General features: G+C 45.0%; 2 protein-coding genes across 2 annotated transcripts in view; one reads left to right on the forward strand and one right to left on the reverse strand.

Annotated features, from left to right (window-relative positions):
• Window positions 1–27273: 27273 nt before the first annotated feature.
• LOC140723630 (uncharacterized) lies at window positions 27274–75508 on the reverse strand. The gene is made up of 8 exons (XM_073038204.1): window positions 75329–75508; window positions 72611–72778; window positions 62969–64013; window positions 57865–57870; window positions 56989–57169; window positions 46489–46624; window positions 44829–44988; window positions 27274–27349 (listed from the first exon to the last, which is right to left on the reverse strand). Exons 3-8 carry the CDS (start codon window positions 63625–63627, stop codon window positions 27274–27276), a joined length of 1218 nt encoding a protein of 405 aa, XP_072894305.1. The 5' UTR covers window positions 63628–64013; window positions 72611–72778; window positions 75329–75508.
• A 22012-nt stretch (window positions 75509–97520) lies between these two features.
• Window positions 97521–144179, forward strand: part of LOC140723631 (NACHT, LRR and PYD domains-containing protein 3-like) — a gene marked incomplete at its 3' end in the record, with an annotated part of 51622 nt that continues 4963 nt past the window's right edge. The window contains exons 1-6 of the mRNA XM_073038205.1: window positions 97521–97600; window positions 105467–105759; window positions 125007–125090; window positions 135362–135528; window positions 136859–137030; window positions 137129–137194. Coding sequence (XP_072894306.1) covers window positions 125081–125090; window positions 135362–135528; window positions 136859–137030; window positions 137129–137194 — 415 coding nt within the window. The remainder of the gene's footprint in view (window positions 97601–105466; window positions 105760–125006; window positions 125091–135361; window positions 135529–136858; window positions 137031–137128; window positions 137195–144179) is intronic.

Genomic DNA, 144179 nt, shown 5'->3' on the forward strand with positions numbered 1-144179 from the left:
GACAGGGATTCCAATGGCGCGGCCGTGCAGTAGGGCTCCATTTCACCATAAACGATGCGCCGCCACGGCTGTGATCCAGAGACTCCTGTCGCTCCTCAAACACTCGCGCACGCATCTTCCAGCGTCTAGCGCCCAACTGGAAATTTACTAATTTCCACCAAAAATTTCTCTTCCCTCTTTCTGAAAGGTAAACTCATCTTTTCCTTTTCTATTTTCCCCGCCCAGAGCTGTTCAATTAAAGGAAGTTCCATTTTCTACACTTCGACAATTCCTAGGTTTTTCCAGTCTCCAAGTTCTGATCTGTGTTTCTTGGTGTCAGCACTGTTCCTTCTCAGATGCGCAGGTACGCAAATGTGCCAGAACTGAAATGGGTCACTCCGTAAATAATTTTTGGAAATCTTTGTTAATATGATTATGAAATACTCTAAAAATAACAGTACTACCGAATATAATCCATAAATATGCTAAATATTAAACGTACTACAGTTACATTGAAACATTTTTGAGCTTCAGCATATTTGCGTTGTCATTATTTCAGGTTGCAACACTGTCAAAAATGGTAACAATAAAGACAGAAACCACCAACGCCGTTCAGTCAGAACATTTTACTTTGGCATACCCCCTGTCAGACGTGACTGCCTGACAGCGTTACTTGTGTTGTGTATTATGTTTTGTCATTGTTCGACATGCATATTACAGATTTTAAAAAAGCACTTAAAGTGCCGTGCACTTTTCAAACCGTGTAACAATGTTCTGCTCAACGCAATGGTTTGTTCCCGAATCAGAAAAATAAAACAGAGGGAAGGTTGCTGGTGTGCGATATCTTGGTTTCAGAATCTAACCTTGCAATCAAATAGTAACTAAAACCTCCGGAAAGAAGCGTAGATGCGCACTTCAATTACACTACCCCTCTGCTTGGAGATACCGCGCTTGGAGTTCTGTGAACAGTCTTGCTCGCTCTGTTATAGAAAAGGCAGAAGTACGCTGATATTGGTGTTCACCTGACGGAGAATTTCATCTGGTCCTCAACACCAGCTCCATAGCAAAGAAAGCCCAGCAGCGTCTCTACTTTTTTGCAAAGGCTGAGGAAAGTCCATCTCCAAACCCCCATCCTCATCACATTCTACAGGGGTTGTATTGAGAGCATCCTGAGCAGCTGCAACACTGCCTGGTTCGGAAATTGCACCATCTCGGATCGCAAGACCCTGCCGCGGATAGTGAGGTCAGCTGAGAAGATCATCGGGGTCTCTCTTCCTGCCATCACGGACATTTACACTACACGCTGCATCAGCAAAGGAAACAGCATTATGAAGGACCCCATGCACCCCTCATACAATCTCTTCTCCCTCCTGCCGTCTGGGAAAAGGCTCCGAAGCATTCGGGCTCTCACGACCAGACTATGTAACAATTTCTTCCCCCAAGCTATCAGACTCCTCAATACCCGAAGCCTGGACTGACACCTTGCCCTACTGTCCTGTTTATTATTTATTGTAATGCCAGTACAGTTTTGTGCACTTTATGCAGTCCAGTGTAGGTCTGCAGTCTAGTGTAGCTTTCTCTGTGTTTTTTTTTATTACGTAGCTCAGTCTAGTTTTTGTACTGTGTCATGTAACACCATGGTCCTGAAAAACGTTGTCTCATTTTTATTATGTACTGTACCAGCAGTTATGGTCGAAATGATAATAAAAGCGACTTGACTTGAAAAGAGTGCAGACAGTATTTACAAAGATGCTGTGGGGACTCCAAGACATGAGTTACAGGGAGAGGTTCGGCCGAGTGGCATTTTATTCCTTCAGGCAGGTGATTGGCGGATGATAATGTATAGATACTGTCATTCATCTCCGCGGGGTTGGGTAATCGTGAGCAAAAGGGGGCAATTTTAGGATCAGAGAGCAGAAATGTAGTTGGATTCTGAAAGACGTTTTCTCACATGGAAGTTGCTCTGTGTGTTGAACAATCTAACAAAGGAAATGGGCGATAGAGTATCATTAACAATATTTAAAATACACCTGGGCAGTTTGACAAATGTGAAAGCCTTAGGGAGATGTGATCCAAACGTGAATAGACGGGACCAGCTCAGATGGCCGTGCCGGTCGGCATGGAATTATGGACCGAAGGGCGCGTTTCTGTGCTCGATCATTCCTGGACTCATTCGTTCTTCTTTTCTTTCGTTCGTTCCAGTCATACTGGGCGATTTGAGTGATGGAAATCACAGTGACAGCTGACATGTTTTACAATAAAATACACTGCACATATTCCTCCACACACAATAAAAGATCCACAGAGATATTGCAGAGACCTGCGGTCAACAAGGGAGCGTATCTTCGGGAAATTAGCGAGGGCTGTGGACAGTTTGAAGAAAACGTTTTCCAGCGCACACATGGGCCGTTTGGGAGGAACCTGGCCTCAGTCAGTGAATGACTTGACACCCCACACCCGTGGCGTCCGATGTAGTCTGTTTAACTTTAAAGATATTCTCAAACCTGCCACAATACTATCACTATTTTTCCATCCATTCCCTCTTTGGACAAAAGTAGCAAGTTAAATCTGTGAACAATCTGCAGGTTCCCAGGCTGTGCTATTATTTGCCATGAAGTTGTATTTTTTTCTTCCTGAATTACTGTCAGGTATATTGCATTTCGAGCGTCACTATATGAATGTGCAGAACACAGAATGCGTTTAAGCTCACCTGTCCATCTCTGCAGGACACCTGTCACCAAAATCCAGGGAGAAAACGCTCCATCTACAACTATCCTCTGTCTTCTGTGGGCGTCAGGTCAGAATCCATCAGCGAACATTCCCTGGATACCAAAATTTCTGACATTATGAATGGTCCTACGATTGATTAATTGAATGCATTGCTAAAATCCATTCATATCAGATAAATTATAGCACACATTATTTCCAAAAGTCCACGCAACAAACACGTTCCCATCCGTTTCTCTCTTCTGGTGTCTCCGCTTTGGCTTGGACGAGTGCAGAGATGTGAACTGTGCTTATCCTCCGGGTACAAAATGGAAGTAGTCCCCCAATTCACTGAGGAAGCAACTGCTCCATCATACACATCACCGTCGATTGCCTGAAATGTAAATCCAAGAGGATTATCTCATCGTGGACCAGACCATCCCATTGACAATAGGCTTTCTGGAACTCAGCTACTAAAGAACATTGACTATCTCCAAGGGGTTTGAGTTGGTTAACATGATACTAACCCAACTTGTTTGGAGCGGTCTGGATTCGAAATACGGATGGACTGACTGTCCCGACAAATCTGGAAGGTGTAAAGGGGCTCAGCTGATGCAATGACATCATAACCTTCTGCCCTATTTCCAACGCCAGCGGTTTTGCGCGCATCTCGAAACGAGGTTTCTTCCGTCACTTATTATGGACGGCATCATAATAAGCCTCCATAAAAGAGTCAATTAATTGCTGTTTGCTGTTGTCCTTTCCAATGTATCATACTCGGTCTGTGATAAATGTAGCCAAGCAGGAATACTAACCCTTCCATTTTTCTCCCGATCGTCAACTTAAAACTTGTAAATGCAGGAGAGGATGCTTCTGTGCTGAGGACTATCATAAGAACATAGTGTAAGACAGTGACCCAGGAGCCGTTTAGCCATTTTAGACAACATTGTCTTTAAAGTGCTGTTCATCCATTCAACAATCACGCTGCTTTGTGCTCGATAGGGCATATGGAACTTCCGTTTCAACCCAAACAGTTTCATTAGATTTCGTGTCACCTCTGCGGTGTAGCGGGGATCATGATCTGATTCTAGAGTCCTTGGCAATCCCCAACGGGGAAAAACTCTCTCGGACAAAATTCTGGCTGTAACATCAGCGGTTTTCATTATATAGTTGTGGCAGCCTTTATCCACTTGGTGACCGCATCCCCTATCCCGAGGATATATTTCAGTCCTCCAGGGGATGGAGGTGAAGATCCAACAACATAAAACAGCAAGTTAGCACGTGGTCCTTCTACGGGACGTGTCTCAAAACTGCTTCTCTAGCCGATTTATCTATGTTATCACTGGGCACAAATCAAACAATCCTTACAATAATATTGTACATCTCATCGCAATTTCGGCCACCAACACAGATTCCTCAACTGTTCCATAGTTCTCTCTGATCCTTGATGCCCACAAATGTCATGGTGTCAGTACATCACCTGTTTTTTCCCCCATTCTGGCACCACGAATTTACCATTATTAACTACAATCCGATTCCGTGCCTCTATCCCTCGATATTTCACAAACTCTTCAGATTTTTCGCCTCTTTGTAGCTTTGCTAACTCCTGACCCTGTTACTTTGTCATGACTAAGTCTATATCTGTACAGTTTGCTGGTTTCTCTGTCATCGCTACCTCTACATCTGGATTCCCTTTCACCACCCAGATTGATTCTAGTTTAGCGAACTCACCAGTCCTGCTGCTCCCTTCCGGGAAATTCTGTAACTGAGCCTTTTCCTTTTTGTTTAATCCATAAGTGCTTCCACTTCCCTTCTCAAATATTCACTTCAAAATGGGAGCTGATGGTACAGTTTTGCCATCTTTTGAGATATAACCTCTAGCTTCCCATAACGGTAAATATTCAGTCAAAGCACATGAGTATGTGGTGAATGAAGAGACATGGGTCATGTACAGTAATTAGAGTTTAATCTCATTCGGTATTTGTTCAGCGCAGAAGCAGGGATTCAAAGGACTTGTTCCTGTTTTCTACAGTTCCCAGGATCCCAACATCTCCAGCTGATATTGTAATATCAATCTATTAATTATCCGCTGTCCACTCTCCTCCATCCATCTCGTTCTTCTGCACTGATGGGTGTAATATATGACACGGTGAGTTGCAACACAGCGGTAAAGTATGTAAAGGATTAACACGTTCAGTTAAACATAGAAGCTTAAATATAACAGGAGCAAACTGTTTCACCCACCATGTCTCTGACATGCGGAACATTCTCGGCTGATCTGTAACGTAACCAGTGACGCCAGATTCTCAGGAGTTCATCAATGAACTGAATGCTGCAATGTGGAAATCTGACATCGAAATGTGACACCAGACCTTCCCTTGAAGTCCTATTAACAAACTCTCTCTGTGCTGCACAGAACAATGTAGACACAATTTTACCAATGCAAAATGCAAAGTATTTTGCAGACAAGTCTGAAGCTATAATATGTTTTTTTTTTTCACGCAGAGAATGGTGAGTGCGTGGAATAGACAGCCGGTGGTTATGATAGGATTTTTTAAGCGACTTTTGGATAGGTACGTGGAGCTTAGAATAACTGAGCTAATAACAGAGCCTGTTTAATTTCTAATTTAGGAACATGTTCGGCACAACTTTGTGGGCCGAAGGGCCTCTATTGTGTTGTAAGTTTTCTGTGTTTGTTTATTAGAATCTCGAAATGAATATTGAATGATTTATGAGTGGGACATAACTCGAGTAGATTCATGGTCTAGTGCACATTGAGAAATATGTGACAGAATCGGCAAACATAACAGAGCTAATACACGGTGAAGGGAGCGACTTAGAATTGCTGAGAGGAATTGTGTTCATATAAATGATGCTGGAACATGCAACGCTCTGCCTCGGTTGGTCTTATTTTGAACAAACTATTAATATAATTACGTAGTTATTTATATAAACTAATGAATTTATTTAATCAGATTATTTTTCATTCAGCATTTAAGAAGTTGTTTTCCCAAACCACAGAAAATTACAGATCACGTGCTACTCAATTGGCTCTGTGTGGTTGAGTAACGAATAGGGTGCAGGATGAAGTCGGATCGAATGATCAGTTTGACATAAGACTCCAGGACGCTGAATGTTCTGCTCGATGCAACCGTCATCATTCATCAGTGCACTGTCAATCCCATAATTTTAAGATAAACCAACTGCAGGGGACTCTTGCTCTGAAAATAGCCAAGGGAATACAGAATCTAGTTTAAGAGCATTTACTGGGTTTGAGGAATAGCGTAGGAGAAGCAGGAAAAAATACTACACTCGCCCACATTGTACCAGAGCCTCACAGGTATAGGACTGAGGTGACACACTTCAATTTGGAGCGGAAGCAGACAAATACAGAATGAAACCCACACTCTCACACTGTAACAGAGACTGACAGATACAGAATGAAACCCACACTTTCACTCTGTAACGGAGACTGACAGATACAGAATGAAACCCGCACTCTCACACTGTAGCAGAGACTGACAGATACAGAATGAAACCCCCACACTCACACTGTGACAGAGACCGACAGATACAGAATGAAACCCACACTCTCACACTCTGACAGAGACTGACAGATACAGAATGAAACCCCCACACTCACACTGTAACAGAGACTGTCAGATACAGAATGAAACCCACACTCTCACACTGTAGCAGAGACTGACAGATACAGAATGAAACCCACACTCTCACACTGTGCACTGTGACAGAGACTGACAGATACAGAATGAAACCCACACTCTCACACTGTGACAGAGACTGACAGATACAGAATGAAACCCACACTCTCACTCTGTGACAGAGACTGACAGATACAGAATGAAACACACACTCTCACACTGTGACAGAGACTGACAGATACAGAATGAAACACACACTCTCACACTGTGACAGAGACTGACAGATACAGAATGAAACCCACATTCTCGCACTGTGACAGAGACTGACAGATACAGAATGAAACCCCCACACTCACACTGTAACAGAGACCGACAGATACAGAATAAAACCCACACTATCACACTGTAACAGAGACTGACAGATACAGAATGAAACACACACTCTCACACTGTAGCAGAGACCGACAGATACAGAATGAAACCCACAGTCTCACACTGTAACAGAGACTGACAGATACAGAATGAAAGCCACACTCTTACACTGTAGCAGAGACTGACAGATACAGAATGAAACCCACACTCTCACACTGTAACAGAGACTGACAGATACAGAATGAAACCCACACTCCCACACTGTAACAGTGACTGACAGACACAGAATTAAGCCCACACTCTCACTCCGTAGCAGAGATTGATAATAGACACCTGTGATGAGTATGGCAATGGATGGTTGTCTCTCTGACTGGGGACCTGTGATGAGTAGAGTGTCCCTGGGATCGCCGCTGCGTCCGTTGTTGTTTGTCATCTATATCAATGATCTGGTTAATGATGTCGTTAACTGGATCCGCAAATTTGACGATGACACAGCATTACCGGTGTAGTCGACAGCCAAGAAGAGTACCGGAGCATGAAGCGGGATCTGGACCAGCTGGAACAATGGCCTGAAAATGGCAGATCAGATTTAACGCAGATAAGCGTTGGATGTTGCATCCTGGGAGAACCAGCCAGGGATGGTCTGACACAATGAGGAATAGGGCACTGAGGAGTACGATAGAACAAACGAATTTTGGAATGCAGATCCATAATTCAATGAAAGTTGTGGCACAGTTAGACAGAGTCGTAAAAAACCTTTCGCACTTTAGCCTTCATAGACCAAAGTATTAAGTACAGTATTTGGGATGTTATGTTGATGCTGTTTAAGACTATGTTGAGTCCTAATTTGGAATATTGTTGCGGTTTTGACCAGCCTACAGGAAAGATGTAAATAAGTTTCAAAGAACGCAGAAAAAAAATTACACGGCTATTGCCGTTACTGAAGCTTTGAACTTAAAAGGAAGATTACATATGTTAGCACTTTATTCCCGAGCGGGTAGAAGACTATCTCCCCTCAGATAGAGGTATACAGCATTATAAGGCTCATAGAGAGTGTAAATGCAAGCATCTTTCTACACTGATGTTTGGCGAGAAAATAACTAGAGATCATGGGTGAATTGTGAAATGTTTAAGGGAAACATGAGGGGAAACTTCTTCTCCCAAAGGGTCGTCAGAGTGTAGACAGTGCTGCCAACACAAATGGTAATTGAGATTCCGATGTCAACGTTTAAGAGATGATTGGACAAGTACACGAGTGAGAAGGAGATAGATGGACATGTCCGGGTGCAGGTCGATGGGAGTGGGCAGTTTAAAGACCCTGTTTCTTTGCAGTGGTTTCCTACGGCTGTCTGACTGTATGTCTGGGTTACAACATTAGTGTCTCACAACACCGACCAATCTGGAAAGTCGTTGATCCTGTTCGATCCCTCTGTCCTTGCACACACTGAAGCATGGAGACTGAGTTAATGGATGGTTACAGCATGAGAAGATGGAAGCTTTGGAAGTTGTTTATTCTGTATTCTCCAATTGCTTGCGATGGTTTTGAAAAAAGACAAGTGTGAGCCCAGATATTTGCTTTTTCTTCGCTGCGTTTTTAGATTGTGTAGTTTTTTAATGTTTCATTTATTATTGATTTCAGAGGGAGACACGTATTCCGCACTGGTCATGTGGATTCAGGATTAAATAGATCGAAATATGAGGGTATCTACACCCGATATGATAAAACCACGATTCAGAGGTAAATTGACATTGGGATAAATTGGTGTGTACTTGAATTGGGAATTGGGAATTGGCATTTTGGAAGGGTGGTTCTTTTAATAAGCACCAGGAGCTGCTGATCAGTTTGAAATGCTGGTTTTAAGTTGTAGGGCTCCATTGGAAAAGATGCTTTGAAGACATTGTAGCATTTGCCCTTTAATGTGTAAATGAAAGGTCAGTTCAGAAACGCGCTGGTGCAGTCAATCGCTCAGCGATTTTCTGACGTCGTCAGCCCTAATTCCATTAATTATCCAGGTGCTGCTGTGTGATCAGATTAAATCGATTATTTCCTCAGCCCTATTTCTTGGAACACTGTAACTGCAGACTCGCAATAGAGTTGTAAAGTGTACCGAAGTTTCGACTCTCCTTGCGGAACACGGCTGCATTTGTCTTCCAGCCAGAATTCACTCTGTCTACCACATCATCTGCCTGCTGTTAGGAAGCTAATTCTGAATCAGCGCAGCCAGGTTTCTCTCGATCCCATGCCTCCTGACATTCTGAATGAGTCCACTATGGGGAACTGATGAAATGCCCGACCAAGATTAATGCCCCCACATCGACTGTCCTGATTCTTCTGTTTGTTTTAGTTTCACTTTTTCAAATAATTCAATCTGACCCATAAAGGACAACATGCCATGTTTTCTCTCCGTAGCAGACTACGTTTCTCCAAATACTCATAAGTTCCTTCTTCAATAATCCTCTACAGTAGTTTACCCACAACCGATGTAAGACTCCCTGGTCTATAATTCCAAAAACTATCCCTATTATCTTTCGTCAACAAATGAACAACATTTTCGACCCTCCAATCATCCAGTTCTACTTCCGTGGCCAGCGAAGACACAGACATACTGTCCAAAAGTGCAGCAATATCCGAGATCGCCTTCCAAAATTACCTGGACTATATCCCTTCCGGCATCGGGGAATCATCTATCATAATGGTTTCCAAGTTTCCAGCGCATCCTCTTTCTTAGCGTCGGCATGTTCGCGCATATCTGCCTTTTGACGCCGTGTTCACATTGATCATTGTATTCAGTGAGGAGCTTCACTGCCTCTTTGGTCTCCAGACACAAGTTTTCCTCTTTTACCTCTGATCTGCCCACACTCTCCCCAGTCTCCTCCTGTTCTTCACAGTGCAACTCGTCAAGGACTTCTCAAATCCCCCTATTACTCTTTAAAGTCCATTGTTAAATTCCTTCCTGTCTACATTGTGAATCGCTACAGCCTTACCTGATCCTTTCTTCCTGTTCTGTAAGTATCGTTCTTGCTTCCTCTTGACGTGCTGTCTAAATTCCTCGTCTCCCAGGGTTACTTTGCACTGTCATCCTTTCCCTGCGTCACCGAGACAAGCCTATACTGAACCCTGTGTAAGTGCTTTCTAAACAATCCCCACGTATCTGTTGCGCAATACCCCGAGTGCATCATTTCCCAGTGTACGTTCCTAAACTCCTGCCAGGTAACACCACACATCGCTGACCCCCAATTAAATAGATCCCATGCTCCCTGGTCCTAACTCTGTGCAAGGTAAATGTCGGGGAGTTCTCCCTGTTGTACTGAAATGCGGACCCGCGGAAAGATCTGTCACCTGACCCGTTTCCTTTTCTAATATTATATCTGGTATGGAATGTTCGCCAGTCAGCCTTTCTTCTTACTGTGACATGAATCCTTCCTGAACACAACTGAGAGTTTATGCCATTCCTAAACATTTTACCTTGGGTAGGTGCCAAAGACTATTAGGGAAGTTGCAGTTGCCCGTGCCAATAACATGGCTCATGTCCAGTTTCCGCATCCCGGTCGGTTCCTCACTGTTCCCGCTGCGTTTTTTTTTGTTGTTGATCTTGCGGGCGTCTATACAGAAAACTCCAAATGGGGAGATCGCGCTCATTTCAAAAGGGAGAACATAAACAGTGTTCGTCTCCCAGTCTATTAACAAACGAACGCTCCACGTTGTCCTCCCTTTCTGCAGCTGTGATACTATCCCTGGTTTCCCATCGCACTCCCTTTACACTCTGTTACCCGACCCTTCCGTTTTGAAACATCTAAAACCAGGAAAGTTCTGAAGACATCCCTGCCCTTGTGACAGTCGAGTGTCTGTGATAGTTTGGATCATACTTCAGCCAAAGTGACAATCACACCAGCATCAAGGAGCGTTTGTATTGCTACCGACCTAAACTGTATGAATCAGCAATCTTCCGCCAATTCTGCAATTTCCGGATGACCAGGCATATGATTGTTTGAGTTTATGACATATTTGCCAAACCTGTTCATTGTAAAGCGGCTTTATTTGAAAACTCCGCTGAATTGCCATTAGACCCGGGCGTTATCTACACAGATGGCCATTTAATGTAAACACATACTTCATTCCATTCTTCAGCTCTTCTCTGAATTTCCTGTGTGTCAGTGTATAGATACAAGTGTTGGTGCACATGCTGAGAAATTGTAACATGAACCCAAATTGTTGTAGGATGTATACCGGGGAACTCAAATATCTGTCCTCGTAAAAATAGTTTTGCGCTTGCCATTTTACAGAACGGGCTACATAGGGCATCCAAAATAATACGAAATTAGCTGATAGAGAAAACAGCAAAATCATCGATTTTCTGCGTTTTCCCACCTCGGCATCTTTCTGATTGTCGCTGCTGTGCCGAAGCCTTCTGCGGACTCCATTTGCCACAACGATATGTCTTACGGTTAACCCGTTAAACACGAGGATTAAGCCGATTGGTAGCAATGGTGTTAAAATGCTTTGTAGTAATGCGTATCCTCTCCACACGGGTGAAGTAACGTATTCATATGTGACGGTGCACCGCCACGGCCTGTTGTCAATGATGACGTAAGGTTCAATGACAAAGTATAACAGGACACATTTCCCGCAGCTCACTATAACCACGGTCACGATAACGACCGTTGCTGTTCTCTCGGTGCAGTATCGCTCCCGCAGCGTTCGGCAACATATTGCGATGAAGCGATCGAAGGTAAAACTGACCGTGAACCAGACAGAACAGTCCCGCGTCACAGCCGCAAATACAAGTGTCAGAGCGCATACAAGAGTGATGAGCAGGGATCTGGAATAAATGTAGATATTGTTGGTCTGATTCACTAAAGCAACAACGATAACCACCATCAGATCCGCTGTTGCCATTCCAACCAGGTAACGGGTGATGCATTTGGAAAGTCCGCATTTTCCCCGAGATAGGATCACAATCGCCGTTAAGTTAACTGCAAGAAATTTGGAAACAAAATAGAAATACGGTCAGTTCCCTGAATGTCCCCATTCTACCGATGCTATGGAGGGATTGGTCTGTTTGGAAGTGGAAAGCGGAAATCCAGTGTGTGCGGTCTCGGTCGCTGCACTCCGGCTGGAGGACAATGACGGATGTGAGTGTCGTTGGATTGGCGAACTTCCCACAGTTTAACCAACACCATTTCCATTATTAGAGGTGAAAGAACAGTCGGGATTACTTGTAGCAGTGTAAAAGTGGCATCAAGGAGATATAAAGCACGAGTTTTCATTTACAGACTTACAGAGGAACAGATCTACGTGTCGAAAATAGACGGGACCGTCATTTAAATAAACTCTCACGTTGTTATGAGGTCGAAGTTTCTGCACTGATAGAGACTCGGACCCAGAAAAGCAGAGACCAGCATCACTTCAGAAAGCCTAGCGAGGTGAAATTATAAAACAGTGACAATATCAGCACCAACTTAATTGAGAAAAGAAGAAAACACTGCCTTTCGAACTACATAAAATGAAAATAAAACCATTAGATGACTGAATCCTCCATTCCGGAAACACGTTTCAGCCGACGGTAACATCTGTGCTCAGTAACAGTGCGGATACCGCAGCAGAGTAACGACGGTACCATACATAAAGTAACCAGCTCCGGCATCTTACCGGGGACACAAACCGCTACAAGTGTGGGATAGAAAATGGCCGCGATGTAGTAAATCGCCGCATATCCCATATTCCGTCAGAAGCAGCGTTCAGTTGTGCGAAGCGTTTCAGCTGCTCAGATGGACTGGTGATCGGTTTAGCAGACTTTTATTGAGGTGAGAGCAATTCCACTGATGCAATTAGCGTGGCTATCACGTCAGGGAAATTAGTGAAAATCAAATGCACAAACACTTACATTAAACTATTTTTACTCACTGCTCCCGTATCCCGAGTTTGACTCCTCAAGGGATATTGCAATCCATTTACATTAAAAGAACACATGATGTGGATCTTGCATGTTATTTTCCATGATACCTGGCTTCAGCTATTTAAGTAGCATAATTTTATATCATTGTTGCTTTAAAACAGGCATTCATTTTGAAGTTAATTTATCTTGTAATATTTGATTGTGCACATTCGCTTCTGAAATTGTGGGAAGGAGCTGCCGACTGAAATTAAGAAGACTTCTCTATTAACGGGGAACATTCATTCATCTTTTCGTTCGTTAAAACAAAATATGATGTGAATTTTCCATGTTATTTTCCTTGTTACATGGCTTCATCTATTTAAATAGGATAATTTTTATATCAGTGTAGCTTTCAAAGTAGGCATTCAGCTTGAAGTCGATTTATTTTGGAACATTTGACGGAGCACATTCGCTTCTGAAACTGAGGGAAGGAGTTTGTTCTGGCGGGTGAAATGGAGAACACTTCTTTATTAAAGGGGAATATTCGTTCATTCTTTTGTTTCTTTTGTTCCAGTAATTCCGGGCCGTGTGAGTGATGGAAATCACAGTGACAGCTGACATGTGTTACAATAAAATACACTGCACATATTCCTCCCAACACTTTAAAAGATCCACAACGATATCCCAGAGACCTGTGGCCAAAAATGGAACGTGTCCTCGGTAAATTAGCGAGGTCTGTGGACAGTTTGAATAACAATGTATTCCAAGGCACACATGGGCCGTTTGGCAGGAACCTGCCCTCTCTCAGTGAATGACTTGACCACCTCATATCCGTGAAGTGCCATGTAGTCTGTTTAACTTTAAAGATATTCTCTAACCTGGCACAATGCTATCATTATTTTTCCATCCATTCTCTCTTTGAACAAAAGTAGCAAGTGAAATCTGTGAAAAATCTGCAGGTTTCCAGGCTGTGCTATTATTTGCCATTACATAGATCATAGAATAGTACAGCACATTACAGGCCCTTCGGCCCACAATGTTGTGTTGACCTTCAAAGCCTGACTCCCATATAACCACCCATCTTAAATCCCTCCATTTACCTGTCTAGTAATCTCTTCAACTTCACTAGTGTATCTGCCTCCGCCACTGACTCAGGCAGTGCATTCCTCTCTGAATGCACCAACCACTCTCTGAGTGAAAAAACTTCCTCTAATATCCCCCTTGAACTTCCTTCCCCTTACCTTAAAGCTATGTCCTCTTGTACTGAGCAGTGGTGCCCTGGGGCAGAGGCACTGGCTGTCCACTTTATCTATTCCTCTTACTATCTTGTACACCTCTATCATGTTTCCTCTCATCCTCCTTCTCTCCAAAGCGTAAAGTCCTAGCTCCCTTAATCTCCTATCATAATCCATACTCTCTAAACCAGGCTGCATCCTGCTAAATCTCCTCTGTACCCTTTTCAATGCTTCCACATCCTTCCTATATTGAGGCGACCAGAACTGGACACAGTACTCCTAAGTGTGGCCTAACTAGAGTTTTATAGAGCTGCATCATTACATCGCATCCATTAAACTCTCTCCCTCGAGTTATGAAAGCTAACACCCCATAAGCTTTCTTAACTACCCTATCTACCTCTAAGGCAACTTTCAGGGATCTGTGGACATGTACCCCTAGATCCCTCTGCTCCTCCACACTGCCACGTATCCTGCCATTTACTTTGTACTCTGCCTTGGGGTTTGTCCTTCCAAAGTGTACCACCTCACACTTTTCCGGGTTGAACTCCATCTGCCACTTCTCAGCCCACGTCTGCATCCTATCAATGTCTCTCTGCAATCTTCGGCTACCCTCTGTACTATCTACAACACCACCAACCTTTGTGTCGCCTGCAAACTTGCCAACCCAACTTTCTACCCCCACATCCAGGTCGTTAATAAAAATCACGAAAAGTAGAGGTCCCTGAACAGATCATTGTGGGACACTACTAGTCACAACCCTCCAATCTGAATGTACTCCTTAAATTAGCCTTTTTTTCCTCCTGATTTACTGTCAGGTATATTGCCTTTCGAGCGTCACTATATGAATGTGCAGAACACTGGATGCGTTTAAGCTCAGCTGTCAATCACACTTCCTTCTGCTCCTGCAGTGCATCTCTCCGAGCCTATTGTGGTACACGTACCGATGAGCGGGCCTCGGCTTATTGGAGAGAGTCTCACCACTCTGTTTCCATTGTGGAACCCTTACTAATGTGCGGTCCTCGGTTGACCCTAGAAAGTATCACCTCTGCCTTCAAATTCATCTTCCCAAAGTGACTCACTTCGTACTTTTCCGGATTGAACTCCATCTGTAACTTCTCAGCGCTGCCCTGCGTCCTGTCACTGTCCTGTTGCAATCTGTGACAACCTTCTATACTATCCATAATTCCACCAAACACCACATCATTAAAAACACAATAAACCACCCTACCACCTCCTCATCCAAATCGTTCCTAAAAACGCAAAAAGCTGGCGGTCTCAGAACAGATCTCTGCAGGACACCTGTCGCCAAGATCCAGGGAGAAAACGCTCCATCTACAACTATCCTCTGTCTTCTGTGGGCGTCAGGACAGGATCCATCAGCGAACTTTCCCTGGATACCAAAACTTCTGACGATATGAATGGTCCTACCATTGATAAGTTGAATGCCTTGCTAAAATTCATTCATATCAGATCAATTATCCCCCACTTTATTTCCAAACTTCCACGGAACAAACACGTTCTCCCATCTGTTTCTCTCTTCCAGTGTCTCCGTTTAGGCTCGGGCAAGTGCAGAGATGTGAACTGTTCTGATCCTCCAGGTACAAAATGGATGTAGTCGCCCAGCTCACTGAGGAAGCAACTGCTCCATCATACACATCACCGTCGATTGTCTGAAACGTAAATCCAAGAGGTTTATCTCATCTCGGACCAGAGCATCCCATTGACAATAGGTTTTCTGGAACTCAGCTACTAGAGGACATTGACTATCTCCAAGGGGTTTGAGTTGGTTAACATGATACTAACCCAACTTGTTTGGAGCGGTCTGGATTCGATATACGGATGGACTGACTCTGACCCGACAAATCTGGAAGGTGTAAAGGGGCTGTGCTGATGCAATGACATCATAACCTGCTGTTCTATTTCCAACGCCCGCGGTTTTGCTCGCACCTCGAAACAAGCTTCGCTCTTCCGTTTTTTTTCCGTCACGTATTATGGGCCGCATCATACTGGGCCTCCTTAATAGGATCAATGAATTGCTGCTTGCATTTGACCTTTCCAATGCCATCATACTCGGTCAGTGATAAATCTAGACAAACAGGAATACTAATACTTTCATTTTTCTCCGAATTGTCAACTTAAAACGTGTAAATGCAGGAGGGGATACTTCTGTGGCGAGGACTATCATAGGAACATAGTGTAAGACAGTGACCCAGGAGCTGTTTAGCTGTTTTAGACAACATTGTCTTTAAAGTCCAGTTCATCCATTCAACAATCGCACAGTATTGTACTCGATAGGGCATATGGAACTTTCGTTTTACCCCAGACAGTTTCAGTAGATTTCATGTCACCTCTGCAGCGTAGCGGGGACCATGATCTAATTCTAGGGTACTTGGCAATCCCCAAAGGGGAACAACTCTGTCGGACAAAATCCTGGCTGTAACATCAGCAGTTTTCATGATCTATTTATGGAAGCCTCTATCCACTTGTTGACCGCCACCACTATCTTGAGGATTTATTTCAGTCCTCCAGGCGATGGAGGTGAAGAAGCAACAAAATAAACCTGCAGATTAACACATGGTCCTTCTACGGGACGTGTCTCAAAACTGCTTCTCTAGCCGATTTATCTGGGTTATCACTGGGCACAAATCAAACAATTCTTAGAATAATATTGTACATCTCTTCGCAATTTTGGACACCAACACATATTCTTCAACTGTTCCATAGTTCGCTCTGATCCTCGATGCCCACAAAATCACATGGTGCCAGTACATCACCTGATTTTTTTCGCCATTTTGGCACCACAAATTTACCATTATTAAGTACAATCCGATTCCGTGCCTGTATCCCTCGATATTTCCCAAACTCTTCAGAATCATCGCCTCTTTGTAGCTTTGCTAATTCCTGATCCTGTTAATGTGTCATGACTAAGTCTATATCTGTACAGTTTGCTGGTTTCTCTGTCATCCCTACCTCTACATCTGGATTCCCTTTCACCACCCAGTTTGATTCTAGTTTGGCGAACTCACCAGCCTTCCTGCTTCCTTCCGGGGAAGTCTGTAACTGAGCCTTCACCTTTTTGTTTAATTCATAAATGTTTCCACTTCCCTTCTCAAATATTTACGTCAACATGGGAGCTGATGGTACTGGCTTGCAATCTTTTGAGATATAACCTCTAGCTTCCCATAACGGTAAATATTCAGTCAAAGCACATGAGTATGCAGTGAATGAAGGGAGACGGGTCATGTACAGTCATCGGAGTTTAATCTCATTCCATTCCTCGTTCAGCGCAGAGGTAGGGAGTCAAAGGGCTTGTTCCTGTGCTGTACTGTTCCCAGGATCCCAACATCTCCAGCTGACGTGTTCAGATTGTAATATCAATCTATTAATTATCAGCTATCTATTCTCCTCCATTCATCTCGTTCTTCAGCGCTGTGTCTTATAGGACACGGTGTCTTGCAACACCGGAGCCATCTCTTCCGTCCACCCTGTCCCTGACGAGCGGAACATTCCCGGATGAGCTGTGACGTAACCAGTGACGCCAAATTCTCAGGGCGTCATCAATGAACCGGATGCTGCAATGTGGAACTTGGATTATTCCACATGTGAAGCCTGACCTTCCCTCGCATTCCTATTCAGAAACTCTCTCAGTGCTGCGCAGAAAAACGGAGACACACATTTATCAATGGAAAATTTATGGCATTTGCAGACAAGTATGAAGTTATCATAAGAAATCCGAAATGAATATCCCAGACAAGTATCTGGGAGTACAGTTAGACGAGAAGCTAGACTGGACTGCCAACACAGATGCCTTGTGCAGAAAGGCACAGAGTCGACTATACTTCCTTAGAAGGTTGGCGTCATTCAATGTCTGTAGTGAGATGCTGAAGATGTTCTATAGGTCAGTTGTGGAGAGCGCCCTCTTCTTCGTGGTGGCGTGTTGGGGAGGAAGCATTAAGAAGTGGGACACCTCACGTCTTAATAAGCTGGTAAGGAAGGCGGGCTCTGTCGTGGGAAAAGTACTGGAGAGTTTAACATCGGTAGCTGAGCGAAGGGCGCTGAGTAGGCTACGGTCAATTATGGAAAACCCTGAACATCCTCTACACAGCACCATCCAGAGACAGAGAAGCAGTTTCAGCGACAGGTTACTATCGATGCAATGCTCCTCAGACAGGATGAAGAGGTCAATACTCCCCAATGCCATTAGGCTTTACAATTCAACCGCCAGGACTTAAGAACTTTTTAAAAGCTATTATTAATGCTTTTTGAGATAGTGATTTAGATGCATATCATATTTTTTACTGAGTTAAGTTTTGTATGTAATTAGTTTTGCTACAACAAGTGTATGGGACATTGGAAAAAAGTTGAATTTCCCCATGGGGATGAATAAAGTATCTATCTATCTACCTATCTATCTATCTATCTATCTATCTATCTATCTATCTATCTATCTATCTATCTATCTATCTATCTATCTATCGATCTATCTATCTATCTATCTATCTATCTATTATTTATGAGTTGGACATAACTCGAATAGATTCATGGTCTAGTGCACATTGAGGAAAATGTGACAGAATCCGCAAACATAAGAGAGCAGATACACGGTGAAGGTAACAATTTGGAATTGCTGAGAGGAAATGTATTCAAATAAATGATGCTGGAACATGAAACGCTCTACCTCGGTTGGTCTTAATTCAATAAAATTATTAATTTAATTACTCACTTATTAATATAAATTTATGTATTTACTTAATTTGATTATTTTCATTCAACATTTAAGAGGTTGGTTTGCCAAACCACAGAAAGTTACAGATCACGTGCTGCTCAATTGGTTCGAAGTGGTTGAGTAACGAATAGTCTGTTTGCCATATGACTCTCTGACGCTGAATGTCCTGCTGGATACAGCCGGCATCATTAATCGGTGCACTGTCCATCTCACAATTATAACATAAACCGACTGCAGGAGACTCGTGTTCTAACAAGAGCTCATGGAAGACAGAGTGTATTCTAAGAGTATTTACAGGGTTCGCGGAACAGCGGGAAAGAATGAGAAAAAATACTCTCGCTCAGACTGAATCAGAGTCTTACAGGTACAGGACTGAGACGGCACACTCAACGGTGGAGTCGAGGGAGACAAATGGAAAATGAAACCCACACACTCACAATGTAGCAGAGACTGACAGATTCATAATGAAACCCACACTCTCACACTGTAGCAGAGGCTGACAGATACAGAATGAAATCCACACTCTCACACTATAACGGAGACTGACAGATACAGAATTAAACCCATACTCTCACACTGTAACAGAGACTGACAGATACAGAATGAAACCCACACTCTCACACTGTAACGGAGACTGACAGATAGAGAATTAAACCCACACTCTCACACTGTAACAGAGACTGACAGATACAGAATGAAGGCCACACTCTCACACTGTAACAGAGACTGACAGATACAGAATAAACCCCGCACTCTCAAACTGTAACAGAGACTGACAGATACAGAATGAAAGCCACAATCTCACACTGTAACAGAGACTGACAGATACAGAATGAAACCCACCTCCTCACACTGTAACTGAGACTGACAGATACAGAATGAAAGCCACACCCTCACACTGTAACAGAGGCTGACAGATACAGAATGAAACCCACCTCCTCACACTGTAACAGAGACTGACAGATACAGAATGAAACCCACCTCGTCACACTGTAACAGAGACTGACAGATACAGAATGAAGCCCACACTCTCACACTGTAACAGAGACTGACAGATACAGAATGAAACCCACACTCTCACACTGTAGCAGAGACTGTCAGATACAGAATGAACCCCGCACTCTCAACTGTAACAGAGACTGACAGATACAGAATGAAAGCCACACTCTCACACTGTAACAGAGACTGACAGATACAGAATGAAACCCACCTCCTCACACTGTAACAGAGACTGACAGATACAGAATGAAACCCATACTCTCACACTGTAACAGAGACTGACAGATACAGAATGAAACCCACACTCTCACACTGTAACAGAGACTGACAGATACAGAATGAAACCCACACTCTCACACTGTAACAGAGACTGACAGATACAGAATGAAACCCACCTCCTCACACTGTAACAGAGACTGACAGATACAGAATGAAGGCCGCACTCTCACACTGTAACAGAGACTGACAGATACAGAATGAACCCCGCACTCTCACACTGTAACAGAGACTGACAGATACAGAATGAAAGCCACACTCTCACACTGTAACAGAGACTGACAGATACAGAATGAAAGCCACACTCTCACACTGTAACAGAGACTGACAGATACAGAATGAAACCCACACTCTCACACTGTAACAGAGAATGACAGATACAGAATGAAACCCGCACTCTCACAGTGTAAGAGACTGACAGATACAGAATGAAACCCACCTCCTCACACTGTAACAGAGACTGACAGATACAGAATGAAGGCCACACTCTCACACTGTAACAGAGACTGACAGATACAGAATGAACCCCGCACTCTTACACTGTAACAGAGACTGACAGATACAGAATGAAAGCCACACTCTCACACTGTAACAGAGACTGACAGATACAGAATGAAACCCACACTCTCACACTGTAACAGAGACTGACAGATACAGAATGAAACCCACCTCCTCACACTGTACCAGAGACTGACAGATACAGAATGAAACCCACACTCTCACACTATAACAGAGAATGACAGATACAGAATGAAACCCGCACTCTCACAGTGTAACAGAGACTGACAGATACAGAATGAAACCTACACTCTCACACTGTAGCACTGTAACCCTCTCTTCATTTTCACCTTGTAGCCAACTGCATGATCAATCCTTTCCTCTCTCTGGCAGACTGGCCTCTTACTCTGTTCTCCCAATTTATTGTTCTTTTTCTTTAATTCTGCTGTGAATAATCCTTGTTTCTACAACATGGCCTTGCAGCTGTTTCAATGTCGGTTTTGTTTCTTCAATCCTTTAATCGATATTCTGACTCCACCCTGGAACATCGTTTTCAACGTGTTCCGACTTTTGAGGAGAACGGCATGAACTGGGAGATCGACAAAGAATTTAATACATGTGCTGACATTCATTTGCCTGGACCCGTGTGTGTGTGTGTGTGTGTGTGCTAATAATGGCTTTTAATATGGCTTTATGTAATGGTGTGGCCCTACTTGTCGGTCCTGCATTTATTTCTGCAGGGCACTGCGAAGGTAATGCCAAGAACACGGGCATTTTTTACGTTCGACCATGAAAATAATCGGTTTGGAATCTATAGATGGCAGAAAGTATTTTGTTAAATTATGCCGGTATTCACACCAGGGAGAAACGTTTGGATGGTTGTGCTCGTACCCCACAGGGAAGTGAATGGCAGCCCTATCAGCCCATTGTATTCCTACAGCGAATTGCGCGCCACAGAAGTTCAGCATCTCACTGTTCCTCAGGTGGATTCAACATCGGCTTTGTCCGTTACTTCACCGTTTCAAAATCCACAGAACGAGTAGGAAATTTTATACAGTTACGTTATAACATATATTAGAGGTACACACTTGCATACGTAACTTTAGCAGCTTAATACGCACTTTTTTTCCCTGAATCAATTTCTTTCTGAAATCCAACCTGGTGACGCTGTAATATCTTTACTGGTACTTATTTGCATTTACACCGATGTTGATACAATGCTTTCTATTTTTTCTCTCTGTCTGGTACAGCAGCGGACAATGTCTGTTATGTTGGGGTCATTGGTTTGCATTTCGGGCCACATACTCCCCAATGCCATTAGGCTTTACAATTCAACCGCCAGGACTTAAGAACTTTTTAAAAGCTATTATTAATGCTTTTTGAGATAGTGATTTAGATGCATATCATATTTTTTTACTGAGTTAAGTATTGTATGTAATTAGTTTAGCTACAACAAATGTATGGGACATTGGAAAAAAAAGTTGAATTTCCCCATGGGGATGAATAAAGTATCTATCTATCTATCTATCTATCTATCTATCTATCTATCTATCTATCTATCTATCTATCTATCTATCTATCATACTTGCCAACATCTGTGTTTGTGACTGACTCGGTGACAGTGCAAACAGTGAGGGTTTGCGCCAAAAAGTACAAAACATTAATGGCAATGTATCATATCCAGGAAAAAGTCACCAGAGCAATGTAAGTGAATCATAAGCTACGTCCACATTATACCGGATAATATTGAAAACGCCGGTTTCGTGTAAAAACGATAGGTGTCCACACCAGGCGTTTTTGAGAGTACCTCCGTCCACATTAAAATGGTTATTTGGGCGAATCTCCTCCTACTGGGCATGCGCAGGCCACATTTACCGAAATCAAGCGACATGTTTGGTGTCGAACCTCGCCGTGAAGGATTTGGTGCGCGTTGGTGCGACTTGAAAAACTTAAAAGGAAATTGCCAAACGACGGACAGCTGGGGCTCTCACGCAGGAGGAGTTAAAAAAAGCAAACACCGGAGCGTATGGAGGCAACCGACAGGGAGTTCACGGATAGTATGACCCGACTGATGACAAACATTGATAAACTGACTGACTCTGTTGCAGAGGGATTTGCAGTGATGAGTAATATGATGGCTCATCCCGAGTACATTTCACCGCCACAATACCAGCTTCACAGCCACTCCAATAGCAACACATACGGACACACAGACCACCGGGTGGCCCCAATGCACCAGTGCACAACATCTTCCCCACTCCCACAGAGGGGTGACGCTGGAAACAGTTCCTACATCCGCTGTGTCTTCACCGATGAAAGGGACGACACCTACAACGAAATGCAATAAGGCTTGTTACTGGGCAAAAGTGAAATTTGCTGTTACCTCATTTTGTTTGCCTTTACGTTTGCCATGTCTTTCTGTATTATTTTGCTGTATTTAACATGTGCAATAAAACGAGTTACTGGGCAAAGTTGATGTAGTTCCAGCGTTATCATTGTTGGTAACCGATTATTCTAAGAAAGAATGCCATTCTGTGGTTCAGCTAGATTGAGGACGGAAACATCCAGACGCGGTGGACTCTCAACAACGTGTGATCGTGGAAGAGTTTTACTCTGCAGGCGTAAAAGAAATTTGCTCTCTGGGCGTTGTTATAACTGTTTGAGTTTACTTAGTGGCTATTTACAACTTTTATGATATTTAGAAATTGGGAATATTCCGAAAAGAATTGCAAATACTAACAGCCTTGGATTAACAATGCTTGAAGACAGGGTTATTTGTTACACACTGATTACAATTGTCGGCATCCCGGGTAAGTGCCTTTCGATTACTTATACGGAAGCAGAGACCTGCAGCCGCTCTCAGCTACTGCTGATGTGATTTTAATCGGTGTTTATTAAAAATCCCTAAAATGCCGTCTCGTTCCTCTCAATCTCCTGCACCCTGTTAATATTTTAACCTGGTTCATGCAGACTTGTCACTGGAACTGCCTGCAGTCTTCTCATTTGTGACGTGAGACCTCGAACTGTGCAGACACAACACAAACAACCCATGTCCAGCATAACCTCCCGTCATTAGAGGACCTCATTCCTTCCAACCCTGTCACGTGAGCAGTAGATTAAAGTTTACAATGGCAATACATAACTTTGATTTCAACTTGTGAAATTCTGTTCCCTTTTCTGGTTCAGGTTCACGGGAAGTGAGCATCACAGACAATTCTGATATTATTACCGTCTCTCTAATTTTCCCGATCGGATGATTAACGTAACAATCCGCAGTATTCTTGTGTCTACAGTCACATAAGATCCAGATAAAGGCGAATATTCGCCATCCCTAAAGGACATTTGTGAAACAAATGAGGTTTGACAGTAACTCAGTAGTGTCGTGTGCTTCGTCACCGAAGCCGGCTTGTTAGGGAAGGGTGAAAGTGACTCGTCTAAAGACAGGGATTCCAACGGCGCGGCCGTGCCGTAGGATTCCATTTCACCATAAACGATGCGCCGCCACGGCCGTGATCCTGAGACTCTTGTCGCTCCGCAAACACTCGCGCACGCATCTTCCAGAGGCTGAGCGCCCAGTTGCAAATTTACCAATTTCCACCAAAATTTCTGTTCCATCTTTCTAAAAGGTAAACTCATTTTCCCCTCCCAGCGCTGTTCAATTAAAGGACGCTCCATTTTCTACTCTTTGACAATTCCCAAGTTTTTCCAGTCTCAAATTCTGATCTATGTTCTTCGGTGTCAGCACTGTTCCCTCGCAGATGCGCGAGTACGCAGCTGCGCCAGAACTGAAATGGGTCACTCCGTAAATATTTTTTTGAAATCATTGTTGATATAATTATGAAATACCGTGAAATTAACTGTATTACTGAATATAATCCATAAATGTGCTAAATACTAAACGTACCACATTTACATTGGAACATTTTAGAGCTTCAACCTATTTGCGTTGTCATTATTTCAGGTTGCAACACTGTCAAAAATGGTCACAATTAAGACAGAAACCGCCAACGCCGTTCAGTCAGAACATTTCACTTTGGCATACCCCCTGTCAGAGGTGACTGCCTGACTGCATTTACCTGTGTTGTGTTGTGTTTTATCATTGTTTGATATGGATATTACATATAAAAAAAACATTACAAGTGCCGAGCACTTTTAAGACCGGGTAACGATGTCCTGCACAGAGCAATGGTTTGTCCCCGAAGCAGTAAAATAAAACAGAGGGAAGGTTGCTGGGGTGCGAGATCTTGGTTTCAGAATCTGACCTTGCAATCGAATAATAACTAAAGCCTCTAGAAAGAAGCGTAGATGCGCACGTCAATTACACTACCCCTCTCCTTGGAGATACCGCGCTTGTAGTTCTGTGAACAGTTTTGGTCGCCCTGTTATAGGAAAGGCAGATGTACGCTGAACGGAATGTAAAGAATATTTACAAAGATGCTGCCGGAACTCCAGGGCTTGAGTTACAGGGAGAGGTTCGGCAGAAGGCATTTTATTCTTTGAGCCAGGCAATTCGCGGATGGCTCAATAAAGATGCATAAAGCTATGATAATGGGGAAATTCCGGGAAACAGCGAGATCCGGAGATGGAGAGTCGGAGGCAATCCATCATTCTGCTCTTCAGCCTGTCGGCGAGTTTCCTTCTCTGTTGGGCGACAACTACTCTGGTCTTCATTCTCATACGATGCGTCTACACAGACCTGGAAATGTCTATTCGGCTTTATCAGACACAGTTTGCAGGTTCTGTGTTTCAGAATTTCAGCAGCTGCACGAATACATTTATCTACGGAATGACCCAGACCAGATTCAGAGAGCAGTTGGAAGTTCTTTTGATCTCCCCCGCTACTTTTGTTTTGAAACATTTTAGAAGTCTCTACCGCTCGGTCGAAAGGGTCAAGTAATTTTGACATTCCGAAAATAAATCCACACCTGCTCTACAAGCACATGAATAAATTGAACTTCCTGAAAACGTTGTTGTTCCCAGCAGTTCATCCTTTCCATTATTTCAGGAAATGAGGTATTGTTATTTATATATAAGTTGTGGGGATAATCGGGTAAGAAGTTGTGAAAGGGAGACATGAATGCGGAATGGTGAAGAGGTTGTGGGGGTGAGTGTGGGCAATGACCAGACGTTGGAGAAATCAATGTTCATGCCATGATATTGGAGGCTACCCTGACGGAATACAAGGTGTCAGTACTCGAACCTGTGTGCCGCCGCCTTGGCAGTAGAGGAGGCCGCGGACGGGCATGTCAGAATGGGAACGGGAAGCAGAATTGAAATGGGCGGCCACCGCTTTTCGTGGCAGGTGCTCGACGAGGGGGAGGGGCCTTCCGATCTACGTTGGGTCTCACTGATATATAGGAGCTCTCAACGACCGGATACAGTAGATGACCCCAACAGACTCGCAGGTGAAGTGTCGCCACACCTGGAAGGACTGTTTGGGGCCCTGATGGAGGGGGGGGGGGGTGAGGGCAGATATTGTGCTTGTTCCAGTTGTAATGATAAGTGCCAGGAGGAAGATCAGTGGGGAGGGACAAGAGAGTAACATAGGGAGTCATCCCTGCTGAAAGCAGAAATGTTGGGGAGTTGTATGAGGATGGGAAGATGTGCTCGGTAGTGGGATCCTGTTGGCGGTGGCGGAAACTACGTACAATTATCTGCAGAATGTGCTGTGGTAAGGGTGAAAAAGAGGAACAGTCTCCGTGATGGGGCGGCGGGAGGATGGTGTAAGGGCAGATGTGTGTGAAATGGAAGCGATGCGGGTGAGGCAGCGTTCATGTTGGGGGAGAGGAAGCCCCTTTCTTTGAAGAAGGAGGACATTTCATTTGCTCTGGAATGAAAAGCCTCAGCCTGAGAGCAGATACAGAGGGGTCGGAGGAGCTGAAAGAAGGGGTGGCTTTGTTTACAAATGACAGTGTGGAAAGAGGGACCGTCCGGACTGCGGTGACGCAGTAGGTTTATAAAATATACCAGCGTATAGACTGTCTCCGGAGATGGAGGCAGAGATGGAGAAAGGGAAGAGAGGTGTCGGAAATGGAGCAGGTAAATTTGAGGGCAGGGTGAAGTCGGAGGCAAAGTTGAATAAATGGACGAGCTCAGCACGAGTGCGGGAAGCAGCAACTATGCAATCGTCGATGTAGCGTTGGATGATTTGGGGATCGTTGCTGCTGTAGGCTTTGAACAAGTCCAGCTGACTTATCCAACTTGATGCTTTCCAAATGCTCCAGCACATCTTTTTCCATAATATTTACATGCTCAGGCTTTTCAGTCCGCTGTTGCTTATCCCTACAATCGTCAAGATCCTTTCTCCGTAGTGAATACTGAAGCAACGTACTCATTAAGTACCTCCGCTATCTCCCCCGGTTCCATATACTCTTTTCAACTGTCACACTTGATTGGTTCTATTCTCTCATTTCCTATCCTCTTACTCTTCACATATTTGTAGAATGCCTTGGGGTTTTCCTTAATCCTGTCCATCAAGGCCTTCTCATGGCCCCTTCCGGCTCTCCTAATTTCTTTCTTGAGCTCCTTCCTGCTAACGTTAAAATCTTCCAGCTCTCTATCATTACTTAGATTTTTGAACCTTTCGTAAGCTCTTCCTTTCTTCTTGACTAGATTTACCACAGCCTTTGTACACCTTTTCGGCTTCTCTGCTCCAGGACGAGTGATAACAGCTTTTCCGGTCTAACCTGCGTCTGAGGTCCCTTACCTGTGGAAATATTGCCAGGAATATTCTCGGCTACATGACGGAGACCCACATCCATCCTAAATTGACGGGACCAGAATTGGGAGCCACAGTCCAGCTGTGCCCAGCCCTGCTCCAACATCTTCCTGCTTCTGCCTCTGGGCTTCGAAGTGCCCGATGTCCCTCACTCCCCACTCTCTTAACGAAGTAGTGAAGGTGTCCAACGCATCAAAATCACATCGCTTCTCGGAGTGAGCAGTATCTACAGGAGGCGCCTCCTCAAGAAAGCAACGTCGTCATCAAAGGTCCCGTTACTCAGGTCATTCCGTCTGTCACAGCTGCAGTCAGACAGGACACGTATGCGTGTCACGTGGTTTTGTCGTCATGCGGTAACCGCGCATTGTATTACAGAATAACGCAGCTATAAATTACAATAACTACAGTATGTACAGAGATAAATTAAATAAATAGTGCACAATGAAATAGAAAAATAAAGAGGAAGATTTAATCAAAAATCTGATTCAGGATGGGAAGAAGCTGCTCCTGAAACGTTGAGTGTGTGTGGTCGGGCCCCTGTATCTTCTGTGCGGGGGGGGGGGGCTGTTTGGGGGAGTGGGGAGAACTCTTTACTGATGGATACAGCTTTTTGAGGCATCGTCTTTTGAAGGTGTCTTGGGTGCTTGACTGTCGAAATGTGCGAGAGTCCTCCATGACAGACTGATTCCTCTCAAACTCTGAATGTACTATAGCCGCAGTCGTGCTCTCTTTGAGACTGCATCAATATATTGGGCCGGGATGGATCCTCAAAGAGGTTAACACCAATGAAATTGAAACTGCTCACTCCTTCCACTTCCGGTCCGTCAACAAGGGGACTGTTGGATGGTCCCTCGACCACCCCTTCCTGGACACAGAGGCTGGGGGGAGATCTGGCAGAACCTGGTAGAGTTATGAGAGGCCTAGAAGGTGAATTGTTGTGGCCAAATGTTGCGGAAAACTCTCAGGAGCAGCAAATAGAATAAATCCGGCCGACTCAGAGAATTGTTTCAGACTAAAGGACTTTATTGCATGATATGATGGAGAGCCTCCTTCCACCTAAAAGCGGTGCTTAGGGGCTCTGCTTCTCTGGCAGACCCAGTTCATTATATAGACACAGCGTAGGTGACTAACAATACTTATGAATAACATTGCTTGACTGTGAACTTAGTACTAGATTGTAACAAACAACGTGACTTTGAACTTCGGACTAATTTTCAACAAACAAGAGCATGACGTCAATATGGTTCCATAGCATTCTTGTTTAGACTTTAGCAAGGACTGGATTCTAAGACTTGCAGCTCAGAGCTCAGCTAAATTTTAAGAGCATTCATAAGCGATTAGGTTAACCTCTGCATATCCAAAGAGTCTTAAGTTCTTCCACACCAAGGTGGAAATATCAAGTGGGCGATGGTCTGTATTTAACGCGAGAGGAGAGTAGCTTAGAGGAGATGCGCGGGGCAAGTTTGTTTGTTTCACAGATAATGGTGGGTGCCTGGAAAATCTGTCAAGTGTGGCAGTCGGTAATACATTGTTGTTTACGACGTTGTTGGCGTAGCACATGAACACGCAGTGAATGAATGGAGATGGGTCATGTACAGTCAACAGAGTTTAGTCTCATTCGGCATCGTGTTCAGCGCAGGAGTAGTGAGTCACAGGGCTCGTTCCTGTTCTCTACTGTTCCATGATCCCAACATGTCCAGGTGATGCGTTCACATTGTGATATCAGTCTGTTCATCATCTTCTGTCCATTCACCCCCATTCATCTCGTTCTTCTCCACTGATGGGTGTAACATAGAACACTGTATCCTGGAACACAGGAGCAACTCTTCCGCGCATCATGTCCCTGACGAGGGGAGCATTCCCGGCTGTGCAGTGACGTAATCAGTGACGCCAAATTCTCAGGATTCTTCCATCAACCGCGTGCTGCAGTGAGCAGCTTTGGATGATTTCAAATGAGAAACTGAGCTCCCCTCGCATTCCCACTCACAAACTCTCTCAGTGCTGCACGGAACAAGGCTGTCACAACTTTATCAATGAAAAATGCATGGCATACTGCAGAGCAGTCTGAAGCCGTCATCAGAAAATCGAAATGAATATTATATTATTTATGAGTGGGAAATAACTCTGGATAATTCATGGTCTGGTGCACATTGAGGAATATGTGACAGAATCGGCAAACATCAGAGTTGCGAATACACGGCGAAGGAGAAATTTAGAACTGTGAGAGAAATGTCTATAGCGGGGGTGATTGATAAGTTCGTGGCCTGAGGTAGAAGGTGTCAACTTTAGAAACCTGGTGCATTTATTTTTCAATGAGTTATAATGAGTTATTAGCTTCAAACTTTCTGCATAATCACTCAAAGAGCTGAAATTCACGTGCATGTAACGTGAACTGTATAATTCATCTCCTTCGAAATTATCAATCACCCCTGCTGAGGACCACTTCTGGAGGTCCAGGACGGCGACTTCTACAAAGAAGGAATCCGTACGCTTCACGACCGCTGGACTAAGTGTGTCAATGTAGGAGGGGACTATGTTGAAAAATAAACGTGTTTGGCTTTCTAAAGTTGACTCATTCTACCTTAGCCACGAACTTAAGAATCACCCCTCATAAATGCTGCTCAAACAAAAAACTCGATGCCTCTATGGGTTTTATTTCGATCGGTTTATTAATTTAGCTATACACTTGTTTGATTAAATTAATTAAAATATTTATTTTCCTTATTTCCATTCAACATTTCAGAGATTGTTTTGTCAAAGCATAGAAATTTTACGGATCGGCTGCTGTTCAATTGGTTCTATGGGTTTTAGCAAGAATCGCAAGCAGAATAATTCCGGGCCGAACGGTCTGTTTGCCGTATGACTCTATTACACAGGATGTCCTGCTCCATACAGCCGTGATCATTCATCAGTGCACTGTCTCTCTCACAATTTTAACATAAACCAAATGCAGGAGACTCTTGTTCTAAAAATAGCTCTGGGAATACAGTATCTATTTTAAGAGTATTTTCTGAATTTGAGAAACAGCGAGAAAGAAGGAGGATAAATAGACCCGCTCACACTGAATCAGAGTCACACAGGTGCAGGACTGAGACGACACACGAAATACTCGAACAGAGACTGACAGATACAGAATGAAACCCACACTCTCACACTGTAACAGAAACTGATAAAGAATGAAACCCACACTCTCACACGGTAACAGAGACTGGCAGACACAGAATGAAACCCACACTCTCACACTGTAGCAGAGACTGACAAATACAGAATGAAACCCACACTCTCACACTGTAGCAGAGACTGACAGATATAGAATGAAACCCACACTCTCACACAGTTACAGAGACTGAAAGATACAGAGTGAAACCCACACTCTCACAGTGTAGCAGAGACTGACAGATACAGATTGAATCCCACACTCTCACACTGAACCCGAGAGTGACACCTACAAAAGCCCACACTCTCAGTCTGTACCAGGGACTGATTTCTACAAAATGAACACGCTCCCTACTCTCACATCGCACCGGAGACTGGTGGGTACAGAATGAACCACCCCTCTTTACACCATAGCGGCGACAAGTAGGTAGACAATAGAACACACAGATTATGCGATGGAATCTCTCCTGTTTGTTGATTGTCTCTGCACTGCTGCCGATCTCTGTCTCTCCTCTGTATTTTATGTGAATTGCAATTCAACCTTCACTTCATTTTCGGCTTGAAACCTACTGCATCCTGAACCCTCTGCTCTCCGGCAGACTGAGCTACTACCCTCTGTTCTCTATTTACTGTTCATTTTTCTTTCATGCTCCTTTCAATATCGCTTTCTGCAACAAGTCGTTTCTCTTTTTTTCTGTCCCTTAATCTATCTGCAGAATCTGCCGTGAAATATGTTGTTTAACGTGTTTAATGACGAAAGAGAAAGACATGAACAGGGACATCAGTAAAGAATTTTATACATTCGCAGTAAGAGATGGAGAGAAGGAGTGAGGTGGGGGAGGGATAGAGAGTCAACGAGATAGAGAGACAGATGGAGGAAGTGTATGTGAGCGAGAGAGATAGAGAAAGTCTCTGTGTGTGTGTGTGTGTGTGTGTGTGTGTGTGTGTGTGTGTGTGTGTGTGTGTGTGTTTATTATGGTTTCTAAATTGAATTTACTTCATGTGTGACCTTATTTGGCGATACTGTATTTATTTCTACCGGGGCACAGCGCAGATAATCCCAAATACACTGGTATATTATGTTAAAGCAGGAGATGTTGACATCTGTTTACGGAGTTGAATCTATAAATGACAGAAACTATTATGCTGGTATTTACACCAGAGTCAAACGTGTTGGTGGTTGTCCTCGTAACCCACAGAACAGTGAATGGCAGCCTTACCAGAGCATTATACTCCTACAGCTAACTGAACACCATAATATTTCAACATCCTACTGTTGGTCAGGTGGATTCAACAGCGGCTTTGACCGTCACCTTACCGTTTCAACATCCACAGCACGCATAGGAAATTGTATTCATGTACTTTATAAGATACTCTGTATAACAGGTATTTCAGTACACACAACCGCATATACATATACACACTCTCACACGCACACATGGACACACGAACAAACAAATAAACACACAAAGACAAATACACGTACACACAGATACTACAGATATGGAGAAGATGGTTTAAAAGATAGAAGGAACTGTAGACAGCTCTGGAATTCAAGGTATCGAAAGTAAATATTATACAGGGAAGCTGATGAAAATGAGGAAAACATTGATATCGCCCAGGGCTGAAGGAGAACTGGACAGAGTGTCTGTGTACACAGCGGGTATGTTTTATATCTTGTGGCACCTAGTAGGATCTGGTGTTTTTTCTGCATGAAACAATTTGGAACTTTGAACATAGAACATAGAACAGTACAGCACAGTACAGGCCCTTCGGCCCACAATGTTGTGCCGACCCTCAAACCCTGCCTCCCATATAACCCCCGACCTCATTGGATTATTCCAAATGTGGAACCTGACCTTCCCTCACACCCTACTCACAAACTTCCTCACTACTACACAGGACAAGGCCGTAACTATTTTGTCAATAAAACATGGAAGGCATGATGCAGACGAGACTGAAGCTCACATAAAACAATCAAAATTAATATTGTATTATTTACGAGTGGGACATCACTCGAATAAACTAACACAGTTGAGCAGATGAATTGTGCAAATGAACTGGCAAACAAGAGAGCAGAGATACTCGGTGAAGGTAGCAATGTTGAATAGCTGAGGGAAACTTATTTGTGTACATGCTGCTGGAACATGAAACATTCCGCATCTATGGTTTCTATTTCTATCAGTTCATGAATTTACTTACGCACTTATAAAATCTCACTCTCACTTATACACTCTCACACTGTAACAGAGACAGATAGATACAGAATGAAACCCACACTCTCACACTGTAGTAGAGACCGACAGTTACAGAATGAAACACACACTCTGACACTGTAACAGAGACTGACAGATACAGAGTGAAACCCACACTCTCACACTGTAGCAGAGACTGATAGATACAGAATGAAACCCACACTCTCACACTGTCGCGGAGACTGACGGATAAAGAATGAAACCCACACTCTCACCCTGTAGCGGAGACTGACAGATACAGAATGAAACCCACATTCTCACACTGTAACAGAGACTGACAGATACAGAATGAAACCCACACTCCCACACTGTAGCAGAGACTGACAGATACAGAATGAAACCCACACTATCCCAATGTAACAGAGACTGACAGATACAGAATGAAACACACACTCTGACACTGTAACAGAGACTGGTGTGTACAATATGATATGTATACTCTCACAATAATCCAGAGAGTGAAAACTAAAGAACCGCACATTCTCAATCTGTACCAGCGACTGATATCTATAAAATGATCCCCACACTGTCACTTTGCACCGGAGACTGGTGGGCACAGAATGAACACCCCCTCCACTGTATACCGGCGACAGGCATGTGGAGAATGAAACCAACACTCTTACATTATCCCGCTTGTCCATTGTCTCTGTACTGCTGTCGTTTTCTCTCACTAATTCTGCAATTTATGTCAACTGCACATTAACCTTCTCTTCATTTTCACCTTGTGGCCTACTGCATACTCAATCCTTTCCTCTCTCTGGTAGACTGTCCTATTACTCTGTTCTCCCAATTTATTTTTCTTCTTCTTCATTCTGCTGTGAATAATCCTTGTTTCTACTACATGGCCTTGCAGCTGTTTCAATGTCGCTTTTGTTTCTTCAATCCTTTAATCGAGATGTTGACTCCACCGTGACACATCGTGTTCAACGCGTTGGGAAGAGAAAGCCATGAACTGGGAGATCGACAAAGAATTTAATATATGTACTGACGTTCATTTGCCTGCGTGTGTGTGTGTGTGTGTGTGTGTGTGTGTGTGTGTGTGTGTGTGTGTGTGTGTGTGTGTGTGTGTGTGTGTGTGTGTGTGTGTGTGTGTGTGTGTGTGAGTGTGTGTGTTTGTGCGTGTGTGTGTGTGTGTGTGTGTGTGCGTGTGAGGGAGAGAGAGTATGTTTGTGTGTGTATACATTATGCGTGCGCGTGTGTGTGCGTGTGTGTGTGTGTGTGTGTGTGTGTGTGTGTGTTTGTGTGTGTGTGTGTGTGTGTTTGTGTGTGTGTGTCTGCTAATAATGGTTTTCAATATGGCTTTATGTGATGCTGTGGTCCTACTTGTCGGTCCTGCATTTATTTCAGCAGGGTACTGCGAAGGTAATGCCAATAACACAGGCATTTTTATGTTCAACCATGAGAAGAATAGGAATGGAATCTATAGAAGGCAGAAAGTATTTTGTTAAATTATGCCGGTATTCACACCAGGGAGAAACGGGTTGTTGGTTGTGCTCAAAACCCACAGGGCAGTGGATGGCAGCCTTATCAGCGCATTGTATTGCTACAGCGAACTGAAGGGAACAGTGTTTCAGCATCTCACTGTTCCTCAGGTGGATTCTACATCGGCTTTGTCCGTCACTTTACCGTTTCAAAACCCACAGGGCAGTGGATGGCAGCCTTATCAGCGCATTGTATTGCTACAGCGAACTGAAGGAAACAGTGTTTCAGCATCTCACTGTTCCTCAGGTGGATTCTACATCGGCTTTGTCCGTCACTTTACCGTTTCAAAACCCACAGGGCAGTGGATGGCAGCCTTATCAGCGCATTGTATTGCTACAGCGAACTGAAGGAAACAGTGTTTCAGCATCTCACTGTTCCTCAGGTGGATTCTACATCGGCTTTGTCCGTCACTTTACCGTTTCAAAACCCACAGGGCAGTGGATGGCAGCCTTATCAGCGCATTGTATTGCTACAGCGAACTGAAGGAAACAGTGTTTCAGCATCTCACTGTTCCTCAGGTGGATTCTACATCGGCTTTGTCCGTCACTTTACCGTTTCAAAACCCACAGGGCAGTGGATGGCAGCCTTATCAGCGCATTGTATTGCTACAGCGAACTGAAGGAAACAGTGTTTCAGCATCTCACTGTTCCTCAGGTGGATTCTACATCGGCTTTGTCCGTCACTTTACCCTTTCAAAACCCACAGCACGAGTAGGAAATTTTATACAGATACGTTATAAGATATATAAGAGTTTCACACCTACATAGGTAATTTTAACAGCTTAATACGCACTTTTTCCCTGAATCAAAGAACTGGTCAAAGAACACTGAGTTTGTCTACAAGAAGGGTCAGAGCCGTCTGTATTTCCTGAGGAGACTGAGGTCCTTTAACATCTGCCGGACGTTGCTGAGAATGTTCTACAAGTCTGTGGTGGCCAGTGCTATCATGTTTGCTGTTGTGTGCTGGGGCAGCAGGCCGAGGGTAGCAGACACCAGCAGAATCAACAAACTCATTCGTAAGGACAGTGATGTTGTGGGGGTGGAAGTGGACTCTCTGACAGTGGTGTCAGATAAGAGGATGCTGTCCAAGTTGCATGACATCTTGGACAATGACTCCCATCCACTCCATAATGTACTGGTTAGGCACAGGAGTACACCCATTCCATCGAGATGTAACACTGAGCGTCATAGGAAGTCATTCCTATCTGTGGCCATCAAAGTTTACAGCTCCACTCTCGGAGTGTCAGACACCCTGAGCCAATAGGCTGGTCCTGGACTTTATTTCCACTTGGCGTGATTAACTTATTATTATTAAATATTTATTTAATTATTTATGATTTTATATTGCTATATTTCTTCGTTATTCTTAGTTGGTGCGGCTGTAACGAAACCCGATTTCCATCGGTATCAATAAAGTATGTCTGTCTGTCTGTCTGTCTGTCTGTCTGTCAATCAAATTCTTTCTGAAATACAACTTCGAAAATCACCTGGTGACTCTAATATCAACCGGTGTTGATGCAATATTTTCTGTTTTTCTCTGTCTGGTACAGTAGCGGATAATGTCTGTAATGCTGGGGTCATTGGTTTGCGTTTCGCGCCGCATACTTGCCAACATCTGCGTTAGCGACTGACTCCGGTAGCAGTGCGAACAGTGAGGGTTTACGCCAAAAAAAAAGTTAATGTATCATATTCAGAAAAAAAATCACCGGAGCAAAGTAACAGTGAATCACATGAAAGGTGCGTCATCACAGGGAAGTAACACGGCAGAGACTCCACTCGCAATGTGAGAGTGGAATCAGCGCTGATGAGGTGGACACGGAGTAGTTTGACAACATCGCATCTGGTGTTGCGATCCCAGCATCGGCCGTCTCTTGAGGCTTCATGACAGGTGTTGCGTTCAGTTCAATGAAATAAGGCTTGTTATTTCCCCAGTGGCATTAGGGTTCGCTAAATCAGAGAAATAATTGCTAATTAGCAGTAATCAACACCCGTCAATGTACAAATTGTTATCATTGCTGGTAACCGATTAGTCTATAAAAGAATGTCATTCTGAGCTTCAGCTACATTGAGGACGGAAACATCCAGACGTGGTGGACTCTCAACAACGTGTGATCCGTGAAGAGTTTTACCCAGTAGGCGCGAAAGAAATTTGCTCTCTGGGCTTTGTTATAACTGCTTGAGTTCATTTACTGGCTATTTACAACTTTTATGACATTTAGAAATTGGGAACATTCCGAACAGAACTGTACATACTAACAGCCTTGGATTAACAATGCTTGAAGAGAGTGCTATTTATTACACAGTGATTGTAATTGTCGGCATCCCGGGTAAGTGCGTTTCGATTACTTATACAAAAACAGAGACCTCCCGCCGCTCTCAGCTACAGCTGATGTGATTTTAATCGGTGTTTATTAAACATCCCAAAGATGCCTTCTCGTTCCTCTCAATCTCCTGCCCTGTTAATATTTTAACCTGGTTCATGCAGAATTGTCACTGGAACTGCCTGTAGTCTTCTCAGCTGTGACGTGAGAACTCGACCTGCACGGACGTAACACACACAATCCATGTCTATCGAAACCTCCCGTCATGAGTGGACTGCATTCCTGCCAACCCAGTCACGTGAGCAGTAGATTGGCCTTTAAACTCACAGTGAATAGCTTTGATTTCAACTTGTGAAATTCTGTTCCCTTTTCCTGTTCGGACTCACGGGAAGTGAGCATCACAGGGAATTCTGATATTATTACCGGCTCTCTAGTTTTCCCAATCTGAGGATTAATGTAACAATCCACGGGATTCTTGGGTCTACAGTCACATAAGATCCAGATAAAGCCGAATATTCTCCATCCCTAAAGGACATTTGTGAAACAAATGAGACTTTACAGCAACTTAGTAGTGTCGTGTGCTTCGTCACTGAGGCCAGCTTGTTAGGGAAGGGTGAAAGAGACTCGTCTAAAGACAGGGATTCCAATGGCGCGGCCGTGCGGTAGGGTTCCATTTCACCATAAACGATGCGCCGCCACGGCTGTGATCCAGAGACTCTTGTCGCTCCTCAAATACTCCCGCACGCATCTTCCAGCGTCTAGCGCCAAACTGGAAATTTACCAATTTCCACCAAAAAATTCTCTTCCCTCTTTCTGAAAGGGAAACTAATCTTTTCCCCTTCTATTTTTCCCCTCCCGGCACTGTTCAATTCACAAATTCTGATCTATGTTTCTTGCTGTCAGCACTGTTCCTTCGCAAATGCGCGGGTACGCAGCTGCGCCAGAACTGAAATGGGTCACTCCGTAAATATTTGTTTTTGAAATCATTGTTAACATAATTATGAAATGCCGTGAAATTAACTATATTATTCAATATAATCCATAAATGTGCTAAATAGTAAACGTACCACATTTACATTGGAACATTTTTGAGCTTCAACGTATTTGCGTTGTCATTATTTCAGTTTGCAACACTGTCAAAAATGGTCACAATAAAGACAGAAACCACCAACACCGTTCAGTCAGAATATTTCACTTTGGCATACTCCCTGTCAGAGGTGACTGCCTGACAGCCTTTACCTGTGTTGTGTTGTGTTTTACCATTGTTTGACATGTATATTACATATGTAAAAAAACATTTAAAGTGCCGTGCACTTTCCAAACCGTATAAAAATGTTCTGCTCAGAGCAATGGTTTGTCCCCGAATCAGTAAAAGAAAATAGATAGAAGGTTGCTGGGGTGCGAGATCTTGGTTTCAGAATCTGACCTTGCAATCGAATAATAACTAAAGCCTCTAGAAAGAAGCGTAGATGCGCACTTCAATTACACTCCCTCTCTCCTTGGAGATACCGCGCTTGGAGTTCTGTGAACAGTTCTGGTCGCCCTGTTATAGGAAAGGCAGATGTACGCTGAAAAGAGTGCAGACAGTATTTGCAAAGATGCTGCCGGAACTTCAGGGCATAAGTTACAGGGAGAGGTTCGGCCGAGTGGCATTTTATTCCTTGAGGCAGGCATTTCGCGGATGGCTTAATAGAGGTGCATAAAGCCACGATAATGTATTGATGCAGTCATTGATCTCCGTGTGGTTGGGTAATCGTGAGCAAAAGGGGGTAGACTTAAGATCAGAGGGCAGAAATGTAGCTGGATTCCGAGAGACGTTTTCTCACACAGAAGTTACTCTGATGTTGAAAAGCCTGAGAATGGAAATGGGCGATACAGAGTCGTTAACAATATTTAAAATACACCTGGACAGTTTGAGAAATGCGAAAGCCTTAGAGAGATGTGATCCAAAAGCGAAAGAACGTGATCAGCTCAGATGGCCGTGCCGGTCGGCATGGAGATATGGGCCGAAGGGAGCGTTTCTGTGACCTATCATTCTTGGACTCTACTCATCGGTGCTGCATCGGTCAACGTGAGGGGACAAAGCAGCAGGTGCTCCTGTAAAGCGCTTTGTGCTGCGGTCAGGCTTTCAAACAAACCGCAAAAACACAGGTATTCTTTACTTCCACTGATAATGTCCAGCAGAGATGAACAACGGATTTTACTTCAAGCGAACAGATCATGGCTGTATTTCCACGCAAAATGTGTTGGATTTTTTTAAAAAATTCTTATTTTTGGTCGTTTTGTCTCACTGCAGTTAACCTTGTGGCAATCATCATTCTCAGCCGAGGAAACTGCGGTCTCTCCAAATGCGTCACGCGGTACCTGGTGGCGATGGCTGCGGCCGATCTAATGGTGGTGATTATCGAAGTCCTGTTCTACCAGATGCGTCGAGCATACAGATTTAATTACGGAGTCCTTGACAACGCTCCGTTCTGCCTTGTCTACTACGTCCTGTGTCACGTGGCCGTTGACTGTTCCGTGTGGTTTACTGTCGCTTTCACTTTCGATCGCTTTGTGGTCATTTGCTCGCCTACATTTAAAGCAAAATACTGCACCCCCAGAATTGCGGGTATGGTGATGGGCACACTATCGCTCGGTTTCTTTTTTAAAAACATACCATTTTATTTCATGTATATGGAAAGAATAGCGTTGTTGGTGAGGGGTAATTGGATTTGTTTCAGTAGATCTGTAGTGCCTTTCTCGCCATCGTTTGAGGGGTTTTATTGGGTGGACCGTCTGTTGAATCCGTTACTTCCTTTCTTCCTCATTTTGACCCTCAATGCTCTGACCGTCAGACAGATACTGGCGGCGAGCAGAGTCCGAAGGGGGCTGAAGGGACGGGGAAATTGCGGGAAACAGCGAGATCTGGAGATGGAGAGTCGGAGACAATCCATCATTCTGCTCTTCAGCCTGTCGGCGAGTTTCCTTCTCTGTTGGGCGACAACCACTCTGGTCTTCATTCTCATGCGATGCCTCTACACCGACCTGGAAGTGTCAATCCGGCTTTTTCAGGCACAGTTTTGGGGTTCTGTGATTCAGAATTTCAGCAGCTGCACAAATACATTTATCTACGGTGTGACCCAGACAAAATTCAGAGAGCAGGTGAAAGTTCTTCTGCTTTCCCCAGCTGTGTTAGTTTTGGAATGTTTTAGAAGCCTGTACCGCTCAGTTGAAAGGGTCAAATAATTAATCAATTCCGAAATATAATCAGACCCGCTCTACAAGCATACTGATGAATTGAACTCCCTGAAAAGGTTACTTCTCCCAGCTGTTCCGTCTTTCCGTTATTTCAGAAGAAAAACATTTATTTTTCTATTATATATTAGATTGCTCGGGTAATTTCTCTTCTGTAAAATGTATTTTACCTTGCACATTAAATCACCCTAACATCCGGTATTACAAACACACAAATCCATTGTGGAAGTGCCCATTATCTAAACCTTTGGAGTGACCTGGCCGAGTCTGCCAATCCCTACATCCATTCTTTTTCTCTCATGTTTGGAGATTTCCCTTCAGTTAAATTTCTGCTTTGCCGACTATATTAGCCCGTTGCTGGGAGACTTATTGTCTCTATTTTTCTGTCTGGCTGAAGCTATCTAGTTTCAGCAAACGCCGGAACCCCAGTGCACGGATCAGATATGATTTTGCTCGGCCCTACTTGTCTATAATTTGACACCACGTCGGTACACATTTCATTTTGGCCTGACGGTATTTTCATACAATAAATACAAGTTGACCGTGCTATAGCAGGTTTTCAACTCTGGCCCTTTACAGTACTGATGTCAACATCAGAATATTAGAAGCAAGTTAAAGGACTTTACGTTTTATGCATTCCACATATATCTTCACCATTCCCACACTGAGTTCGAGCCATTATTATGGCGGTCACTCCATGTAATCTCCATGTTGCTGGTGTCACGGCATGATAATGCTGCAGTTTGCGAAATGCTTCACAGCGCCAGTGACTTCCTGTTTCGTACATTCCGGTTGTTCACTCATTTTCGCAGAATGCTGTGCGGTGATGGAACTGAACTGTGAGCTGTTTGCTGCGTCCGGTGTGGCAAGGTGCCGGGTTGTGAGCAATCACTGTGAATTGATATCTCTGGGTCTGTACCCGCTGGAGTTCAGCAGAACGAGCGGGGATTTGATAGAAACCTTTGGAATGCTGCAATGCCCTGACAGAGTAGATATGGACAGGAATTTTTCCAACAGTGGGGAGCCTACGACCAGTCCTCACGGCTTCAGATAGAGGGACCTTCATTTGGAACACAGATGAGGATTTAATGTTTCATTTCGCCAGGGGGCGGAATTCATTGGCACAGCCGGCTCTCCAGGTTATGTCATTAGGTACACTTAAGCCGGAGATTTGTAGCTTCTTGGTTAATCAGGGCGTCAAAAGTTTTCGGAATATGGCAGGAGAATAGGTTTGAAAAGGATAACAAATCACTCAAAATGGAATAGCGGAGCAGAATGGATTGACGGAATGGCTTAATTCTTATTCGAGGGTTTGAGTGGTCTGTTCTGTTTCAACGACATACCACATGTTTGTTAAGTCCTCCACACCTGTTCTTAGAGTTTAAACTGTAAATCCAAAATCTAAACAGGTGATTTATACCTGATGTTTCTGCGGGACTGAATGCATAATTAATAATTCTCCATTTTTTAACTAAGATTCCGTTAACCAGCTAATTCAATATTCCTGTGTGATCCTGTGTGACGTGAACTTCATCATTCATTTTTCAACGCTCGATGTTTCCCTGTCGATAATTAGATTGCCTTAACGAGTTGATGCCGCGCATTCACAGGAACTGCGGCTCCACAGAATCAAAGTCAAACCACAAGATGTCGCTGTTTCTCCGGACTGGTGAAACATTTACACTGAACTTCTTCAGATGTCAGTAGCAAGAGCATTTTGTTTTTCATAAACATGAACGAGGAGCGGAAGAACTTTAGGGGATCATAACCGTGATATACAGGAAGACTAAAGGAATATCGGAAAATATGTCAGATTAACTTAAATGCTGAAGATTGTGACTCCCAATAATAAAACACGCCTCGTGCACAACATTCTTGCACTTACTCCACGTGTCTCCCAGTACCTACTGGGACCGAGTTTCGGCATCTCTTAGTTTCCACAGACACCACAACTCCTGTCACCCAGCGCCTTCCGTACCTATTGACCCCCATCTCTCCACCACTGACCATTCCCTCACCACGCTGTCTCATTAAACACATCCTTTTTTCCACTAGTTCCCAATGACCACACGTCCCCTCAACAACCACTCCTCCTGAGCCCAAACCTCCCACACGAAAACCCACTGAGTCAATTCCATCAGCACAGGCCCGTCACATTGAAATCACGGGCACCCCAACACGTTTTACACACACTGAAACACAAGACACCGCCTCCCTGAGCCCTCCTTCTGAACCCGCCCTTTCGCGATCGACACATGGCAATGACTTTGATCCTTCCCATCAGCTTTTCCCAGTGGTCTCATCACATCCCAACAAGATGCACCCCTGTGGCCACGCCGCCCTATTAATCTCTGACTCCGCAATCTCTCAACAGTCCCTACATTGAGCAACTCTCGAGCAACGTCTCCACTAACCGCGCACACACAGTCCGATCGATTTCCCTTTAATCCTCACGCGGTTCAACCATCCTCACTGACTCCAACTCTACACCAGCCTCCACGGCCTCCAAGGCTTTCAGCAGCATTCACGGCCTCCACCTCCCCACCAGTCACCACGGCCTCCACCACAACACCAGCGTCCACGGCCTCTAACTCTCAGCCAGCCTCCATAGCCCGCACCTCCGCACCAGCTTCCTCTGACCGAGCGCATTAGCAACATCTCCTGTGAGCCCATTACCTCCGCACCGGAAAACAGACTCTGTTCCTACCTGCGATTACCCACTGACCCCACTCATTCCCGAAGTTCCCAATGACCCCACACCGCTCCAACAACCTCGACTGGTTACCCCCCTCCCGGTAGATTATCTTTGACAGCATACTTTCTCCACGCTCCAAAGAACAGCTGATCCTCCCAGCAGTTCCCACTGACCCCACATCGCTCCACGGCCCCAATGGTCATAACCCTCACTACATAGGTTTCCACTGAATCCTACCTCCTCATTTTCCAATGGCCACATACCGCCCATATTCTCGCTGACTCCACTCCTCCCCATCAACTCACACTGCGACTATTCCTCCCCAGCAGACTCCACGGCTCCCAGGCATTTGACATTGACCACAGGCCTCTATTGAACCCTCAGCCAACCCATATCTCACCCGTCAGACCCTGAGGCCGTCCTCATACACCCCCTCCCCCACAAGCACCGCGACTGCATCTCCGCTCCCGCACCGGCTTGACCAGCAAAACAAGATCCGTGTATCTAATCTTGATTCTACGTGCCCATAACTGCACATCAGCCACTCCCACAGCACCCATCTGACTCCTCACGCTCAGCAGACGCCCATTGCTCAACCACCACAGAACCCCACCACCCGCCAGAAACATTCACACGAACAGCAACCCAGAGCACACCCGCACCCCCAGTCATCTAACTGACCGCACACTGATCCCTCGGGATCCAGTATCTGTGAATCCTCGGGAGGATGCCTTTCGGCATTTGGACCCACCCTCTGTCATCTAACTGACCGCACACTGCTCCCTCGGGATCCAGTATCTGTGAATCCTCGGGAGGATGCCTTTCGGCATTTGGACCCACCCCCAGTCATCTAACTGACCACACACTGCTCCCTCGGGATCCAGTATCTGTGAATCCTCGGGAGGATGCCTATCGGCATTTGGACCCACCCCCAGTCATCTAACTGACCGCACACTGCTCCCTCGGGATCCAGTATCTGTGAATCCTCGGGAGGATCCCTTTCGGCATTTGGACCTACACTCATCATCTAACTGACCGCACACTGCTCCCTCGGGATCCAGTATCTGTGAATCCTCGGGAGGATGCCTTTCGGCATTCTGACCCACCACCGGTCATCTAACTGAGCGCACACTGCTCCCTCGGGATCCAGTATCTGTGAATCCTCGGGAGGATGCCTTTCGGCATTTGGACCCACCCCCAGTCATCTAACTGACCGCACACTGCCCCCTCGGGATCCAGTATCTGTGAATCCTCGGGAGGATGCCTTTCGGCATTTGGACACACCCTCAGTCATCTAACTGACCGCACACTGCTCCCTCGGGATCCAGTATCTGTGAATCCTCGGGAGGATGCCTTTCGGCATTCTGACCCACCCTCAGTCATCTAACTGACCGCACACTGCTCCCTCGGGATCCAGTATCTGTGAATCCTCGGGAGGATGCCTTTCGGCATTTGGACCCACCCTCAGTCATCTAACTGACCGCACACTGCTCCCTCGGGATCCAGTATCTCTGAATCCTCGGGAGGATGCCTTTCGGCATTTTGAACCCGTGATGCTTCGTGCGTCATTCTGCAGTTTCCCCTCGGCAGGGAAAGTCAACGTTGATTGCATCAGCACAAGTCAGGTTTAGCAGAGCGATAAGGGCGAGAATCATCTGATACCGAATGGGGAAAGGAGTGAAAGAGGGAGGGGCCATTCTTTGGAAAGCCAATATTCATGACCACCACCATATTCATGATCACTGTTAGGGCTGCACTTTGAGTGTTGTGAGCAGTTTTGAGACTCTCCGATTAGAAAGGATGTGCTGAAACTACAGAGTGATCAGTCCTGGTTTACGAAAATGATTTCCGCATTTAACGGCTTGTCATATGAAGAGGGTTTGTTGGCTTTGGCCCAGAATTCACCGGAAAACAGAAAAATGAGGTGTGACGTCATTGGAAATATCGAATGGTGAAAGATCTTGACAGAATAGATGTGGGATGGATAATGTTTTATGGTGAGAGAGTCTAGGACCAGAGGACGCTGCCTCAGAATAGAGGAGCGTCCCTGTAGAACGGCAAACAGAACTAATTTTGTTAGCCAGAGAGGGCTGAATCCTGTAATTCCTTGCCACGGGCAACTGCAGAGTCCAAGTCTTTATGTATATTTAAGACGGAAAGTGATAGATTCTTCATTCTGCAGGTCATGGAGAGAGAAAAAAAAGACATGGGGGCTGAAAGGAAAATTGGATCAGCCACGATGAAATGGCGGAGCAGACTCGATAGACCAACTTGACTAATTCTGCTCCTATTCTTAATGTCCTTATGGCCTTAACTGCTTTGCGCTGATTATTATATATATGAGCCGTCTCGTTAACTTTGCTTCCTGTATCGTTTCGATATCTACACATGAATCGCCCGTCATCTGTGTGTGCAGTTACATTTGAAGACACCTGGTGACCCCCATCTCTACCACAGGAGCAGGCTGCGCCTTCCAATCACAACCACTTATTGTTTGTACAACACCGCGTGTGTAGCCCAGGTGGTATCCTGGTAAATCTGCTCTTCACCCCCTTTAACGTTTCCACCGTCTCCCTAAGCTCAACATTTCAAGTGTGGTCTAACCTGTGCGTTACAGATCTGCAACAATTTCTCACCATGTTTGAGCTCGATTCCAGACAAATGAAGGCCAGCGCGCCTTCCTAACATTGCTCCCGACTTTTTCACAGTTCACAGCACATTTACCATCAAAGAATGTATACAGTAGACAGCCTTGAGGTTCGTCTTGTTGCAGGCGGCCACAAAGCAAAGAACCCGCTTAAAGAAAACAAAAACACACAGAATTCAGGACTAAGGAAAACCCCGAGGCATTCCGCAAGTATGTGAAGAGCAAGAGGATAAGATGTGAGCCAATAGGACTAATCAAGTGTGAGAATGGGAAAGTGTTTATGGAACCCGAAGAAATAGCAGAGGTACTTAAAGAATAATTTGCTTCAGTATTCACTACGGAAAAGGATCCTGGCGATTGTAGGGATGACTTGCAGTGGACTGAGAAGCTTGAGAATGTGCCGGAGATTTTGGAAAGCATCCATTTGGATAAGTCTCCTGGACCGGACGGGATGTACAGCCAGGCTACATGAAAGGCTTATTGAGGAAGAAAGGAGGCATGGGATCCAAGTGGGCATGGCTTTGTGGAATCAGAACTGGCTGTCCACTGAAGGCAAAGTGTGATTGTAGACGGGTCATATTCCGCATGGAGGCCGGGGACCAGGAGTGTGCCTCAGGGATCTGTTATGGGACTCCTATTCCTTGTGTTTTTTTTAATGACCTGGATGAGGATGTGGAGGGATAGGTTAGTAAATTTGCTGATGGCACAAAGGTCAGGGTTTTGTGGATAGTGTGGTGGGCTGTCAGAGTTATAGCTGGACACTGATAGGATGCATTTTGGTAGGTCAAATACTATAGCAGAATATAGTATTAATGACAAGACTCTTGGCAGTTTGGAGGATTAGAGGGATCTTGGGGTCCGAGTCCATACGACACTAAAAGCTGCTACGCAGTTTGAATCTGTGGTTAAGAAGGCGTACGGTGCATTGGCCTTCATCAATTGTGAGATTGAGTTTAAGAGCGGGAGGTAATGGTGCAGCTATACAATGTGGTGATAATGGCATCTAAGTTGAATTTTCCTAATGTGTGTCCTTAATTGGCGATCCGGCATTTACTTCTACCAGTGCACGGCGGAGGTAATCCCAAAGACATAGCTATTTTATGTTAAAGCAGGAGATGAAGAGATCTGTTTATGGAGTTGAATCTATAAATAACAGAAAATATCATGCCAGTATTTACACCTGTTGGGGTCCGGTCCGAAGCCCGCCTTCCGGGTCTTGTTCCGGTCCACGGACTCCGGACTCCAGGCCTTGCAGCCAGCCCTCCTGTCACACGGAGCCATTTAATCATCTTGGCTTAAGGAGGTACACCTGTTGCCTATTAGGGGGTTGGTGTTTATAAGAGGCTCGGGGACTGAGCCTAGTTGTGGGGTCGTCCTGCTCTGAAGCCGGTTTAACCCGCTCTGAATCCTGTTCTGCCCTGGTTACCGCCCTGCTCGGAATCCTGCTCTGCCCTGGTTGCCGGCCTGTTCTGAATATGCTCTATCCGGTTGGTCTTGTTCCGCTGCTTCTCTCCTGTGCGCTGGTCTCGCGGTTCTGCCGTATTCTCATTGCTCGCGCTGCCACTCTGTCGGTTGCTTTTCCCAATGTACCGTTGTATCACGGTAGTCCTGCTGCTCACCCTGGACCCAGTTTCCTTCTTATCCCTTGCCTTCGTCGGGCAGATCCGGCCGGTCTGCCGCTGTCCGGCGGGGGTTCTGCCCCTGCCTCTCCGTTACCTCCGTCGGGCAGTTCCGGCCGGATTGCCGCTGGCCGGCGGGGTGTCTGCCCTTTCCACCTATTGCTCCCTAAGGGTTGTGCCCCGCACCTGCCCAGGTGTCCGCGACTGGCCCAGGCCTCCGTGTTCCCGCCTGGAAGGCGGCCCTGCCCGGGATCCATGGGGCCCGCCCTAAGGACTCCTACACTTTCCTCCCCTCGTTTCCCATGGGTTGTGCCCCGCAACTGCCCAGGTGTCCGCGACTGGCCCAGGCCTCTGTGTTTCCGCCTGGGAGGCAGCCCTGCCCGGGATCCCTGCGGCCCGCCATGAGGAATCCTCCTGCCCTGCCACGTCTAAACTCTAGGATCCTCCTGCCTTACCCCTCACGTGCCATGGCATCCCCATCCTGTCCTACCCCTAGTACTTCAGTGTCTGCGTCCTGCGTTTGGGTCCATCCGGCCCCCGTTCTTGACATCACCAGGGTCAAACGTGCTGATGGTTGTGCTCGTAACCCACAGGGCAGTGAATGGCAGCCTTATCATCTCATTATATTCCTACAGCTAATTGAACGCCACAGTGTTTCAGCATCTAACTGTTCCTCAGGCGGATTCAACCGCGGTTTTGATGGGTTTCAAAATCCACAGCACGAGCAGAATTTTTTAATTCAAATACATAATAAGATGTATCAGAGGTATTTCAGCCCACACTCACACATATATAGATACATACACACTCCCACAAACACACATATGCATACAGGAGCAAACAAATAAACACCCACACACACATCAGAGGTATGGAGAAGATAGTTTAAGAGATGCAGGGATCGATGGACAGTTCTGGACCTCAAGATATCGAAAATAATTATGATACAGGGAAGGCTGATCTAAATGGCGTAAACACTGATGTCGTCCAGGTGTGATGGAGAACTGGACAGAGTGTCTGTGTACACAGCGGGGATAGTTTGTATCTGGTGGCACATAGTGGGGCGGGGTGGGGTGGGTTTGTTGCTGAGCGCAGACGCCAGTTTCTCAGTCGTTCATCAGTCAGCCGCATGCTGCAATGTGGAACATTGAATTATTCCAAATGTGAAACCTGAGCTTCCCTCACATTCCTACTCACAAACTCTCTCAGTACCACACAGAACATGGCTGTCCACTATATAATCAATAAAACATGGACCAGTCTGAAGCTCATATAAAAATAAAATCAAAATGAATATTACATTATTTTTGAGTGGGACATCACTCGAACAAACTCACACAGTTGTGCACATTGAGGAACGGATAAAAGAATCGGCAAACTGAAGAGAGCAGAGAGACTCGGTGAAAGTAGCAATTTAGAATTGTTGAGGAACATCTATTGATATACATGGTGCTGGAACATGAAACATTCTGCCTCTGTGGGATTTATTTCTATCAAATCATGAATTTACTTACGCACTTAAATATTTAAATGAAAGCACTTATCTGAAGTGTTTATTTACATTGAACATTGAAGTCGTTGCGCTGCCAAACCATAGAAAATTACAGACCAGGTGCGGTACTACTGGATGTATCTGGTTGAGAAAGAAATAACATGCAGAAAGATGCCGGGCCGAATGGTCTGTTTACCCTATGACTATTATCCGGAATGTACTGTTCGAACAACCGACACTATTCCTTAATGATCTCTCCATCACACAATTATAACATAAACCAACTCAGGGAAGACAACGACTATTTAAAGAGTAGTTACAGGATTTGAGAAAGTAAGAGAAAAATTACACCGACTGTCACTGAATCGGTGGCTTCCGGGTACAGGACTGAGACGACACACTTAACGCTCGATCAGAGACTGACAAATACAGACAGGAACCTACACTCTCACACTGTAACAGAGACTGACAGATAGAGAATGAAACCCACACTCTCACACTGTAACAGAGACTGACAGATACAGAATGAAACCCACACTCTCACACTGTAGCAGAGACTGACACATACAGAATGAAACCCACACTCTCACACTGTAACAGAGACTGACAGATAGAGAATGAAACCCACACTCTCACACTGTAACAGAGACTGACACATACAGAATGAAACCCACACTCTCACACTGTAACAGAGACTGACAGATAGAGAATGAAACCCACACTCTCACACTGTAACAGAGACTGACAGATACAGAATGAAACCCACACTCTCACACTGTTGCAGTGACTGACAGACACAGAATGAAACCCACACTTTCACACTGTAACAGAGACTGACAGATACAGAATGAAACCCACACGCTCATACTGGAGGAGAAACCGGCATGAAATGCATAGACACAGTCTATGGGAGAGACAGGGAGTGGTGTGTGTGTGTGTGTGTGTGTGTGTGTGTGTGTGTGTGTGTGTGTGTGTGTGTGTGTGTGTGTGTGTGTGTGTGTGTGTGTGTGTGTGTGTGTGTGTGTGTGTTGATAATACTTTTTAATATGGCTTTATTTAATGACGAGGCTTTATTTGACGACCCTGCAAAGGGCACTGTAAAGGAAATGCCAAAGAAACGGGTACTTTTATGACAAACCATGAGATCATATCGGAATGGAATCTGTACATGATTTTGTTAAATCAGGCCGGTATTTACACCAGAGAGAAATTGTGTTGACGGTTGTGCCTGTAACCCAAGGGCAGTGAATGGCAGGCTTATCAGCCCATTATATTCCTACAGCTAATTGAACCCCACAGTGTTTCAGCATCTAACTGTTCCTCAGGCGGATTCAACAGAGGCTTTGTCCGTCACTTTACCATTTCAAAATGCACAGCACGAGCAGGTAATTTTATTCACATACTTTATAAGATGTATAAGAGCTATTTCAGCATACACACACACACACACACACACACACACACACACACACACACACACACACACACACACACACACACACACACACACACACACACACACACACACACACACACACACACACACAGAAACTACATATGTGGAAAACATAGTTTACCAGATGGACTGAACCGTCGACACCTCTAGACTTAGAGAAGGTGTCGGAGATAAACATTACACGGGGGAGGCTGATCAAAATGATGTAAACATCGATATCGCCCAGGGCTGATGGAGAACTGGACAGAGTGTCTGTGTACACAACGGGGATGTGTTATATCCGGGAGCACATAAGTGGATGGTGTGGGGTGGGTTTGTTGCCTGAGTGGCCGAAGTGGAGCTGCTGAATAAAAAAAAGTACGAAGTGAATGACATTAACTGGAAGTCTTCAGAAGGAGACTGAGAATGTCCCTGGATCCAGAGCACACTGAGAGGAAAACAGGGCTATTTGTAAATGAAACAATAGGAGTGACAGTGAAAAATGCCAAAAATGCCGGACACACCGATTCCCGATTGCTCGTGGAAAGAGAACCGAAGTGAAAGTTTCATGTAGGAAAATAGGATCAGCCGTGACCGCTGCCAACACTATTGTGGAAAGTTGTAAACAGAGCCGATTATTGCTCACTTACTGGTCTCATTACACATTTTGGTCGAGTTACATGTAACACCATGTAACCACTAATGCCATTGGCATCACCTCAGTCAGATCGCAGAGGGATAGCAGAGGGATCTGACTGAGGGAATGCCAATGGTATTATTGCGTTTGTGTTACATGTCCACAACATTCACACCTGAGACACTGCCGGTGATGTAATTTGTTTGTTCAATAACAATGGTCAGATGTGGGACCTTGTCACTGGAGGTCGATCCCCTGTATAAATCAGAGCCTGTTGCAGTACGTCAGCCCAGAGTGTCTTGCCGAGCTGTGGAATTCAGAGCAATAGCGGTCACTGCGTCACTCAAATGGGATATCCAGTAATCTGGCGGATTGAAGACATTTACTACCCTGTTATTTCAGCCGTTGGAATTCCCGGTAAGCCGCTGTCAAACCTGCAAACGGCAGAAACTGAGAGTTAATTCCGATGTTCTGAAGTGTTTCTCTCGCTACTTGTTTCCACAGCCACCTGTCCAGTCCCCGCATTTCAGTCATGGGCGGAAGGCGCTGACAATATTAATCCCATTGCTTTCGTAGCAGACAGCGCTCTATATTGCAGCCGAGATGCTGCCTTTGACTGAAATCCTCTCGCTGCCTTGATGTGGAGGAATAATCGTGAATTGAAATGTCTGAAAACGAACACACCGGGCTGCACTGCATCCGTGGGAAACAGCCGTCCTTCTTTTAGGTCCCTATGAATCGCCTGACTGGGTGACGGAACGACGGGAGTGGCTCATTTATTTTAGAAAAGTGAGCAGCGGAAAAGGCCGATATGGATTTCATTTCATTCCTGTGCGGCTCAGAGCCAGTGTTGCCGGTATTTAATGCCCATCCCTTACTGCGGCCAAGGTGGCATTTAAGCAGCTCATTTCTCGTCAGTTTTGGTAATTCACCCAGATTTAACAGAACTTGCAGTAAGTCTCTGACACGCCGATAATGCACACTCCCAGTCGCTCCATATGTCCTTGGTCCGGTTTCTACCCTCTGAGGCAGATAACAAAACACAAGAACTAATCTGATTCTGTCACACTGCGGCTCGATTTCCCTGACTAGTCAGTAATGTCTCTGCCTCCTTCCCTCTCTCTTGCAGTTAACCTGGTGGCGATTGTTATCCTGTCCCGAGGAAAGTGCGGTCTCTCCAAATGCATCACTCGCTACCTGCTGGGAATGGCAGCGGCCGATCTCCTGGTCGTTATCTCTGACCCTCTGCTGAACTGGACTGTATTCATATATTTTAGTTCTTCCTTCCTCTATAGAACTCCCGCTTGCAGGGCCGCCCGTTGCCTGCTCCTAGCAAATACCGGGGTCTCTGTCTGGCTGACAGTCGCGTTCACCTATGACAGATTTGTGGCCATTTGTTGTGAAAAGCTGAAAACAAAATATTGCACCGAAAGAACGGCCGCTGTGATTATCGGGACAGTGAGTGTTCTGGGCTGTTTAGAAAGTATCCCTTTCTACTTTACATTGGAGCCTTTGATGATAATTAATGGAGTTTTCTATGGCTGTGTGACCAAAGAGAGTTTCTCTACGTCCCCCTTGTGGGCCGTACTTGAGATGATACATCGCATTTTCATGCCTAGTCTCCCGTTTGTTCTGATGTTATTGTTCAATGCTCTGACAGTCAGACGGATCTTGTCCGCCAGTGAAGTCCGGATGGGGATCCGGGGCCGCAGCAACGGAAAGAATGACAAGGACCCGGAGATGGAGAACCGAAAGAAATCGGTCGTTTTACTATTCAGTATAACCAGTAGTTTTATATTTCTGTGGTTAACACGGGTAGTATTTGATATTTACGTACGGATTGTAAACATCCCTCGCTACTCGGTCGTGGGTACGATTTACATCGTAGAATCCATGGCGACGATGCTGCAGATCCTCAGCTCCTGCACCAACACGTGTACTTACGCCGTGACTCAGAGCAAGTTCAGAGAGGAGCTGAAGAACGCGGTGAAATACCCGCTGAAACTGTTAACTGAATTCGTTAAATTGTAGAGCGACCAGCTGGTTTCTGCAGTAGAATTAAATCAATCGCCATTTTCCTTCATAAGCTATCCACTTGCCGATATGTAGAACCACGGCTAACAACTGAGCGCTCTGAAATACACATGCGTTTAATGGTGATACATTTCACTCGCCGTCTACACCGTAAATATGAAAATTGTCCTTCATCAGATTCCTGCCAAATATGCGATACTCGCCTCAGCGGTAATTCACCCGGTGGCCGCTCTGTAGATCTCGGGAACTGTCCGGGACGGTCCAGTCAGGTCCCGTCCGTTTTATTTTCATTCCCTCCGTGACATCTCATTCTTCGTTCTGGTGATGCCCTCCGTGCTTTTCCCCGGGTTTGTTCAGTCAGGAGGGATCAACTCCCTTTTTTCTCTCTCTCTTTCTCTTTCTGAACGAACTGATCTCCATCTGCAAGTGTAATCGATTTTTGGGAAAAATAAAGAATGATACTGGAAATCCGAATTCAGACAAATTAATGGAAACGCTCAGCTTGTGAGGTACGGTCGGTTAAATATTCATTAATATTTCTGTGCTTACCTTTCATCACAATGGTAAAAAAAGAAATGTCAAATACCTCGTATCTGTGGATTCGGACCCTGTATCTTTCAAATTGATTAGCGGATGCGGCAAGCCATACAGAGAAATATCGCAGAATTACTTTAAACAATGTAGTGTCGCTCTCTGATCGAACATTACTTACTCTGTTGCATTTCCAGTTCCGTCTCACTGATGTCTGACCTGCCACCGATCAGCGTTGTACAACTTCGGTGATTCTACACTCCCGGGGTTTGACGGAAGGAAGAGTTGACCCGACAGGTAACTTTTCGAGCGCAGAATAGATTTATGCGCCTCGCGCCAGTCATTAGTAACTCAACACTTTATTATACATGACTGTTCCAGTGATACGTACCGATTATGTCCCATCTCCGCCCACCCCTTGAGCACAATCACAGTTTGAATCCGAAGGGACTTCATTCTAGTCTTGGTCAATTTAACTCCCAATCAGTTTGAGAGGTTTACTGACTACAACACAACTGCCTGGCAAGATTAAATGACAAGACCATTGCATCCGGAGATGGTAATGACCCGGGGTTAACTTTGTTGTGTCAATGCACTACATGTCCTTCTGTTGTTGACTGTTGCCTGAGTCCAATCAGAAACAAGAGAAAATCTGCAGATGCTGGAAATCAAAGTAATGGACAAAAAATCCTGGAGGAACTCAGCAGGTCAGGCAGCCTCTGTGTAAAAGAGCAAACAGTGACGTTTCGGGCCCAGACCCTTCATCAGGGTGATCCAATACAATAGGATTAGACATTTCTACCACAACTGCAGGGTCGGCGACAGATTTTAGACAAACAGGCATGCCTCTTACAAATAGAGGTAATTGTAATGAATAATATGCAACGGGTTGTCTGAGACCCCGATGTCGTTGTGCTAAATTGCCACTACCAAACCCTTGGTGTTTATTTGCAAATAATTGGAAAGGAGCTGGATAGTCAGATATGCCCAAAGCAGGGACGGTTGACAAAACGGTGTTAAGAGCATTAAAGGCTGTGTTCATTTCCTGAGTCCACTGTATTTCGGCAGACATGCTCGGTAATGTCGACGAGGAGTCTCCGTCATTCGATATTCAGGAATCCAATGCCTACAGTAGTTGACCATTCACAAAACGGGAAGCATTTGAGTTCGGGTGCGGGGAGGTGGCGCATTAATAAAAGCTGCAATTCGTTCTTTGCAATTTGCTCCGTTCCTTGAGAAACCATGTCTCCCAAATCCTGTAGAGTGGGCTGAAATTTATTGAGGGATGTTTATTGAGGGAAACCTTTTGTCTCTTTTCAGCCAGGGTTGTCAATAAAGCCGCAATGTCATTTTTTCGCAATTAACTCGGCCGAGAGTGATAATAGGCAGTTTGTAAATTTCTACTTTCCCCTGGCAACCGCTGGGCGCTTAAATCCCGTGTGACTGCTGCGGCACAAAACCGAGGGGCTCTCAGTTTACCCATGATGCACCCTGGTCCGAGTTCACTGTCCAGCACTGTAAGTGAAAGCAAACAAATACTGACTGTCCTTGTGTAATGGGATGGAGAAAAAGGCAGAACAGAGTCTATAACAGAAAAACATCAGATGCGGTAGGAATATGGAGAGAATGACGTTAGCATCGGGAACGACGTGACCAAGAGGTACAACTATCTTGTTAATTTCCCTTAAGTCTGGTAAAAAAAAAATCACTCATTATCACGACTTGCGTTTGGAATTGGTGAAACAGGGGAATTACAGGGACTACAGGTTGGGAGCACCACTTCCTGATCCAACAGCGCTTCTATGCCAGGCTTCATACCTTTCACTGCCTCCGGTGACAAATTATATTTCCGTATCGAGGGTGGAACAGCATTGGTCTTCCTGTGGTGGGGCGGAATGTACAATCCCACGTGGCTCTTGTGTATCGACCCCAGGGAGGGAAGTGACCCCTCCGGTGACAAATTATATTTCCGTATAGAGGGTGGAACAGCATTGGTCGTCCTGTGGTGGGGCGGAATGTACAATCCCACGTGGCTCTTGTGTACCGACCACAGGGAGGGAGCTGACCCCTCCGGTGACAAATTATATTTCCGTATAGAGGGTGGAACAGCATTGGTCTTCCTGTGGTGGGGCGGAATGTACAATCCAACATGGTTCTTGTGTACCGACCACGGGAGGGAGGTGACCCCTCCGGTGACAAATTATATTTCCGTATAGAGGGTGGAACAGCATTGGTCTTCCTGTGGTGGGGCGGAATGTACAATCCCACATGGTTCTTGTGTACCGACCACTGGGAGGGAGGTGACCCCTCCGGTGACAAATTATATTTCCGTATAGAGGGTGGAACAGCATTGGTCTTCCTGTGGTGGGGCGGAATGTACAATCCCACATGGTTCTTGTGTATCGACCACAGGGAGGGAGGTGACCCCTCCGGTGACAAATTATTTTTCCGTATAGAGGGTGGAACAGCATTGGTCTTCCTGTGGTGGGGCGGAATGTACAATCCCACATGGTTCTTGTGTACCGACCACGGGAGGGAGGTGACCCCTCCGGTGACAAATTATATTTCCGTATAGAGGGTGGAACAGCATTGGTCGTCCTGTGGTGGGGCGGAATGTACAATCCCACGTGGCTCTTGTGTACCGACCACAGGGAGGGAGGTGACCCCTCCGGTGACAAATTATATTTCCGTATAGAGGGTGGAACAGCATTTGTCTTCCTGTGGTGGGGCGGAATGTACAATCCCACATGGTTCTTGTGTACCGACCACTGGGAGGGAGGTGACCCCTCCGGTGACAAATTATATTTCCGTATAGAGGGTGGAACAGCATTGGTCTTCCTGTGGTGGGGCGGAATGTACAATCCCACATGGTTCTGGTGTATCGACCACAGGGAGGGAGGTGATCCCTCCGGTGACAAATTATATTTCCGTATAGAGGATGGAACAGCATTGGTCTTCCTGTGGTGGGGCGGAATGTACAATCCCACGTGGCTCTTGTGTATCGACCACAGGGATGGAGGTGACACCTCCGGTGACAAATTATATTTCCGTATAGAGGGTGGAACAGCATTGGTCTTCCTGTGGTGGGGCGGAATGTACAATCCCACATGGTCCTTGTGTACCGACCACAGGGAAGGAGGTGACCCCTCCGGTGACAAATTATATTTCCGTATAGAGGGTGGAACAACATTGGTCTTCCTGTGGTGGGGCGGAATGTACAATCCCACATGGTTCTTGTGTATCGACCACAGGGAGGGAGGAGACTGCGAAAGCAAAAGTTGTACGACACGCTCGGGCAAAGGAGGGGGAGCAAGCAGGTAAAACTTTGTTTTAACGCTGAGAAGGGCGAAGATTAAATTTCCAGAATGAAGTTGTAGAGCAGCGTTAGTATTAGGCAGTGATGTAGACAGTGTGAGGTTTAACCCTGTAAAGTCTGAAGCACGGGTCCGGGTAGTTCAGCAGTTGCAGGGAGTTTGATGGCAATCGTGACATGAGAAGTTCGGTTTGTTAATTTAAACCGCTCATTCTGCTCTTCACTCATAAACAGTTCTGCCACTGTGTCTTCTGGACCACAATAGATGCGTCTGGTTAAAGAAAGAGATTCTGCTCTGTCAGTCACGGAAAGGAGCTTCTGGTGATCGCTCGGCTGAGATGTTTCAGTGTATCGGGCGGTGCGATGGAAATACATCAGAGGTCGGCATGTCAGAATAAGCTGTCGTTGACAATCAGCGTCGTTGGGCAGTTTAAGAATGTCTGGACTATCTGCACGGTAGCGCAGAGTTGTCCTGCTAGTCTATTCCAGCAGATGATCCCCATGTGTCAAGGAAACGGGAAACACAGTCAGTCATATTTTCTCCTGTTTTTTGTCTGCACCTGGCAACCTCTTCAGAATCACTATGGCTTCCTAATCATGGCAGCCTTACACGGTGCCCTGTAACCACTTTCCATTAGTAACGTTATCTCCATCATTATTGTTTCTCACTTTATTCCTCCGGGGACTTCAAAATTTCCTTGCACTGCAGTCCAAGTCGGTCCCACGAACCACTTTCAAAAACATCTGACCATTTCCAGGCAAGGGGTTATAAATCTTACAAATTTGTCCCATAGCTTGAACCTGTGACACGGCCCACGGCCGGATTACCGCGACGGGGCAAACATTTTGTTTTGGATACTGTGAAACAGGATCTATTCTGTTTCGCTTCCCGTTTCCCAGTTAAATATGCAAAGTATATTCATGTCCCGTTTGATTTTTAGTCCCATCCGCCAGTGGACAAGCGACCCGGAAAATGGGCTCATCTATCCTTGGATAGTTCTTTGTCTTGCGGTTTATCCCCCTTCTGCTCGTCGGCTTCGGTTGCCTGGGCGTTATAAGGCGGGTCGGGGTGTTTGATTCTGTCGTACAGCTTCTGCGAACATTAAAACTTCGATCAGATGTGAATCCGGGGCGGGCTCGGGCTCTCTCAGACTCTCTAGGTGAGGATATAAGCCTTGAGACACCTCCCGGTTCTTCTGTTCGGACGTCTTCTGCACAGTCGGTCTATTTATTGGTTTCGGAGACTGATGTCGCTGAGCTACCTCCAGCCTTTTCTCAAGACAAGTCAAGGTTATTGTCATTTAACGAAACAACGTTTCGTTTCCCCGACCCAGGGCACACAGTACCCACAGATACTTAGGAAAACAAAGACAACATGCTCCGTTGACCAGGCTCAAAATAACAAAGTCAATTGCATAAATCAAAACACTTTATTAAACCTGCGTAGAGTCTCCGTCTCCTCTAACAGTATCTTGTTTAAAATATATAATTTTCTTTATCTCCAAAGACTCCCATAGAGCCACCGTCCTTGTGTCCAACCACACAAGTCACTGGTAAAAGAAATCACATGTCTAGTATATCCACTTTCCAACTAGCCATCATCAGCAGTGGAGATTGGCGGCACCAGCGGCTCTCCACGGGATTTCGCTACTCGTTCAATCTGTTGGCGCAACTTTCTCATTTTTTTTCTTTACCTTTACAGAGAAAACTCACCCCGCATTTCTGTCAGCAATCTTTACTATCATTACTTACCATCTTCCTTCAATCTACTTACCTGGTTTTCATCATTATCTTTACAGGGAATTCTATCCCCCGCATTCCTGATCAACTTTACTGTCACTGCTTCCCATCCGCCTTCAATCTACTTACCTGGTTTTCATCATTATCTTTACAGGAAACTCTCTCCCCCGCATTCCTGATCAACTTTACTGTCACTACTTCCCATCCGCCTTCAATCTACTTACCTGCTCCTGCAAAGGAAAGACAATCAGTCGCAACTCAAGCGTGAACGACATTTCGTTCCGTTCGCCTCTTGAAGACTTATTTATACCTGTTGGATTTGTTTACTAAATGGAAAACATCCTGGGTGGGACTAGGATCCGGATCCTCAAGTCCTTAATTTCCACAATACTTCACATAATGCTGCGGTCTTCCCTACTTGATCTTGCCGATGCCGTCCTTTCTACCCGGTCATGGGCCAGGAGGCTCAAAGCGGATCACCCAACGGGTAGCTAACTCGAAGTTGCCATTCCCACCCACAGTTACTCCATCGTTCGAAACTATTTTGTTGGCATCCTGCTTAACTAAGGCAAATTGTCAGAGATGTTAAAGAATCAAGTTCAGTTGGCAAATCTTTTATTTAACATGCTATCACGGAGAGTCCACATGCGTGGAACTCTAAGGTACAAGTATAAAGCTTCTCTTTATATCTAGTAGCAGAGAGGTGTGTGAAATCTTAGCAGAACAATGGAGTTAGTTCACAATGTTTATTTTCATGATTTATTGTTAAACTCATCTCATTTGCGCAGCTGTATTATGATTCTGAGGAACAGTAGTGACAGGCACGATATTATTTCGTGGAAAACGCAGAAGTCCACAATCTCACAAAGCTTAAGCAACATACAGCCCTGTAAACCTTATATTCGGAAATTTCATCCATAGGGATGGCGGTTGGATGTCAGAGAGACAGAGCGAGGGTGATGGTGGCGAATAATGTTCGGAGGGTGGGAGAGCGTGAATGCCTGTTAGAAGGGGTGGCGTCAAGGAAAGGAGCCACAAAGACGGGAAAACTTTGTCCAGACCCGATTCCTGCCTGGGCACAGGCTGTCTAGGTGAGGATATAGACTCTGACATTCCTCACCTTTCTTTGGTTTGGACATGGTTTGGACAGTCAGTCTATGTTTTTCTCGGAGGGTGGTGTGGCCTAGCTACCTCCAGTCGAGTTTGCTGTCATTTAATAACACACATGCACACCAACAAACTAGACAAGGTTTCTCCGAGCCGGGTTGTAAAGAACAGCAGCACAAACAACACACAGAACACACAACTACTTATGAAAGAAAGGACAGCATCCTCCGATGAGCCACGCACAGATAAACAAAGTAAATCAAAACACGTTATTATATTCAGATTCAGTTTATTTGTCATTTAGAAACCACAAATGCAATGCAGTTAAAAAAAATGAGACAACGTTCCTCCAGAATGATATCACAAAAGCACATGACAAAACAGACTACACCAGAAAATCCACATAACGTTTGGCAATCCCCAATCCAGTGTCCGGAGAGAATGCTGCGTATTAATATCGCGCTACTGTCTTAGCACGTTACCCTGAAAGGAGCTCCAAACCCACCAGACAAAACAAGACCAAAAACTAAAGCTACAAAACCTGCACGAAACCACGTAGTTACAACAGTGCAAACAATAGCATAATTCATTTAAAAAAACAGACCATGGGCACAGTAAAAATAGTCCAAAGATGTTAAAAGACTATAAGTTCAAAAGAAACCAGCACACAGTTTCCACGTCCACAGGGTCCCGATAGACTCGTCATCCCACGCAGGCAGCAGAAGGGAATACCCCCGCTATGGACTTCCACGGCGCCGCCCGACTCAGCCTCGCAGACACAGCACACAGTGAAAGCGACCTGACCGCAGCGGACTCCATGTCCGGCGAACCTCCGCGCCTCCGGCACAGCTTCTCCGAGCACCATCCTCTGCCGAGCGTATTAAGACTGCCCCGCCAACGCGACCCCGAGGAATGGGGGCCTGTTCTTCCCAGCTGAGTCCCGGATCTCACAGCAGCAGCAGCAACGAAGAAGGTCTTCCTGGAGATTTCCAGATGTTCCTCCGTGCTCCCACGTCCGTTTTTCATCCGATTATGATTGCGCACGGCACCCCGCTTCACAAATAACAGATAATCAGCTCCGGAATGGCCGCTGCAAGCTCCGTCGCGCCGCCATCTTGGATTACACTTGAATTTGAACGTGATTCAGCACTCCATATGTGTATATGCAATTGTGATAAGAAATACAGACCAGAAAACTTAAATGAGAAGCTACCTCAGAAAAACAAATCATCACTGTGGAAGAAAACCTTAACCAGTGGAATGAGTATGACCCTCCATGGGAGACATCCCAACGATCTGAGCAGACGAGATGGTGACAAGGAATCATCGAGCACCTGACTGAGAGTTGGAGACCTCTTCCCAGAAACAGAGGGGTTCCTTGCAGAAATACAGGACAAGGTGGTTAACAAAAGGGGAAGAAAATCTCAAATACATACAATACAAACAAGGCAATCAATGCAGAAAATGCTAAGAGAAACCAGACACAATCCAACACATTCCAGGATCCTGGGGCAGTTGAACTCAATCTGATTAATTATACAGCTGCAATCAAGTGGCAAATATCATTCACCAAAATCTTGCTTTAAAATACAAACGGATGAATGACCATGTTAACCTAATTAAGGTACAATAAATTCCAGCCTGATCCACTTAGTCAAAATCTCACAATTTATATGATAATTGATACATTATTACAGATAGGACAATCCATAATAACCATCCTGATATAATATTACAGGATAAACAAGCAAATCCCTCAATAGATATAACAATTCTGAACACACACGTTCCCTGACCAGTGGAGCACCTCACCACAGGTATTGTTTGTGTCATTAGTCAAACAAATTATTTTCTCTATCAGCTTCCAAATGTTGCTATTGTCATTCATTGCCACACCCCGCTGCTGATTTCCTTCTCCTCATCATACGTTCTTACCTCGACCATCGTCCAGAGCCCCAAACTCTGCCCTGTGCAGACTCTCCTCTGGTTTCTGATCCTGCTCCTTTGAACATCCAACCAATGTTTTCGCATTCTGCTTTCAGTCTTTAGAGGACAGCGTGTTTTCTAACAACTCTTTAGAAGCAGGGAAAATGACCCATAATGTGGAAATGAGCCATGAATAAGGAGGGTATCTCCCAAATTCATTCTTCCTCAGCTCAGAGATTTCAGGGGCAAAGAACATCTCAGACAGAACTGCAGTCAGCTCAACTTCTTCAGTCTGGAGAAAATTCAAGGGGAACCTTTTCACCCACAGAGTGGTGACTGTTTGGAACCCGTCCCACGGGGGAACAAGAGGTGAACGACAGGGGAGGATTTAAAAGGACTGTCGTGGGACAGAATCACTGGCAGGGTCCAGCAGGCCTGAGTTGACTCTCTGCTCAGTTTAAGATAGTACATAGGGCCAATATGTCTAAAGATAAATTGGTGCATATATTTCCTAATATAAGCCCTATTTGTGACAGATATAACGTAGAGGTAGCTGCTCTAAGAGATGTGTTTAGAATATTGTCTAAAGTTATAGATGTGGATGTTCAACTCAATTTCTCTTACGGCAATTTTTGGGATTATTCTAGAGGAAATAGGGAGAGTATCTGCTTCCACTCAACATGCAATCGCCTTTTCAACTTTACTGACGAGGAGTACTATCTTGTTATATTGGAAAGAATCTAATCCTCTACTGTTTTCTATTGGCTCACCTCCATTATGTCATATCTAAGCTTGGAGAAAATTAGAAGCTGGACGTTTGATACATCGTTTAATTTTGAGCAAGTCTGGTGACCCTTTATTCAATATTTTCATATGATTTAATTTATTTGTTCTTTATTCTCTTTAGGAAAAATCCTTATCTGTGAAGGTTTGGAGGTGACTGGAAGGGTGCCTTTTCTCTTTGTTTTTCTTCTAATTTTATCCTCAATTGGACTGCCCAATCTCTTTTCTTATTCAGTTTAGTGTTTTTTTCCTGCATATAAATAAAATTTTCCAATCTTTTTTTAACGATTTATTAAGAGTTGTGTTTTTTTGATTACACTGTATATATAACAGCATAACATTAAACCTATCTGATTTTGACAATATATACTTTTCTTTATTGCTGTTTATGTCTTTTGTATTATCTGTTTGCTAAACCTCTCCACTGATATGTATATTTTTCATTACTGGAAATCAATAAAAACATTGAAAAAATGAAAATGACTGTCCTGGAACAGAATCACTGGCAGGGTCCAGCCGGCCTGAGTTGACTCTCTACTGTACGCTAGGTGTGTTATAAATTCACCAAGTACTGGAGACAGAGTTTAAAATAGAACTGACTTATTTCTCTGATCCAGAATATTAAACTCCAGTCCCATTAAAGATGAATGTGCAGCAGAAGAAACTCCTCCCATGCCCAGTGACCAGGGTGCAGAACTGGGTGTGGTGATCAGCAGCAATAATTTACAAGTCACTCTTCAAATTGCATTCAGCAATGGTGATGAACAAATATCCAGCATGCAGCTTATTTAAAGGTTCTCCCCAGTGTGAATCCAGTAGTGTGTCACAAGGTTAGATGACTGAGTGAATCCTTCCCCACATTCACAGCAGGTGAACGGCCTCTCCCCAGTGTGAACTCAATGATGCACATAAAGTTGAGATGACTGAGAGAATCTCCTCCCAGTGTCTAAGTAGGTGATCAGCCTCTCCCCAGTGTGAACTCGCTGATGTACCTTCAGATGGGATGACTGAGTGAATCCCTGCCCACATTCTGAGCAGGTGAATGGCCTCTCCCCAGTGTGAACTCGCTGATGTACCTTCAGATGGGATAACCGAGTGAATCCCTGCCCACATTCTGAGCAGGTGAATGGCCTCTCCCCAGTGTGAACTCGCTGATGCACCAGTAGGGCAGATGACCGAGTGAATCCATTCCCACATTCTGAACAGGTGAACGGCTTCTCCCCAGTGTGAACTCGCTGATGTACCAGTAGGTCAGATGACCGAGTAAATCCCTTCCCACATTCTGAGCAGGTGAATGGCCTCTCCCCAGTGTGAACTCGCTGATGTACCAGTAGGTCAGATGACCGAGTGAATCCCTTCCCACATTCTGAGCAGGTGAATGGCCTCTCCCCAGTGTGAACTAACTGATGTACCTTCAGTTTAGATGACTGAGTGAATCCCTTCCCACAGTCTGAGCAGGTGAACGGCCTCTCCCCAGTATGAACTCGCTGATGTACCTTCAGTTGAGATGACCAAGTGAATCCCTTCCCACAGTCTGAGCAGGTAAATGGCCTCTCCCCAGTGTGAACTCTCTGATGTTCCTTTAATTTAAACGACTGTGTGAATCCCTTCCCACATTCTGAGCAGGTGAATGGCCTCTCCCCAGTGTTAACTCGCTGATGTAACTTCAGTTTACATGACCGAGTGAATCCCTTCCCACAGTCTGAGCAGATGAACTGCTTCTCCCCAGTGTGAAATCGCTGATGTACCTTCAGATGGGATGACCGAGTGAATCCCTTCCCACAGTCTGAGCAGGTGAATGGCCTCTCCCCAGTGTGAACTCGCTGATGTACTTTCAGATTAGATGAGTAAGTGAATCCCTTCCCACAGTCCGAGCAGGTGAATGGCCTCTCCCCAGTGTGAACTAACTGATGTTCCTTCAGAGTGGATGACCGAGTGTATCCCTTCCCACAGTTTGAGCAGGTGAATGGCCTCTCCCCAGTGTGAACTAACTGATGTACCTTCAGATGGGATGACCGAGTGAATCCCTTCCCACATTCTGAGCAGGTGAATGGCCTCTCTCCAGTGTGAACTCGCTGATGTACCAGTAGGGTGGATGAATGAGTGAATCCCTTCCCACAGTCTGAGCAGGTGAACGGCCGCTCCCCAGTGTGAACTCGCTGGTGAGCCATTAGATCAGATGACTGAGTGAATACTTTCCCACAAATTCAGCAGATGAGCAACCTTTGCCCAGTGTGATCTGACTGCTGTGTCCACAGGTGGGATGACCGACTGAACCCCTTCTCACACACAGAACAGGTGAGTGGCCTTGCCCAGTGTGAACTTGCTGATATACCTTCAGATGAGATGACCGAGTGAATGCACTCCCACTGTCTGAGCAGGTGAAATGATCGGCGTGCCAGTTGGTCAGATGACCAAGTGAATCCCTGTCCACAGTCTGAGCAGGAAGGATGATCGAGTGAATCCCTTGCTCCACTTCTTAAATATCTAGACCGAGACAGCAAAACTGGTATGCTGTGTCTGAATTTCCATAGACAAATTCCTTGTCATTTTTAACCTGTAAAGAAGGACAACATTTCAGATGAGCTCACTTGAGTTGCCAAAGTGTGATCTGATATCACACTGTTACAGTGTAGTTCAACCCAAGTTGGAGAGAGAAATCACCTTCTAACTGGGCAAAGTGTTAGTATCTGGAATGACCATCAAACTCTCTGATGGTCGAGAAGTATGGGGCATTTCTGCCATCTCCAGTCTGTTACTTGGCTCAGTTTGACTCTCTCCATTGGCAATATTCCCCGTTCCCCCTGAGCTGCATGGGTGCCTGGCCCCACAGTAACTGAAACACTCTCACGCAAGTAGCTTTTGTTGACATACAGCTGGGATTTTCTTTTATGTACTATTAATTTAAAGTGCCATAGACTTAATGCCATGTAAATATCTCCTGACCTAGTCTAGTTCCACATTGGAGATAAATGGTTTGTAATTCTGAGAATTAGTTAAAATCCGAGCAGAAGGATATAAATAAAGTAATTTAAACCATTGAATAAAATCAGGCCCAAAATTAAATTTTCTGATGTTTTCAACCCAATCAAAGGCCTTCTCAGCATCTAAGGATGTCACACATTCCAATGTCTCTTTGGAAGGAGAATAAATGACATTTAATAAATGACGAATAGTGAAATGAGAATATTTATCTTTAATAAATCCAGTCTGGTCATTTGAGGTTGTCCTTTGAGTCCTTTGCTCTTTGATCTGGCCTTAGAACACTTAGCTATTGCCTTTAGAGAATCTCAGTGTATCACTGGGATATTAAGGAGAGGTATTATTCACAAAGTTTTGTTCTATGCCGATGACCTACTACTTTATATTTCTAATGTCGAAACTTCTGTGCTTTCTTTACTTTCTTGTTTCAGCCAATTTTCAGGATATAATCTAAATTTACATAAGACTGAACTTCTTCCTTTGAATAATTTGGTACCCATTCATACTAACCTTCCTTTTAAAACTGTAAGAAATCAATTAACCTATTTTGGTGTAATAATTACTAAGATTTATAAGCTATTATTTAAAGGAAGTTTTTTCACTCTATTGGGTTACGTTAAAAGGACACTTTCAAAATGGTTGCCTCTTTCATTATCGTTGATTGGCCGAATCAATTCTATTAAAATGAATCTTACCTAAATTTAAATACCTTTTTTAGGCCTTACCCGTCTTTATTCCGCAATCCTTTTTTGATTTTCTTGACTCTACCCTATCTTCCTATATATGGAAACATAAACTTTCTCGACTAAATAAATTTCATTTTCAAAAAGCAAGAAAGAATGGAGGTTTAGCATGACCAAATTTTATGTTTTATTACTGGGCAGGCAATATATGGAACCTCACATTTTGGTCATACTATATTAACCATGAGGACTGTCCTGTTTGGGTTTCTATGGAAGCTAATTCTGTTCATAAATTCTCTATTATTTCTCTTCTTGGATCTTCACTTCCTTTATTTTTAAGTAAACTAACTGACAGTTTCGTAGTTAAACATACTTTGAGGATTTGGATACAATTTAGAAAATATTTTGTTTTAATGAGACATTCTCTATCAAGTCCTATTTGTTCTAGCTATTTTTTAAACCTTTTTTGATCGATGTAGTTTTTAAAGAATGGGATAGACTGGGTATTAAACGCTTCCAGGATTTGTTAGTTGGAGGAAGTCTTTTCGCTTGAGCAATTGTCAGCTAAATATAGCTTACCAAAAACCTTTTTTTTATATCTGCAATTTAGGGAATTTCTGCAGTCTCAATTGCATACATTTCCAAAAAGTCCAGGTAAGAATTTATTAGATGTAATTTTTAATCTGAAAACTTTTCAGAATGGTTCAATATCCAATATTTATGGCATGCTGTTGAGAATGACAAATGTTCCTTTAGACAAAATTAAAAATCTCTGGGAACAAGATTTGCAGACTTCAATCTCTGAGGAACCTGGAATGAAATTTATAAATTGGTTAATACTTCATCGTTATATGCCTGCCATCCCTTCCTACAATTTAAAGTAGTCCGTAGGGCCCATATGACTAAGGATAAGCTCTCTCATTTTTATTTGGATATGTCTCCCTATTGTGACAGGTGCAACTATGGAGTAGCTTCATTGATTCTTATGTTTCGGATATGGCCGAGGCTTGAAAAATACTGAAAGGAAGTATTTCAAACCTTTTCTGCACTTTTTAAAGTTAATTTTAAGCCTAATCCTTTGACTGCCTTATTTGGTATTGTTGGAGGGCAAGATATGATTTTGGAAATACCTGATCAGTGGCTACGTGATGTTACGTCATGCTTAAATTTAGAAAAGATTCGGTGTTCAATTTCAGAATCAAAAACTTTAAAACATAATGGGGACCATTTTTGAATTATTTTCAAAGCATTTGATTTGTTGTTACGTACGGATGTTGGCTCATATTATCATCTAGTTCTTTATAATGATAAGGACGTTTTTCATTTTTTTTCTTTTTTTTACCAAGCAGCTTTTTGTTGGTAGCGGATTAGATTTTTTTTGTATAATGATAAAATTAGAAGATTTCAATATTATGATTTAAGTCAATTTACATGAATATATTCATTAGGCTTTACAATTCAACCGCCAGGACTTAAGAACTTTTTAAAAGCTATTATTAATGCTTTTTGAGTAAGTGATTTAGATGCATATCATATTTTTTTTACTGAGTTAAGTATTGTATGTAATTAGTTTTGCTACAACAAGTGTATGGGACATTGGAAAAAAGGTTGAATTTCCCCATGGGGATGAATAAAGTATCTATCTATCTATCTATGATTATAAGTGTGTTTCTAATATACAGTATTTGGTACCATTTTATCATTTTTTATAGTTTATTAAATATATATATATATATATATATATATACACACACAATCAATAAAAATATTGAAAAAAATCTCCGGATCTGGCTGGTGGCACAGTGGCAACAGTGCCGGACTTCAGAATGAACCTGAATTTGAATCCAGCCGGCTCCCCTGCACACTTTCCATCCATGCCGGGTTACGGGCTGCTGATTTCTTTGGAACCACTGCTGTAACTTGCCTCGTACGCGGTTGCCCACGACGCCAGAGAGGCATGGAGGGAAATCGTCCGCTAACCGAAGAAACTCAGGTTGCAGCGTACGTTTCCTTAAATATCTCCCAAAACCATTGCCTCATTCAATTTACTATCTCATCTTGAATGCTAAGTGACTGAACCTTCTTGACCAACCTCCCATTTGTGACTTTGTCAAGTGCCCATGTAGAAAACATCAGCTGCCTTGCCTTCATCCACTTTCCTGATAGCTTTCTCCAGAGACTCTATAAGATTGGTTAGACATGACCTACCATGCACAAAACCATGCTGTCTATCCTTAATCAGTCCACATCGATCCAAATACTTACCGTAGATGTCGGATTATAAGCCACTACTTTTTTCCCACGCTTTGAACAGCTTTGACACTGCGGCCTTTACTACAGTGCGGCTAATGCATGGTTTTATTTCATGCCGCCAAAAACATTTTGCCTCGTAACAGTAGACCAATAAAATTGATGAGTAGTTCACAGAGGTCCAATGAAATTGTACGATAAATCAAGCGCACTTTCACAATTAAATTATTGTAAATCAGTCATTTGTACTCACCCTCATCAACATGGAAAACACTCGAAGAAAAGCATTGTGCTGCCTTTATGGCAGTTATTTAGTTTATAATATTTTCGCTTAGTTATTCATTTGTTAGTATTTTCTAGTTAAAGTTAAAAGTGTTAAGTATATTTGTTTTCTGTACATCCCGGGATACTATGACATCACATCCGGTTTCGCCGCGTCTTGTGGGAAATACCGGTTTGCGATAAATGGGAAGGTGGGTGCGAGCACATTAGCCTAGCGCATTAGACCCGAGCGCATTAGACCCGAACGAAAACGCTGCTTTTAAGTTAAAGGCGATCAATAACTTTTCCTGGTAGGCTGCAGTATATATTTTTTTACCAGTCGTTAGGAGATATTGGAATGTTGTTCGTGCACTGTTCAGTAAAAAAGTATACGCAACGTAATTTGTGTGTTACCGATACGTATGTATATTTAAAAGTAGCCGTGTTAGAGGCACGGTTCGAAAAAAAGCATTTGCAATATGTATTTGTTTATGTTACCATACGGATTTAATTAAAAGTTAAAAAATCCTCACGTGTAATATCTTTCTGTGTAAATATCTCATATTACAACGTGGGACACCTGCGGCCTAAAATCCGGTGCGGCTTGTACAAGTACAAAATTGATTTTCTTTCTAAAATTAGAGCCAGCGGCTTTTAATCAGGTGCGCTCTGTAGTGCGAAATCTACGGTATATATCCGGTTCCTGCTCATATGTTCTAATAACTTTCCCACTACTGATGTCAAGCTCACTAACATAAAGTTTTCTCATTTATCCTTAGAGCCTTTCTTGAACAGCGGATCAACCTTGGCTGTCCTCCAATCCTCCAGTACCTCACCTGTCACTAAGGATGATTTAAATATCTCTGCTTGGACCCCCACAATTTCTGCACTTGTCTTCCACAGGGTCCTGGGGAACAACTTGTCAGGCCCTGGGGATTTATCCATGCTAATTTGCCTTAAGACAGCAAACACCTCCACCTCTGTAATCTGCACAAGGTCCATGAAGTTGATGCTGCTTTGGCTCACTTCTATCGACTCTGTGTCCATCTCCTGAGCAAATACAGATGCAAAACTATTATTTAAAACCTCCCCCATCTATTTTGTCTCCTGTATAGGTCACCATTCTGTTCGTCCAGAGTGGGCATGTTTCTGTTCTGACCTTCTCCACGTTTCTGTGACAGAGAAGCTGGCCAAACTTATTTGGAAGGGAAAAGGTAGGAGTGACAACAGAGCAGCAATGGCTGGAGTTTCTGGGAGCAACTCAGGAGCTGAGTAATCAATACATCCCAAAGACATGGAAACATTGGAAAGGCAGGAGGACTCAACCGTGGCTGAAATGAGAACCCAAAACCAACATAAAAGCCAAAGCGAGGGCAAATAAGCTTTTAGAAACCAAGAGAAGACAACTAAAGAAAGTCAGATGAGCTCAGGGTGTGGGAGTATTATATTGTAGTCATTAATGTGTCTTGGTAGCACCCAACAGCCTGAGGAATTTAGAGGAACAAAATATCCGGGGCCTCGATATCAGTTGAAAACAAAGGTTCCCTGCACCAGTTAACTTTCAACTTTTATTTTGGCAGGCACATACAAACTCTACACCCTCAAAAATTCACTTCTGAAGAATCCCCACTTACCAAGTACTCCTTTGCCAGAAAACAGCCTGTTCCAATCCACACTTGTCAAATCCTTGCAAATACCATAAAGTTGATCTTTCTCCAATTTAGAATCTCAAGAGAGGTCCAGATCTCTGTTTTTCCATATTTTCTTGGAATCTCATGGCATTATGATCACTATACACAAGGTGTTCCCATACACTAATTTCTGTCACCAGCCCTGGATCGTTTCCCAACAGCTTATTGCACACTTCTACGCCGGATGTTTTACGTACTGATTAAGGCTCATTTGACAAACTCGACCCCATCTAGTCCTTTTACAGTATGGGAGTCCCAGTCAATATATGGAAAGTTAAAATCACTTACTATATCAACTATTGCTTCTTGGTGTAGTCTGTGAACTCTCTACAAATTTGTTCCTCTACATCCCTCAGACTGTTGGGTGCAACCAATTCCCAGTAATGCCTACGATATCACAATTCCATGCCCTGGGCTCATCTGGCTTTCCTACGATGCTTCTTGCATCATGACTTCCACAGCTCAACACATTCATCGCACCATGCTCAAGCATTTGATTGCTGACTCTATCTGAGGACTGAACAACATCTGTCTGGTGTGAAGAAAACAACCTCTCCCTCAATGTCAGAAAAACCTCTGACGCTGAGTTTTGTGGTGAGGACGCAGGAAAGGTTTTCTTCTGATGACTCTTCCATGAAGGTCATGTTTGTGCAGGTGTTGCTGCACAGTAGAACAGTGCACCACCACTCCAGAGTCTGCTAAATATTCCTGAATGTTTTTTTACAGTCAAATGGGGGTTTCGATTTGCCTTTCTAGGAATCCTACGAGTAGTTCTCTCAGAAAGTTTTCTTGGTCTTCCAGACATCAACTTGACCTCCACTGTTCCTGTTAACTGCCATTTCTTAATTACATTGTGAACTGAGGAAACGGCTACCTGAAAACGCTTTGCTATCTTCTTATAGCCTTCTCCTGCTATTTGAGCATCATTTATTTTAACTTTTAGAGTGCTAGGCAGCTGCTTAGAGGAGCCCATGGCTGCTGATTGTTGGGACAAGGTTTGAAGAGTCAGGGTATTTATAAAGCTTTGCGATTTGCATAACCTGGCCTGCCCTAATGATGACTGTGAACAAGCCATTGTCCTAACAAGCTAATTCAGGTCTGAGACCGTGGTAAAATTTAACTGAGAGCTCAAATCTCTTGGGGTGCCCAAACTTTTCCATGGTGCTCCTTTCCTTTTTTTCCCCCCCCCACTCTAAAATTGTACAAAACAGAAATAATACACTAAACTCCTCATGAAGGGTTTCAGCCTGAAACGTCGTCACTACCTCCTCCCATAGATGCTGTCTGGCCTGCTGTGCTCTGCCAGCATTTTGTGTTTTTAATAACACACTAATCTTACTTAAAATGTTGAAAGGAATGTTTTGTGTTTAACTTTATGACTTTTGGAGATCAGTTCACCTTCTACTCACTAAATTATTCACAGTAACAGAATGTTTGACCAGTGGTGCCCAGCTGTTTGCATACCACTGTATTCAATGAGGTGGTGAGCACGGGGTGTGATGGGGGGGGTGAGGAGGAGGACTGACAGGGAGCGAAGAGGGAGAACGTGTGGGGTGAGTGGTAGATTTAGAGAGTGATAAAGAGGGGAAGACAATGATGGATACGGGAGCCAGCAGGGAGAGTGTTTGAGAGAGGGGGGAGGGTGGGAGGTAGGGAGAGAGATAGAGAGGGTGAGAGCTGGAAATGGAGGTTACAGAGTGGTGGAGGTGACTGAGTGAGAGAGACAATTTTGATTGAAGTGAGAGGGTGCATGAGACAGGGGGAGATGGAGAGGGGAAGGCAGAAGGTGAAAGAGAGTGGGAGAATGGTCAAGTAGCAGTGTCACTGAGGCGGATAGAGAAGAGGGAAGGGGAGGGTAGAGGTGGGGAGGAAGCAAGAATGATTGAGAGGGGTGATGATATGGAAGGGGTGAGGGAGAGGTGAGATGGCGAGGGAGAGACTGAATAAAAAGGGAGGTCTGGAGTAGAGGGCAGGAGGATGAAGAGGGACTGTGAGGAGGGAGTGGTGAGGGAAACGGGGTATGTAGACAGGGATGAGGGAGAAATGTGAGAAGATGGTGTGTCTGATTAGAATTGTTAGACTAACTATTTATTCAGTCCCCAGTTGCAGGGTCGTTAATCACATATGTTCACAAGTCACCGAACAAATCCACCGTGGGATTACGGTTCCATGCCTTGAGATTTACTGTGTATGATTCTGGTCAACATATCCAACAGTGGGGAGCTCTAACACGTACGGTTCTGGTCAACATATCTGACAGTGGGGAGTTTCACAGCATACGGGGACCTGCTGCAAATCGCAGTGCAATGCCAACCCCAGCGGATGCTGGTGTTTCTCCTGTTCAGTTAGCGGTGAGGAAAGAGTTAATCTCGGGTTTGTGTAAATCGAGGGCCGGTTGCAGTGGGAATGGGCTGGGATCGATCCAGACAGCTGGAGGCACCGGGTTCTCCAGTCTTTTAGATTTGCGCCCGAGTCGGGATTGCGGGATCAGTTTGTTGTGTTTCCCCTCCAGCTTGGGAGGGTGGATGTAGGTGAAGGGGGCCTGTCTATGTGTCGGTGTGGGGTGAATGGTCAGAAGGGTGTGGGGCCACTGGTGGGACGGAGGGGGGTTTGGGTACTGTGGGTGATCGGATGTAACATGACCTGAGTGGATGTGCAAGGGGTAAATTACGTTGTCAACGAGGGTGGATCTGGTCCATTGAATCAGACAGCTCAGCTCACGTGTCCTGTCAGGAGCCACAATTCTCTCATCATCTTAATCACTGACTAATCTTTCTGTTAACATTGAGTTTGTTACAGAGCCCCAGGGTCTGCAAACAGATGATTGGTAAGAGGCAGAGTGTTATGGTGACTGCCTGTTTCTTGGACTCGAGTCCCGTGCTTAGTGACTTTCCCAGGGGTTACGCCCATTGCTATGTCAATAATTTAGTTGAGAAAGTACAGGGTATGGGGAGAGAGTTTGCAGCAAGTTCAAACAATTAATCTTTTTGAAAGACAGTCAGCATAAACACTCCCCTCTCTTTCCCTCCCCCACTCAGAACTGACCAAAAGCTACATCAGAGGATGCAAGATCTTGAACTGAGTAACCACTGTGAGAGAATGGGAGTGGTTTCAAAGGGCTGGGCTGCTGGAAGCACATTACCAGACCTGGAGTCATTGCAACTGGGTCTGACAGAGGCATAACTGGTTCTTCTGGACACATTCAGTCTCACTCCAACTATTTCCTACCTTCCTTTGTACAGGTATGTAATGTCTAAAGGACCAGTGTTTGAGTAAATGAGACCTACCAAACTTTCTCCTGACTGAATCACTGGAATCTCCGAGTCAGATGGGTTCTCTCCAGTTGATGCTCTCAATCCTCGGGCTGGTTCACTTGTTGCTGTTCCCTCGTCTTCAGTCGTGGTTTGCCTCCAGTTGGGGTTTTTCTTCAAATAAATCTCTCACCACAGGTCTAACTTTAACCAGAGAGACAATGAAGCACATTAATAATGAAAAGGAGAACCAAACATTTCTGCGTAATGTTACTAAGAACAAAACTCTCTGAAATTTAAACACTGAAGGCAGATTTAATGATCTCAGTGAACAATCTTTTATTGTCCCTCACATGTCACAGACGATATGGGATAAGAAGGAGCATTCATTCAGTCATGGTAAGACATAATACACAGGAACAGAATTAGGTGATTCAATCCATCTGGTCTGCCCACCATTCAACCACGGCTGATTATCATTCCAACACCATATTCCTGTCTTCCTCCTGTAACCCTGAAGCTACTCAGCAATCATGAATATATTAATCTCTGTCATAAATATACCCAAATGGCAGCCTCAATCAACTTCTGCGGCAACAAATTCCACAGATCAGACATCTTTTAGCCAAAAAATTCTTCTCATCTCAGTTTTAAAGGGAAGCATCTTTATTCTGAAACTGTGCTGTAAGATCACAGACTCTGCGTCTATTGGAAACATCCTCACCATGTCCACTGTATCTAGGCTTTTCAGCATTCAGTAGGTTTACTTAACCATACATCTCCCACCACCCCCACCGTCCCTCTGAACTCCATTGAGCACAGGTTCAGAACCATCAGAGACTTGCAGAGACTCCAACGGAGGCCTACAAACTATCACAGCCATTTTCATTTCCAGGTTAAAACAGGTCCAGTTCATGAAATGTAAACCAAGAAATAAAAAGAAACTGGAATTACCAGAAACACTCAGCAGGTAAGGGACAGCTTACAATACAACTCAATTAATAACATTTCATCAGAATGACTTCAAACATTTTTAGTTTTTAGTGTAGATCTCCAGCACAGCTACCTGATTTCCACTGTGTGACAGTGAGGGGGGGGGGGGGGTGGATTTCCAAACACAGTTTGAACACCAAACTCAGGGTCTATTTCTACTGTTTAAACATGGAACAGCCCATTTACTCACAGCCGAGACAAAGCACATTTCCAAACCTCCCAAATGGTTGCTCTCCTCCCGTTAACATTTATCACTTCCAAAATACAATATTTTCTATTCATATAGATGTGATAATAATTTATGTAAAGATTCAAGCTTCTTTAAATTTTTATATATTTAAAGACTAAACAGGATCTGTAAAGGTCTAACCATGTAACACCCGACGTGTGAGGATATTGTGAGTATCGACACTCACAGGTACACTTCCTGTCCAACCATTTCTCCGAGAGAAACGGTACAAGGCAGAGTTGCCAACCTACAGCTTTTGAGACTAATATTCACCAATATTCATGGCTTTAGCAATAGTTCATCAGACGTTCTTTTTTCATACTTGATTACTTGGTTCCAATTTAGGGGCTAAAAGTGTAAAAAAATGAATTGTTTTATTTCTGTTATTTTTATACCTCTGAGTAACACTGCTAAGGTTACTGTCGATGCAATGCTCCTCAGACAGGATGAAGAGGTCAATACTCCCCAATGCCATTAGACTTTGCAATTCAACTGCCAGGACTTAAGAACTTCTTTAAAGCTATTATTAATGTTTTTTTTTTGAGTTAGTGATTTAGATGCATATCATATTATTACTGAGTTAAGGATTGTATGTAATGAGTTTCTGCTACAACAAGTGTATGGGACATTGGAAAAAATGTTGAATTTCCCCATGGGGATGAATAAAGTATCTATCTATCTATCTATCTAAGCGCTGCGGGCCCTGCCGTCTGCTCCGACTCAGTCGTATTAGTAAGGCTACATCTGTGGTGGTCCGTGGATTACTCGCTAAGACTAAAGTACATTTTTCTCACTAACAACCCTTTGACTTCTAAGCAAACAAAGTTATTTTACTTGCTTGATAATTATATTCTATGATAATCAGTTAAGTGCAACTGTGTAATACTTTGTCATATTATTAAATTAAGTATTCTATGTTTAATTGTACCAGTTATACACTGAAATGTAGTGAGAGGCTATAACCTTGTTAATGTCTTAGCTATCACTATATTTCTGTGGAGCTCTGGAATTCATATATTTCTTTCATCTTGGTTTACTGCTTGACATTATAAGAAGCCCTATATATGTCACACACAATTTGTGTACCTGCTCATTAAATGAATGGGGCAAGAAAGTTGCCCAGTACATGAAATGAGCATGTACACAATTTGGGTCTCACAAACTTGGGGTGATTAATAAGTTCGTGGCCTAAGGTGGAAGGATTGAATTTTACAAAACCTAGCAATTTTCAATTATCTGAAACAGAAATACCACAAAAGTTATTAACTTCAAACTTTCTGCATAATCACTCAAAGAGTTGAACTGCACGTGCAGGTACCGAGAGCTGTATAACTTCAAGCCTTCTAACTTAGGCCACGACCTTATCAATCATCGCCACCCGCCCGCCGCCACAACCCCCCCCCCATACAGCTCAGGCAAAAAAAAATTGCCACTGCACCCCTGCTCCAGCTGTCCGGCAGAGCTCGGGCCCGGCCCTTTCCCAATGCAACCGGCCCCCGAGTCACACAACACCGGGATCATTCCCTACTCACCCCTGCTCGAATCGGAGAATCGCCAACAGCGGCAGTCGGCACCACGCATGCGTTCAGCAGCGTTTCTCTACAGCGCCACCGGTGGCCGGAGGTCTGCACATCGTTGCCGATGGCTGGAGATCCATACAGCGCCACAAGTGGCCGGAGGCGGGAGGGACAACGGAGAGGTAAATCACAAACACGACAAAGTCTGCAGATCCTGGAAATCCAAAGCAACACAAACAAAATGCTGGCCGAACACAGCAGGCGGGGTAGCAACGGGAATGGAAATAGGAATGAAAATGTTTGGACACCGGGAAGTCCCGCTCGGAACGGGTAGTTCAAAGGTTAGTTTATTATTAAAGCAGGTATCCATAAATAACGATGTTTTTTTTTTCTCTCCAGAGAACCACGAAACAAAGAAAGAGCATGAAAGTCGTTCACAGAGAAAAATCAAACTTCTACCCCACCCCCCGGATCAAGAAGAACGGGATCCCAATCATCAAACCCCAAAACCCATCCCTCCGCACAAAAGGGAACAATAATATCGACCCCCGATAAAAAAAAAACACTCCTACCCCGCACAACTGCGGAGGAGCCGGTGTCACCAGTGTAGAGGCGGACGCATCCGGAGCAGCGGACACAACGGGCGACCCCGGAAGATTCACAGGTGAAATGTCGCCTCACCTGAAAGGATGTTTGGACAACGGAGAGGGTTCGACCGTCTGGCCCTTTCACTGTGACACCCCGAACTCCACATCAAATCCGTCCAAACGAATCTGGGTGAACTTTAATGACCAATAAATATAATTCCTCTCAGCGATCAGCTGTCTGAATGATTCCCTGACTCTGAGAGGAAGGGGTATCTATGGTCCACACTGTCAGGGTGTTGAGTTTACCAGGAGACAAAGACTGCAGGGACAGGAGGAGGAGTATAGGAAACTGATACAGGACTTTGTGATATGGTGTAACTCAAACTACCTGCGTCTCAATATCACCAAGACCAAGGAGATGGTGGTGGACTTTAGGAGATCTAGGCCTCATATGGAGCCAGTGATCATTAATGGAGAATGTGTGGAGCAGGTTAAGACCTACATGTATCTGGGAGTACAGTTAGACGAGAAGCTAGACTGGACTGCCAACACAGATGCCTTGTGCAGGAAGGCACAGAGTCGACTGTACTTCCTTAGAAGGTTGGCGTCATTCAATGTCTGCAGTGAGATGCTGAAGATGTTCTATAGGTCAGTTGTTGAGAGCGCCCTCTTCTTTGTGGTGGCGTGTTGGGGAGGAAGCATTAAGAAGAAGGACGCCTCACGTCTTAATAAGCTGGTAAGGAAGGCGGGCTCTGTCGTGGGCAAAGTACTGGAGAGTTTAACATCGGTAGCTGAGCGAAGGGCGCTGAGTAGGCTACGGTCAATTATGGAAAACCCTGAACATCCTCTACATAGCACCATCCAGAGACAGAGAAGCAGCTTCAGCGACAGGTTACTATCCATGCAATGCTCCTCAGACAGGATGAAGAGGTCAATACTCCCCAATGCCATTAGACTTTACAATTCAACTGCCAGGACTTAAGAACTTTTTTTTTAAAGCTATTATTAATGCTTTTTTTGAGTTAGTGATTTAGATGCATAACATATTATTACTGAGTTAAGTATTGTATGTAATTAGTTTTTGCTACTACAAGTGTATGGGACATTGGAAAAAATGTTGAATTTCCCCATGGGGATGAATAAAGTATGTATGTATCTATCTATCTATCTATCTATCTATCTATCTATCTATCTATCTATCTATCTATCTACCTATCTATCTTTCTGTTGACTAATACACTGTGTGTGGACCCCACTGGCAATTCTGGTGTTGTGACCCGAATAGAGACAAACACCACGCTGCCCACTCCACCAACAACACGGCACAGCCGGACACATAACAGGGGACTTTACATCCCAAAACACTGGATTCACTGATGAAACCCGTGATTAATGTTGTTGTCCCACTGAAAAGTCCATTAAGGTGCTTTTAAATGCCAGCGCTCTCCCACAGGTGACGTCACACATGGGCTCCCCCACCGGGATCTGCCCTCACGTGCGCGTGGGTTTCGTCACCCACGCGCTGCTGTGCTCGAGCTTTATCGGTTGAACGGCTGGGCTACTAATCACGTGACCAGCCCCTTCCCCACCGCTGTCAACAGAGGATTCAGAAGCTGCGCTATTCTCATTGGTGCGAAGCGATGTCAATCACTGGTTACAACCAGTCGCGGAGGCGGACAGGCCGAGTGGACGTTACTCCGCTGAGTTCGTCTCCCGCTCAAGCGTCGACCGCCTCCTCAGAGCGGAGAAAACCTCAAAGTAAATGTTCGCTTTCTGATTTATTTCCATTTCCCTCCGAGGGAAGTTGGGGGCTTTTGTGAAGCGTCTCCTGTGGCCGGAGTCTGATGTATCGCTGAGAGGTAGGAGGAGACCGCTCGGCCCGTCGGTTTGATGCCGGTTCCCCGGGGAGGGAGGGAGAGGGGGGATTTTATTGAAAGGATGAAGATGTTGAGAGAGGGGGCGGACAGGATGTTTGTCCCGGTGGGGACAGGAGGGGCTCATCTGTGGAAATGTCTGAGCCCACTGTGGCGTCGAGCAGAGGGATTCTCCACATTAGGGGGCAAACACCGGCAGACTGTTGCCCTGCAAGCGGGGCCAATGGTCCGGGCAAAGTGACAATTATTTGTGCTTTGTTGAGATTGTACCTGGAATATGGTGTAAAATCCCGCTCCCCATATTAATACGGGTTATACAGACCAAAGAACAAACTGCCGGAGCAACTCAGTGGGTCGGACAGCATCTGTGGAGGGAAATGGACCGTCAACATTTCGGGCTGAGACCCTCCCTCTGGACTGAGAGTGGACGGGAAATAGTCAGAGAAAAGAGGTGAGGGGTGGGGATGGGGCAAAAGCTGGGGAGTGAGAGGTGGATCCAGGTGAGGGTGAGGTGGGAAGGTGGAAATAGTGACAGGGGTGGGAGGTGAGTAGTTGGGGCAACACGGGGCTGCAGAAGATGGAAATTAATTCCATAGAGGATGAACAAAGAGGTTAGAGAGTATTTGTTACAGAGAGTGCAATGAAGATTCACCAGACTGATCCCTGGGGTGGTGGGGTCATCATATGAAGAAAGATCAAATGTGATAACCTTTCATTTAGAGAATCGAGGACTGAGTGGTGAACACATTGAAATGCACAACATCATTACCGGTTCAACCAGGGATCCCAGTCTCTGAAAAAGGGGTGGACTGTCCGGGACTCAGATGAGGGGAGATGTCTCCACTCCAAGGGTGGTGAATGTCTGTAAATGTCTGTAAAACGGCAGATGTGTGGAGACCGAAGGGATCAAGGAAATGAGGATCGGACTGAAACATGTGGCTGAGATGGGAGAGCAGCCGCCATCTTGTTGATAGTTAGAGGGGCCGAATGGCCACCTCCTGCAGTTTCTCTCTTGATGTTTCAGTGTTGCTGTCCAGTGAGGCCGGAGGAATGTGAATAGAAATTAGTGTTTATAAACATAGACTGATTTACATCAAACCTGCACAATTCTGGTTTGGATCTAAAATGTTTGTCGGACTGGCATGGGATTCGAACCCATAACCCCAACCCAGGGAGGTGGAGGGATGGGACGGGAATATATGGAGGGAAAATGTTAAAATTGTACCCGGTGTAAATATGGAATAATATGGGAAATGCGGTGGGGAGGTCGGGTAGAGTGTGAGGGGCGAGGAGCGGAGTCACCAGGTCACGTGGAAGACCCTCCAGTCGTCACGTGATCCCGTTTTACCGCGGATCTGCAGCATCTGCAGCACACACAAAATGCTGGTGGAACACAGTAGGCCAGGCAGCATCTATAGGGAGAAGCGCTGTCGACGTTTCAGGCCGAGACCCTTCGTCAGGACTAACTGAAAGGAAAGATAGTAAGAGATTTGAAAGTACGAGGGGAAAGGGAAAATGCGAAATGATAGAAGAAGACCGGAGGGGGTGGGGAGAAGCCAAGAGCTGGAAAGGTGATTGGTGAAAGTGATACAGAGCTGGAGAAGGGAAAGTATCATGGGGCGGGAGGCCTGGGGAGAAAGAAAGAGGGAGGGGGGCACCAGAGGGAGATGGAGAACAGGCAGAGTGACGGGCAGAAAGAGAGAAAAAAAGGAGGGTGGAAAAAAACTAAATATATCAGGGATGGGGTAAGAAGGGGAGGAGGGGCATTAACGGAAGTTAGAGAAGTGAATGATCATGCCATCAGGTTGGAGGCTACCCAGTCGGTAGATGTTATTGTTCCTCCAACCTGAGTGTGGATTCATCTTGACAGTAGAGGAGGCCATGGATAGACATATCAGAATGGGAATGGGACGTGGAATTAAAATGCGTGGCCACTGGGGAATCCTGCTTTCCTTGGCAGACAGAGCGTAGGTGTTCAGCGAAACGGTCTCCCAGTCTGCGTCGGGTCTCACCAATATATAAAAGGCCACACCGGGAGCACCGGACGCAGTATACCACACCAGCCGACTCACAGGTGAAGTGTCGCCTCACCTGGAAGGACTGTCTGGGGCCCTGAATGGTGGTGAGGGAGGAAGTGTAAGGGCAGGTGTAGCAGTTGTTCTGCTTACAAGGATAAGTGCCAGGAGGGAGATCGGTGGGGAGGGATGGGGGGACAAGGGAGTTGGATAGGGAGCGATCCCTGTGGAAAGCAGAAAGGGAATGTGGAGGGAAAGATGTGCTTCATCGTGGGATCCCATCGGAGGTGGTGGAAGTTACTGAGAATTATACGTTGGACCCAGAGGCTAGTGGGGTGGTAGGTGAGGACAAGGGGAACCCTATCTCGAGTCGGGTGGTGGGCAGATGGGGTGAGGGCTGATGTGCGGGAAATGGGAGAGATGCGTTTCAGAGCAGAAGTAATGACAGACAGACAGGTAGACATACTTTATTGATCCCGAGGGAAATTGGGTTTCGCTACAGACGCACCACCAAGAATAGTGAAGAAATATAGCAATATAAAACAATAAATAATTAAATAATAATAAGTTAATCATGCCAAGTGGAAATAAGTCCAGGACCAGCCTATTGTCTCAGGGTGTCTGACACTCCGGGGGAGGAGTTGTAAAGTTTGATGGCCACAGGCAGGAATGACGTCCTATGACGCTCAGTGTTGCATCTCGGTGGAATGGGTCTCTGGCTGAATGTACTTCTGTGCCTAACCAGTACATTATGGAGTGGATGGGAGTCATTGTCAAAGATGGCATGCAACTTGGACAGCATCCGCTTTTCATACACCACCGTCAGAGCCCCTTTGTTTAAAAAAGGAAGACATTTCCTTCGTCCTGGAATGAAAAGCCTCATCCTGAGAGCAGATGCGGCAGAGACGGAGGTATTGCGAGAAGGGGATAGCATTTTTGCAAGAGACAGGGTGGGAAGAGGAATAGTCCAGGTAGCTGTGAGAGTCTGTAGGCTTGTAGTAGATATCAGTAGATAGGCCGTCTCCAGAGATGGAGACAGAAAGATCAAGAAAGGGGAGGGAGGTGTCGGAAATAGACCAGGTAAATTTGAGGGCAGGGTGAAAGTTGGAGGCAAAGTTAATGAAGTCAACGAGCTCAGCATGCGTGCAGAAGGCAACGCCAATGCAGTCAGTCATCGATGTAGCGAAGGAAAAGAGGGGGACGGATACCCGTATAGACTTGGAACATGGACTGTTCCACAAAGCCAACAAAAAGGCAGGCATAACTGGGACCCATGCGGGTGCCCATGGCTACACCCTTGGTTTGGAGGAAGTGGCAGGAGCCAAAAGAGAAATTATTGAGAGTAAGAACTAATTCCGCTGGACGGAGGAGAGTGGTGGTAGAGGGGAATTGTTTAGGTCTGGAATCCAAAAAGAAGCGGAGAGCTTTGAGACCGTCCAGGTGGGGGATGGAGGTATAGAGGGACTGGACGTCCATGGATAAAATAAGGCGGTGGAGGCGAGGGAACTTAAAATCATTGAAAAAATTCAAAGCGTGAGAAGTGTCACGAACATTGGTGGGAAGGGATTGAACAAGGGGGGATAAGACAGCGTCAAGGTATGCAGAAATGAGTTCGGTGTGGCAGGAGCAATCTGAGACAATGGGTCTACCTGGACAGGCGGGTTTGTGGATCTGCAGCTGCGTTCCGAGGCCCCGCCCACTTACCTGGTGACGGGCGGGCGACATCGCGCATGCTCAGTACGGGAAGGGCGGCGGTGTTTTTCGTTCTTTGTTGAAGCGGGTCGGCCGTGGGATCGAGATCGGGATCGGGAGGGGGTCCTCACCCTCGCCCCCTGGGCTGGGGAGCCGGGGACGGATTATTCTCTGCGGGGCGACGACAACAGTTTCATTTCGGTGAGTATTGAAGCAGGTCCGGAGCGGGGAGGTCCCGAATTCAAACAAGAGAACTGGAGAATAAAAGGTGGGGGTGGGGAAGGGAGAGAGAAACACAAGGTGATCGGTGAAACCTGAAGGGGGAGGGAATGAACTTTCCCGAACTGGCGGCCTCGCCTCGCTTCCTTCACAGAATCTGCCGGGGTCGGTCCGGGTTGTGAGACCTTCACACCGAACCGTCTGAGATGAGCCGCCGCTCAGCCCCTGGTCCTATTAGCAGGATGAAGTAAAACATATTTCGATATTGTTACTGACGGAGAATCGTATAACTTGTGTTCCGTGTGTTATCTGAATGTACTTGCCTGTGATGCTGCCACAAGTCAGTGTTTCTCTGTACCTGTACCTTCCCGTACTTGTGCACTTGGCAATAAATTCAACAGGACCTGAGAAATCTCAGTGAGATTTGATTAGTGATGATCATCTTGGCAGCTCGGTAGGTGGAATGACTGAGACAGTATACTGTTAAATGCAAAACCCTGAACAGTGTTGATGATCAGAGGGATCTTAGACTCCAAGTTCATCGCTCCCTGAAAGAGACTGCACTGATTGATCGGGTGGTTAAGAAGGCAAATGGCATGGTTGTCTTTATTAGTTGAAGCATTGAGTTCAAAAGTCGGGAAGTTGTGCTGCAGCTTTATAAAACTAGTTAGACCACATCTGGAATGTTTCATACAGATCTGGTCGCCCCCATTCTCGGAAGGATGTCGGGGCTTTGGAGAGGGCGCAGAAGAGGTTTACCAGGACACTGCCTGGATTAGAGGGCATGAGCTATAACGAGAGGCTGGACAAACTTGTGTTGTTTTCTCCAGAGCGGCGCAGGCTGGGGTGAGACTGGATGGACATTTATACGATTATGAGAGGGATAGAGTGGATAGACGATATATTTTTCCCCAGGGTTGAAATTTCTAAGATAAGAGGCCAGCCATTTGAGGTGAGGGGGGTAGGTTAATGAAGATATGAGGGGCGTGTATGTTGTTCCTCACCGAGTCTGCTGGGTCGGTCACTGGAATTTGCTCCCTGGGGTGACCCTCCGCTCTGACGCAGTAATCACCCTGTGCATGCTGACAGTCGCCGCCCCCCCCCCCCCCCGTCCCCCGGATCGATGGTGGTTTTTCTCCCCGTTCGTTGTTGAAACGATATATATATACCTTCGGGCCGGGAGCCGGGGGAAAAATCAGATTCCCGTCGGTGAGTACTGAGGCCAGTGTCGAGTCGGCAGTGAGTCCCGGTAACTTCCCGAACTGTCGGCCATTTACTCATTTTCCAACTATCTGGTCGTGGAGTGGGGCTGAGGAGGGGGAAAAGGGTCACCCTGATTGAACGCCGGAGCAGAGTCGATGGGCCAAACGGCCTAATTCTGCTCCTATGTCCTGTGGAGCCGGTTTATTGTCGGGGAGACACGGCCACCGATCACGGTATCCTGTTTTCCGCTCTTATTCTGCCGCAGATCTGCAGCCTGCGGGTTTTTCCCGAGGCCCCCCCCCCCCCCGGTCGATGTGAAAATCGCATTGCGCATACTCACAGTCGGCGGAATGCAGTGATTTTTGGCCGGCGGAGTGCAGTCACCGTTTTGTGCTGACGTGGATTTGTTGGAGAAATCTAATATTGGCCAATGAGTCCCGTTAACTTCCCGAACTGTCGACTTCGCCTCGCTTCCTGGAACTTCTCAAAACTTTTTTCACTTCAGATAAACCGCTTTTAAGCCTGGGGATATGTATCTTCTCCCTAATGGGGGTGGGTGAGAAAAGGGAATGCCCAGGTTCTGGGGATCTTTGATTTTACTGAGGGAGTGGGAAGTCCAGAAGGAGTTCACGTAGGGGAGACTAGTTTCTGTGATGAGCTGATCTGTGTCCGTAACTCTGCAGTTCCTTGCAGCCATGGGCAAAGCAGTCACCATACCAATGTGACTTCTGGTTTGTTCCAGCTTTGTTATTTTCAGATCTTTTATACAGTAGTATTGTGGTGAGCATTTGGTCCATAATGACAGATGAGGCAGTTCATTGAACTCAATAACAGTTTTATCGTGATAAACACAAAATAGACCAGCAGGCACGACCCCAAGAGTGAACCCAACCAGTCTCATACAGACAGGGGAGGCGACCATCACACACCCTGGTTACAGTTAGTGTGACCCAGAAATACACAAGCAAGTAACTGTATAATCCAAGCTAAATGGTAACAATAAATGAACTGGAACATCCCATCATAATCCCACAAAAGCATTTTAATACAAGAACAATAAACAGTGCTGTTCATTAGAAATGTAGGGGCGGGCTGTTGACCAACCCCTCCTCCTGAAGACCATCAGTGATCATCCTTGATCCCTTCTCCCAGCTGATCCCATCTGCTCATTCCCCGCCCATCCTGTTCAACCTCTGTCCAGTCTGTATCCCATCACCTCAATGATATATATCAATAATCTTGTTCAACCTCTGTCCAGTCTGTATCCCACCACCTCAATGATATATATCAACCATCTTGTTCAACCTCTGTCCAGTCTGTATCCCACCACCTCAATGATATATATCAACCATCTTGTTCAATCTCTGTCCAGTCTGTATCCCTCCAACTCAATGATATATATCAACCATCTTGTTCAACCTCTGTCCAGCCCCTATCCCACCAACTCAAATATATATATCAACCATCTTGTTCAACCTCTGTCCAGTCTGTATCCCACCACCACAATGATATATATCAACGATCTTGTTCAACCTGTCCAGTCTGTATCCCTCCACCTCAATGATATATATCAACCATCTTGTTCAATCTCTGTCCAGTCTGTGTCCCTCCACCTCAATGATATATATCAACCATCTTGTTCAAACTCTGTCCAGTCTGTATCCCACCACCTCAATGATATATATCAACCATCTTGTTCAACCTCTGTCCAGTCTGTATTCCACCACCTCAATGATATATATCAACCATCTTGTTCAACCTCGGTCCAGCCTGTATCCCACCACCTCAATGATATATATCAACCATCTTGTTCAACCTCTGTCCATTCTGTATCCCACCACCTCAAATTTATATATCAACCATCTTGTTCAACCTCTGTCCAGTCTGTATGCCACCACCTCAATGATATATATCAACCATCTTGTTCAACCTCTGTCCAGCCTGTATCCCACCACCTCAATGATATATATCAACCATCATGTTCAACCTCTGTCCAGTCTGTATCCCTCCACCTCAATGATATATATCAACCATCTAGTTCAACCTCTGTCCAGCCTGTATCCCTCCACCTCAATGATATATATCAACCATCTTCTTCAACCTCTGTCCAGCCCCTATCCCACCACCTCAAATATATATATCAACCATCTTGTTCAACCTCTGTCCAGTCTGCATCCCACCACCTCAATGAGATATATCAACCATCTTGTTCAACCTCTGTCCAGTCTGTATCCCTCCACCTCAATGATATATATCAACCATCTTGTTCAATCTCTGTCCAGTCTGTGTCCCTCCACATCAATGATATATATCCACCATCTTGTTCAACCTCTGTCCAGCCCCTATCCCACCACCTCAAATTTATATATCAACCATCTTGTTCAACCTCTGTCCAGTCTGTATTCCATCACCTCAATGATATAGATCAACCATCTTGTTCAACCTTTGTCCAGTCTGTATCCCTCCACCTCAATGATATATATCAAACATCTTGTTCAACCTCTGTCCAGTCTGTATCCCTCCACCTCAATGATATATATCAACCATCTTGTTCAACCTCTGTCCAGTCTGTATCCCTCGACCTCAATGATATATATCAAACATCTTGTTCAACCTCTGTCCAGTCTGTATCCCATCACCTCAATGATATATATCAACCATCTTGTTCAACCTCTGTCCATTCTGTATTCCACCACCTCAATGATATATATCAACCATCTTGTTCAACCTCTGTCCAGCCTGTATCCCACCACCTCAATGATATATATCAACCATCTTGTTCAACCTCTGTCCATTCTGTATCCCACCACCTCAAATTTATATATCAACCATCTTGTTCAACCTCTGTCCAGTCTGTATGCCACCACCTCCATGATATATATCAACCATCTTGTTCAACATCTGTCCAGCCTGTATCCCACCACCTCAATGATACATATCAACGATCTTGTTCAACCTCTGTCCAGTCTGTATCCCTCCACCTCAATGATATATATCAACCATCTTGTTCAATCTCTGTCCAGTCTGTATCCCTCCAACTCAATGATATATATCAACCATTTTGTTCAACCTCTGTCCAGCCCCTATCCCACCACCTCAAATATATATATCAACCATCTTGTTCAACCTCTGTCCAGTCTGTATCCCACCACCACAATGATATATATCAACCATCTTGTTCAACCTCTGTCCAGCCCCTATCCCACCACCTCAAATATATATATCAACCATCTTGTTCAACCTCTGTCCAGTCTGTATGCCACCACCTCAATGATATATATCAACCATCTTGTTCAACCTCTGTCCAGTCTGTATCCCACCACCTCAATGATATATATCAACCATCATGTTCAACCTCTGTCCAGTCTGTATCCCTCCACCTCAATGATATATATCAACCATCTTGTTCAACCTCTGTCCAGCCTGTATCCCTCCACCTCAATGATATATATCAACCATCTTGTTCAACCTCTGTCCAGCCCCTATCCCACCACCTCAAATATATATATCAACCATCTTGTTCAACCTCTGTCCAGTCTGTATGCCATCACCTCAATGATATATATCAACCATCTTGTTCAACCTCTGTCCAGTCTGTATCCCATCACCTCAATGATATATATCAAACATCTTGTTCAATCTCTGTCCAGTCTGTATCCCTCCACCTCAATGATATATATCAACCATCTTGTTCAACCTCTGTCCATTCTGTATCCCACCACCTCAAATATATATATCAACCATCTTGTTCAACCTCTGTCCAGTCTGTATCCCACCACCTCAATGATATATATCAACCATCTTGTTCAACATCTCTCCAGCCTGTATCCCACCACCTCAATGATATATATCAACCATCTTGTTCAACGTCTGTCCAGTCTGTATCCCTCCACCTCAATGATATATATCAACCATCTTGTTCAATCTCTGTCCAGTCTGTATCCCTCCAACTCAATGATATATATCAACCATCTTGTTCAACCTCTGTCCAGCCCCTATCCCACCACCTCAAATATATATATCAACCATCTTGTTCAACCTCTGTCCAGTCTGTATCCCACCACCACAATGATATATATCAACCATCTTGTTCAACCTCTGTCCAGCCCCTATCCCACCACCTCAAATATATATATCAACCATCTTGTTCAACCTCTGTCCAGTCTGTATGCCACCACCTCAATGATATATATTAACCATCTTGTTCGACCTCTGTCCAGTTTGTATCCCTCCACCTCAATGATATATATCAACCTTCTTGTTCAACCTCTGTCCAGTCTGTATCCTATCATCTCAATGATGTATATCAACCATCTTGTTCAACCTCCATCCAGTCTCTGCTGCCTGGGGTGATGGTAGTGGCAGATAGATTGGGACTTTTAACAGATATTTAGATCAGCACATGAATGTGAGGAAACTGGAAGGATATGGACATTGTTCTGGCAGATGGGGTTAGTTTAGTTGGCCACTTCATTAATTGAATAGACTGAGCACTGTGCTGTACTGTTCTGTGTCTCTTGTTGAGATGTTTTGTGGTAATGGAGGGAAAGGAGTGAGTGGGAACAACAGGTCACTGGAGCCCAGTGTGGGAAATGGCAAATCACCCACTTCTGTAGCAGAAACTGAAATCCTGAGTATGTTAAAATGGAGAGTTTGTGCAGTGGGTAGAGAGGGAGGTGAAAGGTACATTGTATTTATTGTAAGAGTTATTGGGTGTAAGAGTGAAATGACATTAACAATTACTTGCGTTTTGTTGAGATTGTACCTGGAATATGGTGTAAAATCCCGCTCCCCATACTAACATGGGTTATATGTTGAAGACACATGCTGTTGAAGAAAGGCTTAAAAAAATAAACCAGCAAACTATAGACCAGTGCTTCTGACATCACTATTAGAAGCACTGCATATGTAAGTATTTGAAAAGACAAGACTGACTTGGAACAGTCAGCATGACTTTGTTTGCTCCTGGCAACACACAGAATTTTTTTTTTGAAGAGGTTATGGGAAATGTTACCAGTAAAGTAGATTTCCTTGTTACCAATCAAGCAAATGTTGTTTACATGGTCTTTTGCAAGCATTTAACAATCCTGCGTGGGAGGTTGGTCAAGAAAATACATTTGCATCACGTTCAACGTAAGGAAGTAAATTGGAGTAGACAATGGCATTTTGGGAGAAGGTGGACTGTGATGATAGATGATTGTCTCCATTAGAAGGTGGACTGTGATGATAGATGATTGTCTCCATTAGAAGGTGGACTGTGATGGTAGATGATTGTCTCCATTAATCATTGGGTCCGTTGCTGTTTGTCATCTATATCAATGAGTGGGATGGTAATGTTTTTAACTTGATAAGCACATTTACATGTGACACCAAGATTAGGGGTGTAGTTGACAGAGAGGCAAATTATCTATCATAGGTTACGGGGATCTGGAACAGCTGGAAATACTGAGCTGAAAATGGCAGATGGAATTTAATGCAGGTAAGTGCGAAGTGTTGTGCTATGGTAGGTCTTACGCAGTAAACAGTAGAGCACTAACGTTGCGGTGGAACAAAAGAATCTGGGAATAGAGGTCCATAATTCATTGAAAGCAGCGCCACAGGTAGATAGGGTGGTTAATAAATGCTTTTGGCATAGTGACCTTCATCAATTAAATTATTGTCTGCAATTGATGGGATGTTATTTTGAAGTTGTATAAGACATCGGTTAGTTGGAATTTAGAGTATTGTGTGTAGTTTTGGTCACCTACCTACAGGAAAGATGTAAGTAAGTTTGAAAGTGTATTGGGAGAAATTTCAAGGATGTTTCCAGAGGACCTGGGTGATAAGGAAAGGATGAATAGTTTCAGACTTTAATCATTGAAATGCTAAAAATTGAGAGGAGACTTGATAGAGCAGGACAACATGAAGATGGGTAGAAATAGGTAAATGCAAGCAGGCCTTTTCCAGTGAAGTCAGGTGGAACGACAACCAGAGATCATGCATTGTGGGTGAAAGATGAAAAGTTTTAGGGGGACATGAGTGGATAAGTCTTCAATCAGAGGGTTGAGAGAATGTTGAATGAGCTGCCAACAGGAGTGGTACATGCGAGCACGATTTCGCCTTTGAAAATATGGATGGGTGAATATGGCTACTGTGCAGGTGGGTGGGAACAGGTGGTTCAAATGACTGAGACAAAGCGCCTGTACTGTGTTCTGTTTTGATATGACTCTCTAACTATGACTCTGACTGCTTGATCACAGACAAAGGTTTGATTGAGTAAAAATCCAAAATTAATATCAGACTTGAATGATTCACACCTTAATTCCCCAAGAATATTCAACAGCATGGATATGTTTTGATATGATGTCAAACTGCACACACGCTCCCAGTCGCGGATCTTTCGTAACTAGGGAAAGACAAAATGCTGGAGTAACGCAGCAGGTCCGGGCAGTGTGTATGGAACTGAATACAAAGGGAGCATTTCAGGCTGAGACCCTTCAGAGGAACTGGAAAGGAAGGGGGAAGAGGCAATATCATTGATTGATTTGGATTGTGCAGGTTGCTTTTCTATGAGACACAGAGCTCAGGGTTTGTGTTTAAACAGCACATTCCTCAGAACAGGGAGCGGCATTTCTGCTGAAACTAGTTCCACATTTCACTCTCAATCCCGTAAACAAAGTCACTTCAGTATTCTATTTAACTATTTCTCCATATGTAAATGTGCAAAGCTGTTAATAGTTTGCAATGAACCTGTAGCATGTCGTAAATGACACTGCTGATGGGCTCGAACCAGCTATGTTACCAATTACAGCTGTGAGTTTGCAGTATTTAATTATTTTTACTTCAGACTCACATTATCTGCAGTAATTTTTAAACTTTTTTTCCCAATACCTTTTTTTAAAAAATGGATCCATGACATTCCCAACTGTGACACTCCTTAATATAAAGACATTACACAGTGTATGAAACATGCATCTTTCTCAGTCAAAGTTGCCAATAACCCTTGAAATATTGTTGATGTAAGGGTGAAGGTGAGGGGTGGAATGAGGTTGAGCAGGGAGAAGGGAAACGGTCAGGGCCAGGGTCTGCAAGGTGGACAGGGAGCAGCTAAGATGAGGGTGAGTCAGTGGAGTAGGTAGATGGGGGGTAGACCTTGGGACAGAATGGGTAGACAGCGGGAGGAGATATAATTAGAGAGAAAGGGACAGAGAGGGCGGAGGGTGAGAGAGTGTGTGAGTGAGGGGTTTGAAAGATGGGTAGAAAGGGGAGAGAGATCTGGAGAAATGGAGTGAGAGGTGGGAAGGGAAAGAAGAGTGAGAAAGGTTAAGAGGGAGTAGAAGGTACAGGGTGAGAGAGGGAGGGACTGTGAGAAAGGGAGTGAGGGAGATAGTGAGAAGAGTAGAGTGTTGTTGGAATGGGACAGAAAGGTGGAGAGGTTGATGGACAGTGGAGTGAGTAATATGTAAAGAGGATGAGGGAGTAGAGCGGAAATGGTAGTGTGAGTGGGGTTTCGGGAGTGGAGGATGGAGATGAGGAAGGAGAGGTGTGGACGAGGGGGCGAGGAGGATGGGTGAGCGAGAGCAGCTGCAAGCAAGCAGGGGTGAGTGACGAGTGAGATAGGCCATGAGGAAGGATGGGGCTGGATGTTCAGTGAAGAGCGAGGGGTGACTGAGTTGTCGTGGCAGGTATATTTAAATTATACTTGCTGACATGTGAGGTAATGGAGGGTTGGAGGATAGCTAACGTTGTTCTGTTTAAGAAATGCTGAAAAATTAAACCAGAAAACATAGGCCAGTGATTCTTCATACTTAATACTTTATTGTCACTGTTACGAACCCCATAACTGGGTTACTTAACAGCAAAGACAGAGGCGTCCGTTGAAGCCTGATGGTACTATTTTTGACAGTATTTATTAGTAAAAATACACAAATAATATCAATGCAAATATACAGATAATATACGTCATCAATACGAAACCTAAAAGTGCGGGTATAATAATAATAAGAAATAAGCTCTATCGTTGTCTAGGGGATAATGCATTGTCCGATGGAAATATAAAGTTCGTTTCAGTTCACACAGGCTCCAGTGTTTGTTTGTCGCTGTGTTGCAATTGTTGGAGAGAGAGAGAGAGACAGACAGAAGAATGGGAACAGTTACCGCTATTGTATTTGCCAACCTTCCTTTATGATTTCGATCCGTCAGTGTCTCGTTGTTGTGGCTGTTCTCCTTTAGCTAAACCGTTCTTCCGTAATGAGCCCGCCACTCAGGCAAGGGAGGACGCACACGAGCTTTCACCGGCTTTCGCTATAAAATGCTGTCACTGGATTTCTAGCGTTTCTCCTGGTGCGTCTGAGGGGTGTTCCCCAGACCCTCTTATCCTCACTCACGGGGTCTCAGATGTCAATCAGGTTGGGATGATGCAATCCCTCAACCAGACCACTCTGGTTGTCCCTGAGGGGTTTCAATGAACAGTACAGTACTCAATACACAATTCCTTCTCCAAGACACAATAGCAGTAATCAGTGGTTCCGTTCCGCTTTTGTTAGGAGACATTCCACCTTGTTGTGTATTCTGCGTTGTCTATAACAACTGCCTTTGCTGCGATCCTGCGTCTCTCTCTCTCATTTCTGACATGCTGTGTATCTCTCTCATTTCCTGGATCTGAGATCCGAAATAATAGCGATCTTGCGATTCTCAAAAAGAAGGGGGGGGGGGGCGACTTTGCTCCCTTCATTCGTAACATCACCAAACAATTAATACTAGAGCGTACAATCGTTACAGCGATATTTGATTCTGTGCTTTGCACTCCCTGAAGTACAAATCGAATTAAGTATAATAAAAATTGAAATTATAAATCATAATTAGAAAATAGAAAAGGAAAAGTAAGGTAGTGCAAGTTAGGTTCGGTTATTTGGAAGGTACAGCCCAGATCCGGGTCAGGATCTGTTCAGCAGATTCTGACACCAGTAGTGTGAATGGTATTGAAAGCACCACATTATATAACTATTTGAAAAGACAGGACTGATTTGGCATGATCAGCATGACTTCCTCTGTGCTTGGCAATGACAGAATTTTTTTCGATGAGGTGAGGGGGAATGTTACGAGGGAAGTAAGTAAAGTCAATGCAGTGGATGTTGGCAACATGAACTTTTGCAAGGCATTTAACTATCCCATGTGGGGGTTTGGTAAAGAATATTCATTTGCTCCAAGTTCAATGTAAGGAAATAAATTAGAGTAGACAGTGGTGTTTTGGGTGAAGGCCGACAGTGATGATAGATGGTTGTCTTCCTGATTGGGGGTTTATGACCGGTGGAGGGCCACAGAAATGGTAGTTGGGCCATTGCTGTTGGTCATCGATGATAACGTGTTTAACTTGATAATCACATTTGCATATGACAGCAATATCAGGGGTGTAGTTAGCAGAGAGGCAGGTTACAGTGGGATCTGGCACAGCTGCAAATTCTGAGCTGAAAATGGCAGATGGAATTTAATGTAGACAAGTGCAAAGTGTTGCACTATGTAGGTCTTACACAGTAAACGATTGTGCACTAAAGAGTGCAGTGGAATAAAGGGATCTGGGCATACAGGTCCATAATTCATTGGAAGTAGTGTCACAGGTAGATTGGGTCATAAAAAAGAGCCTTTTCCAGATTGCCTGTGTAAATTAATGTACTGAATCTTGGAGATGGGATGTTGTTTTGAGGTTGTAAAAGAGATTGGTGAGTTCGAATTTGGAGTATTGACTGCAGTTTTGGTCATCTATCTATAGAAGACAAGTAAATAAATTTGAAAGAGTACTGGGAAAATGTTTTTCTGTGAGATTCTGAGCTTGGGGTCTGATGTAAGCAGCTGTCTGGCCCCGACCATTCCACAGAACTACAGGCAGTTCTTCTTAAAGCAGAACTTTAGGCCATTCTGCTAAAACCATATCCAACTCTCATTCAGGTGTTAAAACATTCACATTATTAGTCTGTTTGACTATTTCTGCTGCAGGGAGGGTCAATGAATGTGAAAACTGATAAAAAAAGAACACTACCGATGATTTCGAAACCACAACATTACCAATTACAGATGATGCTCTGCTTGCTGCGAGTTGCTGGATTTTTATAATTTTTTCCTTCAGACTCACATTGTCTATATTTGTTTCTAAAACATTCTTTTCATGATTCCATAAAAAATCAGTCTGTGACAGTCACCGGACCATGAAACACAGGAGCAGAATCGATTCAGCTCCGACATTCCATCATGGCTGATCCCCGATCCCACTCAACCCTGTACATCTGCCTTCTCACCATATCCTTTGATGTTCTGAATGATCAGGAGACAATCAACTTTTGCCTTAAATACACCCACGGATTGTCCTCCACTACAGTCTGTGACAGATTCACTACTCTCTGGCTAAAACAAATCCTTCTTTAATCTTTTCTAAACGGTCGCCCCTCAATTTTAAGGCTGCAACCCCCAGATTTGGATACCTTCACCACAGGACCCATCCTCTCCACATTCACCCCAGCCTGTCCTTTTAACAGTCAGTAGGTGTCAATGAGATTCCCCAGCATTTTTCTTAATTCCAGTGAGTACAGACCCAAAGCTGCCACATGCTCCTCATATGTGAACCCCTTCATTGCTGGAATCATCCTCATGAACCTCCTGCGGTCACTCAACGATGACAACACGTGCTTTCTGAGATATTGGGCCCAAAACTGTTGATGACACTTGAAATATGGCCTGATTAACGTCTCATAAAGACTCAGAATTTTCTCCTTGCTTTTATATTCTATTCCCCTTGAAATAAATGACAACATTGCACTTGCCTTCTTTATCACAGACTCAACCTATAAATTAACCTTCCAGGAGTCAGACCTGAGTACACCTGATTCCCTCTGCACCTCTGATGTTTGAACATTCTCCCATTTAGATGACAGGAGAGGCATTAGCTGGGCAGGAAAAAAAAGGAGAGATGGAGAGGGATGAAGGCATGAGAGAGCGGGGAAGGGTGTGGGGAAAGAGGAAGGGGAGTTGAGCATGGGATGAGTGGAGCATGGGAAGGGAGGGAGAGAGAGCTCGGGGTAGGTGGGGAAGGAGAGGGTGGGAGGAAAAGTGGACAGGGGGTGGGAGAAGAGCGCAGCGGGGAGGGAGGCAAGTGGGAGGACAGCGCGGGAAGGATAGCGAGTGTTTTGTAATGAGCGACAGACACTATATAACCGAATAACCTCGGGTGTAGCGGCTCAGACTGACATCTCTGTGTATGGTGAGCACACCGCTCACCCAGCACCTTACTGAACTCCGTCCGGTTTCAACATCACAGTAAGTGTTGTCTCCGATTCTTCAGAACCAGGGAGCGTTTACACTGGGGTTTGGCTTTTGTCGGGCTTGGGAGGGAAGTCAGTGGGAGAAGGGAACTCTGAAATCTTCAAATTAACAAATTAATTATTGACCAAATGGATTAAAAGAAACAATTACCTTCAACTACAAACATTCTCCAGTTGGTTTCTACTGAGACGCTGTAGAAAAACCTTTCTGCAATGATATGCGAAATGTCCCCACAGGGCAGTGAAAGAGTCTCTCTCCCTCTTCGCCCTCCCTGACACACACTCACTCACATACACAGGAAAAACTATTGAGAATACAGAGCTACTGTAAGATATTGGCATTCGGAACATCCTCGTGGACTATGCCACAGATCGATTCATTTAATTAAGTCGCAAATATATATATATTAAAACTACAGATATTGGGTGTTTGAAGTAAAATAAACTACTGGAAACTCTCAAAGTCTAATAGCAATTGTAATAAGTAGACATTCAGATTGCAGACACTGGTGAACTTTCTTTTCTATATCATCGGTGTTTTAATGTTTTTTCCTGTTACAGAAATATTTAAATTCAGTGTTAAATTAGCTTTGTTCACAGTTGAAGGTGAGCGTGAAATGTTGAAGTAGTTTGTTTGTTTTCAGCAGAGAAGCCGCTCCCTGCTCCGAGGAATGTCTGTGTGTCAGAATTTGCCCTGCAGACAGGCAGCAGCTTGCACACAGAAAATTGCACTGTGAGTCTCACAGAGCAGCAACACCGGCCCCTCCCCCATAGTTACTAAATGACCCTCGTCTGATGGTCTGGTGTAAAGTTAGAAGGAAACGACTTGAAAATATACCCACAGGGAGGCTGAACATTCTTAGTGAATTAAGGTGAATTCAGCTTCTGTTCTTTATTTCTGATCTTTACTTCCAGTCGACATGTTACCCGTGTTTTGGATCAGTGATCAAGAAGTTACTCGCAAACAAGAGAACATTTGCAGATGCCGGAGCAACACACACGAAATGTTGGAGAAAAGAGTGAACAGATGACGTTTTGGGCCGAAACCCTTCGGCAAGACTCCTTTCCCAGATGCTGCCTGGCCTGCTGACCTCTTCCGGCATTTTGTGTGTATTAGAAGAAGTTATTCGCACTATTTTGTCTCTTCTGGCGGTCGTGGTATTTGTGTTCTTGCATTATCCTGTCTGCACGGTTGAGATTCTCCACAATTCATGTCAAGGTTCAAAACAGTTCCTGAATCAGGGGTTACAATTCCAAAGCAAGTGTAGTCGTTTTTCTCGTGACTGTGTTTATTGTTGGTGTTTCGAGCTGATTTCCTCAACGTCCTTTAAAAGAAAAAGACGTTGATTCTGTTCAAAGTCTCGATACATAACAAACAGTGGGGGTGGGGTGACCAGTTACAGAAAGCGACAGGCGGCATTTCGGAGCAAACACCGTGATTTCACAGGCTCGATGGGCTGAGTGGCCAATTTCTGCCTGGTCTGTGCACAAGAAAAGCTCTGACTACAGAGTTACTGTAAATTAAGTTAATAAGTACGGTCCACGGCAAATAACCTACTGTTGAACAAAAAATAACTATTGCAGTAATTAAATCATCCAGAACGTTGACCGAGATGATAAGCAACAATGAACCTAGCACCGACCCCCACTGCACCCCACGAGTCACTGGTCTCCAGTCAGAGAGTCAAACCATCTTCCACCACTTACTGGCTTCTCCCACAAAACCAATGTCCAAACCAATTTACCACCTCATTCTGAATGCCAAACCTTCTTGTCTAATCTCCCAGGTGGGGACTCTGCCAAATGTCTTGCTATATTGTAGTGAACTATATATTTTTAATTCAGTAAATTAACTGTTCTCTCTCCCAGAGCAGTAAGTGTCACGTTGTTCCAGTTTGATAACTGACCAACAACATTCTTGCACAGCAGACTTTCACGGCTCTGGGGAGAAACTAACCATGAAAGTTATGGGGGAGACTTTGCAGAGCTCTGCTGTTGCCAAAGCCCAGTGTCTGAGTCCAGGACCTTATGACCCCAGGGCTGCTGCAGGACCGTCCACACTGCAAGTGTCCTCTCAGGGCAGTGGAGCAAGTCTGTTTCAAAAAGCCTCAGGTATCCCTGTGAACACAGTCCCAAACCGGCAATGCTCAGAGTCCGGCTCTCTGGAAAGTGAAATGTTAAAAATGGTTTCTCATCACTGACAAGTGGAGCAGTGGCATTACTGCCCCACGACGGCTGTGATTGAGTCCCAGGGATGAGGATGTGATCTTTGTCCATCTGTCTGCACAGTTTGTTATTGGGGAACAGAGAAGAACACGGGAAGTGGATCTTCAGCCTGATAGGCCCAATCGGGATTAATCCCCGTAGAGTCATCAGGAGGATGTGTCATATCACAGGCATACATAGTGAATGTTGTTGGCTTTGTGGCAGCAGTACAATGCAATATATAATAGTAGAGAAAAAACTGTATTACAATAAGTATCTGTTACTGAAAGTTAAATAAGTATTGTAACAATGAATTCAGTGAAGTAGGTTCATGGGTTCCATGTCAATTCAGAAATCGGATGGCAGTGGAAAGGAAGCGGTTCCTGACTTATTGAGTGTGTGTCCTCCATCTCCTGTACCACCTTCCTGGTGATACCAATGAGAAGGGGGCATCTCCTTGGTGAAGCAGATCCCTAATGACTGATGCCGCCGTTTTGAGGCATCGCTCCATGACGATGTCCTGGATGCCACGTTAGCTACTGCCCATGATGGAGCTGACTGAATTGACAACTTTCCTTAGAGTATTTCGATCCTGTGCAGTAGCTTCACCACTTCCCCTATCCCGCCATATCAAGTGATGTGCAGCCAGTTAGAACACTTTTTACGGTATATCTGTAGCAATCTGTGAGTCTTTGGTCACATCCACAATCTCGTCAAACTCCTAATGAAATATAACGGCTGCCGTGCATTCTTTGTGCATCGATATGCTGGGCCCTGGATAGATCCTCAGAGATGCTGACACACAGGAACATGAAGTTGCTCACTCTTTCCACTGCTGACCAAACAATGACGATTGGTGTGTGTGTGTGACCTCATCTTACCCGTTCATAAGTCCACAATAAGACCATTGGTCTTACCGATGTTGAGTGCAGGTTTGTTGCTGCAACACCACTCATCCAGGTGATATATCTCACTCCTGTTTGCCTTCTCCTCGCCACCTGAAAATCTGCCAACAGTAGCCGTGTCGCTGGTGATGTGCAGGCGTTATATCCAATCTGCACCAATTGTGGTTTTCTGGTGAGGAAATCAAGGATCCAGTTACAGAGGGAGGTAGAAAGGCCAGCGGTTCGAGCCTTTTGATCAGAACTGTAGGAATAATTGCATTACACGCTGAGCTATGGTCGAGAAACAGCATTCTGATGTAAGTATTCGTATTGTCAAGGTAATCCAAAGCCGCGTGAGGAGCCGATGAGATTGCATTGTGACCTATTGTGGATGCAGGTAAATTACAGTGGGCCCAGGTCCTTGTTGAGAGAAGAGCTAATTCTAGCCATCGCAAACCCCTCAATCATTTCATCACAGTAACTGTTATTGCTATGGACGATAGTCATTAATGCAACTCACACTGCTCTTCTTGGGCACTGGTGTAATTGTTAGCCTTTTAAGGGATGTGGAAACTTCCAACTGCAGCAAAAATGACCCCATCTCTGAAGCATTCTCAGAATACGACTCGTGTTTTTCTGGGGTGGCTGACATCCCTTGTAAATCTGTGACGACTGCACCCACCACTTTCTCACTCTCCCAAAATCGATGGAAACACAAACATTTTCCCATAATGCCCCAGGATTAGTCTCAGTAAGGGTCTCTATTGATGCCATCAGCGTTCCAAGATGGGGTGCAGAATGGTGCACCGTCATGCTATTCAAAGACCCACGTGGGGCTCGGTCTCAGACACCAGTCATGCCATCAGTATCCCAGGATAGGGCACAGAATGGGACCCCAGTAATCAAATTCATTATCTCAGGGGTGAGGTTATGTGGGGGGAAAACCCATTTGGCTGTGTTATGAGGTCGGTGGAGCTGGACTGTTTACTCCCGTCCCTGTTGCAGCCTGTCTGTAGAATGTTGATTTGATAAATATCTCAGCAGTTGACTCTGGATCTGCAGACATGCTCGGACACGCTGCTGCACTGTAGTTTTATATCAATGCAGAATGACGGTGATAATTGCGGACAGTTTAACTCATTGGTGTTAATTTGTTAATGACGGTGGATTTATCATCTGGAAGAAAATGTCGAAGTCGAATGGGTCAAGGACAGTGGAAGCAGACAGATCAATTGTCTTTGCTCCTGCCACGTGCTTGGAGATGGAAGCTGCTATTTTGTGGAACTGTTTTACATCCTCCATTTTGTGAGGCAAAGTTGCTTTGCTTTTTGTGTTTTAAAATAGACACAGTGGGGTTTCAGGTCATTTACTAAACTAGAGATCCTTTCCAAAGAAGTTCTTTGATATGATATGACATGCAGTTTTGTGAATGCTGGGGATGGTGCCTGCCTGATGTGGTTCTAGCCGATTACTGAAGAGAACGCATTAGGGTTCTCTTCCTAGTCATCCTCCTCCTCTTGATGAATGTATTGAATGCCTTAGGATTCACCGTAATCTGACTTGCCAAGAATTTTTCATGACCCCTCTTGCCTTTCGCAATTCCCTTTTTTAGTTATTTTCTGGTCTCTTTGTACTCCTCATGAGTTTTCTTTGATCCTAACTTCTGAAGCTTTACATACGTTTCCATTTCCTTCTTGACCAAATTTATCACCTCCCTGGCCATCTAACGTCCTCGTGTCTTTTCATCCGTCCTTTCTTTTAAGGAACTTTTGGTAAATATCAAAATTTGAATGATTCACACAGTAATTCCCCAAGAATAGTCCCACAGCGTTTTGATGTCATTGTAAACTGCCACAGCCACTTTCCTCAGAAATGCTGTAATCAAATGGAACCGGTTCGACAAATCACTCTCATTCGGGTTTGAACAAAGTCACTTTAGTATTGTATTTAACCATTTCTGCTGCAGTGTAGTGATAGAGCCTTTGACATGACATAAAGAACATGACTTCGGGTCTCAAACCCATTACATTACCGGTTTCATTTGCTGCCTTGTTTGCTGTGAGTTTACAAAATTTTATTTTTACCTCAACTCTCATCATCTGCAGTTGTGTTTTTTCCATGATTCGTTCAAATAAACCAGTTCATGCCATTCCCAAATGTCACAATATTTAAATTAAAGAATATTACCCCAGGGTATGGAACCCACTAAACTTTTAACTGCTGTTGATGTTAGGGTGAGTGACTGAGGGTAAGGAGGGGAGTGTTGGGGTGAGCAGGGTCAGGGCAAGGGCAGGGTGAGTGTGTGGAAGGTGGAGAGGGGGAAGTAGAGGAAGTAGAGAGAGTGGGGAGAGTGGGAGTGAGAGATGGGGAATGAGGGGAGAGGGCAAGAGTGAGGGAAGGGAGAGGGCCAGAGAAAGGGGGAGTAAGAGAGTGATACATGGGGAGGGAAAGAAGGGGGAGAGGGACAAAGGGGGAGTGAGAAGAGGAAAAGCAGGGTGAGAGAGGTCTAGAAAGAGGAGAGGGGGACAGATGGGGAGAGGGTCAGAGAGAGAAAGAAGGGGCAGAGAGAGGGAGGAATAAAGAGGGGGAAAGTGTGGGGAGTGTGACTGAGAGGCTGAGAGAAAGGGAGTGAGAGGGTAATGGGAGGCATAGAGAGACGGGAATGGAATAGGAGAGAGGGTGAAGGAAAAGAGGCAGAGAAAGAGAGGAGCAAGAGCGCCGAAGGATAAATGGTGGGGAGAGTGAGGGAGTGACAGGGAGTAGGAGGGGAAGGTAGAATAAATAGTGTCGAGGAGGGGTTGAGTGAGTGGGATGTCGGAGGGGTGTGCAGGAGGCGGCGAGGAATGGGTGAGCAAGAGGGGCAAGTAGGTTAGCAAGGAGAGAGGGATAAGAGATGGGTGGTGAGGAGGGAGGGGTGGGATGTACAGTGAGGAAGGAAGAGTGACCAAGTTGGGTGGTGAAGAATGATGGGCTAGTGAAAATGACATCAGTGGCAGAGCAGTGAGGGAAATAGGATTGAGGCAGAACGAATAAAGGTGTGGGGTAGGAGGGTGAGGACTGGGGTGATGATGAGAAAGGAGTGTGAGGTTGACGGGTAGCGAATAGTTGGTGCTAGTTGGGAAGAGTGAGGGAGAGGGATAGAGAAGAGAGCAGGGTGAAGAGCGGTGGTGAGGAGGCAAGGATGAGTGAGGGAGGCCAGAATTATTGGACAAAATATTTATTCATCCACAATGACAGGATGTTCGTCATGGCTGATCACAAGTCACTGAACAACTCCACCATGAGATTGTTGTTCCCGGTCTTGATATTCCACAGCAGGGGTGTTTACCACACATGTTTCCCGGTCTCCAATTCCACACGAGAATTTCTCTGCAAACAATTCCCGGTCTTTGGATCGTATTGCCCACCATTCCCAATCGCCATACCCCACACGGGCTGCTTTACTGCGAATGATTCCTTTTCTCCCTTTCCCACACTGGGAGTTTTACTGTGCACGGTTCCCGGTCTCCCTGTCGAACTGTTACTACGATGTGACCTTTTGACCTAACCTCCACCCCTCCCATCCATGTACCTATCCAAGTATCTCAAACAGATGTTGTTAAGACCTCAGACAAAGTCAGGAATCGAAGGTTAACCATGTTGTGATTAATATTCTGAGCTGCGTATATTTCAATGGAACAAGTATTGAAGGAAAGGCGGATGAGCTCAGGTCATGGATCAACACATGGCATTATGATACTGTCACCATTATTGAGACTGGCTTGCAGAGAACTGGCAGCTCAATATTCTGGTGTTCTGTTGCTTTAAATACAACAGAGCGTGAGGGATTAAAGGGGTAGGGATGGTTTCACTACTCAGGAAAACTGTCACAGCAGTGTGCAATAAGGACAGATGGGAGAACTCATCCAGTGAGGCTTTATGGGTAGACTGGAGAAATTAATTAGTACACTGAAGTCCTAAAGACTCAAATGTGATACTTGATCTCCTATTAGTGACTGAGACAGAACAGACGTAACAGATGTCTGTGTGGGGAAACTGTTTGCATCTGGTGATCACAATACCATCAGATTCAAAGGAAGTATGGAGAACGACAGCTCTGCTCCGTGGTATTGAGGCTCTGCTATAGAAGAAAAAAATAGATGTATAACAGGTGTAGGCAGGTAGGGGAAAAAATCAGGTACTTATGAATTCGAGGAAATCAGGCTTTGGCGAGAACAGGCAGAGGCGAGGTTTGAACGGGGCACAACTGCGCAAGTGAGTGAAAGTCGGCCTGTGAGGCAGCGGGAGAATTTAAATAGCGAGCAGAGGCTGAGTACGAGCTTCACTCCAGGTGAGGTAAGGCCGGGTAAGCTCCTTTAATTAATCTAATTAGCTTAGGAGTAGCTAATGGAGACAGCAGTTAGGGCAGTTGAGTGCTCTGTTTGCAGTATGTTGGAAGTCAGGGCGAGCACAGCTGTCCCTGATGACTACACCTGTAAAAGGTGCATCCAGCTGCAGCTCCTGACAAACCGTGTTAGGGAACTGGAGCTGGAGCTGGATGAACTTCGGATCATTCCGGAGACAGAGGCAGAAACAGAGAGGGGTTTCAGGGCGATAGTCACACGTAGGAGTCAGGAGACAGGTAGTTGGGTGACTGTCAGGAGAGGGAAGGGGAATAGACAGGAAGAGCAGAGCACCCCTGTGGGTGTTCCCATCAACAATAAATATACGATTTTGGATACTGTGGGGATGACCTACCAGGGACAAGTTGCAGTGGTTGTGTCTCTGGCGACGAGACTGGACCCTCAGCTCAGAAGGGAAGGAGGGAAAAGAGGAGAGCAGTAAGTGATAGAGGATTCGATAGTTAAGGGGACAGATAGTAGGTTCTGTAGAAGAGATCGAGAATCCCAGATGGTCTGTTGCCTCCTTGGTGCCAGGGTCCGCGTTATCTGGGATTGAGTTCTCATTATTCTCAAGAGGGAGGGTGAGCAGCCGGATGTCGTGGTCCATGTAGGGACTAATGACGTGGGTAGGAAGAGTGAGGAGGTCCTGAAAGGTGAGTTTAGGGAGCTACGTGCCAAGTTAAAGGACAGGACCTCCAGGATAGCGATCTCAGGATTGCTACCAGTGCCCACCTGCAGGTGGGTTCAGAAATAGTAAGATAGTGCAGATCAACACATGGCTGAAGACATGGTACAGGAGGGAGAGCTTCAGATTTATAGATAATTGTGCAGTTTTCCAGGGAAGGTGGGACCTTGTCCGGCGGGACTGTTTACAGGTGAACTGGAGGGGGGACAAATATTCTTTTAGGCAGGTTTGCTAGAGAGGCTCCAGTGAATTCAAACTAGATATTAGGCGGGAGGGGAACCAGAGTGTAGAAACAGATGTATGGCAGAAGGAAGAAAAAGAAGACAGTAAAGTTCTGTGTACTGTTAGAGATAAACAGAGAGGAAGAGGTGGAGAATTTCTTAAATGCACTTATTTTATTGCTAGGAGCATTGTAAGAAAGGTGGATGAGCTTAGAGCATGGATTGATATCTGGAAATATGATGTTGTAGATATTAGTGAAACATGGTTGCAGGACGGGTTTGATTGGCAACTAAATATTCCTAGATTTTGTTGCTTCAGGTGTGATAGTATCGGAGGGACAAGAGGGGGAGGTGTTGCGTTGCTTGTCAGAGAAAATATTACAGCGCTGATCTGGCAGGACAGATTAGAGGTCTCATCTAGGGAGACTATTTGGGTGGAATTGAGGAATTGGAAAGGTGTAGTAATACTAATAGGGGTGCATTATAGACCACCTAATGGGGAGTGAGTATTGGAGGAGCAAATTTGGAAGGAGATAGCAGATATTTGTAGTAAGCACGGGGTTGTGATTGTGGGAGATTTTAATTTCCACACATAGACTGGGGAGCCCATACTGTAAAAGGGATGGATGGTTTGGAGTTTGTAAAATGTGTGCAGGATAGTTTTTTGCAGCAATACATAGAGGTAACAACTAGAGAAGGGGCAGTGTTGGATCTTCTGTTAGGGAATGAAATAGGTCAGGTGATGGAGGTATGTGTTGGGGAGCACTTTGGGTCCAGTGATCACAATGCCATTAGTTTCAATATAATTATGGAAAAGGATAAGACTGGACCCAGGATTGAGATTTATCTGTATGGACTTCAGTAAGGCCTTTGAAGGTTAGTTAGGAAGGTTCAATCGTTAGATATTAATATTGAAGTAGTAAAATGGATTCTACAGTGGCTGGGTGGAAGATGCCACAGAGTAGTGTCAGATTGGACCCCGGTGACTAGCGATGTGCCACAGGGATCAAAGGCCTTACTGAAGTCCATATAGATAACATCCACTGCTTTACCCTCATCAACTTTCCTAAGAACTTCTTCAAAATATTCAATAAGATTTGTCAAACATGACCTTCCACGCACAAATCCATGTTGACTGTTCCTAATCAGACCCTGTCTATCCAGCTAATTATATATACCATCTTTAAGAATATTTTCCATTAATTTACCCATCACTGGTACTGTGTCCAATGTTGTTTGTCATATACATTAATGATCTGGATGATGGGGTGGTAAATTGAATTAGTAAGTATGCAGATGATACTAAGGTAGGTGGCGTTGTGGATAATAAAGTAGGTTTTCAAAGCTTGCAGAGAGATTTAGGACAGTTAGAAGAGTGGGCTAAACGATGGCAGATGGAGTTTAATGCTGATAAGTGTGAGGTGCTACATTTTGGTAGGAACAATCCAAATAAGACATGCATGGTAAATGGTAGGGCGTTGAAGAATGCAGTAGAACAGAGTGATCTAGGAATAATGGTGCATAGTTCCCTGAAGGTGGAATCTCATATGGATAGGGTGGTGAAGAAAAGATAGATAGATAGATAGATAGATAGACAGATAGATAGATACTTTATTCATCCCCATGGGGAAATTCAACTTTTTTTCCAATGTCCCATTGGAAAGAAACCAGGAAGGCTATAGGGTGGCATAAGGTTGTCCTAACAGACAAGGTGAGGGATTATACAGATGTTTTAAAAGCAAAAGGATTGGAGGAGACACAATTGATTGATTGGATTATCAGAATGGCAATGTCCACATGGAGCCAAAAAGCGTAGAGGAGTTCTTAAGTGGGTTTTTGCTTCTGTGTTCACTCGGGAAAAGACTCTATTGAAGTGAGGCCATGGATGTTATACAAATTACGGATGAGTAAGTGTTATGGGCAAATTGGACAACTTTGAGTGTATAAATCCCCAGCGACTGAGAAATTCAGTCCTAGGACCCCGATGGAGGTGGATGCAGAAATTGCAGGGACGTAACCTAATTTGGAATATTGTGTGCAGTTTACGTCACCTAAATGGGAAAGATGTTAATAAGGTTGACAGAGTACAACAAAAATGTACAAGGATGTTGTTGCGATTGGAGGACCTGAGTTATAGGGGAAGAATAAATAGGTTACGACTTTGTTCCTTGGAACGCAGAAGATTTGGGGGAGATTTGATGGAGGTCTGCAAAATCATGAGGATAGATGGGGTAGAGGGATGAAGATAGTGAGGGTTAGGCCAGGGGATAGAGAGGAGTGAGGCTCCCACTTTTAATCGGCACACAATTCCCCCTCCTCCCATACTCATTTCAATCAGTGCGTCATTCCCTCTCTGTCGGCCATTTTAACGAATGTGACAATTTTCAGTGAGTGCGTTACTCCCTCTCTCGGTAAAACTTCAGGCCATTTGGAATAAATGACTTTTAAAAGAAATAAATTTAACAAGTATTTCAGGCGGGGTGTCAATCAACAACCTCCGCTTGTGAAATGAAACCCGCTGTTATCTGTGGGCGAGGCGGTTTCTTGTGACAGTAGTTGTCCGGATGGAAATGTAATAATCTCTCCAGTTTTTTTTTAGTTAGTGGAAATATATAGTCGAACGTGTTTGGTTTAATTTCAGCAGAAAAGCAGCTCTCTACCTGAACAGGTGAGGGACGTTTGAGCTGAAACTCTATCCATGTCAGGCAGTCTTTCTTACACAGAGGGCGGAGTTCAGACCCTCCCAGAACCCGGACTGGATCAAATTCGCAGCCTGGGACTCGCTGAGTTAAGCAGAGAAACTCCGCCCCATTGGTTGCGGTGAAAGAAAAAGGAGAGATCTACACGGAAATCCGGACAGAAAGGTTAACGCAGCCTGTTTGTTTTCCTCTTTAGGGTTGCTACATTGATCCCACTCCCGCCTCCTCCCGCTGTCAGACCCGTCCTGAGCCGGTGAGAGTTGGTGTGACCCGGACTGCGGCAGTCCCGCTCTACCCCGGCTCACCTGGCCCTGTCCATCTGTAATGAGCGACGGACACATCACAGCCGAGTGGCCTCCGGAGCAGCAGCTCAGACTCAACTCTCCGTACAGGGTGAGCACACCGATGTAGGACCATTGTCGATCACCCGGGAAGTAAGACTGAGATTTCCCCGGACCACATTGAACGCCATCCGGTTAAACATCAGAGGTAAGTGTTGTCTATGATTCTGCACAACGATTCAGCGTTTACAGCGAGACTCGGCTTTGGTCGGGATCGGGAGTGAATTTAGTGGGAGAAGGGAGTCCTGACATGTTCATGTTAACGAGTCAATTACAGTCCAAATGGATTAAGAGAAACGAGAGTGGTTTCTACTGAGAACGAGCAGAAGAAATCTTTCACCCCGGTAGTAACATATGAAATACCCACGGGGCAGTGATCCGCCTTTGATCTCTCTCGAACAAGAGAAAATCAGCAGATAAATGCTGGGAATCCGAGCAACACACACAAAATGCTGGAGGAACTCTGCAGGCCAGGCAGCATCAATGGAAAAAAGAATAGTCGAACTTCAAGAGTCCAGCTCATGTATGTTACATCACCTCATTGGTTCTATTGCTCCTCCTTGTAGTGCAAAGGGTTAAACTTTCTTCACGCTTGAATGACAGTGTTTTGCTGAACCGGTTTGGATTTGATTTCAGCGGAACGGCCGCTCCCTGTTCTGAGGAATGTGACGGACAGGCAGCTACTTGCTCGCAGACCCTGAGCACCGAGTCTCTCAGAACAACAAGCCGCACCTTCCAAATCAGTCAATCATCTTCCCTCTTCCCCTTTCCAGTCCAGTCCGGATGAAGGGACTCGGACCATAACGTCGACTGTTTATTCCCATCCATAAATACTGCCTGACCTGCTGAGTTCCTCCAACATTGTGTGTGTTGCCATGGTTTCGAGAGATCCATGTGGGGCAGTGGGCGGGGTTATTTGTAAGAAAAGATACACAGTATCCTCACTATCAGAGTATTCGTGGGGAATTAAGATGAGAATAACTCAGCCTCTGATATTTATTTCAGAGATTTATTTCCCAACAACCAGTTGTCTGTGCGTTAAATCAGCGATCAAGGAGATATTTGTTTTTTTGAAGCCACTTCTGGCTCTGGTGCCTTTTGTGTTCCAACTGTTTCCTGCTGGCATGATTTACATTTCCACAGGTTTGGTAAAGATTAAGATCTGCTCTAGAACAATGGCCACCTGTTTCAAAGCAAGGGTACGGGAGCTGTACAGCAAACACCTGTTCTGTTTTCAAAGTTTCTTATTGCAGGCAAATACATTGATTGTTCCTGTGTTCCTGTGTTGATTGTGATAAATTTGAATTCCTCAATCGCCAGTGGAAGCAAAGACTGTAATTCTGTTTAAGCACGGGATTCCTGATGAACAGTGGGTTAGAAGTGTTACAGGGATGGACACAGAGGAATACGTAATGAAATTCTAGATTCGACCAGTCATGATTTCTTGATCTACAGCAGTTTCGAGGGGCTGTGTGGTCCAGTTATGCATGTTGGTATGTTGACTGGAAAATCTCTGACAATTTAATTGATGTAAGCTGGTATAATGACTGCATGCAAAGGGAGATAGGATTTAATTTATGCATTTGTACTGAAATCAAACATTAATTATTTGCATGCAGCTTTGTGCGTTATTTATGTACCCCAGCTGCGAGAGGGGATCGAGCTTATGTCAAACTCGGAGTGCTGGGGAGCACAGTATTGGACCAAGAGACACTCTCCCCGTTTCCTCCTACTCCCGCTGCAGACTCCCTGGGGCTCTCACACACCAGCTCACTGTCCCATCCCGCCTGCTGCCTGACATGCGGGCTCTCATGGAGCTCGTTACCCTCCGCTCCCGGGCTCACGCTGAGAGGATTTGAGAAACCTTGCGCAGCCGTCAGGAGACATGCGAGTTATTTAACTCCCATTGGTGCCAGAAAATGTCAATACAGGCCACATCGCAGACTGAAGTCTCCACGCAGGTTAAGCACTCTAGTCCAGGTCCACTGCCGCTCACCCAGGAAATCAGACTGTGGTTACCCGGGACCCCACTGAACGCCGTCGGGTTACAGCATCAGATGTAAGTGGTGTCTTCCATATCAGGGTATAGGTTTTATCGGTTTCCCAGCAGGAGAAAGAGTTAAAGTGACTTTGCTCATTCCCTAATAAGAGTGAATTGTCGGATAAATTGGATCTAATTTCATCAGAAAGGCCACTCCAGTGTGAGGAATGAGCACAGACAGGCAGCTGCTGACCCACAGACCCGGGTCCCTCAGAAGAACAACCCACGCATCCCTAATCAATCAATCATCTGGTCCTTCCCCTTTCATTTCCAGTACCGACGAAGTGTTTCAGCCCAATAGATCAACTGTTCATTTGCCTCCACGGATGTTGCCAGGACTACTGAGTTCTTCTTGCAATTTATGCATTGTCATGGCTACAAAAGATCAGTGAGGGACCGCTTGTGGGCCAGAGTGTGGAATCGGTTGAAATTAATTGAAATTAGTTGAAAGGAACGATGGATATTGAAATCATACCCCCACTGTCAGAATATTCCTAGGGAATTGAGAAGAGATCTCAGTGGAGCCCCCCAGTGGCCGGAGGTCCCCACATCACCACCATTGTTTGGAAGCTGGAGGGACAACAGAGAGGTTTCGGCTGTCCGGCCGTTTCTCTGTGACACTCCCGACCTCTACATCAACTCCATCCATCCGACTGTGGCAAACTTTTACAAACAACAAACATAATTCCTCTCAGCCACCGTCTGTCTGCATGATCCCCTGGCTTTGAGGATATGAGGGTATCAATGGTCCGCACTGTCAGGGTTTCAGTCTACCAGGGGACAAAGACTGCAGGGACTAGAGATCTTCTGTTGTCTAATACACTGCATGTAGATCCCACTGGCAACTCTGGTTTACATTAGTGAAACAGTTGTTTTTCAAAATACTGAACAGCGTGACACTGCACTGATGAAACAATCCGAAACCAGATCAGCCTAGAAAGTCCTCCCCAAAAATTAGGGTTTTGTGATCCAACTCGAGACAAACAGCACGCTGTCCACTCCACCAGTGCGTTATTCGCAGCCGGGCGAATCCCATGATTGATTTTGTTGTCCCCCTGAAAACAAATTAAATGTCCATTCAGGTATTTCAAAATACAAGCGCTCCCCCACACCGGGGATCTGACGTCACGAGTGCGGTACTTGACATCATACATGCACGGCCTGGCTTGCGTTGAGATTGGTTAACGGCTCAAGTACTAATCATGTCAGCCCACACCACTTGGTGCAGTCAACAGAGTATTTACAAGCCGTGTTAATTCTCATTGATGCGAAGAGATGTCAGTCACTGGTTACACCCAACAGCGCAGGCGGACCGACGAGGAGGGTGTTACCTCCAGTCCGATCTCCTGGTCAAAGCGGAACAAACGAAGTAAATGACCTGCTTTGTGATTTATTCCCATTTCTCTCCAAGGGAAGTTGGGGCGTTTGTGAAGCGTCTCCTGCGGCCAGAGTCTGATGTATCGCTGAGAGGTAAAAGGTGACCGCTCGTTCATCAACTTGATGCTGGTCCGCCGGGGAGGGACCCTGGCAGAAGATGGAGGGAGAGGGGGATTTTATTATCAGGATAAAGATGCTGTGAGAGGGAGTGGACAGGATTGGTGTCCCACTGGGTCAAGAGGAGCTCATCTGTGGAAATGTCTGAACCCATGGTGGTGGCGAGCAGAGAGATTCACCACATTAGGGGGCAAACACGGGCAGACTGTTGACCAGCAGTGGGGCCAATAGTCTGGGGAAAGTAGGGGGCAAGAGTGGTGTTGGCGGGGTAAAGATGCACCAGCCCAGCGTCTTGTTGAATGACAGGACAGTTTGGAGGGGCCGGGTGGCCTGATCCTTTTCCTGTTTGTGTGTTTAAATAGAAGGACCCTCGTGGACCTTCAGGATGTTCCAGTGTGTGTTGTAGGGACTGGTGCCTGGAGCCCAGTTTTTCACAAACTGGCAACAAGTGGGCTGAGGGGGCAAATTCAACAATTCCAAGTGTGCTCTCGATACAAAATGTGTATTTCTATATCTTTAATGACATAAAACCGATATTTCCATATTGTTACTGACAGAGAATCGTATAATTTATGTTCCATGTGTTATCTGAATGTACTTGCCTGTGATGCTGCCACAAGTCAGTGTTTCTCTGTACCTGTACCTTCCCGTACTTGCTCACTTGGAAATAAATTCAATGTGATTCGAAAAGCTCAGTGAGATTTTATTAGTGATGATCATCTTGGCTCCTCGGTAGGTCAAATGTAAATGTAAGACCCTTAGCAGTGTCGATGAGCACAGGGAACTTGGAATCCATCGCTCTCAGAAAGTGACTACACAGATTGATAGGGTGGTTACGAAGGCAAACAGTATCCTTAACTTTATTATTCGAGGCATTGAGTTCAAAAATCGGGAAGTTGTGTTGCAGCTTTTTAAAACTCTAGTTAGACCACATCTGGAGTGTTTCATACAGTTATGGTCGCCTCATTCCAGGAACGATGTCAGGGCTTTGGGGAGGGTGCAGAAGAGGTTTGCCAGGAAATTGCCTGGATTAGAGGGCATGAGCTATAACAGGAGGTTGAACTGCTTGGGTTGTTTTCTCTGGAGCCCTGCAGGCTGGGGTGAGACTTGATAGACGTTTATAAGATTATGAGAGACATAGGTAGAGTAGATAGAAAATGTATTTTTACTATGGTAGGAATGTCTAAAACCAGAGGCCATGCATTTAAGGTGAGGGGGGAATTTTAAAGGAGACGTGAGGGGGCAAGTGTTTTTACACAGAGAGTGCTGGGTCGCTAGAAATTGCTGCCTGGGGTGCTGGTAGATCAGACACATTGGGGACTTTCCAGAGACATTTCAATAGGCCACGAATGTGAGGAAAATAGAGGAATATGGACATTTTGTAAACAGAAGGGATTTGATTCGTTAACATTCTGATAACAAATTTAATTGGTTGAGCACAACACTATGGGTCGAAGGGCCTGTTCCTGTGCTGTACTGTTCTTTGTTCTGTGTCTCTTGTCGAGAGATTTCAGCGTAACAGAGGCAAAAGGAATGAGTGGGAGCAACAGGTCAGCTGGTCCAATGTGGGAAATGTGAGATTACCCATTTCTGTAGGAGAAACAGAAACACTGGGTGTGTGTGTGGAGAGGGACTGAGGTGCAGTGGGCAGGGAAGGAAGTCAAAAGTACATTGTATTGATGGTAAGACTCATTGGTATAAGACGGAGAATTACTTTAACAATTATTTGGGCTTTGTTGAGATTGTACCTGGAATATGGAGTAAAATCCCGCTCCCCATACTAACACGGGTTATACAGACCAAAGAACAGACTGCCGGAGGAACTCAGTGGGTCGGGCAGCATCTGTGGAGGGAAATGGACCATCAACATTTCGGGCCGAGACCATCCCTCTGGACTGAGAGTGGACGGGAAATAGTCAGAGAAAAGAGGTGAGGGGTGGGGATGGGGCAAGAGCTGGGGAGTGAGAGGTGCAAAGGTGGAAATAGTGACAGAGGTCAGCAGATATGTGGAGACTGAAGTGATCAAGGAGATGAGGATTGGGATGAAACGTGGCTGAGATGGGAGAGCAGCCATAATCTTGTTGATGGTTCGAGGTGCTGAATGGCCACCTCCTGCTGTTTCTCACTTGATGTTTCAGTGTTCCTGACCACTGAACCCAGGAGAATGTGATAGAAATTAGTGTCTGTTCATATAGAAGTGGCTTGAATGCACAATTCCTTTTTGGGTCTGAATTGTCTGTTGGACAGTGATTTCTTGTGGATGGATGTGGCGGATCATGTGTGGGGCTGGGATCAGGAGAGTGACCACTCCCCCTGGGGCGAGGAGCCGGGGAAGAGATCATTCTCTACGGGGCGAGATCAACGGGATTCCGTAGGTGAGAACTGAGGCCGGTCCCGAGCGATGTTGGGCAGTGATTCTCTGTTACTTCCCTGAACAGCCGGCCTCCCACTGTTTCCTGGACAGAACCTGCTGGGTCGGTCCGGGTTGTGGGACTTTCACACTGAACATCCTGAGATGAGCTGCCACTCAGCCCCTCTTGCCCTGGTGCTGGGAGCGTGATGGGGTGGTGATACCGAGACCACACTCATCCATTGAGGTTTATCCCGGGAACTTTACCTTCGTCATCCAGCCCCGTATCGGGTCCAAGCTTCACCTAGATCGATAGCCGATCTCTACAATTGTTTTACCTCATTCCAGGGTGCAGGAAGCGGCCCTTCCACCTGTTGTGTTCTTGTAGACGAGAAGGTTAAACCGAGTAACTGCACCTTCGGGACTCTGCTCCATCTGTCTGAGTAGATCCATCTTTCGCCCGTTCAGACAAGGCAGTGAGATCCAGATTTCTCACGGCCTCTCGTTTTTGGTGGCCATCATTGTGTTTATTTTTGCTGAATCCATGCCACTGTTCCAACTTGCCGAAGCACAGCCAATGTTTCCGGTTGTATAACCCCATTAAATGCGAGAAATAAGCCTTTTCCAGTTACCCGGGCTGCTCAAAAGTGTACAGTATACATTAAGTTAGACTGTGGGATCAAGAGTCCAACTTATCACGCGGGAAAGATTCAATGTGCTTACAACAGCAACCTGGAATGTTTCCTGGAGCCTGGTGCTATGTGTTTTCAATGTCATTTTAAATCTTCGACCCGGCTGAGAAGAGAGAATAGCGAGGGTTATGAGGATCTTTGATGCTGCCTGCTTTACTGATGCAATGGGAAGTGCCGTCACAGTCCAGGGAGGGGAGTCTGGTTCCTGTCATGTCCTCAGCAGTGCCCACAGTTTTCTACAGTTCCTTGCAGTCAAGGGTAGAGTGGTAGCCTTATGAAGGAGTTATGTATCCGGATGGGATACTTTCTGTGGCGCTTTGATAAGGTTTGGGGAGGGGCAATGTGCCTAAGCCAAAGTTATTGTTGTTTGATCTAGGTTTGTCATTTTAGGATCTTTTTCTATGGTATTATTCAGTGCCCGTGTATTGCTGAATGACCACCAGTGACTGTCCTTGATCCCTCACCCACATGGTTCCATCTCCTCATTCACTCACATCTTGTGCAACATCTCTTCTATCTCATTGAGATTTCCAGGAATCGGTTTTTGTTAGCTAGAACGACGAGGTTTAACTTAATGCAGCACCTGGTAAGTTAAGAGTTACAAGCTATGATCCTAGGGTATGACAGAGAAGATTCCAGCATGTATAGAGCAGTAGTTGATAGGCAGGAGACGAGGAGTGGGAATAAAGCGAGCCATTACTGTTCGGCTGCCGGTGACTAGAGGTTCCACAGGGGTCTGTGACGGGATCCATTTTTTTTACCTTATATCTCGATGATTTGGATGCTGGAATTGATGGTTGTTGCAGTTGTTGCATTGATAGCAGAGGATATGAAGGATGGCGGAAGGGCAGGTAGTTTTCTGGAGAAGGATTTAGGACAGATTAGGAGGATGCGCAAAGATGTGGCAAATGAAATAAAGTTTCGGGAAGGGTTTGGGCATTTACCTTGGTAGAAGAAATGAAATGGTTTATTTTTTTAATGGACAGAAAATACAAACAACTGAGACACAAAGGGACTTGGGAGATATTGTACAGGATTCCATAGGGGTTAATTTGCAGATTGGGTCAGTGGTCAGGAAAGCAAATGCAATGTTAACATTCATTTCAAGAGGACTAGAATATAAAAACAAGAAAGTAATGTTGAGATTTCATAAAGCACTGGTGAGGCCTCACGTAGAATATTGTGAACCGTTCTGGACCGCGTATCTTTGATCGGATGTGCTGAAACAGGTGATGGTTCAAAGGAAGTTCACGAAAATGGTTCAGGATTCAGCGGCTTGTCAGATACAGAACGTTTGATGACTCTGGGTCAATTAATCACTGGCATTCAGAAGACTGAGCGGTGCCCTAATGGATCATATCAAATGGTGAAAAGCCTTGATAGAGTGGATGTGGAAAGTGCGCTTCCTCTGGTGGAAGAGCTTAATACTAGAAGTCACAGCTTCAGAATAGAGGTGCGCCATTTTAGAATGGAGATGAGCTGGAATCTCTTTAATCAGAGTGGTGAATCTGTGGATTTCCTTGCCGCAGGCAGCTGCGGAGGTCTTTTTTTTATGTAGATTTACAGTAGAGGTAATGGGGTAAGACAGAAGATTGGGGAAAGGCAGAAGATTGGGGCAGAAGAAAAATGTATCAGTCACGATAAAATGGCGGAGCAAACTCGATGGTCCAAATGGCCTAATTCTCCTCCTATATCTATGGTCTTAAAGGGTAAAAGTAGCCATTACAGTTTTTAGTTTCACCATTACAAAATGGTTACAGCATTAATATTTGTCACAATGAAGCTCACAGCATGTGATGTTGTTTGTTATTTCCTTTTCCGGTTATTTTAGGTTCATTAGCTTGAAAATGTTTCTTGCGTTTGTAGTTTTTAAAAAACATTACCTTGGAATGAGTTGTGTTTTCTGGGAAATGGACCCGTAGAACGCTTAGTTAAGAGTGATTCCCCTACAGCACAGAAACAGTCCTTTCAGCCCTTCTAGTCGGTTACATTCCCTGCCTGAACTCATCCCCTGCACACAAACTGCAGCCTCAATACTTCTCTCAACGATGTACCCACGCAAACTTCTCTGAGACACTGCAATTGAACCCGCATCTACCAGTTCCGCTGGAAGCTGATTCCACATTCGCCCCTCACTCTGAGTGAAATAGTTCCCGCTCAGATTCCCCTTAAATATTTCACTTGTCACCCTAAATTCATGACCTTACCAAAACTAAGGGGCAAATACCTACATGTATTCCATAGAACCATAGAACATTACAGCACAGAAACAGGCATTTTTGCCCTTCTTGGCTGTGCCAAACCATTTTTCTGCCTAGTCCCACTGACCCGCACCTGAGCCATATTGCCCGAAGTCCCTCTCAACCAAGTTTTTCTTAAATGTCAAAAGTGAGCCCGCATTCACCACTTCATCTGGCAGTTCATTCCACATTCCCACTGCTCTCTGCGTGAAGAAGCCCCTCATAATGTTCCCTTTAAACTTTTCCCCTTTCACCCTTAACCCATGTCCTCTGTTTTTTCTTCTCCCCTAGCCTCAGTGGAAACAGCCTGCTTGCATTCACTCTATCTATACCCATCATAATTTTATAACCTCTATCAAATCACCCCTCATTTTCCTACGCTCCAGGGAATAAAGTCCTAACCTATTCGACCTTTCTCTATAACTCAGTTTCCCAAGTCCCGGCAACATCCTCGTAAACAATCTCTGCACTCTTTCAACCTTATTAATATCCTTCCTGTAATTCGGTGACAAAAACTGCACACAATACACCAAATTCGGTCTCACCAAATGTCTTATACAACCTCACCATTACATTCCAACTTTTATACTCAATTCTTTGTAAAATAAGGCCAATATACCAAAAGCCCTCATTACAACCCTATCTACTTGTGACACCACTTTAAGGGAATTATGTATCTGTACTCCCAGATCCCTCTGTTCTACTGCACTCCTCAGTGCCCTACCATTTACCTTGTATGTTCTACCTTCGTTTGACCTTCCGAAGTGCAACACCTCACACCTGTACGCATTAAACTCCATCTGCCATTTTTCTGCCCATTCCTTCTTCAACCTATATTCACCCTGTATCCAGTCTGTATCCCACCACCTCAATGATATATATCAACCATCTTGTTCAACCTCTGTCCAGTATGTATCCCATCACCTCAGTGATATATATCAACCATCTTGTTAACCTCTGTCAAGCCTGTATCCCACCACCTCAATGATATATATCAACCATCTTGTTCAACCTCTGTCCAGTCCGTATGCCACCTCCTCAATGATATATATCAGCCATCTTGTTCAACCTCTATCCAGTCTGTATTCCACCACCTCAATGATATATATCAAACATCTTGTTCAACCTCTGTCCACTCAGTATCCCACCACCTCAATGATATATATCAAACATCTTGTTCAACCTCTGTCCAGTCTGTTTGCCACTACCTCAATGATATATATCAAACATCTTGTTCAACCCCGTTTCAGACTGTATCCCATTGCCGCAATGATATCTTTAAGCAATCTTTCTTCTAAACTTTGTCCTCATTGTGAAGTTTTGTTTTGCCCTTTTTTTGTGTGTGAAAATAATAGAAACACCAGAGGTTTAGTTGGACACAGCACGTGGCAGAGAAAAAGCAACCATTTCAATTTTAGATTCACCGTTACAAAATGGTTGCAGTGTTAATCTTCATCATAATGGAACATAGGATCTGATGTTGAGTTTATTATTTCCTTTTTTGGTTATTTTCGGTGAGCCACTTCCTCTGTTTCCAGGGTAACGGCCCGTCAGAGCTGCAGCAAGTGTTGCAGTTTTTATCGCTCTGTGGTCACCGCCTCTCAGCGTAGAGACAGTGGCCTCGGGAGCAAATGTAACAGAGTGATAGTGGGAGGAAAGGATGCTGTGAGTATTGACTGTATGGGATGTGTTACACAAGGGTCAGAATGAACTCAGAACTAATAAATTGTTTGGGGTGGGGTGGCATTTACAGTTCAGGGTGGCAATCGGTAACTATCTGTGCATTAAAATAAGGAGAAATACTACAGTTGCAGGAAATTTAAAGTGAGGAGGGGAAAATACTGGAAACGCTCAGCAGATCGGCAGCATCTTGGACAGTCTCAGTTCTGGAACTGGGTATTCCACCATTTCTCTTTTCAGAGATGTAGTCTGATGTACTGAGTTCCCAGCATTTTCTATTTTATAATTTTCCATTTTGTTCCTGCTACACTGCAGGAAAAATGGCAGCCCGCTCTGCTGGGCAATATCCCACACAGCAGGAAGATTGTGATCAAATGTGCTCGGTTTTGCTGCTGGGGTCAGGCTGAAGTGTATCCGCATCCTCTATACAGACCGGGGAACCAGCCTGAGCACCGGCCACAGCAGAGGGTCATTAGGTTCCAATTCCACCTGAGTTTGTGAATCAGAAATGGCAGGAACACCACGGAAAATCGCCGGCACCAAAGCGTCTTTGTATGGGTGATGATATTGGGCTGGTGACTCTGAGGATATGGAACCGGCAGTATACGGACTTCAGTCCAGGTTGGTAATTCGACAGCTGGGATCGGAATTTTCTCAGTCTGCAGTGATGCTGAAGTCTTGGGCGGTTGGGCGTTGGTTATGGGGAAATCACAGTCAACACTGCCCAATAGAACATCACATCTGTCAAGTATTTTGGAGATTATTAAAGAGTTAACTAGAGAGTTGGGTGAAGTTGGGCAGTGATGTTGTTCATCTGAACTTTGGTAAAGTCTGTAACAAGATCCCGCATGGCAGCTGATCGGGAAGGTTCGGTCATGTGGGATTCACGGGGAGCTGGCGAGGTGGATTCACACCGGGCTCAAGAACAAGAAGCAGATGGAAATGGCAGGAGGATGGGAACCGGAATGATTGAGCAGAGAAGGGGGAGAATAAATCTGAGATAGTGAGCAGTAAAGATGTCAGGAAGGACAGGCAGGCGATGGGGCAAATTGCAGACATTGGGATGAGTTGTGGTGCAATCAAGTTGCAGTGCAGTCAAAGAAAAAATTAACAAATACTGGACTTAAGGTGTTATTCTTAAATGCATGCAGCATAAGGAATACAGTGGATGATCTTGTCGTAGAGCTACAGATTAGCAGGTATGATATTGTGGCCATCACTGAGACAATGCTAAAGATGCATGCCTCTAGGAGCTGAACGTCCAAGGATACACGGTGTATCGGAAGGATAGGCAGGTAGGCAGAGGGGTTGGCGTGGCTTTATTGGTAATAAATTATATTAAATCATTAGAAGGAGGTGACATAGGATCGGAAAGTGCAGAATCTTTATAGGTTGGCCTAATAAATCGCAGGGGTAAAAGGACACTGATGGCAGATATATACAGGCCTCCTAACAGCTGCGGTGATACGGACTACAAATTTCAATAGGAAATAGAAAAGGCTTGCCAGAAGGGCAGTGTTATGATAATTGTTGGGGAGTTAAACATGTGAGTGGATTGGGAAAATCAGGTTGGCACTGGTTCTCAAGAGAGAGAATTTGTAGAATGTCTACGAGATGGCTTTTTAGAACAGCTTGTTGTTTAGCCCACTGGGGCATCGGCTGTATTGGATTGGGTATTGTGTAATGAACCAGAGGTGATTAGAGAGATTGAGGTGAAGGAACCCTTACGAGGCCGTTATCACAACATGACTGAGTTCACTGTGAAATTTAAGAAAGGAAAGCCTAAATCTGATGTGTCGGTATTTCAGTGGAGTAAAATAAATTACAGTGACATGAGAGAGGATCTGGTCAAGGTTGACTGGAAAGGGACACTAGCGTGAATAACGGCAGAGCAGCAGTGGCTGGAGTTTATGCGAGAAGTGAGGAAGGTGAAAGACAGATATATTCCAAAAAAGAAGAAATTTTCGAGTGGAAAAAGGATGAAACCGTGGCTGACAAGAGATGTCAAAGTCAAAGTAAAAGCAAAGCAGAGGGCATACAAGGAAGCAAAAATTAGTGGGAAGACTGAGGATTGGGAAGATTTTAAAAGCTTACAAAAGGAAAGTAAGAAGGTCATTAAGAGAGAAAAGAACAACTATGAAAGGAAGCTAGCAAATAATATCAAAGAGGATACTAAAACCTTTTTCAAGTATATAAAGTGTAAAAGACAGGTGAGAGTAGATATAGGACCGATAGAAAACGATGCTGGAGAAATTGTAATGGGAGATAAGGAGATGGCAGAGGAACTGAATGAGTATTTTGCATCAGTATTCACTGAGGAAGACTTCAGCAATATAGCGGACATTCAAGGGTGTCGGGGAAGAGAAATATGCACAGTCACAATTACGACAGAGAAAGTACTCAGGAAGCAGAATAGTCTAAGAGTAGATAAATCTCCTGTACCAGATGGAATGCACCCTCGTGTTCTGAAGGAAGTAGCAGTGGAGATTGCGGAGGCATTAGCAATGATCTTTCAAATGTCAATAGATTCTGGCCTGGTTCCGAGGACTGGAAGATTGCAAATGTCACTCCGCTATTTAAGAAGGGGGCAAGGAAGCAAAAAGGAAATTATAGACCTGTTAGCTTGACATCTGTGGTTGGGAAGTTTTTGGAGTTGATTATCAAGGATGAGGTTACGGAGTACCTGGAGGCATATGACAAGATAGGCAGAACTCAGCATGGTTTCCTTAAAGGAAAATCCTACCCGACAATCGTATTGCAATTTTTTGAGGAAATTACAAGCAGGCTAGACAATGGAGATGCAGTGGATGTTGTGTATTTGGATTTTCAGAAGGCCTTTGACAAGGTGCCGCACATGAGGCTGCTAAACAAGATAAGAGCCCATGGAATTACGGGAAAGTTACATATGTGGATAGAGCGTTTGTTGATTGGCAGAAAATAGAGAGTGGGAATAAAGGGATCCCATGCTGGTTGGCTGCCGGTTACCAGTGGTGTTCCACAGGGTTCTATGTTGGAGCCGTTTCTTTTTACGTTGTATATCAACGATTTGGATTATGGAATAGATGGCTTTGTGGCTAAGTTTGCTGATGATACAAAGATAGGTGGAGGGGCCCGTAGTGCTGAGGAAACAGAGAGTCTGCAGAGAGACTTGGATAGATTGGGGGAATGGGCAAAGAAGTGGCAATTGAATTACAATGTGGGAAAGTGTATGATGATGCTCTTTGGTAGAAGAAATAAGCGGGCAGTCTACTATTTGAATGGGGAGAGAATTCAAAGTTCTGAGATGCAACGGGACTTGGGAGTCCTCGTGCAGGATACCCTTAAGGTTAACCTCCAGGTTGAGTCGGTGGTGAAGAAGGCGAATGCAATGTTGGCATTCATTTCTAGAGGAATAGAGTTCAGGAGTAGGGATGTGATGTTGAGGCTCTATAAGGCACTGGTAAGACGTCACTTGGAATACTGTGTGCAGTTTTGTTTTCCTTCTTTAAGAAAGGATGTGCTGACATTGGAGAGGGTTCAGAGAAGATTCACTAGAATGATTCCGGGAATGAGAGGGTTAACATATGAGGAATGTTTGACCGCTCTTGGACTGTACCCCTTGAAGTTTAGAAGAATGAGGGGGGACCTCATAGAAACATTTTGAATGTTGAAAGGCATGGACAGAGTGGATGTGGCAAAGTTGTTTCCCATGGTGGGGGAGTCTAGTACAAGAGGACGTGACGTGAGGATTGCAGGGCGCCCATTCAGAAAGGAGATGCAAAGAATTTTTTTAGCCAGAGGATCTGTGGAATTTGTTTTCACGGGCCGCAGTGGAGGTCAAGTCATTGGGTGCATTTAAGACAGAGATTTATAGGTGTCTGAGTAGTCAGGGCATCAAAGGTTATCATGAGAAGGCGAGGGAATGGGACTAAATGGGAGAATGGATCAGCTCATGATAAAATGGTGGAGCAGACTCGATGGGCCAAATAGCCGACTTCTGCTCCTTTGTCTTATGGTCTTATGGTGTTGGGCAGGATCCCTAATCACAGCAGGAAGATAGTGTTCAAGTGTGCTTGGTTTTGCTGCTGGGGTCAGGCTGAAGTGTATCCGCATCCTCTATACAGACCGGGGAACCAGCCTGAGCACCGGCCCCGGCAGAGGGTCATTAGCTTCCAATTCCACCTTAGTTTGTGAATCGCAAATGGCAGGAACACCACGGCAAATTGCCGGCACCAAAGCGTCTTTGTATGGGTGATAATATTGGGCTGGTGATTCTGAGGATATGGAACTGGCAGTATACGGGCTTCAGTCCAGGTTGGTAATTCGACAGCTGGGATCGGAATTTTCTCAGTCTGCAGTGATGCTGAAGTCATGGGCGGTTGGGCGTTGGTTATGGGGAAATCACAGTCAACACTGCCCAATAGAACATCACATCTGTCAAGTATTTTGGAGATTATTTAAGAGTTAACTAGGGAGTTGGGTGAAGTTGGGCAGTGATGTTGTTCATCTGAACTTTGGTAAAGTCTGTAACAAGATCCCGCATGGCAGCTGATCGGGAAGGTTCGGTCACGTGGGATTCACGGGGAGCTGGCGAGGTGGATTCACACCGGGCTCGAGAACAAGAAGCAGAGGGAGATGATTGATGATGGTTTTAGCGAATGGAGCCCTGTCGCGAGTGGGATGTGTGTGTCAGTGTCGAGACCTCTGTAATTCACTATTCATGTCACTGGTTTGTATGTGAATGTACGTGGCACAGTTAGCAAGCTTGAATTTAATTGAATTAAATTGAATTGATTTCTTACATCCTTCACCCACATGAGGAGTAAAAATCATTACGTTACGTCTCGGTCTAAATGTGCAATGTGCAATCAAACTATTTTATAATAATTTATAATGAATTGAACAGTCAATATAATATCAAATCAGCGTGAGCTAATCAGTCTGATGGCCTATTGGAAGAAGCTCTCCCGGAGCCTGTTGGTCCTGGCTTTTATGCTGCGGTACCGTTTCTTGGATGGTAGCAGCTGGAGCAGTTTGTGTTTGAGGTGACTCTGGTCCCCAAGGATCCTTCGGATCCTTGTAAGTGTCCTGAAACATAGGAAGTTCACAACTACAGATGTGCTGGGCTGTCCGCACCACTCTCTCTGGAGTCCTGCGATTGAGGGAGTTACACTTCCCACACCAGGCAGTGATGCAGCCAGTCAGGATGCTCTGAATTGTGCCCCTATAAAAAGTTTTTAGGATTTGTGGTTGATACTGAACTTCCACAATCGTCTGTGGTGAAAGAGACTCTTTTGTGCCTTTTTCACCGCACAGCTGGTGTGAACAGACCACGTGGGATCCTCGGTGATGTGGATGGCAGGAACTTAAAGCTGTTCACCGTCTCAACCCCAGATTCATTGATGTCAATAGGGGTCAGCCCGTCTCCATTCCTCCTGTAATCCACAACCAGCTCCTTTGTTTTTGTGACATTGGGGGAAAGGTTATTTTGCCACCACTGCGTCAGAGAGATGACTTCTTCCCTATAGGCCACCTCATTATTGCTTGAGAGCAGTCTAATCAATGTAGTGCCGTCGTCAGATTTAATTAGCAGATTAGAGCTGTGGATAGCAGCATTGTCACGGATATACAGGGAGACTAAATTCGGGAGATTGGTTGATAAGGCAACAGGTGACAATGAATTTCAAAGACATCTTGGTCAGTTATGTAGATGGGCTGAGGAATGGTAAATGGTTTACAACGTGGACAAGTGAAAGATGGTGCATTTTGGACAGTCAGACCAGGGTGGGACTGGTATAGTGAATGGGAGGGCACCGAGTGTTGTGGAACAGAGCGACCTGGGAGTACAAGAATACAGTTCAGTGAAAATGGACGGGCAAGTATAGAAGGTGAAAAAGAAGGCTTGACGCATGCTGGCCTTAGGGCTTTGAGGTCTGGATTATGGGCATTATATTGTAGTTATATAAATTGTTGGCGCGGCTACACAGTGTATTATGTACAGTTGTGTTCACCCTACTGTAGGAAAGATATTATCAGTCTGGAGAGGGTGCAAACGAGATTGCTGAAGATGCTGACTGGACTAGAGGGGCGAGTCACAGGGAGAGATCAGCCGAGCTGGATCTTTATTTCAGAGGAGGGTGACATTGTAGAAGTTTACATAATCAAGAGGGAGTATAGATAATGTGGTTGGTCGTGGTATTTTCCCCAAGGTTCAAGATTCAAAATTGTTTAATGTTATTCCAGTACATAAGTGTAAAGTGTGATCTGGCCAGCACGGTACGGGACCGAGGGACACGCTCCCCGTTCCCTGTTACTGACTCTCACCATCTTCTGCGCGCACCAGCTCCCCACCCCACCCACTGCCCACGCGCGCCCTCTCGCGGATCTTCGACACCCTTGCGCTTCCGGGCTGATGTTGAGACGATATAAGCATGTTGCGTGTACCCGGTATCTCTCGTGAAGTGGCATGATATTTACTTGTCTCTCATTGGTGAGAGCAAATGCCAATTTAGCATACCAACCAACGGGGATATGGGTTTCGTCATTATGGTGTTCCCTCCTTCGACCCCCACCACGTGTTTCCCAACCTGATTCCCGTGAAAGATCCAAAAAGCTTGTTTCTTTAATGTCACACGGAGAGCGGAGAGGGGTAGAGAGGGAATTAGTGTGGGATCCTGTTGAAGGTGTCGGAAGTTGTGGAGGATAATGTGCTGGATCCGGAGGCTGTTGGGGTGGTAGGAATAGGGAATAGCATTTTTGATTTGGCAGGGTGGGAAGAGGTATAGTCGAGATAATTATGAGAGTCAGCTTCCACTTATTTTCCATTTATTACCACGGAGTTAATAGGTCTGGCTGGTTTTCTTAGTATTGAGCAATAAGCCAGCTTTCCACTTTCTTCTTTCACTTTCATTAGAAGCTTCCTCAGATCCTCCTCACTTTCAGCCATTAGAATAGTATCGTCTGCATATCCGAAGTTGTTATTATTTTGTCTGGTAATTTTGATTCCAGCACTTTGAGTCCTTGAGACCAGCATTCCTCATGATATGTTCAGCATATAGATTAAATAAGTAGGGTGACAGTATGCAGTCTTGTCGTACTCCTTTCCCAATCTTAAAACAGTTTGTTGTTGCGTGGTCAGTTCTAACTGTTGCTTCTTGATCTTTGTACAAGTTTCTCATAAGGCAGATCAGATGTCCTGGTATCCCCATTTCTTTGCCATAGTTTATTCTGGTCCACACTGTTGAAGGCTTTTGAGTCGTCATTAAAACATAGATAAATATTTCTCTGGAATTCTCTTGATTTCTCTATTATCCAGCATAAGTTAACAATTTGGTGCCTGATGCCTCTGCCTCTTCCAAAACCAGCTTGTACATCCGGCTATTCTCATTTGGTATATTGCTGGAGTCTTGCTTGCATGATCGTTGGTAATACCTTGCTACCATGTGGAAATTGTTCGGTAATTTGAACATTCCTTTACATTTCCCTTTTTGGAAATTGGGATATAATTTTTTTTTTCATTTTAAATGTCATTGTTAGGTTTTCCAGATCTGCTGGAAAATTGCATGCAACACTTTTACAGCAACACATTTTAAAGTTTGAAACAATTCAACTGGACTCCAGTCACATCGTGCAGCCTTATTATTGGCGATATTTTCTATTGCCCATTCGAATTCACTTTCCAGAATTTCCGGCTCTAGATCGAGAAGGGAGTCATTGCAAGTATCTTGGCTGTTGGGATATTTCCTGTACTTTGTTGGGATATTTCCACTTCTTTGTATGCCTGCCATCACTTTTTGATGTATTTGCTTCTGTAAGGGCCTCCCCTCAATTCTCTTTTACTGTACTTAATTTTGCATGAAATGATCCTTTCATTTGAATAGGTTTCTTGTTTTTTCCAATTCTGTTGTTTACTTCCTTCTTTGCATCGCTCCTTTAAGTAAGCTTCCTTACGTCTCCTTGCTATCTTCTTGAACGTTGTGTTCATTTGGAGGTATTTGTTCCAATCTCCATTGGCCTTCACTTCTCTTCACTGTTCAGCTTCCGCAGAAATCCATTTTGCTTTCCTGGTCTTCTTTTTGTTTGTAATATTTTTTGTTGGTACCTCTTGTATAATGCTCCTTATTGTTATCCATAGTTCTTCTGGCATTGCTCTCCACCAGCTTTAATCCATGAATCTGTTCTTCACCTCAACGGCATATTCTAGAGGGATGCTCTCAACATCAAACTTTCCCGGCACGTTGGTTTTCCTGGTGCTCTTCAGTCTCATTCTGAATATTGTCACAATCAGCTCATGGTCTGAGATTGTCAGAGACCAGAGGGACCGAGGAGTTAAAGTGCAGAGTAGTTCAATGCGGCGACACGGGGTGGTGAAGATGTGTTTATTACTCTGTCCTTCAACAGTCAGGGTGCTGAGTGCAGGAGTTGGGAAATAATTATTTTATTTATTTTTTTATTGAGATACAGCGAGCCACGCTGTCCATTAAGTCCCCCACTTTGATCCTAGTCTTGTCACAGGGCAATTTACAATGACCAATTAACCAGTCCACCGGTACTTCTTAAGACTGTGGGAGGGGGGCAGCCGGACCACCTAGAGGAAATGCATGTGATCACGGTGAGAACCTGCAAACTGTTACTGGGAGCAGCGGGAATTGCAACCACGTCGAACTGTAAAGGGTTGTGTTAACTACTATGGTGCCGTTGTACAAGGCGTTGGTGATATTGTGTTTGGAAAGGCTTGGTTAAAGTGGAAGGAGTGCAGAGATTTGTGAGTCTCTTGTCAGGGCCAGAAGGCCTCAGTTCTGGGGAGAGAATGACCACTTTATACCTTTACTCCCTGAGCAGCGACCTTACAAAAATGTTTGAAATTTGAAGAGCAGAGTAACTGACTCTGACGCAAACGTTTTAATTTGTGTAATTCAGATCATCGCCAGCAGGAGGTGCTTTCCCGGACGGCATACAAGAAGACGATAATCAACCAGCCTCAGTCAGTCAGAATGGACACAGGTATGTTCACTGGGCTCTTTCTCATTAAAACTCTGTCCTTATGGTACACGTGTAGTCAAATCATCAATAGTTCAGAGGAATAGACTTGGGAGATAAAGGGGCAGAGAGAAACTATCATCATTGATCCTACTGGTAAGTCAACCTTGAGCACTGCAACAATACACCAGGTTCAGCGCAGGGACCTAACAAGGGGAATGGTCGAATCACTCTGCTCACCAGGCAAATCTTCACCTGAATGAAAGGAGAAGGAGCTCCTGAATAAGGTGGGTGTGGGCGAAACTCAGACAGGAATACAACAGCAGGCAATGTAACTGTCCAGGGAACAGATAAAATTTATGTCAGTATTTGGACCATCCTGATGTGGGAAATGCCTTCAACAGCCAGTGAGAGAAACACATCAAACATGAGGAAATCTGTAGATGCTGGAAATTCAAACAACACACACAAAATGCTGGTGGAACACAGCAGGCCAGGCAGCATCTATAGGAGAAGCACTGTCGACGTTTCTGGCCGAGTACCATAAGCACCCGCATGGGTACCAGTTATGCCTGCCTTTTTGTTGGCTTGTAGAACAGTCCATGTTCCAAGTCTATACGGGTATCCGTCCCCCTCTTTTCCTTCGCTACATCGGTGACTGCATTGGCGCTGCCTCCTGCACGCATGCTGAGCTCGTTGACTTCATTAACTTTGCCTCCAACTTTCACCCTGCCCTCAAATTTACCTGATCTATTTCTGACACCTCCTTCCCCTTTCTTGATCTTTCTGTCTCCATCTCTGGAGACGGCTTATCTCCTGATATCTATGTAACACTTACCCAACAGGCTGGTATATGTCTAGGGGAAAAGGAGATCCAACCACTCACCAACCCACCTCCCGTACACGCAGGTGCTGTGAGAATCGCGATTATGCCTCGCGCCCGCCAACAGTATCAAACCCACAACAAATACCGGTATGAAATACACTTTAAAGAGTTTACTAAAATTAAAAGAGTATTAGGCAATACAATATATATATACAAAAGAAAAAAACAAAAGGCGCTGACATCAAAGTTCAGTCAGTTTAGTGCACTCATTGGAGCTCAACCAGCGAACCATTCGACTCCTCGTCGCTTGCCCCCCCGACTTCCACGTCTTCCACCTCGGACTCCCTGGTGGTCTTCCGAGCGCACGTCCTCCTTCCTCGGCGTCTCCCTCCCGACTCTCCTCACACCCCAAGCCCGCGCAAACCCCTCCCCCAAGTTCCCAGCCTCACAAAACACAATAACATTCCCCATTGATTAACAAATGAATACAATTACCATACCAGCCATTCTAAAGCGAAACAACGACGAGAGAAACATTTAACAGACAAAGAAACATTCCTACTCGTAACAAACCAAAGAAGCCCTTTTTAGTAACATACACAGGACATTGTACATTCTCTCCCCACCAGCAAATGTCATGCCCTCATGGCATTACTAGAGTTCCCCAAAGCTTCTTGCAACACCCAAAACCCAACCCAGGTGCAGAAAGCAGTGACATAACTACCCAGAGCAGTAGAAATCACACTCGGTTCTCCTGGTACCACATATGTCAACCGCTCCGGGGGGCGCCTAATCCTCTGAGATCTCCATACCCCTTCTGCCCCACTGGGCTCCCTCTTCACCTGCGAACCCACTGTCTCGGACACCCCAGGTCTTCCTGACAGACCCTCACCCCCTTCCTCACGGGGGTCCTCCCTCACCTGAGATCTCTCCGGCTCACGCTCGGGCTCCACCCTCTCTCCCACCAATGTTGGCTGCCTCTCCATCTGACCCTCAAGACCTTCCCTCCTCTCACCCAATTCAGTATGGGAAGGGCCAGGAGCCTCCTCTCCTGGTACTGGAGCACCAGCGAATGGGAACAGGGGCCACTCATCTGAGTCGTCCTCTTCCGAATCAGTAGCCATTTCCGGGCGAGGGACCCGTCCCCGCTCTTCAGCAGCGGGCTCTTCCCTTTCTCTGCGCCCTCGCAGAGTCCTTGTACTAGGCGTAACCTCCCACTCGGGCTCCTTATCCACCTGCACCGCTTGACCCAGTGGCAGCAGGTGATTCCGATGGAGTACCTTGATAGGCCCTTTCCCATCCTTGGGTTTCACCCGGTAAACTGGCAGGTTCGGCATCTGGCTCTCTATTACATAGGGGCTGGTCGCCCATCGGTCTGCCAACTTGTGCTTACCAGGGAGTCCCAAATTCCGTAAAAGGACCCGGTCGCCTGGCAATAATTGAACAAACTTCACCTTTCGATCATACCGCATCTTATTCCTCTGATTTTGTTTGGTAGCCGCCACCTCGGCCAACTCGTACGCCCGCTGTAACTCCCTCTTCATGTCGGACACATACTTTAGATGGGACTTCCCGGGTAATTTGCCCACTTCACCCCCAAAACACAAGTCAATGGGCAACCTCGCTTCCCGCCCGAACATCAGATAATAGGGCGAATATCCTGTAGCATCATTGCGAGTACAATTGTAACAGTGAACCAATTGTCCAATATGACGACTCCACCTGCTTTTCTGCCCAATCTCCAGCGTCCCGAGCATATCCAACAGGGTCCGGTTGAACCTCTCTGGCTGCGGTTCTCCCTGTGGGTGATATGGGGTAGTCCTGGATTTCTCAACCCCAAGCATAGTCAGTAATTCATGGATAAGGCGGCTCTCAAAGTCCCGCCCCTGATCGCTATGGATTCGCCTGGGAAGGCCGTAATGAACAAAATACTTCTCCCATAACACCGTCGCCTTCTGATCCTTAGTGGGAAATGCCTAAGCATAGCGAGTGTAATGATCGGTGATGACTAAGACATTCGCGATGTTGCTGGTGTCAGGTTCAATCGACAGAAAATCCATACATACCAGGTCCAGAGGTCCCGCACTCTGCAAGTGCGACAGTGGAGCCGCCAACCTGGGCAGGGTCTTCCTCCGGATGCAACGACTGCAGCCCCTACAGTATTCTTCGACTTCCCCCCTCATCCGGGGCCAGTAGAACCGGTCTTTGAGTAATCCATAGGTCTTTTCCACCCCCAAGTGTCCAGAATCATCATGTAGGGCCTGGAGTACAGCCTGCCGATACTCCTCCGGCAGGACCAGTTGCCAACAGTGGGGTTGGTCCGGAGGTGCCGTTACCCGGTACAAGATTTGGTTCTTTAACTTCAACTGAGACCACTCCTTCAACAACAGGGACACGAATGGGTGTTTCGCCTTCTCAGCCAATGCCCCATCCCCCCTCTCGACCGCTCTCCACACTGTGCCAATGCCCGGGTCATTTTGCTGAGCAGCTGCCACTTCCCCCGGACTCAGTTCCGGCAACTGTTTAGTCCGCAGTGCGGTCAGGTCACAGTAAGCTAGGGGTATGGCGTCGTCAAAACCCCCAAATGGTCCACGGCTCGTTCCAGCCTCCCTCTTCCCTCAGCCTTCACGGTGATAGCAAATTGACACATCGCCTTCACTCCAGGGGCAGGGACACTCTCCCACTCCTCGTCCCTCTCCTGTTCCCCCGGCTCCCGATGAGACAAAGCATCCACATCGACATTCTTGCTTCCGGGCCGGTACCTCAGGCTGAAATCATATACCAACAAGGCCGCCAGCCACCGATGTCCTGTGGCATCCAGCTTCGCCAAAGTCAAAATATAAGTGAGAGGATTGTTATCCGTTCGCACTTCAAACTTGGCTCCGTACAGGTAATCGCCCAACTTGTCCACCAACGCCCACTTCAGCGCCAGGAACTCCAACTTGTGAGTGGGATAGTTTCTCTCTGATGGCGACAAGCTTCGGCTGACAAAGGCTACCGGCGTCAATGCTTTGCCATGCTCCTGGTACAGAACAGCCCCGAGATCCTCTCGACTGGCATCCGTGTGCAGCACATATGGCTTCTGGGGATCGGCAAAAGCCAACACCGGGGCCTGGGTCAGTGCCCTTTTCAAAGATCGGAATGCCTCTTCACATTGATCGTCCCATCTTGAGCCAAAAGGTTCCGCCGGGTTCCAGTATCCTCCAGCGTCCTGCCTCTGGTCCCCCATCCTTTTCTTTCCCACCGGGGGATAGCCACACAACAGCTGAGACAACGGGTGACACACTTTGGCGTATCCTTTCACAAATCGCCGGTAATACCCACAGAACCCCAAAAATGAGCGCAGAGCGCCTACTTTCTGGGGTCTCGGCCAGGTGGTCACGGGCTCTATCTTGGTTGGATCAGTAGCCACTCCCTCTCGCGAAATGATATGGCCAACATAGCTAACCGACGACTTGCAGAACTGGCATTTGTCCAGGGAAAGCTTCAACCCTTCTTCATTTAGCCAGCCCAACACCTTCAACAGCCTCTCCTCATGTTCCTCCAAAGTCGATTCAAACACTATCAAATCGTCCAGGTACACCAGCACCTCTAACAGATTCATATCCCCCACAGTTCTCTCCATGAGCCTCTGGAAGGTGGCTGGGGCTCCCGATATGCCTTGGGGCATTCGTTCAAACTGAAAGAACCCCAGCGGGCAGATAAAAGCGGTCTTCTCTTTATCGCCCGCACTCATCGGGATCTGGTAATACCCACTTCTTAAATCCAGCACACTGAACCACTTCGCACCGCTCAGGCAGGCCAGTGCATCCTCGACTCTTGGGACAGTATATTGATCAGGGACAGTTCGCCGATTCAACGTCCTGTAGTCAACACACATGCGCACTCGCCCATTCTTCTTCCGTGCCACCACTATTGGGGACGGATAAGGACTTCGGGACCCAGCTATGATTCCGGCCTCCTTCAACTTGCACAAGTGCTGCCGCACATCCTCAACATCTGCCGGAGCCAGCCGCCGGGATCTCTCTCGGAACGGGGTGTCCTCCATCACCCGGATGGTGTGGCGAGTGCTTTTGTAGCAGCCAACATCAAACTCACCCCGAGAAAAAACAGCTTCCATCTTCAGCATCTTCTCCACTAGCCTGTGTTTCCACTCCGGCGACACAGGGGAATCCCCGAAGTTAAAGACTTCAGCGGTCAGCTCCCTTCGATGCTCCGATCCCTCCCCGTTAGGGGTCCTCACTGGTGCGCTAGACATTACCGTCACCGGGAACAGATGTGCCAGCGGCATTCCCCTCTTAAAGGTGATTTCTCTTGCCGTGGTGTTCCTGACACTTATAGCTATACGCCTCGCATGTACCACCCCTGGTCTCTGCACTTCGGGCCTCACCAGCGCCCCGCCGGAAATCGTGTCTCCCCTTCAAGATCGTCCGGGGCGTCTACTAACAGGGCTTCACCCGTCGGCACTCCTGGGAATCTGGGGGTCCCCATCACTAGTGCTACCTCCCCGGGTCGGATCACCTTGGGCTCGCCTGCGTACACCACACCGTCCCTCGTTTACACTCCGGGTCCAGTCCGAGGGAGGCAACCCCTTCTTCGAACATTGCTCGAAACACTGGATGCACCGAGAGGGTCTCAAGAAAGTCTTCCCCCGCTTTCTCCTTACAAGCTCCCAGGAGCCGTCGCACAACGGGGGAATTAGTCCCCACCAGGAGGGCAGCACCACCGGTTTCCCCCGGGTCAGGACACACCAACACCAACGTCTCAATAGCTTCGGACACTCCCACCTCGCCCTCCGAGAACTCCAATCTCACCGATAGGTACCCATCATACGGGTAGTCACCCTCGCTCACACCCCAAATCTGCAGGGCATCAAATGGGGTTACGGGCAAATGCTTTAGATATTGGTTGTAGAAAGACCGATACAATAAGGTCACCTGCGATCCCATATCCAGAACGGCTTTTGCGTAAACTCCCTCTATCCGTAGACCCACACTGGCACGGGGTCCTACCAGCCCATCTGGAATAGAGGCGTGGGCACCCGGTGGTCCCCTGGCTGATCTCTGGGAACATGTTCCTCCAGAGGCTCCAGTCCGTTCCCTCACTGAGCCTCTCCTAAGTTTCCCGACACCTCCCCCTTCTTAGTCGCAGGGGGTTTGTCCTCCGCGGGACTCCTTGTCTCTCACAATCCCACCTAAAATGTCCCTCCTCTCCACAGCAAAAGCACACCCTCGGCTGCCCACAGTTCCGCCTGAAATGCCCCTCTTTCCCACAGTTAAAGCACACGCTGCCTGCCGCCCCTTCTCTCCCAGGACGACTCCCGCTCCCAACCCACGGCACTGGTCGCCCCTGAGAGTGGGTACCTCCCCTGTCCCTCCCCTCCAGAGGGGGTTCTCTACTCCCCAGGGGGTTGTCATTCCTCCACCCAGCCACCACTTCCTGTATCGCTGAGGATCGCTCCCGTAGGCCCGCGCCCCTTTTCCGCCCCAACGCTCTCTCTTCCTCCCACACCTCTCTAATCAGTGGCCCGAACGATGGAGGAGGGCCTTTCCTATAAGCCTGCCGGATAGTCCACGCCACCTTGTCCTCCTCCAGAGAGCCACTGAATAACTGACTCATCCTCACGCTAGCCACGTCAGGCGCCTTCACTACCCCCCGGCGCCGCAGCCCAGAGAGCATCCCCTCCCCCCTAAATATGTACTCGGAGAGCTTTTCCCCTCTCCGTTGCTCCAGGCGTTGGAACTCTGCTAAAAGCAGCCAGGGTTCCCCTGACAACCCAAATGCTCCCTGCAAAACTTCTATACATTCCTCCACTGAGGCCCCAGACTTTTCAGCTTTCAACTCCCGGACTGTTTTGGCTGCTAAACCCCTCAAACTTCCCACCAATCACTGCCGCTTCTCCTCCTCCGAGCCTGGCCACTCCTCTAACATCAAGGACGTATGCTCGATCCAGGTCTCATAGTCCACCTCCCCGTCCGGAGTAGGCTTGGCTCCGGAGAACACCCCCAGCTTCAGCCGTGGCCTCTCGGCCACTCCCACCAGGGAGTTAAGTGCGGCTGCCAGCTCCGAGGCTTCCCCACTACCTGGGGGGCGGGGCCTAGTCACGACTCCCTCCTCCCTCCTCCCTTTGCTAGTTCCTGCCACCTCTCTGGGGTTTTCCTCTAGCTCTAGCTCCTCCTCCGATGTCTCCTCATCCTCATCCTTGGAGAGGGTGTGGAGCCCCCACGGCCCCTCCTCCACCGGTACACTGACCGTCGCCGGCAGTTCCAATGTCCTGACGTCAGCACTCGTACGAACCAACACCCAGCTAGACTCCCTCTTTACCACACCGTCTAGCTACCAATTCTACCTGCCCCATACCCTTCACCAAACTTAACCCCCGCACTACCGTGTCTCCTGAAACTCGAAAATCCACTCCGCTCACTACGCAGCGAACAATCTTATCCCTGTCCATCTCCGCTCTGCTGCCTGCGCGATTCCACAGCCCCCTGACAATCCAATCCCGGCGAGCACCCCACAAATGTAACACTTACCCAACAGGCTGGTATATGTCGAGGGGAAAAGAAGATCCAGCCACTCACCAACCCCACCTCCCGTACACACAGGTGCTGTGAGAATCGCGTTTATGCCTCGTGCCCACCAACAGTATCAAACCCACAACAAATACCGGTATGAAATACACTTTAAAGAGTTTACTAAAATTAAGAGAGTATTAGGCAATACAATATCAAGACAAAAACAAAAGGCGCCAACTTATCAAAGTTCAGTCAGTTTAGTGCACTCGTTGGAGCTCAACCAGCGAACCATTCGACTCCTCGTCGCTTGCCCCCCCGACTTCCACGTCTTCCACCTCGGACTCCCTGGTGGTCTTCCGAGCGCACGTCCTCCTTCCTCGGCGTCTCCCTCCCGACTCCCTTCACCCCCAAGCCCGCGCAACCCCTCCCCCAAGTTCCCAGCCTCACAAAACACAATAACATTCCCCATTGATTAACAAATGAATACAATTACCATATCAGCCATTCTAAAGCGAAACAACGACGAGAGAAACATTTAACAGACAAAGAAACATTCCTACTCGTAACAAACCAAAGAAGCCCTTTTTAGTAACATACACAGGACATTGTACATCTACTATAAGCCTACAGACTCTCACAGCTACCTGAACTATTCCTCTTCCCACCCTGTCTCTTGCAAAAATGCTATCCCCTTCTCGAAATTCCTCCGTCTCCGCCGCATCTGCTCTCAGGATGAGGCTTTTCATTCCAGGACGAAGGAGATGTCTTCCTTTTTTAAACAAAGGGGCTTCTCTTCTTCCACCATCAACTCTGCTCTCAAACGCATCTCTCCCACTTCCCGCACATCTGCCCTCATCCCAACCGCCCGCCACCCGACTCAGGATAGGGTTCCCCTTGTCCTCACCTACCAGCCCACCAGCCTCCAGGTGCAACGTATAATTCTCCGTAACTTCCGCCACCATCAACGGGATCCCACTACCAAGCACATATTTCTCCCCCCCCCCCCACTTGCTGCTTTCTGCAAGGATCGCTCCCTGCACGACTTCCTTTTCTATTCGCCCCCCCACCAACCCTTCCCACCGATCTCCCTCCTGGCACTTATCCGTGTAAGCAGAACAACTGCTACACTTGCCCTTACACTTCCTCCCTCACCACCATTCAGGGCCCCAGACAGTCCTTCCAGGTGAGGTGACACTTCACCTGTGAGTCGGCTGGTGTGGTTTACTGCGTCCGCTGCTCCCGATGTGGCCTTTGGTGAGACCCGACGCAGACTGGGAGACCATTTCGCTGAACACCTACGCTCTGTCTGCAAGAGAAGGCAGGATCTCCCAGTGGCCACACATTTTAATTCCACGTCCCATTCCCATTCTGATATGTCTATCCATGGCCTTCTCTGCTGTCAAGATGAAACCGCATTCAGGTTGGAGGAACAACACCTTATATACTGGCTGGGTAGCCTCCAACCTGATGACATGAACATTGACTTCTTAACTTCCGTTAATGCCCCTCCTCCCCTTCTTACCCCATCTTTGACATATTTAGTTGGTATTTTTTCTCTCCGACTCTGCCCATCACTCTGCCTGTTCTCCATCTCCCTCTGGTGCACCCCTCCTTTCTTTCTCCCTAAGCCTCCCGTCCCATGATCCTTTCCCTTCTCCAGCTCTGTATCCCTTTTGCCAATCACCTTTCCAGCTCTTAGCTTCATCCCACCTCTCCGGTCTTCTCCTATCATTTCGCATTTCCCCTTCCCCCTCCTACTTTCAAATCTCTTACTATCTTTCCTTTCAGTTAGTCCTGACGAAGGGTCTCGGCCCGAAACATCGACAGTGCTTCTGCTATAGATACTGCCTGGCCTGCTGTGTTCCACCAGCATTTTGTGTGTGTTGAGAGAAATAGATGTTGTTTTCTGTTTGGAAGCGCAATAGTGAATTTCCCCCCGATTTTTGGGTTGTTGCATAATGGAGGTGAAGGAAGTTTCCCGGTGTCTGTTTTCTGTGGTCGAGTTGAAGAATGTTATATTGTGGGAGAACGGGATGGGTGCGGGAGACAGTGAACAACAGAAATTGTTAAAAGGCAACCTGGGGGGGCTAGGGAAACAAGAAAATGTCCTTGGCAAATAGGATTAAAGTAAAACAAAATGATAAGTAGGGAGAGCACTGCACAAAATGCTGGAGGAACTCAGCAGGTCAGGTAGCAACTATAGACAGAAATTAACTATTGACGTTTCGGGTTGAGGAATCTCAATCAGAGTATTTGTAAATTGATTTTAGAGTTGCCTTGGGCACATAAAATGGAGTCAGGACTGGAGGAGCGTTGTTCTGGCTGAAAACCTGTGACCAGCGGTGTCCGCAAAGTTCACTGTTTGGCCATGTGTCGTGTGTAATGTAAATAAATTAATAATAAACTATGTATTACTCAAAATAATATGCCAGGTGCACAGTTAATCCTGGAACGGTTAATACGATTGATGCACGGACTGGTCTTGTGATAGGTATGCATAGTTTCCTGAAAGTAGCAACACATTTGGTAGCGTGCTAACGATGAGTTGAGGTATTTGTTGAAGTTGGCCTGTAACTGGATATGCGTTGGTTAAGAGACAATTTCAGTATTGTGCACAGATCTGGTAACCACAAGTGATGTGGAGGGTCTGGAGAGGCTGCAGACGAGTTTCACCATAAATACCAGAGGGAATTGGCTTAAGGTTAGAGGGTAAAGTTTGAAGGGAATTTAGGATGCAGGTTTTCCACAGAGAGTGATCGGTGTCCGGAATGAGCTGCCGAGGGAAGGACTGGAAACAGATACTCAACAGCATCTGAGAGACGTTTGAACTCATGAGTAGGCCGGGAACAGAGGGATATTGACCATGTTCCTAAAGATGGGATTGGTTTAAATTGGCATCCTGTCCACAGACGCAGAGTACACTCTACCATTTTATGTTCCATGACCAACTACAGATCTGAACTCCGCCATCTCCGCCTTCCTGTCAAATTGTGACGATCACCAACTGTTCCGGTTGATGAGATTCTACATGGAGCGACTGGAGCAGGCGATTGAGGAGGGTGTGGAGGGAGTCAGCTTCATGTTAATGGGCGAGGATCACTTCACCGGGCAGGAGTATCACGTAAGTGGTTGGAACATAGACTGAGTGTAGATTCTACTGAATCAATCACAGGCCGACACAACCGGTGTAACGGCACCTCTGGGCAGTGAAAATCCTGCAATGCTTGTGGTCAACATCAAGAAAAGAGATTTCACCTGAGGAAACCCTGAACCTTCATTCACTCATACCAGCCTCTCTGCAGTTTTCTGACCACGTTCATTTTTAGACAGGTTAGGACACAGACATTGACTGAGAGGTGAATTTAGTGATATGACACTTGACGGACATTGCAAGTGGACAGAGAACCTCTTTACACCACTCTGTCTGACATCACATCATGTTTCCAATGCTCGACCTTAATGGCTATTCACCAGTCTGTGTTCTTCTGATGACCCATGGCATTCCCATAAATCAAATATATAGTAATGTATTTCTCAGCTCATTTCTCGGGTCTACCTTCAACCCCATCGTCCGTTGAACAGGCAGTACTGAATATTGTCTCTCTTTTCAATTTCAATATCCCAGCATGCCTCATGGTTCTGTTACCTTCTGTTCCTTGTGACTGTTCCAATTTGCGTTTGTAATTACCACAGCATATACTGTTAACACTGGGAAATGCAACATTTGTATCACTGAAAATAATCCAAGAATCTACAGCTAACAGAGAATTACAAAGAAACATCTTTCCAATGGCCCTTGTGCTCCGGGAGTGCATTCACCTAACGCCACCCAGATTGAATTTTAAAGAAGAGTCACCCAGTTTCCTGTGTTCTGCGCCTTATGTATAGCTCCCTCCCTGTATAGCCTGTCAGTCAATCTCTCAGCCTCCGGAATGATCCTGAGTTCACCCAGCTCCAGCTCCAATTCCTCAGCACAGTCTGTATTAAGCTGCAGCTGGATGAAATTCCTGAAGGTGTAGTTATTGGGGACACTGAATGTCTCCCTGTCTTGCTGCATCCTGTAGGAACAGCATCCCACTCTCCTGCCTGGCATTCCCACTGTTCTAACCGTGAAAAAGAGAAGGGAAATATTACCCAAGATCTACCTAAAGCCTCCGCCTTTCCTCACTGAACCCTCTCTGACACAAAGCCTCAATAACCTACTCTATCTCTGGCTCACTCACACTATGTCTGCTCTGTTTAAACCTTGCCAAGTGGATAAATACCCCGCAATCTGTGGCATTCAGAAAGTCATCACAGGCCACACTAACTTCTTTTAAATTCTTTTTCCTGCTACAAACAATTGCTGTCAGTGATCTATGATGAGCAGAATGTGCTGGGTCAGTCCATGTTCAGGGTAGATTTGCACCCATCCCTCTGTTCCTCAATATATTCCCCATTGTTCATTACAGAGCGTGACTGAGCTCGCGGAGAAGGGAAACCGAGCGGGCGCTTCCAAACTCCTCCTGGATCTGGTGATGGAGAAGGGCTCCAGGGCCCGGAGGGTGATGTGGGAATCCTTTGTGAAACTACATCATCAGTTACCAAAGCTGAGCAGAATATTGGAGGAAATACGGGAACGTGGTAGGGTGAACAATACACTATGTGTTACAGATGTAAATGCTGATGAATTTATAGTATTATACAGAACAGACTTCATGCAGGTTAATCTGTTTGAACAGGTGACGGCCAGTTTGCCTACATGGACACTGAGCGGGGTTTCTCTGAAGTGCCCAAGCATCTGGAAGGTAAGAGATGGAATGGAAATCTCAGAGTCTGTATTTCACACTGAGAGTCTGAATACGTCTCTTTAGAGGCCTGTTTAGAGACTGTCAGAGTCTGGGAGACAGGTTTTTGTTGTTATTTCACTCTGAGAGTCTGAATACGTCTCTTTAGAGGACTGTTTAGAGACTGTCAGAGTCTGGGAGACAGGTTTTGTTGCTGTGGTTAGAGGACAGAGATCAATTTGCATTTGTCACAACACCTTTTCTGTAGGGCCGAATATCTGGAGATTTGACAAAACTGAAGCCAAACCATTCCAATTGGAACATCCAACTCCAGCAAGGGAAATCTCACACCTCCGATCCAAAGTGGAGCCGAGATTTGTTGTTATTCCTCCATAAGAACATGACATGGGAGCAGAATTAGGCCATTCAGCCCATCAGTCTGCTCCGCCATTCCATCATGGCTGATCCCTGATTCCACTCAACACCTTTTCGCCATATCCTTTGATGCCCTGACCAATCAGGAACTTCTGCCTTCATTACACCCATGGACTCGGCCTCCACTGCAGTCTGAGGCAGAGCCTTACAGAGAGTCATCACTCCCTGGCTCAAAGAATCCTCCTTACCTGTTGTAAAGGATCGCCCCTCAATTTTGAGGCTCTGGCCCCTAGTTCTGGATGCACCTGCCACAGGAAACATCCTTTCCACATCCACCCTATCTGGTCCTTTCAACATTCTGCAGGTTTAAGAGATTCCCTTGCATTCCTTAAAATTCCAGTGAGTACAGGCCCAAAGTTGCCAAAACGCACCTCATATGTTAACCCCTTCATTCCCGGAATCATCCTCTTGAATCTCCTCGGGACTCTCTCTAATGACCACACATCTTTTCAGAGGTACGGGGCGCAAAGCTGTTGACAATACTCCTGTAGTGCAGCCTGATTACAGTCTTGTAAAGGCTCAGCATTTATATTCGATTCTCTTTTTTGCTGCCTTTACCACAAACTCGACCTTTAAATTAATCTTCTGAGTTTTGCTCGAGGCTCCAAGGTCCCTCTGAAGTCGCTCTGCACCTCTGATCCTTGGACCTTCTGCCCATTTAGATAATCGTCTGCTCCTTTCACCAAAATGCATTATCATACATTTCCAACACTGTATTCCATCTGCCACCTTTTCCCATTTCTCCAATTTGTCTCAGTCCTGTTGCAATCGCACTACCGACCCCTCCACCTATCTTCGTATCATCCGCAAACTTTGCCACAAATCCATTCATTCCATCATCTAAATCACTGACAAGAAATCTGAAAGTCAGCGGTCCCAATACTGATCCCTGCGGAACACCACCAGTCACTGGCAGCCAACCAGAAAAGGCCCCTTTTATTTCCACTTGCTGCCTGCTGCCTGTCAGCCATTCCACTACATGTGCCAGTATCTTTCCTGTGACGCCATAGATTTTTATCTGGTTAAGGAGACTCATGTGCGGCAGCTTATCAAATGCCTTCTGAAAATCCAAGTAAATGTCATCCACTGACTCCTTTGTCCAGCCTGCTTCTTACTTACACCATGAAATCTAACAGAACCATTGCTAACTTATAGTCTCCAAGTTATTAGTCTCCAAGTACCTCGAAACCTCAACCTTAATAAGAGACTCTAACTCTTTCCCAGTCGCTGAGGTTTAGCTAACTGGCCTATAATTTTCCTTCTTTTGCCTTCCTCCCTTCTTAAAGACTACAGTGACAATGTCCAGTCCTCCATGACCATGCCCGAATCAAGTGATTCTTCAAAGATCATGACCAATCCATCTGTCATCACTTCAGCAGCCTCTCTCAGATCTCTGGGATGTAGTCCATCTGGTCCAGGTGACTTTGCACCTTAAGAGCTTTCAGTATGCCGAGGTGTTTTTCTTTTGTAATAGCAATGGCTGTCACTCGCAGACTGCTAGCGTCTGGAACAGTGAAGATATATGCATAGTGCACATTATCCAGTGTTCCAGCATGGACTCTCACCTCCCTTTTAATCTTTATATAACTGACAAAAAGAGTTTATTATCCTGCTTTATATTATTGGATTTTCTGCCCTCATATTTCATCTTTTCCCTACTTATAGATTTTTTAGTTGACTATTGTTATCTTGTATGCCCTTTCCTCGGCTTTTATGCAATCCTTAACTTCCATTGTCACCCATGGTTGCCTACACGTGTCACTTGAGAACTTCTTCCTCCATGGGCCGTATCCATCCTGCAACTTGAGACCTATTCCCAGAAGCTTCAGCCATCTCCGCTAGTATCCTTCTCCAATCTACCTGGGAAAGCTTCTCTCTCGTGCCTCTGTAATTCGCTTTATTCCATTGCGACCATCTCCGATAGTATCCTTCTCCAATCTACCTGGGAAAGTTTCACTCTTGTGCCTCTGTAATTTGCTTTATTCCATTGTGATCATCTCCGCTAGTATCCTTCTCCAATCTACCTGGGAAAGCTTCTCTTTCGTGTCTCTGTAATTCGCTTTAATCCATTGCGATCATCTTCGCTGGTATCCTTCTCCGATCTACCTGGGAAAGCTTCTCTCTCGTGCCTCTGTAATTCGCTTTATTCCATTGCGATACTGATACTGTAAATTATGCTTCTCCCTCTCAAACTGTATTATGAATTCACTCATATTATGATCACTACCTCTTAATGGTTCTTTTACATTAAGCTCCCTCATAAGATCAGGGCTATTACACAACACCCAATCAAAGATAGCCTTTCACTGAGTCGTCTCAAGCACAAGCTGCTCTAAAACACTATCTCGTGGGAATTCAATAAATTCCCTCTCTTGCGATCTGACTCCTGATGTTTGTTTGATTTTCTTATTCCCCGTGCACATTGAAGTCCTTCATTACAACTGTGTCATTGGCTTTAACACACGCCTTTTCCAACTCCCTTTGCAATCTCAACCCCACACATTCGCTATTTTCAGGCCAATATAGGGTCCCTATAAAGCCTTTTTTTAACTCTTACAGTTTCCTATCTCCACCCACAAAGCTTCAACATTCTCTAACCCTATGTCACCTCTTTCTACAGATGTGGTTCCACCTCGAACCAGCACAGCCACATCACCAATGCCTATGCCTTCCTGCCTGTCCTTTCGATAAGACGTAAATCTTTTAATGTTAAGCTCCCAGCTATGGTCTTCTTTCAGCCACGACTCAGAGATGCCCACAACATCATACCGACCAATCTCCAATTGCGCCAAAAGTTCGTCCACCTTATTCTGAATGCTGTGCGCATTTAAATACAATGCGTTTAGTCCTGCATCTCCGCCCATTTGAATGTTGTCTATGCAGTACAATTTAACACTTTGCTCTGTTTGTATTTGAACCCAGTCATTGGCTTGTCCTTCCTTACATTCATGTTAAACCCATCATCTACTTGTAAAACTGCTGGTTCATTCACAGCTTTATCGTCCTAGTTCCAGTCCCCAGGCCATTTTAGGTTAAAACACTCCCAACAGCTCCAGTAAATCTGCCCATAAGAATATTGGTCCTCATCGGATTCACGTGCAACCTGTGCCTTTTGTACAGGTCCTACCTACCCTGGAAGTGGTCCCAATTATCCAGAAATCTGAATTCCTGCCCCCTGCTCCAAATGCTCTGCCACACATTTCTCTGCCACCTCATTCTATTCCTATTGCCACTGTCGGGTGGCACAGGCAGCAATCCTGAGATCACTACTTTTGCGGTCTTGTTCCTCAGCTTTTTTCCTAACTCCCTGTGTTCGGTTTTCCACACCTCCTCCCTTTTCTCTTCCTTTTTTATTTATTTATTTATTTATTTATTAAATTTTAGAAATTACAAGGAATAAATGTGATAATAAAATAGTAAGAAAAATAATGTTGACCCTCCCCCCCTTAACCCTTATCTAAAGAAAAGAAAGAGAAAAAAAAGATAGAAAGAAGAAAAAGATTGCCTGGATATCGGAGGACCCCCACATGCTCCATGGAGTTCAAAATAATTTTGATATTTATTTTTACTTTCCCCAATTACTATGATTTTATCTTCAAAGGACCTGTGTATTTAATCCTATCTTTTGTAAGTATGGGAGCCAAATTTTCAAAAATCTATCATATTCATTTCTTAGATTATACGTAATTTTTTCAAATGGAATACAACTTGGAATACAACAATGATACTTGTTCAATTTAAGTTTCGGTATTGTCCCTTCAATGTCTCCTAATAAAAATAATAATGGACTATGTGGGAGTTGTACTCTAATAATTTGTTCCAATAAAAGTCTTAAATTTATCCAAAATGGTTGAATTTTAAAACAGGTCCAGGTAGAATGTAAAAAAGTACCAATTTCTTGATTACATCGAAAACATTGGTCAGACATATTTAAATTAAATCTATCTATTTTCTGTGGTGTTATATATAACTGATCTAAAAAATTATATTGTATTAATCTAAGTCGAACATTTATTGTATTTCTCATACTATCAGAACATAATCTTGACCAATTTTTTCCATCAATTTTAACATTCAGATCAGATTCCCATTTTTGCCTTGATTTATGAATTCCTAACTTAATTGTTTGCTTTTGAATCAAATTATACATACAAGATATAAGTTTTTTAATTTTTCCTTTCTGAATTAATATTTCTACTTCACTAGGTTTTGGCATCAACATTGTTTGTCCCAGCTTTTCTCGTAAATAGGCTTTTAATTGAAAATAACAGAAAAGAGTATTATTTGATATTTTATATTTATTTTTTAATTGATCAAACGACATCAATATACCTCCTTCAAAACAATCACCTATATATTTAATCCCCTTTTGGAACCAATTATGTAAAAGTTTATTATCCATTGTAAAAGGAATAAGCCTATTTTGAATTAAAGTTCTTTTTGCTAATAAAGATTTCTTTATCTCATTGTCCATATTTACCTTATTCCATAAATCAATCAAGTGTCTTAATATAGGAGATTCTTTTTTTTCCCGTATCCATTTGGATTCCCATTTATATATAACATCCTCTGGTATATTTTCTCCTATCTTATCTAATTCTATTTTAATCCATGCCGATTTTTCTTCATCAAAAAAAGACGCAATAAATCTAAGTTGATTTGCTTTATAATAATTCTTAAAATTTGGAAGTAGTAAACCCTTAAATCAAATTTACATGTCAATTTTTCCAATGATATTCTTGACATCTTACCTTTCCAAAGAAATTTCCTTACATATTTATTCAGTTCTTGAAAAAACTTCTGAGGTAATTGTATTGGTAAATTTTGAAATAAATATTGCAATCTAGGAAATATATTCATTTTTACAGCATTAACTCTACCTATTAATGTTATTGTTAACATCATCCATTTATCAAGCTCCTCTTTTTTTTAATAATGGCAAATAGTTTTGTTTATATAAATTTTTAACATCATTATCAACTCTAATACCTAAATATTTTATCCCATTCATTGACCATCGAAATTGAGTTGCTAATCGACATTGATTATAATTTCCTTTGGTGAGGGGCAAAATTTCACTTTTATCCCAATTTACTTTATAACCTGATACTTTCCAATATTCTTCCAATCTAAAGGATAATCTTTGCAAGGATTGCAATGGGTTTGTTAAATAAATTAAAACATCATCAGCAAATAAATTAATCTTATATTCTTCTTGATTAACTCTAAAGCCTCCAATATCTGAATCTGTTCTAATTAGTTCTGCTAATGGTTCTATTGCCAATACAAATAAAGCAGGTGATAATGGGCAGCCTTGTCTAGTTGACCTCGTTAAGCAAAATGGTGTTGAAATCTGACCATTTGTAATTACTTTAGCTTGAGGATTAGTATTTAAAGTTTTAATCCATTGTATAAAAGATTTTCCTAACTCATATTTTTCCAATACCTTAAATAAAAAATCCCATTCCAACCTATCAAATGCTTTTTCTGCATCTAAAGCAACTGCCACACTCATTTCCTCTCTTTTTTTTGCCAAATGAATTATACTAAGTAACCGAGTTATATTATCCATTGATTGTCTATTTTTAATAAAACCTGTTTGATCCATATGTATTAATTTTGGTAAATATTTAGATATTCTATTAGATAAAATTTTTGCTAATATTTTATAATCTGTATTCAACAAAGAAATAGGCCTATATGATGTTGGTTTTAAAGGGTCTCTATCTTTTTTTGGCAATACAGTTATGATCGCTGTTAAAAAAGATTGTGGAAGTTTATGCATTCTTTCCACTTGGTATATTAATTCCATAAAAGGAGGAATTAATAAATCTTTAAATTTTTTATAAAACTCAGGAGGAAAACCATCTTCTCCTGGGGATTTATTACTCTGAAGTGCTCCTAAAGCTTCTTCAACCTCTTTTAATGTAAAAGGCATATCTAATCCTTTCTGTTCTTCCAAATTTAATTTTGGAAGGGTTATTTGTGATAAAAATTTATCTATCTCAGCAATCTTATTTTGTGATTCTGATTGATATAGTTCAGTATAAAATTTTTTAAAAGTTTCATTAATTTCTAAAGGCTTATAAGTAACCTTATTTACACTTGTTCTAATTGCATTTATTGTTTTAGAAACCTGTTCTGTTTTCAACTGCCAAGCAAGAATTTTATGCGATCTTTCACCTAATTCATAATATTTCTGTTTAGTTCTCATAATTACTTTCTCTGTACGATATGTCTGAAGTGTATTATATTGTAGTTTTTTATTAACAAGTTGTCTTCGTTTTTCTTCTGTCATATGTCTTTGAGATTCTTTTTCTAACTTTATAATATATTTTTCCAATTGATCTATTTCTGCTGCGTATTCCTTTTTAATTTTAGATTTATAACTTATAATCTGACCCCTTAAATATGCTTTCATCACTTTCCATAATACAATTTTATCCTCAACTGAATGTAGATTTGTATCCAAAAAAAATTGAATTTGTTTTTTCATAAAATCACAAAAATCTAGACGTTTTAATAGAGTTGAATTAAATCTCCATCTGTATATTGATTTCTCCTTATCCAT

This window comes from Hemitrygon akajei, unplaced genomic scaffold (assembly GCF_048418815.1).
Source record: "Hemitrygon akajei unplaced genomic scaffold, sHemAka1.3 Scf000121, whole genome shotgun sequence".
NCBI classification, from domain to species: Eukaryota; Metazoa; Chordata; class Chondrichthyes; order Myliobatiformes; family Dasyatidae; genus Hemitrygon; species Hemitrygon akajei.

Bases quoted from the DNA above. Each gene is read 5' to 3' on its own strand.
- LOC140723630 (XM_073038204.1), bottom strand. From the start codon at position 63,627: ATGGCTCACCAGCGAGTTCACACTGGGGAGCGGCCGTTCACCTGCTCA. The intron at 46,625-56,988 runs GTACGACAGAAT...CACAACCCTTAG, and splicing joins TTTTAATGTTCGCAGAAGCT to GGAGCAATAGGTGGAAAGGG. The intron at 27,350-44,828 runs GTGAGAAATTGT...GTCTGACTGCAG, and splicing joins TGGAATCGAGCTCAAACATG to CTGTGACAGACGGAATGACC.